Source organism: Geotrypetes seraphini, chromosome 19 (assembly GCF_902459505.1).
Source record: "Geotrypetes seraphini chromosome 19, aGeoSer1.1, whole genome shotgun sequence".
In the NCBI taxonomy this organism is placed as follows: Eukaryota; Metazoa; Chordata; class Amphibia; order Gymnophiona; family Dermophiidae; genus Geotrypetes; species Geotrypetes seraphini.
This window is the reverse complement of record NC_047102.1, coordinates 18,288,851-18,412,345: the sequence shown is the minus strand read 5'-3', so window position 1 is coordinate 18,412,345 and position 123,495 is coordinate 18,288,851. Positions and strand designations below refer to the sequence as shown.

The following is a 123,495-nucleotide window of genomic DNA, read 5'->3' as shown; positions in this document are numbered from 1 at the left end:
CCCTGATGGTGTAGAAAACATGAGGAAGGATCTAACGAAGCTTGGGGAATTGTCTGAAATATGGTAGCTAAGATTTAATGCTAAGAAATGCAAGGTCATGCATGTGGGCTGCAGAAACCTGAGAGAATGGTACAGTTTAGGAGGTGAAACAGAGAAACATGATGGCAGATAAAGGTCAAATGGCCCATCTAGTCTGCCTATCCACAGTAACTATTCTCTCTCTCTCTCCGAGAGATCCCATGTGCCTATCCCAGGCCCTTTTGAATTCATACACAGTCACTTTGTCTTCACCACCTCTTCTGGGAGACTGTTCCTTGCATCTACAATCCTTTCTGTAAAAAAAATTTCCTTAGATTACTCCAGAGCCTATCGCCTCTTAACTTCATCCTATGCCCTCTCATTGCAGAGTTTCCTTTCAAATTAAAGAGACTCTACTCATGTGCATTTACAATGTAGGTATTTCAACGGGGTTTGGGTGTGTTAGTATGTGATGATGTTAAGGTGGCCAAATTATTGATGCCCCTTTATAAGACTGGTGAGACCTTGTTTAGAATATTGTGTACAATTCTGGAGACTGCACTTTCCAAAAGATATAAACAGGATGGAGTCTGTCCAGAAGAAAGCAACTAAAATGGTTGATGGTCTACACATAAGGCGTACAGGGACAGATTTAAAGTTCTCAATATGTATGTGACCCCCTGAAAAATGCATCTGCTGTAACAGCAGTGGTGGTGGATTTTTCAGGTTCTGGCCAAGTTTGAAAAATAGTGAGTGTACAGGTCAGTTTTTTTCAACACGTAACTGGAAGAGATTTGATGACATATTTGTTTTGTGGAATTCTACAAGAGAACAGTTTGAGGAGTTTTTTTGTACACTTGAATGCGTGTCATCCTTTGATTAAGTTGGAAAGCAGGTTTTTTTTTTACTAGCAGTACACTCAAAGCCCTCTGATAGGAACACTTCGCTAACTACTTGAGTATGCACCCATCGGCTTCAAAAAACCCAATTTGTCTATATCTGTTTTTCAGGTACTGTAAAATTTGTTGTTTTATTGAACAGTTTTCAATCCAAGCAGAGAAATTGAAGGTAAAATATCAGGAGAAGATACCTTAGAGCTGTGGTAGCTAAAGCCTTGAAAAGGGCAAGATATAGCTCCTATGAACAATTATTACAATATAGGATTAAGGGAACAAATAATACATCCCATGCATCATGAGATTCTTGAGTATTTCACAGAAGTTGGGCAAAAAATGAAAAATCTTTGGCCCATGCTACAGGTGAGGATTGGCTTCCAGGCATCAGAATGTGAAATTGCTTTTTCATGCAAACGCAACTTGGGAGATTTTTTATGCAAATAGGATGTGTGGTTGAATGATGAGGAGAGGAGGGTGGGGCATTTTTGTTGCGGTAATTGTACAGCATGTGAGGTCATGCAGGAGGGCACTTCAGTGTGAAACCCTGGAAGAAAGAGCGTGCCATTAAGATTATTTACAACATGTGCCACAGTGGACGTAGTATATGCCATGATTTGCTCATGTGACTTGTGTTACATTGGGCATAAAGCAAGGAGCTTTAAAACACAATTGTTTGAACACCGGAGTAATATGATCCATAAAACACAGGTTGATGTCCTCATGCGTCACTGCGTGGAAAAGAACTATCATTTTAGTGATTTCAGGTGTCAAGTGCTTGAACATATTCCTGTGACCCAACATAGAGGTAATATGAAATGTTTGCTGGATATTTTTTTCTGACATGATCTGGCCCAGGGATTTAAACCAAAGGGTAGAATGGCGTGTGTTTTTATTAATCAGCTATTTTTGGAGATGGCATATTATGCCAGCATACTCCAGATATGACATCACTGGAAATTGTGGAGCCATGTTCATTTTAAAGTCCCGAGGAGCGTCCCGGAGCTGATAGTGCACGAGAGTGGTTACTGGATCCATTAAAAATTTACCTGATGCAGCTGTTTTTGGGCGAAACAAGGGCCTTGTTGGAGGCTTGAAGATTTCAGCAAGTGAGTCTTACTCTGGGAAGTCATTGTAGCATTGGAAAGTTGGGACCACCATTTGAAAAGAAGACACTGCCGATAAGGAGTTGCCAATACCTTAAGCTGAGTAAAATATTTTTCCATCTAAACCCTGTGCACAGTGGTGGGCTTAGTCCCTAGTTGAAATTCACATTATCTTGTGGAGGTTTTTTTTATTGCCGATGATAAGAAGCTTGAAATTAATGTTGATTGCCATCTCTGATATAGCACTTGAGGCTTTTTCTCCACGTTGCTAATAAATGCTTTTTTCTTATGTATAAACTGGCTGGCAATACTATTATTATTTAGTATTACTATTTAATACTATTTAAGATATATGATTTATTGCTAATTTTTTATTTCTTGAGAGATGTTTAAATACCTATGTGGCATAAATACACTTGAGGCAAGTCTCTCTTTCAATTGAAAGGAAACTCCAGAGTGAGAGGGCATAAAATAAGGTTAAGAGGTGATAGGCTCAGGAGTAATATAAGGAAATACTTTTTTAGGGAAAGGGTGATATATGCATGGAATAGTCTCCCACTAGAGGTGATGGAGGCAAAGACTATCTGAATTCAAGAAAGCATGGGACAGCCATGTGAAATTTAGGGATAGAAGGAGATAGTGGATGGGAAGACTTAGACTTAGAGGAGACATGATAGAAACCTTCAAAATCCTGAGGGGCATAGAGAAGGTGGACAGGGACAGATTCTTCAGACTGTGGGGAACCATAAGTATAAGGAGTCACTCGGAGAAATTGAGAGGGGACAGATTTAGAACAAATGCGAGGAAGTTCTTTTTTACCCAGAGGGTGGTGGACACATGGAACGCGCTTCCGGAGGTTGTGATAGGCCAGAGCACAGTACAGGGTTTCAAGGAAGGTTTAGATAGGTTCCTAAAGGATGAGGGGATTGAGGGTTACAGATAGATGTAAAGGTAAGTTACAGAAATGGTCAGGAACCACTTCACAGGTCACAGACCTGATGGGCCGCCGCAGGAGCGGACTGCTGGGCATGATGGACCTCTGGTCTGACCCAGTGGTGGCAACTTCTTATGTTCTTAAGACTGGATGGGCCATTTGGCTTTTATCTGCTGTTATGTTTCTAGGATAAGAAATCTAGGACTGACTTAAACTCAGATGTGTTCCAGGAACAATTGAAGCACTGCACTTTTCCTATGTATCTCCTGTGTCTCTTCTCCACCACAAGAGGGAGCTGGAATTCTCCAGTGTGACAGATGCATGGTTTAACTTTAACCTGTAATACAGGGGTGCCCAAATGCTCGATCATAAAAGCAATGCGAGTCGATCGTGTTGCCTTTGCGATCTTTTTCTTCCTGTGTCACCAAGCCAGGCCACGCGCATACAAGCGCCGATCCCACAAGACTTCACTTCCGACGTCAATTCTGGGTCAGCCAATTGCTGCCTGGCTGGCCTGGAACTTCCTCTCCGACATCTGAATTGACGTCGGAGGTGAAGGCTTGTGGGCCCGGTGCATGTACGCACCAGGCCTAGCTCAGGGAAACAGGGATAAATCGGCATGGTGGTTTGGGGGGGGGGCGGCAGCAGGAAGAGAGAAAGAATCGGGAAAGTGGCGAAATTGGCGCGATGGCTTGGGGGGTTGGGGGGGCAGGGGGAGAGAGAAAGAAATAAAGAGGGGGCAGGGGGAGAGAGAAAAAGACAGAAATAAAGGGGGCAGGGGGCGAGAGAAAGAAATATTGGATTTACAGAAGAAGGAAGTGCAACTTAGAGACTCATGAAATTAGACAAAAAGGTAGGAAAAATTATTTTATTTTCAATTTAGTGATCAAAATGTGTCTGGTTTGAGAATTTATATCTGCTGTCTATATTTTGCACTATGGCCCCCTTTTACTAAACCCTTTTACTAAACCGTCAGGAGCTGCGAGAGGCATTCAGTGTAGCTCCCTGCGCTAAAAACCGCTATCACGGTTTAGTAAAAGGGGAGGGGGTATATTTGTCTATTTTTGAATAGTTACTGAGGTGACATTGCATATTTTAAAGTCATCTGCCTTGACCTCTGAAAAAAAAACCCCAAATACAAATGATAATTAACATTTTCACTGGTACAGTGTGCTTTGTGTTTTTAAAATTTTATTGTTGGTAGATCATTTTGATTTGGTCATTTTAAAAGTAGCTTGCAAGCCAAAAAAAGTGTGGGCACCCCTGCTGTAATAGGTCCTGAAGTTGAAATATTAACCAGTTATTCTCACACGTCTCAAGTACAGCCTTTTGATTATATATTGGCTATGATCCAACCTTTTCTTTATACTAACAGAAGTTTCAGGTTTCTCTTCATTTGATTTATCTGCCCTATGGATAAGCCAATCCACGTGGTTTACAAAAGAATAAAAAAAATAGAAGAATAAAAAGTGGATGAATTAGAAATCTCAAATACGAAAGAAAAGAAAGAGTAGAAAGCTACTCCACCAGGCTCTGAATCCCTGAATCGGTATCTCTCCTCTCCCCAGTGCTAGCTGTGGGGAAAAGGATTTTTAAAAAATCAGCAAATAAATGCTTTTTGAAAAAGATGGGTCTTTACAGCTTGACATTTTTGTTGAGACACATCAAGGAGCAGGGTTAGGGAAAGCCAGTTGCATAGTGTGAGGCCCATGACACTGGACATTAATTGTCAAATAACACAGAAGGGGGCACAGAATGGGTGGCGTGCATTGTACCATGTATTAACCATTAACTGCATTGCTGTGCATGCATGATGCCTATAAATTAGGTACCCAGAGAGATATTAGCCTAACCAGGTATTAATGCACTTATGCCGTCCATAGAACTGGTATAAGCGGTAGTGCCGAACTTGCATTATGACATCACAATACCAGCTCTGGTTATTAGAGGCTGAAGCTATTCAATTGTTTATGTATACCATTCTCCCAGAGGAGCTCAGAACATTTTACATGAATTTATTTATTCAGGTACTCAAGCATTTTTCCTCTGTCTGTCCTGGGTGACTCACTATCTAATGTACTTGGGGCAATGGGGAGATTGGGTGACTTACCCAGGGTCACAGGGAGCAGTGGGGGTCTGAGCCTACAACCTCAGGGTGCTGAGGCTGTAGCTTTAACCACTGTACCACACTCTGCCCCCTCCTCTTGCAAATGCACACTATGCAAGATATATATATGCCTATATTTTAAATATTTATGCACAAATGTTAGTGCCTAGAATTGCCACTTACAGAACTACCCCATATGAACATGTGCATGACTTTTGGGCAAAGTTCTTTGAGAAAGACGTGATTTATGCACCTAGTTTATAAAAAGCAGACGTGAATGGCCACAACTTTATTTTAGGTGCTATTTCTGCAGGATTTGTGCTGGTATTTCCTGAAGACAGGTGCCAATGTGTCTTTAAAAAACAGGCTACACATAGTGCCTTATTGCCCTCTTCATTAAAGTAGTCTGTTATAAAATGACACCTCTCCCCATTTGTTTGTTGATTCTTTGGCTCCCCCTTTCCATGTAATTTGAATCATTGTACATTAGGATTATACATGCTAAAAACATTAGTTGGTTGCCAAAGAATAAGCATTGTGTTAGATTCTGCATTTTCTTTTCTGACAATGCCTACACTGGATGGGCAGACTAGATGGGCCTTTATCTGCCATCATGTTTCTATTAGTCCTCTCTGCTTATTTATTAGTTGGCCAGCCACAGAATAATACTCAAAGTTGTGTGGTATGACTGAGTTGATTGGGATGCGGGCAGGAAGAGAGCTTGCCTGGCTCCAGGGTGAGTGAGGGCGGGAGGAGGGGAGTGGCCAGAGTGATCATTGGCTGGGTTCTAAAATGGAACACGGCCACGGATCACACACCATGGCGGCAGTAATCACGCTTTTTTAAAAGCGCATGCGCCGCTAACCTTTTTTTATATAGGATACCTTCTCTGGAGGTTTGTTTGTGGTGCCACCTTGGTACAGCTATTCTGTTTAGGCAATTCTGGTCCTCGAGAGCCACAGGCAGAACATAAATTAACAAAGCATGGTAAAACATAAAATGACAAAACATTATCTCTAGTTCACTCAGATATGACAAAAGTATAGTTGCAGGGACTTGCTTTGATTTAGCAGTTGTAACCATTGATACATATTTCAATATTTTTGCCTCCAGTTGGTGCTACACCAAGTTTCATTTCTCTTGATTGTTTTTGCATACCAAAACTGCTGAGATGCTTGTGACTGATGGAAATCTTTTCAAAATTGCTGTACATGGCCAAATTAGTACTCTTGGTGATGAGTTTCTGCAGCTGTTCACTACAACGCAGACTTTCACTTCCCCATAGATGGTGGCAGGACACAAGCTGCCAGGATTTTTTTTTTTCTTCACACGGTTCAAAGTTCAGCTATAGAATCTGCTACTGGAGAATATAGTTAAGGTGACCTACATAGCAGGGTTCAAAAGAAGTTTGAGCAAGTTTCTGGAGAAACGGCCAGAAATATTATTAGGTAGGTAAATCTGGGAGAGCCATTGCTTATTCCTCCTTGCGACCCTGGCATGTCACTTAACCCAAACACCAAAAATCATTCATCCAAAGAAATGCCAACGAAAGGTCACCATGTATAAATATAATTCAATTAAGTGACAAACCAGGTAAACCTAACACCTGTGAGTCTGCTGCTTTGGATGCAGTAATTAAATGATGGGTAATTTTTAAAAATTACTGCCTTAATGACATCACTGTGATGTGCCCTATAAGCCATACCTGACGCTGATAAATGCCATTAGAAAATAGAAAAAAACCCCAAACATTTTCAGTTTAATGATTGAATGTCAGCACTGGATATAGTAGCTCTGATATTTTTGTGTTCTGCATATTACAAAAGAAAATGCATGTCCATTTTTTTTCTCCAGTGTTTTTGGGGGGTTTCCAGAAGGGTTGTATGGGAATTTCCTTTAAATTTACTTTCATTGGTGGGGGAGAGGGGACGGTTTCCCTTCATTTAATTTTGAAAGAATGTTTGTTTTATTTTAGTGAAGGCTATTTATAATAACTTGCACTAAGATTGAAACCCATGTGGCTAAATAAGGAATTAACTCACCTACCGCTTCAGATTACCCTAGACTTTCATACCAGAAAGATCTAAGGGGGTTGCTCCTTCCCTCTGGAGGCCAGCAGATGTTAATGGAGTGAGAAGGCAAGAGAGGACAGATACTGTGGGATAGGTAGAGAAATAAGGGCATATGCAGGGGGAAGTGGAGAGGGAGGGGCAGAAGGATAGATGCTGTGGAAAGGAAGAGTGTATCCAGAATAGGAGGATGGATGAGGAAGAAGGAGGCAGTTGGATTCTGGGAAAGGGATAAGGAGCCAGTGGTGTACCTAGTATATTTGACACCCAGAGTTAATCATTTTTTAACACCCCCCTCCTCTATATAAAAACATTATTGTAGTAATAATCCACGAGTCACACAACAAGAGTGTACCTAGGAAAAGGCAGCATCTTAAACACTGCAGTGAGCAGTTGAACATCAATACAACCACTATAAAAGTAATCAAGCCAGATTAAGACAGAGCAATCCTGCACAGTCAATGCTAACAGAAAACCATGTTCTTTTCATACACATAGATCACAGATACACCCTTGCCCTGTATGGAAAAAGTAATCACAAAGTAAAAATAGAAATATGAAGACAAAAGTTAAACTGAACCGCCAAGAAGCCAGACTCTGCTTACAATGCAACACCACAGAAACAGTGGCACATGTCTTCTAATTGTATGCATAATATAAAGATAGCAAATGTAAATTTGAAAAAAAAAAAGACAAATAACAATTACAATTTTACAAATTAGCAAATAGAAATAAAATAAGAAATGGAAAATAAGAAAATACCATTTTATTGGACTAATCCATTTTCAATTACCTTTCAGATATACATCTCACCATAAACCCATTTTTATTTTTGGTTATCCCTGCAAAACTTCTCCAAAACCTACTATATCCACCTGTCTACCACCCCTTATAGCTATGGTGGCATTAATAAGTGCCTGTTGTTTCCTTGTTGCACCTATGGATCTAATCTAATCTTCCATTTGTGAGTCGCACAAACCTATACAAGCTCAAGGTGACTTATATACAGTATGATATACAGTACTTGTATAATTTCTTTTATAAAATGTTCAATAAAAAGATTTTAAAAATGGAAATACGAGCAAAAGCTATGTTTAATATTTAAAAGTGTGATCTCCATCTATGCATTCTCACAGGATTGTTCTAATCAGAATGGATGAAAAATTCAGGAGAGATCTTGAAAATAATTGAGGAGTGGGTGGGGGGTTCACCTAGGGTGCTAAATACCCTTGCATGGGTCTTGGGTGGGAGAGTAGAGACTTACAGATTAGGTGTAGGGGGGTGGGTTGTGGAAGAGGTATTTGTGTTACTGCTTATACAGGTGGAGGGGAGGGAGGGAGAAAGGGTAGGCCCTAGGCCTAGTGGGTAGTGTGGGTGCCTAGGAGGGGACTCTTTTAATTCTGGGGGTGGTCTTGGAGGGGAGAATCTTTTGTTCAAGGTAGGGAGAAGAAAGAAGCAGGGGCTGCATCATAGTTTTGGTTTCGGCCCACAACATAAGTGCAATTTTCACTCGAAACCGAAACAAGAATGAATTAGGATTTGAGGGGGTCACTTTTGGCACCAAAACTAAAATTCGTTCAGCCTCTAATGAGAGTAAGGAATTGCGAGCTGGTTAACGGTTTGTATCTTATGCTCTGCTCTTAGAGCACTTTTCAGTATTCATTTCGATGCTTTTAAGAAGTTACTGAAGAGCCATCTATTCTGTAACATGAAATATGGGCATTAAGGCATTTGTAACGGTGTAAGCACTGGTCGTTTATTTGTTTGTGTTTTTCATATTTATTTTATGTACTTTTTGTTGTGTAGGTTTACATTGTGAGCCGCCTTGAGAAAGGCGGATAATCAATAAAACCAACAAAACTATGAAATCAAGGAAAACAGGTTGATGCGTGGTATGAGGCTGGGTGCAGAAATTGTTGAACAGTGGAAAGGGTGAGAATGAAAGGACATGGCCAGGCCTTTGAAAGGGTGTGAGAAGGGCGCGGGAAACAGGGTCCGCATCGTGCTTATGCGCCCTCATCACCCTCGGCGACTGGCACCTGGGAGATACAGTTCGTCTCGCGGCGACTCCTGCAGTCACCTGCAGCGGGGGCCCGAACGCCCCCGCTCGCGCGCCCACCCCCTTCCCGCTCATTGGCCGCGGGCCGCGCGAGGGTCACGTGAGCGGGAGGGGTCCCGTGCCGGCAGCCGGGCGGCTCAGTCAGGGCGGGACGCTGGAGCGGAGCGGACGGGGGTGCTGCAGCCGGCGCCTGGGCCATGGCCTTGAGAGAGGAACTGCTGAAGCCCATCTGGTTCGCCTTCACCGCGCTGGACGTGGACAAGAGCGGCAAAGTTTCCAAGTCCCAGCTCAAAGTAAGGCGGGGGAGAGAGAGCGACGTCTGGCCTCACTCGCCAGTTGCACTTGGGGGGTTGGCGTGAGGAGCCTCGCCGGGAGCTGTAAAAGTTCCTCTTTTATGCTTCCCAATACAGTAGATTGGTGTTGCTTTTCCTCTTCTTCTCTCAAGTTTAATTATTCATGTTTTGCAATAAATGGATACCTAATTAACCCCTTGGGGGGGGGGGGGGGGACACCCTGGTCACCTCTCTCGATCCAACTTGCGGATTTTCTCCAAACTGCAGCAATCGAGGTTGATGTCACGGGGTGAGATCTCAGACCTTTGGGATTTTTTTTGGTGTGTGTGTGTCTTGCCAGATCATCAGTTTTTGCATTTCTTTTTTCCACCGAAAGTCAGCTGACTCGTTTGCTAAACTTGCATCCACCGAGACATAATCGAGTCTTTCAGCTAAAGTAGGGACATCCCTTTTTTTTTTTTTGTTTGTTTGTTGAAATAAACTTCTGTTTATGGTTCTGAATGATGGTATTGTGCTGAGTAGTGTACACTGTACTTCCCCAGAGCCTATTGTTTGTGGAGAGAGAGTAAGGATTAGCAGCCAGATTTCTTGGATGCTACCTCTATATTATTATTTCTGTAGTGCTGCACATTAAACACAGGACATGGTCTCTCCTGGAAAGAGCTTTTAAATCTAATTATGAAGGGGACACAGACAAAAAAGGGCAAATCTGTACATATTAACTGGCTGGTTTTGTGGTTCTGCTGAGACTGCATGGGGGTTTTGTCTTGTTTTTTTTAATATCTTATCAGTTTCCACCTGCTTCTTTTTTTCTGTTTGGATTTGGTTAGTATTTTTTGATTCAGGTACAGTAGAAGTCCTGTCCCTGTGTGGCTTGCAATTTCCTACTGCCAGCTCAGTAGGGATCGAAATGAGATCTAGCCCCCATGAGCCTTCATTTGTAACTAGCTGCACATTTTTTTGGCATGCAAGATCCGAGGATGATGATGGTGAAAGGAGGGAGATAATCCACCCCCCCCCATTCTTCCCAGTGTACCCATTGCTGTGATTTTCCAGGGATGCTATGTAAATGGTGGTCCCAGAATCAGGCCACAAGGTGTCATCTGTGGATGATGGACTTCCACCGTCCCTTCTTCCCTGGGGCTGTTCCAGTATACCCAGTCCACCTGACTGGGGGCCAAAGCAGAAAGAGGTAAAAGGTCAAGGATTTGATAATACTGCCTTGGCACTGGGATGGCATGATGTCTGCCACACAGTATATTAAACTGAATGTTAATTAATCTTTTAGCTATGGCAAGTGGGGGCATAGGGTCTTTCTGCGGTGTGGGTTTAGGTTGTTGTTTTTTTTTTTTTTGGGGGGGGGGGAGTAGAACTGTCCAAAATGCAGCTGTAAGATTGATTTGTGGAGGAAGCAGTTTTGATCATGTGACACCACTATTGAAAAAGCTCCATTGGCTCTCAGTCAAATACCGGATTGTGTTTATAAAGTCCTGGTGTTAATCTTTAACGCTTTGCACTCTGTGATGCCTTGGCATCTGAATCAGGTGCTGAAAGTGTATCAACCCTGTAGATCTTTATGGTCTGAAGGGATGCCGAGACTGGTTAGTGATGCACTCAGTAGTGTTCATTATGCAAAAAAATGCGAGCTTCTATGGTTTCTGTGTAATAGTTTGACAGGGCTGCTTAGAGTACTTTCTGATATTAAGAGATTTAAGAGCATGTTGAAAACAACTTTATTTACAGAGGCTTTTTTTTTATGAAACCTTTTGCATTATATTTTATTTGAAGATTGTTTAGGTCAGTGGTTCCCAAACCTGTCCTGGGGAACCCCCAGCCAGTCAGGTTTTCAAGATATCCCTAATGAATATGCATGAGAGAGATTTGAATATAATGGAAGTGACAGGTATGCAAATCTCTCTCATGCATATTCATTAGGGATATCTTGAAAACCTGACTGGCTGGGGGTCCCCCAGGACAGGTTTGGGAACCACTGGTTTAGGTGAATGTTGTTTATTTTTTGTACTGTGACCTAGAGCAGTGGTTCCCAACCCTGTCCTGGGGGACCACCAGGCCAGTCGGGTTTTCAGGATAGCCCTAATGAATAGGCATGGAGCAGATTTGCATGCCTGGCACCTCCATTATATGCTGATCTCTCTCATGCATATTCATTAAGGCTATCCTGAGAACCCGACTGGCCTGGTGGTCCTCCAGGACAGGGTTGGGAACCACTGACCTAGACTGTGTATGTGTTATGTAAACCACTTAGGTTTAAGCGGGGTATAAGTTTTTTAATAAATAAATTTAATGGCAGGCTTTTTATTTTAACATCTCCCTATTGCCACTGCAGTTTACTGTTCTCTGACAGTACACACTTTAATGTGGCAGTAATTTGCATGCAAATAGTTTATTGCATTGGAGAGTAAAATTTTCACATTACATAGAAGCTGTCAACTCAGCCACTGGTATATGACATAAGTAGCTTTCTGTATCAGCCCTTCAGTGAAGGAAGCACTGGACTTAGAGACAGAACAAGAGACCTTACACATGGCAAACTGAGATCATATTCCACATACTGTGGCTTAGGAGTGAAGTTCATTACTGGCATGGAGATATGATAGAGACATTTAAATACCTGTTTGGTGTATACCTATGTGGTGTAAATGCGCACAAGTCGAGTCTCTTTCATTTGAAAGGAAGCTCTGGAATGAGAGGGCATAGGATGATGTTAAGAGGTGATAGGTTCTGGAGTTATCTAAGGAAATACTTTTTTACAGAAAGGTGGTAGATGCATGGAACAGTCTCCTGGAAGAGGTGGTGGAGACAGAGACTGTGTCTGAATTCAAGAAAGCGTGGGATCTCTTAAGAGAGAAGAGATAATAGTTACTGTGGATGGGCAGGCTGGATGGGCCATTTGGCCTTTATCTGGCATCATGTTTCTATAACCATAAAGTTCTATGACCTCATAATGCAAGTGTTAAGTCTTAGCCTATAACATAAAGCTCTATGCCCTCATGTATAAAGAGCCTTAGCTTATAGGGAAAGGAGGAAATAGTGGATGCTGAGGATGGGCAGAGTAGATGGGCCATCATGTTTCTATGTTATGCAGAAAATCCCTTTTGGAGACGCTGCTCCCAAATTCACTGAGCCACTGGGACCCAACTTAAGTTACTACTGAAAAAGGTATTTGTTAAATCCAGAATCCCTATAACTACTTTATTTCTCCATATATTTTACTTTTAAATGTACTGTTTCTTTTGTATCTTACTAGTCTTAATTTTTAATTTTAAGTGGTGGGAATTTCTTTTGCAGTTTTGAAAATGGGCATGTTTGGTGCTGGATTTTTTTTGTCCGTCTTCCACAAAACGTCTAAGTTTGGATTTAAACGTCGTATTGAAAATGCCCCCCATATCTCAGAGTTTGAAAACACCTTTTTAAAAAATATAGATGATTCATTCTGTGAGGGCCTTTTTTTTTTCTTTTTTCTGAAAAAGCATTAAAGACATTAATCCTTAGCAATACTGACTATTGTAATTCTTTATTGAAAGGGATTTGGTTAGTTGACTTACCGTAAGTTGTCTCCAGTTCATTCAGAATATGACAGTGAAATTGATAAAAGGGGCAAGAAACTAGGACCATGTCACACTGTTTTTTTTGTTGGTTTTTTAAAAATAAATCTTTATTAATTTTCAAATGTTAGCAGTGCTATACAATTAATTTAAACATAAACACTACACAGAACGCACTTTAAATACACAAATAAGTCAAAAAACAATCATTTCCTCCTCCCCATAATTAATAGAAGTACATATTTAGTTTCAATAATATAGATAATTAAGTATAGCAAATAATAATACATTCCCCTCCCCCCACCCACCCACCCTGGATGTGCAAGGAAGTCAAATAAAAGGAAAGGTACATGACAGTTATTGTGACTCAATAAATGCAGTCAATGGGCTCCACACCATTTGGAATGCGTTACTATATCCCAAACATTCTGCGTTCATTCTTTCATACTTGTAACTGGAACATAGGTTTGACCATGTCACACCGTTGTTAATGGGAGAACACAGACTTTCAGTTTTGCACAGGATTGCATTAAAAAATTTGTCCTTTGTGCATAAAATTTACCTTATAGGTATCCCCTGTTCATTATTCTGGTACATTGTCATATTCCTCCTCCTTGCTCGCCATAATTTTCAGTTACATCTTTTTGAAATATACATTTAGATAGTTTCAGTGCAGCTGGCCCCATTCTCTGGAAAAGTATGACACAGCATCTGACTCCCTCTTTTACAAAGGTGCGGTAGCCGTTTTAGCGTGCGCTCAATGCTAATGCGTGCCAACGCGTCCATAGGATATAATGGATATGTTCGCACACGGCGTTTAGCGTGCACACTAAAACGACTAATGTGCCTTTGTAAAAAAGTCTGTCATTCTCTAGTAGGAGGGTTTCACGGGGACAGATTTGTCCCCGCGAGTTTTGTTGCTGTCCCCGTCCCTGCCCCATTCCTGTAAGCTATGCCTTAATTGTACAAGCCTCGAACACTTATGATTTTAAAGTGTTTGCGGCTTGTGCAGATGAGGATGAAGCTTAGGCATTGGTGGAATGAGGCATTATGACATCACAGTCTCAGCTCTAGAATGTTGTTACTTATGATTTTAAAGGGTTTGAGGCTTGTGCAGATGAGGACGGAGCTTAGGCATTGGTGGAATGAGGCATTATGGCATCACAATCTGAGCTCTAGAATGTTGCTACTTATGATTTTAAAGGGTTTGAGGCTTGTGCAGATGAGGATGGGGCAGGGACAGGAAAACAGCTTGCCAGGATGGGAAAATGAGTTCCCGTAGGGATGGGAAATATTTGTCCCTGTGTCACTCTACCTCCTATCAAGAGTTTAGAAAGGGTCTTAAAAACTTTTTTTTTTTTTTTTTTTTTAAAGATGCCCTTTGAAAGCTGTCATTATTGCAGCAGTAACTGGCAGGGTCCAATTGTGAGCATGAACACTTACGAATTGGACTTTCTCACTATTTCCATCTCTGTAAAAATTGTATTTTTGTTTCTTTTCATTTTGGCGGAAATTCTATAAATGTTCCTTAGGCACCGGTGGGCACCCTACCAGCACCTAAGTTAAGAGAGAAATGCTATTTTAAATGATATTTAAGTAAAAATTCAAAGCTCCTACTGGTGCCTAAACGGCGTGATTCACATTAAAGGTAGGCCTGGAAGTCCTTGGCCTATGTTTCTGGCACCTATCTTTGCCAGAGGCGCGATTCTCTAAACAGCACCACCGCATGATTGACGCATGATTGGCAGTCGCTTTTAAGGCGTCCACTGTTTAGAGAATCTTGCAGTTCCTGCCTTAACTTACAGATTGAGCTATTGTATATTGTAATTTTATAAACTGCCTTGACAGACTTCTTAAAGGCAGTACAGTACTCCCCCGATATTCGCGGGGGTTCCGTTCCAGGAACCCCCGCGAATCTTGAAAAATCGTGAATACATTTTTTAACGGGGGAGACAGGAGAGGGCAGCCGGAGTGCTGGCGAGTGAAGGAAATCACTCGCGGTATGCTCTGATCGCCTCTTCCTGCACTAAAGTCAGGCCTCACCAATCGGGAGCTTGATTTTTCTGTGTAGCATTCTGTAGTAATTTAGTTTGTTCAGTTTTCACAATAGTGGAGGGGATATTTGTGAAAAGGAGGGGAGACAGGGGTTTTGTTGATCCTTGCTCTGATTTTATTTGTGTTTATAAAATGACAATTGAACAGAATATTGTCTGTTTTTATACTTTTAATAAAATAAGTTCAGTATAAAATCATAACTATTTGAGGCTTGTGTGGGTGGGATCTGACAGTTTGCAGGGCGGGGACAGGGACTGAGCTTGTGGGACGGGGACGAGCTCACGGGGACGTGGCGGGAACGGTGACAAATTTTTTTTCCCCGTGTCATTCTCTGCTACTGAATACTTAATTTAATTTAATTTTAATTTAATTCTTATATACCGCTAATAACCGTGAGGTTTCTAAGCGGTTTACAAAAATGATGCATTAAAAAGATACAATAGATAAAAATAAATAAGATAGGTACTTGGAAATTTCCCTAACTGTCCCAAAGGCTCACAATCTAACTAAAGTACCTGAAGAAACAATTAATGAAAAGTAAAGATAAAAATATAAAGAGAAAGCCATTTCTATTTATTTACTTTAAAAACTAAAAAGCCTCGGTGTTGGTTATGAGCTTGAACCCCCACCTTTTGAGAAATTTTTGGTCCTTAGTCCAAACTACAAAGGAAAACATACTTGACAGCATGGAAACTAAAGTAAAATTGGGAGCTTTTTAGATTGCAAAAAATATGGTTTGTTCCAATGCTACAAGATAGGGTAAATTATTTTCTCTCTTGAATAGTTTTATGACATACTGATGTCTTCTTTCTCTTTTACACATTTGGCTCAACTAGAACTGGCCTCTTTTGAGCTATAGCCCTTAAAGCCTTCATGGGCATCCTCCTGAGGTGGCCCCCTGTTACACATCACTATGGTATATTCCGGCGAGCTATATTCAGGGCCATCGCGTGTCTAGCCAGGTGTGATCTGGGTAAGCTGCTGAGGGTGAATTGTGAACTGGAGTCTGAGGCCCAGATCCTCAAAACTTTAACTCGGTCGCTAAACTGTTTTCCGACGGTTTAGCCTGCACGTAGTTTTGCGGCAGATTATTTTTGTCTGTAGCGAGGTAATGGGCTTTTCAACATTGAAATGAGCACTCCGGTGGATTCTTTAAAAATCACCGAGGCATTTTCTAAGAGTGGTGTTGGCTTTGGGCGACAAAAAACAGCGACTGGTCTGGGGGGTGCCGGTACAGTGCCAGCACTGTGAAAAGTGCTTTTTTGTGGCATGTGTTTTGACTGTGGCTAATGGGGGAAAAAAAGTATATATATTTTTTAGGGGAGTAGTAAAAACACGCTTCTTGAGCGCATGTATGATGCCCTTTTCTTATGTGTTTCTTGTTGTGGGTCATGATAAAATTTTACATTAAAAACAAATTACAAGATTTACCTGAATTATATTAGTTTTTGGGAGAGAAAGGCATGTTTTATGCGTGCTTGTTAAAAGCCGATGTTGCTTCTCCCCTCCTCTCCCTTCCTTTCGTCCAATAGCTCTTCCATGCCAATGATTGACACAGCGCCCCTGAAAAGTGTTTGTAACTCGCGTGTTTTCTATACTGGATGATGCTTTATGGCTTATATGGCTCCACTGATGCTTTACGGCAGGGAAACCTCACAAAGCATGCCGTGGTTTAGAAGTGTTTGTGAGCTCCTCGTGTTTTGTGTTACAGTATGGATGGTGGTTTATATATTCGCGCTCTCCATGTTGTCCTGAAGAGAAGATATGCAAGACCCGAGGATGATGATGGTGAAAGGAGGGAGATACAGCAGGAGATATTGCAGCCACATAGGACTGTGTTGCATGCTCACCCCTGGGTATATCGTGTTGAAAGAAATGTCTGACCAGAAGGTAATTAAAGATGTAAGCATATTTTATGCTCAAAGGCACGTACTGATTGCGTTGCTTTCCCGGGACATGCGCACATTCATGCCTCTTTCCTTGTATATTCTGCGCATGTGCCGATCACCATCACCAGTGACTTGACGCATGTAAATTTAACGAATCTTTGCTGTCTGCCGACCTCATTTGCATACACAATTTTTTTTGAAAATGACTCGCTTTTTAAAATTCGCTATCAAAATGGTTGGTTAGCAGACGGTTGTTTTTTTTTTTGAGAATCCTGACCTCGGTGGTTATGTAGTGTAAACTGTTTGTTCAGCATGTCCAGTGCTCCTAGGAGGCAAACATGATCCACTCTGCTGGGCTCTGCATCCGGAGTGTCACTGTGCCTTTGTCTCTTCTGTGTAAAGACACTAGTGAAGTTCTTATCTATAGATAAACTGTTGACATTAGAAGTTAACATCCTGTTTGTTTGTTTATTATTATTTAGACTGCGGCGGATAATGTTTCCAGAGTGGCAACTGCAGTGATGCTGGGTTTTTTGTCCTATCGGGAGGTGGTGATTAATTATAGATGGGTTAAATTGGGTTTACGTTATTTGGGACAGTTATGGGGGGAACTTCAAATGTTATCCTTTGCAGATTTGCAGGTTGAATATGGCTTGGAGGACATGGACTCTTTTTTGTACATGCGGCTGTGTTCAAAAAGGTTTTTTTGGGATTTGTCTTTAGGGGACAAGCGTTTAGAACAAGCTATGTGGCTGTGTTCGGGTCATGGGGGGGTTTCTTGGGTAGGGAAGATCCCTGGGATCCCTGCATTTTGGGAGCGGGAGGTTCAGAGGGGACTGGGATGGCCTAGCTGGCAGATTATTTATAAGAGTTTGTTTACCACTACTCTGTCCATTAACTATGTGGAAAATGGCTATAAAATGTATTATAGGTGGTATTTTACCCCCAATAGGGTACATTGTATTTTGGGATGAGGTTCGGATTGGTGTTGGAGGAATTGTGGGGGCCGGGGTGATTTTCTGCATATATGGTGGGCCTGCCCTGCTGTTAAGGAATATTGGCAAATGGTGGGATGTCTGCTGGTCCGTGTGTTGCAGAAACATTGCCCAGTGTGTTTGGAGAGTTGTTCATTGAATGTGGGAGTACCGGGCTTTACGAAATCTGAACAGAAATTTGCAGCTTGTGTGTTTACAGCCTGGTTGGCATTAGCCCATCGCTGGAGGTCTCCGGCTATCCCTGGTTGCCGTGAGATATTTCATCAGCTGGATTACCTCCAACTGATGTCTAAGCTGACGGCTCTTCGTCATAAGCGTGTAAGTAATTACCATAATGTGTGGGATGACTATGAACAGTGGAGAGCAGTACAGTGAGTGTTCGGTGGAGATATGATAGCTGCTCCATGTCCAGGTGATTTAGTTGTAATGGTGGTGGGGGGGGGGGCTTGAGGGTTGTTTGGAGGTGGGTTTGGGGGGTAGGAGGGAGGGCTTTGGGGGGAGGTGGGGAGAAAATTGGGGAAAAATTTTGAGTGTGTTATGCTGTTTTTATGGAATTACTTGTATTTGGCTATGCTGTTTGACTGATATGAAGGATTTTGCTTCTTGTGTTCTGTACTATGTTGCGCTCTTGAAATAAATTTTTAAAAAAAATAAAATCATATCCATTTTACTACTTGGGATCTAGCTAGGCACTTGGGACCTGGGTTGGCCACTGTTGGAAACAGGATGCTGGGCTAGAGGGACCTTCGGTCTGTCCCAGTATGGCAATTCTTATGTTCTTATGTGAACTAAGTATAGGATAATCGAGCCATTGTGACATCACTGGCTCTTAGGAATTGGTGGAATCAGGCATTATGACATCACAATCTCAGGTCTGGAATGTTGCTACTCTTTGGATTTCTGCCAGGTACTTGGGACCTGGGTTAGCCACAGTTGGAAACAGGATACTGGGCTTGATAGACCTTTGGTCTGTCCCAGTATGGCGGTTCTTATGTTTACACTGCTCCTAAAGCATCAGCTGAGAGAAAAAGAGAGAATTGCAGTGTATTCTGGTTATGTGCACGACCTTGGGGCCGAAGTGTAACTTGCTTGTAACAGGATAATGCACATAACTGTTATTGCCTTTTGATAGTATTATTTCAGTTATCACACAAAGCCAGTGTATCACCACTTATTTATTACCATAATAGGACAGTCAACAATTTTACAGTGCCTAAATGTAGTTATAGATATAAGATGTAGAGAGCCATTTTCGATATGATTAAGTTCGAGTTTGGAACAGTTTTGAGAAATGTGTCCAAAACTCGGGTAGAGAAAATGGCCGTTTTCGACACTGTAAAATGTCCATCTTGGGTTTTTTTTTCCAAAAATGACCATTTCTAGACGTGTTCATCTTTAGTGCATCTATCTTTTGTGACCTTTTTCAAAATGTCTAAATGCAAAACACACACGTGCCATTGAGATGTATGAGGGGGCCAATATTTTTAGTAGACTGGCCACACAGACATGCAGTGGCGTAGTAAAGGCGGGGTGGGCGGACTGCCCTGGGCACTATCATGGTGGGGGAGCCGGCATCTCTCCGCTCACGCCCTCCCTTCCCTACCCACTGTACCTCTTTAAAATTTTTGCCAGTGAGAGAAACTGCTTTCACTGGCCTAGCTCCCTCTGAAATCACTTCTGGGTTGCAGGTGCCAGGAAGTGACATCAGAGGGAATGCCAGTGCGAGCTGTAGGCAAAGATTTTAAGTGGTAAAGGGATGGGAAGGGAGGACATGAGCTTGGCGTGGAAGGAGCAGGGGTGGAGAGGAGGGCACGAGGGGGTTGGCACAGAAAGAGTGGGGGTGGTGAGGAGGGCGCGAGGGATACCTCCCCCCCCCGGGCATCTCCTACCCTTGCTGCACCACTGCAGACATACCATAAACTGTTCTAGACAAACTACCGGGCATGTGGTAGGCAAAGTGGGGGGCGTACTCAAATGTGGCATGCCAAGTTTACACTTAAATTTCCACCAGAAATTGATTTTATTTTCATTTTTATTTAAAGTATTACAGAATTTATTTATTTATTTTTTTTGCTGGTGGCTTGAGTTCCGCTTAACAGAATCTACTGTGTCATAATTCAGATAATGGGCTACCTTTGTTGTAAAATATTTAACATGGTAATGCAGTTTAACAGGTTTGTTATCAAGTATATTTGGTTATCCCAGGACAAGCAGGCAGCATATTCTTAACGTATGGGTGACGTCACCGACGGAGCCCCGGTATGGACACTTTTAACTAGAAAGATCTAGTTGGCCGCACCGCGCATGCGCGAGTGCCTTCCCTAGTAATGCAGTTTAACAGGTTTGTTATCAAGTATATTTGGTTTTGGATCTTGGCATCCATATGTAAATATACTGCAAGGTTTACGAGAAAGCACAACAGTGTTGTGGCCCCTCCAGTTGAGCAACAGAAAAATCAGTGGAGAGAAAAAAATGTTTTTATAATACTGGTACCTGGTTGCCAAATACCCTCTAGGTATTGGCTGACTATTAGTCTCAATTGTCACACTGAGGCTTAGTGTTTGAGATCCTGGTTTTCTCCTTATCACAGTCGGAGAGCACCAGAATGAAACCAAAGGATTCAGAGCCTGGCATGCTTCTGTTTGTTGGACTGTTGTTTTGCAGATGTGGCTGAAGTGATGGCTGACATCTGAATTGTTGAAATACCTAGTTAAGGTTTAGCTTTGCAGAGCCAGACCAGGGTCCGTCGAAGTCCAGCATCAACAGTCATTGCAAGTGCCGATCACAAGTTATGACATCGCCACAAGTAGTGAGATCGCCAGATCCATTTTCTCTTAGGTCCTTTCAAGGGGTAATTGATGGCTTTCTTAAGTCTTACCTCAATAATAACTTTTTATGGGCTTTCCCCCCAGGAACTTGTCCAGATTACTTTTGAGCCCTGCTGTGTGTTTTTCGTGATGGTCACATTACAGAAGAGGGATGAATCCAAAAGTTGAATTAATGATATTGCGATACATCAAAATTTTAATAAAACTTGAAACTTGTCACTTCACTGTTTTTACAGCAGTTTAGGAGTTTCTTAGTTTGATATGGTATGGCCTCACATACAATGAGATGCCCTAATGAATTTATCATGTACAAGAGTCTAAAAGTCTTTCTCATCCTCCTTCAGTCCAGTATTATGTATACATATAAGTAAGATTTAGAATGAACATGGTACACGAAACTAGTATTATATGTGTATATACATAGGATGATTTGACTGTGGTATAAATATGTCTGTATTGAAAACCATCTCAGAAAACGCTAACTCCTTTAGAGAAGCTCATGTGAATGCTCTGAATTGACTCTCCAGTCAGTAGCAGTATAGAAGCTTTAGGATTACCTTTTTTAATTGAGCAAACTACAATAAATCTGAAAATAAATTATTTTTTTCTAGTTTTTTACTCTTTCTTTAGTGGGGGGGTGGGGTTGTTTGTTTTTTAGTTGTAGGCAATGGTCTTTTGCCACATGTCAGGCTTATAGTAACTGGATTCATTGTATGATTTATGATTGCTCAAACATTTTGATGTGGCTGATCTCCTATTGGGCTTTTGGACAGATTGAGATAGGCTAGAGTGGGCTTCGAGATACTTAATCCTGGTCTACTATACCACGTTCATTGTTGGGGTAATCATGAATTGATAATGAGTGTGACTGTTGAGCAGACTGGATGGATTAAGTCTTTATCTGTCGTCATCTACTGTTACTATTTATCAACTGCTTATTTTCTTTGATGTTTACTTTGAAAATTAGATACTGGGTCTATTTGTACTAAAAAGACTCAATAATGTGAGTTATTAAACTGTTCCCCAGAATGCTCTTTACTTCTTCTAGATTGTTTTATATTCTGATTCACTAAAGTCTGGTAGTTTCTTCTAGATTAACAGAGTATTATAACCCTGCTTGTGCAAGATTTTCTCTGGGAAGTACTCCAAATGCTATTATGATTTACCTGTTTTCTTTAAACCTTATTTCCTTGTTTGTTGTTCCATTGTTCAAGGGTAGACATTTGCCAATAAAAGATCACTTGTTTACCATGAAAGTTCTTCATGTCTGTTACCTGTAACCAATCATTTTCTAGCTCTTATCTGCAAACCAGAATCTAGGCCCGATGTATTTTATATAGGGTTCTATAAAGTAAAAGTTCTATGGAGCTGCCTGAACTTCTATTCTGAAAGTAGAATAGAATCACTCCAAAGAATATATTAACGAGCTTTACACTGGTTAAACAGCAACACTTTGAAGTCAAAAATGTGCTCAGAGACTCAGAGGCAAAAACAAGGAGCCGAAGCCCCAAGAACATCACCTCACCACCCAATCGCCGCATATTGTGAAGTGAAAAAAAATCCAAATTCTTTGCTGCAATCTAGCACACAAACTTGCTTATACTATTAAACTATTCCAAGCATAAAGCTTGATCGAAAGTTCCGACGAGGCCTGTTTCGATCCTGCGGTTCCCTGACACAGGATCGAAACGGGCCCCGTCGGAACCTTCGATCAAGCTAAGTTTTTTGTTTTAAATAGTTTAATAGTATAAGCAAGTTTGTGTACTAGATTGCAGCGAAGAATTTGGATTTTTTTCATTTGACTTCACAATATGCGATGATTGGGTGGTGAGGTGATGTTCTTGGGGCTTTGGCTCCTTGTTTTTGCCTCCCTGAGCGTATTTTTGGCTTCAAAGTGTTGCTGTTTAACCAGTGTAAAGCTCGTAAATATGGTCTTTGGAGTGATTCTATTCTACTTTCATATGCTCTCCTTTAATCACTCTTCTTAGTAGAGTACCAAACTTATTGGGTTTTCCCTATATATATTTGAATTTGAACTTTTATTCTGGCAGAGTGCTTGATAGTAAAACTTTTATTGCTACTGCTTGACTTTCTCATGTTCTTTTAGACATTGTTTTTAAAATGTGTTGCATCGTAATGTGTGTTTCAGTTGAATTCTATTTTTTATTTTTTTTTGCATTTTATTTATTTCCAAATAAAAATCGGGGGAGTGAAACCGGAGGGGAGAAGATTCATCAGGGAATCTAAAAAATTGTGCTGTGTAGAGACAGTTAAAGACGAGTCATGGCACAATTTTCTGGATCACCTGATGAAGCCGAGGGCGAATAAAAGAAACGATAAGCGCTGTTAATGCCTGTTAAAGATTAAATTATAAGTTATAAAAATGACAAATTTTCATGATTATAAAATAAAAAAAAATGGATGTTTTCTGATCTGTAATTGTGGTCTGTCTGTATAAGCAGCAACGTGCCTTCGAGATAATTGGCTGGCAGACTTCTGAAAATAAGGGCTCTTTTAACTAGAATTCCTATGAGCGTTGGAACATTTTACCTTGCCGACCTGTGCTAAAAACCTCTATCGCTGTCTTGTAAAACCCAGCATAAATTGGTTACGACACAAGACGTGACATTTGAGCATGTCTGGTTACATCCAACTGTTTATAGGAAGAGTTGGGTTGCACAAGATGAATAGAATGGATGGACAGAGGATTCCCTTAGTTTGGAGTTTGTCTCTAAATCATGTTCATACAGGTTATGACAGCTGCAGATATCTAATGGATCAATAGAAACTGAAGTCTTTGCCAGAAATGTTTACTTAGGCGTGCCACATTCATAAGCTTAAAGGAGAGGGACATGCAATAGCTGACTTCAGCATCTCGCTGGCAAATTAGTTGTTGATATGTAAGAACTCCCAATCAGTCTTTGCCCTGCTCTTCAATACCTTTTTCTGAGGTGGTTTTGCTGCAGTGAAAAGTTACTTGTGTTCAACATTTTTATAATATAAAATGTATGAAAGATAGATCTCTGGGAATAATACTCTATACAACACTTTTTAAAGCCATATTTCTAGAAGGTTTTGCCATTTTGTGAATTAATACTAAAACCTGCTATCGTATATACTTGAATATAAACTGAAGGAGGAAAAAAGGTTGACTTGCATATAAACCGGGGGTGGGGTTAATATTCAAGTGTAGTTCACTGCCTGGCTCTGCTTCGAGCCCCACCCATCCCTCCCATGCCAGGCTTTGAACCCAGCCCCCCTCCCTCCCTGCTAGGCTCTGCACCTTGTTTGCCCTCCCTCCTCTGCATCCAGCCTTCTCCCTTACTCCCTTGCCTGCCATGCCAGTCTCTGCACTCAGTCCCCCTCCCTCCTTGCCAGGCTCTGCATCCATCCATCCCACCCCTGCCAGTCTCCGTACCCAGCTCCCCTCCTTCCTGCCAGGTTCTGTACCCTGCCCCCTTCCCTTTTGATGCCTTACAGGACTTCACCAGGCCTACCATAAGTCCTGGTGGGCCAGCAGTGGGCCAGGACAGGAGGGATCTCTCCTGTCTCCTGCCCCAACCAACTTTAACAATTTTTATCTCCCTCCTACCAACCCCTCCCCCCTCTGCATACCTTTTAAATCCCTGGTGGTCCAGAGGTGTTCTGGGACAGGAGGGATCCCTTCCGTCTCCTGCACCAGCTGACTTTAAACAACTTTTATCTCCCGCCTACCCCCTTCTGTGTACCTGTTAAGTCCCTGGTGGTCCAGCGGTGAACCGCGGCGGGAGCGACCTTCCTTCACTCCTGCCCATGCAGAGCCGCTAGCTAATTGACTGCTGCGAGTTCTCGCGGAACTGCGAGAACTCCAGCAGCCAATTAGTTAGTGGCTCTACACGGGCAGGGGCAAAGGAAGGTCGCTCCTGCTCATGCAGAGCTGCTAGCTAATTAATTGCCGCAAGTTCACAGTAAAGAATATCAAATGAGATACACAACAAGCAAAATAAGTAAAGATATCTGATCAATGAAGATGTGATGGCGAACTGATTATCATTAATTTGATATGAGACTTGCCTTGGATACTTCTGAAAAGTGGCGTAGCTAGGGTGGGAGGCACCCGGGTGGTGGTGCCCCCCTCAGCCTCTTCCTGCCCCCTCCTACTGCGCGCTCTTCCCTTCCCCCCCATACCTGTTTAGTTCCATGGTGCGAGCAGCATTGGCTCTCCCTCTGTCACTTCCTAGTTGCAGGACCTGGAAGTCATATCAGAAGGGAGCGCTGAGGCTAGCACAAGCAGCAGGTTAGAGCTGCTGCTAGTGTCTGCAAGAGCTAGCAGTACGGTGGTAGGGATTTGAAGGCGGCGCCCCCACCAAGACGGCACCTGGGACGGATCGCCTCCCCCCCCTTCCCTTACTGCCACTGCATCTGACAATCCTAACAACAATTGACAAGGACACGCAATTTATCAAGTATATATAATACTAGTGGTGTAGCAAGGGAGAGAGGCACCCCCTTCCTCCGTACCTCTAGTGGTGCAACGCCGCGAGCAACAACTTCAACATGTTCCCTGCCGACTGCGTCAGCTCTCCTGCTGACATCACTTCCGGGTGCTGCGCGCAGAAGTGACGTTGGAGGGAGGGCCGCCAGGATCGCGAGGAGCATGTTGAAGTCGTTGCTCGCGGTGGTGCACCACTAGAGGTACGGGGGAAGGGGGTGCCTCTCGCCCTTGCTACATCACTGTAAACAGGAAAAGCTAAGGTGCCCTTTTACTAGGCTGAGATAAAAAAAAAAAAAAAAGAGTGGTCTTAGTGCATCCTTGTCGGGGTTTTTCCCACGCCCTAAGGCCATTTTTGCCAGAGCCATTAAATGGCCATGTTCTAGTATTACATATACTTGATAAACTGCGTGTCCTTGTCAATTGTTAGGATTGTCGGAGGCAGTGGCCATGCATGACGAGGGGGCAGAGAGAAGGAGGGGTGTTGGTGCCCCCCATCAACATGGCGCCCAGGGTAGACTGTGCCCCCCTAACTACGTCACTGCCTGTTTAAGAGGGTGAAAGATGTAACTTTTTGGTTCACGTGTTGTACTCTTCAGTTTGCTTAAAGGATATTGGGAATTTATTTTACTATGTTCTTCTTTTTCTTTAAGCTGGCCGTGGATAACGGCTTCTGTTGCTCAACGGCCCCAATAAAACGGTGATGAATGTGCACACGTTCAGTCGGTCCCCTTGTTAACGGTCTGCAGAGCTGGAAGCAGTAAACTGGTGAGAGGATACAATAAGACTGGTTCTGTTGTCTCTTTCAGGTCCTTTCACATAACTTGTGCACGCTGCTGAAAGTCCCCCATGACCCTGTGGCTCTTGAAGAACATTTCAGGGATGATGATGAGGGTCCCGTGTCCAATCAGGGATACATGCCTTATCTTAACAGATTCATCCTGGATAAAGTAAGTGTTGCCTTTCTTCTTATGCTTTTCAAGTACCTTTTTCTTTGTACTTTTGTGTTGGGCATAGGGTAGGGAGCCCAGGATTGCAGACCAGCTTGGGTTTTGAAACTATGCAAACTTGCCAAACCTCCACTCTGTCTATCAGTGTGGCTGGGACAAACTGACAGTGATCTGGGCCCCCTGGGTGCTAAGCATCATAGGCGTAGTTGTGTGTGTGTGTGGGGGGGGGGGTGGATCGCCCCAGGCGCCATCTTGGTGGGGGTGCCAGCATCTCTCCACCCCCCATGCCATGCTCACATAAGAATTGCCGCTGCTGGGTCAGACCAGTGGTCCATCGTGCCCAGCAGTCCGCTCCTGCGGCGGCCCTTAGGACAAAGAATAGTGCCCTAACTGAGTCTAGCCTTACCTGTGTATGTTCTAGTTTAGCAGGAACTTATCTAACTCTTCTTCCTCTCCCCCTCCCCCGGTACCTCTTTAAATCTTTGCCAGTGCAAGCAACTACTCTAGCCTGCTGCTCGTGCCAGCCTAGCTTTCTCAGTTAGCTTTTCCTTTGATGTCACTTCCTGGCCCTGTAACCTGGAAGTGATAGCGCAAGCAGCAGGCTTGAGAAGATGCTCATGCTGGTGAAGATTTAAAGAAGTATGGGGGTGGTGCGGAAGGAGCAGGGGCTGGAGAGGAGGGCGTGGGGGTGCCACTGCCCTGGGCACCTCCTACCCTTGCTATGCCATTGTAGAGGCCTCTAACTACCTATCAAAATTATTAAACTCGATGGAAGCTAGGGGAGAGGGGGCTCCCTACTTCTATGGGCCCTTTGGTGCTGCTCTGTTGTCCCAATGGTTGTCCCACCCCTAAAGTATGGATAGACTGAACATAGGTCCACCTTTTAGCTCACCAGGAGCAGAGCTATTTGCCTATTCTACAGGAAAAGAAGGTTAGGATGTGTAAAATCACTTTGACTAACATGACAAATCTTTTCAGTCTAAAATTTATTAAACAATATGTTAAATCAGTGTTCTTCAACTGCTGGTCTGCAGCAATTTCTTGCCGGTCCACAGGGCCGGCATGTGCATCATCGGGCCCGAGACAGTGTTCTTCAATCACCGGTCTGCAGTGCGATCGATGCGGCGTTATCTTCGGGCCGGCTCCCTCTTCCTCACTGCTGCAGCGCACAAAGCTGTGGGCAGCAGCTCCTATGTGCTTTCTGCGCCTAAACCGGAAGCCTTCTCTTTGACGTCGCTCTCGGAGGGAATGCTTCCGGATGAGGTGCGGGACGCGCGAGAGCCGCTGCCCGTGGCTTTGTGCATTGAGGCAGTGAGGAAGAGGGAGCTGGCCCGAAGATATCACCGGGGGTGGCATAGAACGGCCAGGCGGGGGAGCAGGCATCTAATTGAAGCACAGCATGGAAGGAGACAACAAAGATCGGGGGAATGATTTTATTTTAGAATTTAGTGATTGAATTGTGTCAATTTTGAGAATTTATATCTGCTGTCTGTATTTTGCACTGTTCAGGAAGAAATACATTTGTTTCTTTTTCTCTGGCGTTGTACTCCATGCAAAGTCTTGAATCTTAAGGTTTCATTTGTATATATTAGTACTTTTAGTTTTTGGTCCCGTATTTGCATAGGGGTTATCTGTGTGCTGGTAGGAATGAATATTGAGAAGCATACAGTGTGCTTGGTGTAGTTTAATTTTGTGGTTAACCATTATATGTTGTTAATAAGATTATATTGTATGTGTATATATGAAAAATGAATGGATTAAATAGTGTTACAATTAGTACTATTATGGGGGTGGGGTCTAGGGCGGTGATTGGGTGGAGATGGGCGGGGTCTGGCCCGCGACTTAGCCCAGTGTTCTTCAACTGCCAGACCACAAAATAATTCTTTTATTTCCGCTGGTCCATAGGTGTAAAAAAAGTTGAAGAACACTGTTTTAAATATTTTTCTTTGCCTAACATGAGTGAATATTATGCCACTGCCATAAGGCAAAGAATGTTCAGAAAGATCAAGAAGTAACATGCAGGAAGCAGTGCACAGAGCCATAAATCTGAAAAGTATTTCATACCCCCCAACAGTATATGCAGAGGAACGGTTAGGTAGGCTCAAGCTAGAGGGCAGTTGAAAGGTTTTTGTGCGTGTGTATTTTTTCAGGTTTAGCCTGAAACCAAATCTGCGGTTGAAATTCATGGTGCGATTTTCCAGCTGAAGCCAAAACCCACAACAGCAAGGCATACTTCCTTCCCCTCCCCCACCACCAGGCCTACCTTACAAACTCTAATGGTCTAGTGGCCTAGTTGACCCAGTCGCTCCTGCCCATGTGTGCTCCAGTCTCAAAATGGAAGCCACTACCTCCTGCGCAAGGGCAGAAGCAACTGGGGACTGTTTCTGCTCTTGACTAGGCCACTGGACCACCCAGATTTGAAAGGTAGGTCTTGGGGTGGGTGATGCTGATTTCGGTCTGGAGTGGGGCCTGCTTTTGTCCAGGGCAGGGGTATCAAAGTCCCTCCTCGAGGGCCATAATCCAGTCAGGTTTTCTGGATTTCCCCAATGAATATGCATGAGATCTATTAGCATACAATGAAAGTAGTACATGCAAATAGATCTCATGCATAGTCATTGGGGAAATTCTGAAAACCTGACTGGATTGTGGCCCTCGAGGAAGGACTTTGACACCCCTGGTCCAGGGGGTGGGGGAGTTCTGGTTTCAGCTGAAAATGCACCAACATTTTCAGCTGAAACCAAAACCATTTCTTTCATCTTATTTTAATTTATTAAGATTTATAAACCACCACCTTATTCCAAGGTGGGATTCAAAAAACGTATATAATCCTATACAACATAAAATTCACAGTACAAATATACATAGTAGTCTGAATTTGAATTTTGAGCCAGTTTCAGCATCAAACCTGAAATCTGGTTAGCTTCTAGTTCAAGCAGACATGGGTCCTAACACCAGGTTACAAGGAAGTCATGTAGTTTGCCACAAAATAACGTCCGTTTATGGTAGTGTCTCAGCAAAGCAGTAATGCTGTGATATAATTTTTTCTTGAAAATGATTTAAAAGCAGGGGAATGGATTGTTCTGCAGTTTTGCTTTGGATTTTTCCTGTTGAGCATCTGCAAATCTATGCCTTATGCTTCCTGCCCAAAGACTGATATCGATTGTAACTAATATAAACAGGGTGCATCAAACTGCAAATAAAAGGGGTGGGGTGTGGGGGGGGGGGGTCAGGCACCACTTTTTTTTTTTTAAGGTTCTGCTGCTGGAGGCAGGAGCAAGTGGGCATCAATCACTTCTGGTGCTTGACTTTAGGTGGGCTTATGTATAAAAAAAAAAATGGAATGGGGAGGGGCAGCCTTCAAGGCTCACTTGGGGTTCATAGACAACCCCGCGAAAGACAAAGGCGCGCGCCGTCAACTGAGCGCAAGACGGAGGCGCACGCCGAAGAAAATTACAGTTTTTAGGGGCTCCGACGGGGGTTTTTGTTGGGGAGCCCCCCCAGTTTACTTAATAGAGATCGCACCGGCGTGGGGGGGGTTTGGGGGGTTGTAACCCTCCACATTTTACTGTAAACTTAACTTTTTCCCTAAAAACAGGGAAAAAGTGAAGTTTTCAGTAAAATGTGGGGGGTTACAACCACCCAAACCTCCCACAACGCGGCACAATCTCTATTAAGTAAAGTGGGGGGGTTCCCCCCCACACCACCCCCCCGTCAGAGCCCTAAAAACAGTAATTTTCTGCAGTGTGCGCCTCCGTGCTGCGCTCAATTGTCTGCGTGCGCTTTTGTCCCGGCGCGCTTTTGACCTGACACCCACTTTTATACCACATTCTGCCCTAAAAAATAGGTCCTGAAGTGGTTTAGTTTACAAGAGATATCATATAATATATAAAAAGGGATTAAAATATAATTTAAGACAAATTAAGACAAAGGCCTTCTAAAATAAAAAAAACCTTAAAGATTATGGCGAAACAAGTTTATAAGAGTCAATACGTCTAATTTTGACTAGAACAACATTCCATGTGGCAGCTGCCTTAAGAGAGACTGTTCCAACTTTTTTTTTTTTTTTTAAGAATAGCTGTAAAGGAAGGAAACACAAAGTAAAATTCCGAGATTGTCTATGATTCAGCTTACCAGAATCCACCCCCCCCCACCACAAAAGAGGGAGGTGAGCCTGTTTTGAGGCCATTGATGAATGGATTTTTGTGTTTGTTTTTCCTGGTTAGTTGATTTTTGTTACAGCTCAAGAGTTGTAGTAACTTGGGACTTTCCCACCTGCTAAGCCTATTTCTAGCATGTTCCTAAAAAAGAGCTTGCTTTTTTTTTAATTTTCAGGTCATATGTTAATGTTTCCCTGAGATTAGCATGGAATGTTGCTACCATTTAGGATTCTAGAATCTTATTATCCTTTGATTTTCTGCTTGGAATCTTGATACTTTTTGGGTTTCTGCTAGGTACTCGGCCATTGGATTGGCCACTGTGGAAACAGGATACAGGGCTAGATGGACCATTGGTCTGACCCAGTATGGCTTGTCTTATGTTCTTATCTGAGCCATTTATAGAACAGTCAAGTCATTGTGACATCACTGATGAGTTTGGCTCTTATACATTCCTGGAGTGAGGTATTATGACATAAGAACATAAGAACTGCCATCTCCGGATCAGACCCACGGTCCATCGAGTCCGGCGATCCGCACACGCAGAGGCCCAGTCAGGTATACACCTGATGTAGTTTTAGTCACCCATATCCCTCTATGCCTCTCGTAAGGAGATGTGCATCTAATTTGCCTTTGAATCCTAGCACAGTGGATTCCTTAATAACCTCCTTTGGGAGAGCATTCCAGGCGTCTACCACTCGCTGTGTAAAGCAGAACTTCCTGGCATTTGTCCTGGACTTGTCCCCCCTTAGCTTCAAACCATGTCCTCTTGTCCGTGTCGTGTTGGACAATGTAAATAATTTATTTTCCTGCTCTATTTTATCGATGCCTTTCAGCATTTTGAACGTCTCGATCATGTCCCCTCGCAGCCTCCTCTTCTCAAGGGAGAACAGTCCCAGTTTCTTGAGTCGTTCCTCATATTCCAAGTTCTCCATACTTCTTATTAGCTTCGTTGCTCGTCTCTGCACCCTCTCAAGCAGTTTTATATCCTTCTTTAGGTTGGGAGACCAATGTTGGACACAGTATTCCAAGTGTGGTCTGACCATTGCTCTATAAAGCGGCATTATGACTTTCTCCGATCTACTCGTGATTCCTTTTTTTATCATGCCTAACATTCTGTTTGCTTTCTTTGCCGCTGCCGCGCATTGTGCCGACGGCTTCAGGGTCCTATCTATCAGTACACCCAGGTCCTTTTCTTGTTCGCTCTTACCCAGAGTTGCGCCTGACATTCTATACTCGTGTTCCTTATTCTTACTACCTAAATGCATTACTTTGCATTTCTCCACGTTGAACTTCATCTGCCATTGCTCTGCCCATTTCTCTAACTGATACAAGTCGCTCTGGAGTTCCTCGCTATCCTCCTGCAATCTTATTGCCCGGCATAGCTTTGTGTCGTCTGCAAACTTAATGATCTCACTGGATATTCCGTCTTCCAGGTCATTGATATAAATATTAAATAGGATCGGCCCAAGAACCGAGCCCTGGGGCACACCACTAGTCACTTTCTCCCAGTCTGAGAACTTCCCATTTATGCCCACTCTCTGCTTTCTGTTTTCCAGCCATTTGCCTATCCACCTATGTATATCTCCCTCTATACCATGGCTTTGTAGTTTCCTGAGAAGTCTTTCATGTGGAACTTTGTCGAACGCCTTCTGGAAGTCCAAATATATTACAATCTCAGCTCTGGAATGTTACTACTCTCTGGATTTCTGCCAGATACTTGTGACCTGGATTGGCCACTAAGGAAACAGGATACTGGGCTAGATGGATCATTAATCTGACTCTGTATAGCTGCTGTTATGTTCTTATGTAATAATTAATGCAGGAGCACATAGGGGCAAATTCTGCAAAGGATATCTGAAAGTTAGGCGTCATTTAGACGTCCAGCAACACAACGCTGAGCGTGATTCTATTAAGCATAGAGAATCGCACTTAGAAGTGCTCAGCAAATGTAAACACGTCTATATGGTTAGGTGTGCTTTATAGAATCGCCTTTTAGGCATCACTTAGACCAGTGTTCTTCAACCACCGGTCCATGGACCAGTGCCGATCCACAGAAATTTCCTGCCGGTCCACAGGGCCAGCACGTGCATCAGGCCCAAAGCAGTGTTCTTCAACCGTCGGTCCACGGTGCAATCAATGCGACATTATCTTCGAGCCAGCTCCCTCTTCCTCACTGATTCAGTGCACAAAGCCACGGACAGTGGTTCCTACGGGCATCCTGCGCCTGAACCGGAAGCCTTCTCTCTGACGTTGCAACATCAGAGGGAAGGCTTCCAGACGAGGCACGGGATGTGCAAGGTGCAATTAGTACTATTATGGGGGTGGGGTCTGGGGTGGAGATTGGGTAGAGATGGGCGGGGTCTGGCCCACGACTTAGCCCAGTGTTTTCAACCGCCGGTCCACAGAATAATTTTTTTATTTCTGCAGGTCCATAGGTGTAAAAAGGTTGAAAAACACTGACTTAGATGTCTTCACAATGTCTATAATGTTATCATGTTTTAGCATTATGATGTCATTAGAACAGCAATTTTATGCTGGTTTTTTTTTTTTTTTAACATTAAAATTGTATGCAGTAAAATGGCATGCAGAAGGCAGCCCACTTTTATATTCGGCTACTTTATCATATTTCCTTTCTGTCCTGGTGGGCTCAAGTGGATTAAGTGACTTGCCCAGGGTCACAAGGAGCAGTGAAGGGTTTGAACTCACAACCTCAGGGTACTGAGGCTGTAGCTCTAACCACTGCACCACACACACTTGGATAGTAAACCACATGTCTATTTAAAAGCCAAGCTTAAATCCTCTTGATTCATAAGCAGTCATTTCTCTAGAATAAATATCAAACATGTACCTTTAACACTTGTCCAGTTCCTCTTTTGGCCTCTGTGTTCCTCAATCAAAGCACATGAAAAAAAATTGCATACTAAACCTATTTTTTTTGTGTAAAGAGAACTCCTTTGCAAAACCATGGGCATTAGTTGGGCGCAAATAAGGTGAACGTGACTTAGGTGTCACTTAGGCATCCAGATATAGGTGAATGGGGCTTCTATTTTTTGGGGGGGGTAAAGAGGACTCCAGTTTGATATTAAGGCCAAAAGTTGTTTTAATAATACATTACTCTAAAATTTTGGCAGATCGGCTTTCCTCTATTCTTCCGCGAATTATTGGGTCGGAACAGGTCGGATTTGTGAAGGGAAGGCAGGCGGTACATAGTGTTTGTAAGGCAAGACTCTTGCTCATGCTCGTTCTCGTGATATTCCTTTGTTGATGCTTAGCTTAGATGCAGCTCGTGCTTTTGATCAGGTGGACTGGACCTATCTATTTGAGGTGCTAGATTATTTAGGGATGACTGGTTGGTATGTTCAGGAAATACATACTCTCTATGCACCCCTGGTGGCGCGTTTATTAGTAAATGATGTAATTACAGACAGTTTTCCGACAGGGCTGTCCTTTGTCCCCACTTTTGTTTTTGCTCTATTTGGAACATTTCCCGCGAACAGTAATTCGGGACCCTGGAATCTTGGGGCTCACATTTACTGATCACAGAGTAAAGGTGCTAGCCTTTGCGGATGATCTGCTTTTTACTTTAACGCACCCTGGTACTTTTATTACTCATCTTTTACACTCTCTTGAAGAATTTTAGGTTTCACTCGGGTTTTCCGTTAAATTACCATAAATCTCACGTGTTAGCGTGTCCTGCTATCATACAAGACACTTGGGAGGGCAAATTTCCCTTTTCCTGGGCCCTGCCTCGATTAAATATTTGGGGATATGGTTACCTCGGGATATCACCACTTTACATGCTTGTAATATTGATCCCCTATTGGCAGATACCTTGCAGTCCCTTAAAATTTGGTCCACTTTCCCATTATCGATGGCAGGAAGGGTGACTCTGTTTAACATGGTCTTATTTCCCAAATGGTTATATAGGTTTCAGGTTCTCCTTTTACTGTTATCTCATACAATATCCAACTTACCAGAGGCCTGCAACGTTATGTTTGGCAATGTAAAAGACCACATATGATTTTCTAGGCTGTGTTTACCCAGAGAACGGGGGTGGGGTGGGGTGGGGGGGAATGGGATGTTAAATGTTCAATGGTATGCACTGGCCTGTCAGATGCAACATATTAATGACTGGTTTAGAGGTACATCTTGTTATACTGCCACTCAGATAGAGTTAACGCTGTTACTTCCTTATCATATTAGTTTTTTATTGCATGTTTCAGCTTCTGCTCTCCGTCGAGTGGTGGAACATTACTCTATTTTTGCCCCTGCACGACGGACGTGGTGCTGAGTTTGTCACTGTTTGAAATTATCCTCTGTTTCCTTCTCCCTACTTGCCGATCTCCTTACTTGCCGATTTCCTTCTCCCTACTTGGCCTCCTCTAGGCACATCTGCTGTCTTCCTTAGAAAAGTTATGACCACAGCTGTATTGTCCCCCGACCTCCGTCAAGTTGGGTCTTGTTGGTGAAGCAGGTGCGTGTTGATGTAGGTAGCCGCCTTCACCGATGAATCAAAGGTGTGCCACTGGCCTTGATGTTGGAGGTGAAGAAGGGTCAGATAGAGAAAAATAAAGCGCAGCTTTTTCTCTGCCAAGGTAGGGCAGAGCGGGTAGAATCGTTTCCGTTTCTCCATTAAGGCCGCAGAGTAGTCCTAGAAGATGCAAACCTCAGAGTCTCCAAATTTTAAACTGTCTTGGAGTTTATATTTGCTTAGGATTTCGACCTTGTGATTGTAATTTAGCTATGACCATCCGCGGGCGTGCTTCGTGGTTCTATTCTCTGCCCAAATGGTGAGTCTGTTCTAGGTGTATGGGGCCCAAATCATCCCGTAATGTGAACTGATCCCGCAGCCAGTTTTCTAGTGTCTGCACTATTGAGGGACCGGCCACTGTCTCAGGGATCCCCAGGAACTGGAAATTAGACCTGTGGGACCTGTTTTCCAGGTCTTCTAAGCGTTCTGCCTATGCTCGGGCTAGCTCCTGTAAGGCCTGAATAGTTTTGGTTTGTTCCCCCTGAGCATCATCTAGGCGGGGGACCCGCGTCTCGAGCTCCGTGGTGCGTCTAGCAGAGTCCATGAGCGTATTGTCCAGCTTCTATAGCTGTTCCAAGAGCCGGTCAAGACTAGGCTGCATCGCCAGGTTAACAGCCTGTGTTATGTCCCATAGCGCCTCTGGGGATAGCTGACTCACCTCTGCACTGGAGCCCGGCGCCATTTTGTCGTCGGCCGGCTTCAGACGCTCGCTGTCTTTTTTTTTGGTAGTTTTTGTGGCCATAGGGAGCGCCGCCGATTTTAAATATTTGTCCATGCACCAGCCCCGCAGCGGAGAAGTTGTCTGTGGGTACTGTAGATGTTAATACTGCGTCTTAATATTTGAGTTTGAGACTCTGGACCCGGGAGCTCCGGCAAGGTGTGTCTGCCCTCGCTTACTGCATCACATGATTCCCCGGAAAAGTAGTAATCCTTCCCTCCAGTTTAGTATCGGATCTGCCTACATCTTGACATCCTTTAAACTTTGCACAATAGATGGTATGTACTGCATTTGCCAGTATATAGGACACTTTTTTCCCTTCAAAATACACTTAAAATAATCAAAATTATGAGCTCTACACCCTGTTTGTCCTACCTCCTCTGCCTCTGGAATCCCTGGTGATCCAGAGGTGCAATGGGCAAGAGTGAGCTTTCCACATTCCTGCCCCACTGCTAATCTGGTCGGTGGCTGCCCCGAGTTCTGGCTTCTTCAGCCACTGAGCGGTACCGAGCAGGGGTGCGCTTTGGCGCTGCTGCTTGGTGCCGAGCGGCTTCCTGAATGGCTCCCACCTACCTACTTCCCTACTTTAAGCATGTTGACAGCTGAACCATAGACACAGAAACATAGAAAATGACGGCAGAAAAGGACCACGGCCCAACCCCCCTAATTTCTTCCTTGAAGTGATCCCACATGCTTATCCCATTTTTTCTTAAAATCTAGCACGCTGCTGGCTTTAATTACCTGCAGTGGAAGATCATTCCAATGTTCAACGACTCTTTCGGTGAAGAAATACTTCCTGGTGTCGCTATGAAATCTCCCACCCCTGATTTTCATCGGATGCCTTCTTGTTGCCTTAGGTCTTTTAAGTAAAAAGATATTTTTCTTCTATCTCAATATGGCCCGTGACATATTTGAACATCTCAATCATGTATCCCCTCTCCCTGCGTTCCTCGAGTGAGTATAGCTGCAATTTAAGTTTCAAGTTTATTAAAAAGTTTGTTATACCGCTTATACAAATTTCTAGGCGGTGTACAGCAATAATAAAAAGGGGAAATCATTAAAAATTACACAAACGAAAGACCACTGAAGACAGAAAAGTAAACTCCACACAAATAGGGAAAAGGGAAGAACTACAATATTTAAAATAAAGTACATTTAAAAGGGAAAAAACAGTAGGAAGGGAAAGACTGACAATTGTTTAGTCCTAAAAAGGACAGTTTTATCCGAAAGCATCCTCAAATAAGAAAGTTTTGAGTTTAGCTTTAAATTGTTTAAGAGAGGGTTCCATCCGCAAATGGGGAGGCAATGAGTTCCAAAGGGTAGGAGCAGTAACAGCAAAATTATTGGATCTCAAAGTGTTGATCGATTTGAGAGATGGGACAATTAAAAGATTCTGCGATGTGGAACGAAGAGATCTAGCTGGGTGATAAGGAGTAAGAAGTTGATCAATAAATGCTGGTTGATTGAGTGATTTAGTAGTAAAAGTTAATAACAAGATTTTATAGTTAATTCGATGTTCGACCGGTAACCAGTGAGCATCAATTAGAAGAGGTGAAACATGATCATATGGATTTGAGGGTGTGTGTGTGTGTGTGCGTGGGGGGGGGGGGCAGGGAGGTTAAAGTTAAGCTTTATTCTGATGTGTTATTTTGTAGTGCTTGCCTGTTTAGTGTTATTCGAGGAACTGCATGGCTATAACATGAATGGCAGCTGAAAGTCCCTTGTTTATGGGACTGCTGCAGGTTGGGCAGCTGTCTAAGCAGCCAGCCCCATTGCCCACTTAAAAAAAAAAAAAAAATGCTGCCGAGTTACATGATTATTTAAGTTTCTCACAATGTGAGAAGATCTTGCCCAGATAAGTCCTTCATTTTTTATTTTTTATTTTTTTTTGGTGGGGTGGTGGAAAGTGGCTTGAGTCCAGTGGCCTGAATAGTAAATACTGAGAACATAAGAATAGCCTTACTGGATCAGACCAGTGGTCCATCTAGCCCAGTATTGCATCTTCGCAGAGGCCAATCCAAGTCACAAGTGCCTGGCAGAAACCCAAATAGTAGCAGCATTCCATGCTACCATCCCATGTCTGTCTCAACAGCAGACTATGGACTTTTCCTCCAGAAATTTGTCCAACCCTTTTTTTAAAGCCAGCTACATTAACCGCTCTTACCACATCCTCTGGCAACATGTTCCAGAGCTTAACTATTCTCTGAGTGAAAAAAATATTTCCTCCTATTGGTTTTAAAAGTATTACTCTGTAGCTTCGAGTGTCCCCTAGTCTTTGTAAATCTTGATGGAAGTAAAAATAATCAATCCACTTGTACCCATTTTACACCACTCAGGATTTTGTAGACTTCAATCATATCTCCCCTCTGCCGTCTCTTTTCCAAGCTGAAGAGCCCTAACCTTTCTAGTCTTTCCTCATACGAGAGGAGTTCCTTCCCCTTTATCATCTTGGTTGCTCTTCTTTGAACTTTTTCTATTGCTGCTATATCTTTTTTGAGATAAGGAAACCAGAACTGAACGAAATACTCAAGGTGAGGTCGCACCATGGAGCAATACAGAGGCATTATAACATTCTTAGTCTTGTTAACTATCCCTTTTCTAATAATTCCTAGCATCCTGTTTGCCTTCTTGGCCGCTGACGCACATTGGGTGGAAGGCTTCAGCCTATTGTCTATGATGACACCCAGATCCTTTTCTTGAGCACTGAGCCCCAAGGTGGTCCCTAGCATCCGATGATTTGGTTTATTCTTCCTAATGTGCATCACTTTGTCTTGTCTAGTCTAGTCTAGCACCTGCTCAGTCTAGCCCTTGAAATGTTTGTCTTCTTCTAGAGACTCCTGGAGGTAAGGCTAAAAGCATCATACCCTACTGCTGGCTGCAGAAATTTGTTTTTAATGATGAGGGGCTCAAAGAGGGAATGGGAAATTTAGGACATTTTGTTTCTTACTGAGTTGCTGAACTGAAGCCTAAGTTTTTAGTGAATGATCTGTTAAAGCAATTCCCCCCCCCCCTCTACCCCAATCCATTTTATTAAAATTTAAGCCCTCCTTTGCTTCCTACTCACAAAATGAATTTATTTTGCAGTCTAAAGGTGACTCTCCTGCTTTAAACAAAAAGTGATTTGAGCTTTTGTGCCTACAGTCAGTAGAAAGTTGCAGGATACATTGTTTCATTTTAGAACCAAGAAGTATTGTTAGCAGAATCCCCTTGAGAGGAAAAGAAACTCTAAAGTCAGTGAGGCTTGCAGTTCTCACATTGCAAATTGTTTTCCTCCCTGTTTCTCTCGGTGTAGGCTTGTAATGGTGGAGAAGATGGTGGTATTCATGGCTCTTGTGATGTCCCAAAATGTTAATTCCCACAGGAGTAAGTGACTTCCTAAAGCAGTGTCTCTCTTCTCTCCTGGAAACCGCACCCTAGCTTGCTGGTTTTTTAAGACTATCATGATGACTATGTGTGAGAGGTCTGCATACATTTTAAAGTACAGGGTTCAACAAATCCCATAAGAACGTGAGTCTCGGGGATTTGAAACTGCGAGACCAGGCCAACCTTGTGCACCACCTGGCTTAAGCTTATGGCTAGCCAAATCATAGCGCAGATGTGGGAGATGCCCTGAGGCAGCTCAACAAATTGCAAGATAAAGGGGGACAGGTGGCAGAGTCTCAAGCACATTTAATAGCCTAGAAGTGACAGATAAGAGAGTGTGAAGGCTGAAGTCAGTGGGGTGGGGGTGGGGAGGCAGACCATCTTCATGAGGCCGCTGGCACCTCTCCTCTGCCCCCCCCACCCCCATATATCTCTTGAAATGTTCACCGGCGCAAGCGGCATCTTCCACCTGCTGCTCACGCTAGCCTTGGCTCCATTCTGACATCACTTCCTGGTCGCGGGACCAGCTCGTGACATTGAAAAGGAGCTGAGGCCGGTGCGAGTAGCAGGTGGAAGATGCTGCTCACGCCGGCAAACATTTCAAGAAGTATGTGGGTGGGTGAGGGGCACGCAAGGGCGACACATGGCGCGGTGATGCCGGGCACCACCTCCACGGGCGCCAACCTCCCTAGCTACACCACTGGCTGAGGTGATGTATGAATAAGTGAGAGACGCTGGAGGAAGAGGGGAGGAATGAGGGGGGACCCAGACCAAGGATATACTGAAACAGAAAGGCAGGGGGGGCAATGTTGGAGAGGTGGGGTAGGAAAAGTGAGAATTTTCAGCTGTTGTTTCCTTGATGTAATGGCATTTTTAAGGCCTGTGTTAATGGCTTAATACACAATGAATTCATAGGATTGACGTGTTTTGAAAACCAGGATGTGAGACTACCAAAGCATGTTTGTTTAACCACAAGTCTGTCTGCTGAGGGGTGATTTTTTTTTTTTTTTTTTTTGCTTGCGATTTGAGGTCAGAGAGATGAGCAGTCCTCACTGTAAGGCATTAGTAATTCATACAAAATTGCTTAAAAATGAAACACACAGAAAATGGCAGAAGGCAAAAGCTCTCCAGTCTGCCATCCATACAAACTGATGAGGTCTACTGTTCCTTCCTCCAGAGATCCTCTGTGCTTGTCCGAAATTGTCTTGAATTCAGTTGCAAGTCGTCATCTCCACCAACCTCACTGGGAGGCCACTGAATACACCCAGCACCCTTTCAGTAAAGAAGTACGAGGGCGAATCAAAAATTAAAGGCAATTGTTAAATTACGCGGTAACCGGAACAGAGTTAGTGAAATGCAACATATGTACTTGTACGTTGCCTGTTCGTCCACGCACAGTGCAGCGCTTGGCCTAGTTGTGTGGCAGCCACGAGGTCAGAAACAAGGACGCTCCATTGCAAGATTGCACCATCAAAGAGCAACATGCAGTATGGCACGTTCTTTGGGCAGAGGAAGTGAAACCTGTGGAAATTGACCAACAGATATTGACTCGGTATGGATGTAGCACCATGAATCAGCAAAAGGTTTGTGAGTGGGTAAAAAGGTGTAAAGTGGGAAGAACAGATGTAACTGACGAAGGTGGTTCTGGTCGCCCATCAACATTGTGCACACAAGAGCACATTGACAAGGCAGAAGCCTTGATTAGATGAGACTGGCGGATGACAGTGTCTCAGTTGGCTTCAAATTTAGATATCAGCTATGGATCTGCATTTGCCATAAAGCATGATGACTTGGGATACAGGAAAGTCTTCACACGATGGGTTCACAAACAGCTTACTGATCTGCACAAGCAACATAAGAACTGCCGCTGCTGGGTCAGACCAGTGGTCCATCGTGCCCAGCAGTCCGCTCACGCGGCGGCCCTTAGGTCAAAGACCAGTGCCCTGAGTCTAGCCTTACTTGCGTACGTTCTGGTTCAGCAGGAACCTTGTCTAACTTTGTCTTCAATCCCTGGAGGGTGTTTTCCCCTATAACAGCCTCCGGAAGAGCGTTCCAGTTTTCCACCACTCTCTGGGTGAAGAAGAACTTCTTTACGTTTGTACGGGATCTATCCCCTTTCAACTTTAGACAGTGCCCTCTTGTTCTTTCTACCTTGGAGAGGGTGAACAACCTGTCAGGATCATCTCCGTCCCCGTTGGGATCCTCTCCGTCCCCGCCCGGATCCTCTCAGTTCCCACCCGTCCCCGCCAGGATCCTCTCCGTCCTCACCCATCCCCACAAGAAATTCCCTCCATCCCCGCCCGTCCCCATAAAAAGCAGCAATTACTTCTGACAGGATCATCAATTCCACAGTTTTCTTTTGTGTTTGCGCTGCTGTTTTCCTTGTGGAATCTCTTTGGTGGAACCCTTTTTTTGTTTTCTGTTCAGGTAATTAACTTATAAACACCCTTTTTTACTAAGGCTGACGTGTCCATTATATTCTATAGATGCATTAGCATTTAGCGCATGCTAAATTGGCTAGCACACCTTAGTAAAAGAGGGGGTTTATAAGTTAATTACCTCAACAGAAAAAAAAAGGGTTCCACCAGAGATTCCACTAGGAAAACAGCAGCGGGGACAGAAATCCCTCCATCCCCACCCATCCCTAGAAACCTCAGAAATAGTTACTTCGTTTAATTATGCTACATAATTAAAGGCTCTGGTAAAGACCAATTTACAAATAAGCAAAGACACTTTATTAATTTGTAAATATTAATTGGGAAAATACATACTTTGTAAATGGGTTTCTACCAGAGCCTCTAATGTAAATATAAATGCTCAGCTGATGAGAACCCCCAAGCTGTCAGCTGAGGATGTCCTTTGCAGTTGGCTGGGGGTCCCTTTTGCCAAGAGGCAGCAGTAGCGTCCCTGAGTCACAGATGCTGGCACCTCAGTGGCTCATGGATGCTGCCAGTGACTGCTGTGCTTGGTGGAGGGGAGTTCTGGCTGTCTCTAGAGGAGGTCCTCTGCTGGCGGTGCTTGGGGATCCCCACCAGTCACAGCAAGGGTCAGCAAGTACTTCAACACTGTAGAAATAAAACCAGAAATGCATTTCCTTTTCTTTTGAACACAGTACAAAGACATCTGCTATATACATTTCCCAAAGCTAACATATTTTAGTCAATAAATTCCGTTTGTTACCTTTGTTGTCTGGAGACCTATTTTTCCATAAAGTTGATCCCAGTTTCTTTTTTCCACTTTCCTATCTTCTGTAAATTCTTCTGTTGCTGCCCATTGGTTCCTCCTACCATGGTTCAGCATTTATCCCTTTCTCATCTTTCGCCCCTGTCCACCAGTCCCATTTCTCCTTCTATCACCCCTCTCCAGCACCATGCCACATCTCTCCCTCCATTCCCTTCACCACTATGTCCAACATTCCTCCCTCTTGCATCCGTTTCAATATGTCCGTTCCACCACAATATTTCTCCCTCTCATCTGTACCTCACTCCCTCCCTATGACCAAAAATTCTCCTTTCTTCCATTCCCCGTGTACACAACCATCTTTCCCTCCCTTCCTCTCTCCCAAGTTCGTGCCTTTTGTGTCCAAAATGCATTCCCTCCCCCACCTCAGCATCTCTTTCTCTCCCTTCCTCTCTCCCAAGTTCGTGCCTTCTGTGTCCAAAAACGCATTCCCTTCCCCCCTTTTGTGTTCCGCGTTAGCCTCCCAAGTTCGACCTCCTTCTGTCCCGCATTTGCCTCCCACTTTCGTGTCCAGCCCTCATCTGCCAACAAATTACCAACTTTCTAATTCAAATGGAGCTCGAGCCGCGAGGCTTGTCTTCTATTTCCTGCCTGCCCTGCTGCAGCACACATAGCCGACCGGAAGTCTTCCCCGATGTCAGAGGGCAGGCTTTGTGTAAGCCCTCCCTCCGACGTCAGCGCTGACATTGGTAAGACTTCCGGTCAGCTATGTGTGCTGCGGCAGGGCAGATGGGAAAAGAAGACGAGCTTCGCGGCTCGAGTTGTATTGAACCCCGCGGGATCCCTGCGACCCTAGGGGGCGTCCCCATGGGATCTCTGTGACCCGAAGGGAGAACCCGTGGGATCCCCATCGTCCCCGTTCCCGTGCAGCTCTCTAGCGCAAACACAAATGAAACTGTGGAATTGATGATCCCGATGAAATCTTTATTTGAAAAAGGTGCAGATGAATTAAAAAATAAAACACAATATGAAAATATAAAACAGTAAAAGATTTCATCAGGATCATCAATTCCACAGTTTCTTTTATGTTTAAGTTAATTACCTGACTGCCGGCTGCCGAATCCTGCTTCTCTGAAGCAACTCCTCATGCCTGCTGTGCTCACTGCTGCTCCGGCCTCAGCTCGGGTCTGAAAACCAAATTGCTCGGTTCCTTGTCTCCTGCCTCCTCGGGTCACACTCTTCTAGTTCGAGATGAGTATCACCAGTATCAGAGCCTTCGAGGTGCTGGGTGGATCACTAAATAAGTGTCTTCCCACTATAGCCTTGCCGACTAATCAGAAAGCAAGGCTCTCAGCTGTGTACATACTGAGCAGTGAGCTCGGCACGTAAACAGCTGGGAGCCTTGCTTGCTGTTCCTGCCCCGCCGTGCCACAGAATCAATCAGCTGTGTACGTGCTGAGCTTACTGCTCAGCATGGCTGTTTCCACCATGGTGCTGGACTGGTATCTCAGCTGTATCGGAATTTAGTAGGCCTCAGTAAGTCGAACCCTGGTTCCAAAGCCTTCCATCCCTGTGGGAGTCTCATTGGACAGAGGGGGGTCCCCGTGGGAGTCCCGTGGGCCAGAGGGGGGTCCCCATGGGAGTCCCGTGGGTCAGGGGGGATTCCCGCAGGATCCCTGTGATCCCCATTCTCGTGCAGATCTCTACTACACATCTGTGTATGTAATTAAACGGAGTCTGCAGTCATTTGGCAGAATCAATTTTGGTGGGAGGAGAAAACAAGAAATTAAGAGGGCAATTCCCTTGTACAGTGCTGGCTGAAATGAGAGCACATTAGGTTTTATAAACCTCCCTAGGAACTCATTGTAGTGACACGGTGACAAATTCATTACCGTTCCTGTCCCCATGGGAAACCATCCCGCATCATTCTTTAGTGTCTATCTCCACTTCAGTCCTACACCAACATTCTTCAATGCAAGGCTTGAGGGTCAGTGGCTGTGTCCATTCATACTCTGATTCTTCCCTCTCTTCTTCAAAAATAACATGGGAATGATTTCCCATGGTTAACCATGGGGGCAAGTACAAATTCTGTCCCCATGTTATTCTCTAGAAGTACCTGGCAGAAACCCAAGTAATAGCAATGTTCTAGAGCAGGGGTGTCAAAGTCCCTCCTTTGAGGGCTGCAATCCAGCTGGGTTTTCAGGATTCCCCCAATGAATATGCATGAGATCTGTTTGCATGCACTGCTTTCATTGTATGATAATAGATCTCGAGCATATTCATTGGTGAAATCCTGAAAACCTGACTGGATATCGGCCCTCGAGGAGGGACTTTGACACCCCTGTTCAAGAGCTAAGATTGTGATGTCATAATGCCTCATTCCACCAATACTTAAGAGCCAACCTCATCAGTGATGTCAAAATGGCTTGACTGTCTTATACTTGGCTCACGTAAGAACATAAGAATCACCTACTAGGTCCATCAAGCCCAGTATCCTTTTCCAACAGTGGCCAACCCAGGTCCCTTAGAGAATGACACGGGGACAGAATTTGTCTCCATCCCTGTGGATAACCACAGGAAACCATCCCATGTCATTCTTTAGTGCCTATCTCAACTTCAGTCCTTCTATACCAGTATTCTTCAATGCAAGGCTTGAGGGTCAGTGGCTGAACCCATTCATACTCTGATTCTTCCCTCTCTCCTTAAAGAATGACATGGGGATGGTTTCTTAAGGAACGGGAACGGAAATGAATTTTGTCACCGTGTCATTTTCTACTCCCGAGTTGAGAACGAGTACGGATGCGCGTTCCCCTTCTGAAATGTATATATTCTGGCCATGTCTTAACCAGACCTAAGCCACACCTCCTCCTCATGTGCAGGAATGGCGTGAGAGCTGCAGAAAGCTGCTGTTTTCAATCCACGCCCGTGTGTCCCTTTTCTGTTGCTTTTTTGTATGTTGTAAGTGGTGTTCAGCAGTCATGTGATATGTCTTCATCTGCGACATTATGGAAAGACATTTTAATGAAACGTCCTTGTGTGGCTTTGAATATAGAGTGACATCACTAAAGTTGGCAGATGTTAGATTTTTTCTTCATTTGTTTCTGTTAACAGCCAAGTTCAATAGCTTTTGATTATACTTGGAAATCCTAATGCCTCTTTGGTGTTCAGAGTGGACATTATGCCAGAGATAACACCACGAGGGAAAATTTATGTAAATATCTGAACATTTTTCTAAAAATCTATAGTCCAATTCATTAGTGCAATTGGGTTTTCTTCTCTGCAACTTGCCAAGACTCTGGGCAGCTGACTTTTTCATGCAATTCTTTAAAGTAAAAAAAAAAAAAGCCTAATCTATATTCACATTCTTGCTTTCTGCATAGCAATACTAGTGCAAATTCTTAATCACACCACATTACTTCTTTGCAGTAGATCTCGCCCCTAGGGAAACACAGTTGGGCTCTGAAGATGTTTTGCCTTCCTCTTGCTGTGTAAATTAATTAATTAATTTAACACACCAGGGAACTGGCTGCCCCCTAACAAGGCCTTCATTGTTTTCCAGTGAACTGCTGAAAAAAACACTGTTTGACAATTTGGACACAGGAACCAGTACGGTACAACTCCCTTTCCCCCCTTCCGTAAAAACCAAAACAACCTGCCAAGGCTTACACTTATTTTGTATAGAACATGAATGGCATTAGGAAACTGTAGTTTTATTCTATAGTGGAATTATTGTTAATTAAATATAGGGGGAGGGGGGTCCCTGTTTTCTTCCTAGGATTGGAATTACAAGTGCAATAGTTAATTTTGAGAATGGATTTTAGCTGAGCAGATTTGGCATTCATAGTCCTTTTTTCTTCTAGTTTGATTTAGCAAGAGGGAGCTTATGAATGACCACAGTGTGAATATTGTGACCATTTGATTTTTAAAAAAAATTGTTTTCAGTTTACTGCTGCTTTTACTATTTGTCCCATGTAGCAAATAAAAGAATAGTTGTTGAATTTGTTTTTTGTTTTTTTTTTTTTAACCTTTTTGACTGCTTTCTAAAGCCTAGATTCATAAGAACATAAGAAGTGCCGCTGCTGGGTCAGACCAGTGGTCCATCATGCCCAGCAGTCCGCCCACGCGGCAGCCCTCTGGTCAAAGACCAGCACCCTAACGGAGACTAGCCCTAACAGCGCACGTTCTTGTTCAGCAGGAACTAGTCTAACTTTGTCTTGAATCCCTGGAGGGTGTTTTCCCCTATAACAGTCTCCGGAAGAGCGTTCCAGCTTTCTACCACTCTCTGGCTGAAGAAGAACTTCCTTACGTTTGTACGGAATCTATCCCCTTTCAACTTTAGAGATTGCCCTCTCGTTCTCCCTACCTTGGAGAGGGTGAACAACCTGTCCTTACCTACTAAGTCTATTCCCTTCAGTACTTTGAATGTTTCGATCATGTCCCCTCTCAATCTCCTCTGTTCGAGGGAGAAGAGGCCCAGTTTCTCTAATCTTTCGCTGTACGGCAGCTCCTTCAACCCTTTAACCATCTTAGTCGCTCTTCTCTGGACCCTTTCGAGTAATATCGTGTCCTCCTTCATGTACGGAAACCAGTGCTAAACTCACTGTTGGGCAATCCGTGGCCGAGTCTTGCCGGGCGACCGATTCACTATGAGTCCTGGTGCAAATTAATGTTCTAGTATGGCAGTTCTTATGTACTTATGTGCATTTATGCCACATAGGTATTTAAATGTCTATCATATAATAATAATAATAACAGCTTATATACCGCAATACCGTGAAGTTCTATGCGGTTTACAAAAGATTAAGCAAAGGTACAAATTGACTGACTTCAAGAGGGGAAGAAGAAAGAGAAGTAATTAGACAGGAAATTCATTGTTGAGGAGAAAAGTGATCAAGAGGACAGTAGGTCGCTATTGAGAGGAAAGAGATAAGTGGATCAGTTGTCAAGATGTTTTAGGAACAGGTGTGTTTTTAGACGTTTCCTAAATTCCTCATAAGTAGAGGACGAAAGTAATTGTTCTAGGTCTTTACCGCATGATCCCCTCTCCTGCCTTTCCTACAAAGTATATCTATTGAGATATTTAAGTCTGTCTCCATACGCCTTATGACGAAGCCAACAACCATTTTAGTAGGTTTCCTCTGGACCATCCTGTTTATATCTTTTTAGAAGTGTGGTCCCCAGAATTGCTACTGTATCACTACCGTTCCCTCACTATCCCCAACCCACTTTTAAGTGATCTTGTAAATTCAAGAAAAACATATTCTTATTCACACTTTGTTTAAGTGTTTTACTTACTTGCTTAACAAACGAGAAAACAGCGGAGACTCAGAGACATGATAGAGACTTTCAAGATCATGAAAGGCATCGAAAAGGTAGAAAGGGACAGATTCTTCAGACTATTGGGAACCACAAGTACAAGGGGCCACTCAGAGAAACTGAAGGGGGACCGGTTTAGAACCAATGCCAGGAAGTTCTTTTTCACGCAGAGTGTGGTGGACACCTGGAATGCGCTGCCGGAGGTTGTGATAGGACAGAGCACACTACAGGGTTTTAAAGAAGGATTGGATGAATTCCTGACAGATAAGGGAATTGAGGGATACAGATAAGGGTAGGGATAGGATATAGAAAGGGTATGGATAGAAGATCAAGGCAAATTTTAAGGGATCACATACAGGTCATGGACCTGATGGGCCGCTGCGGGTGCGGACTGCTGGGTACGATGGACCACTGGTCTGACCCAGCAGAGGCGACTTCTTATGTTCTTACCTTACTGGTACTTTAATATTAATGTTCATAATGTTCTTCCTACTCCACATAGTTGACACCGAATGTGTCATCATCTGGTTCCCATCCTCAGTCAGCTTGGATCCATCCTCACCCCATTACTGTGGATTTCCTGTTGCCTCCATCCCTTTGCACATCTCTATCCCAGAATAGAGAATGACAAGGGGGAAAAAAATTATCACCGTTCCTTTCCCCATCCCCATGAGCTCGTCCCCATCCTTGCCCCATCCCCGCAAGGTCAGTCTCTGTCCCCGTGAGCTCAGTTCCCATCCCCGTCCTGCAAACTGTCAGATCCCATCCGCACAAGCCTCAAATAGTTATGATTTTATACTGAACTTATTTTATTAAAGTATAAAAAGAGACTATTCTGTACAATTGTCATTTTATAAACACAAATAATACAGAGCAAGGATCAACAAAACCCCTGTCTCCCCTCCTTTTCACAAATATCCCCTCCACTATTGTGAAAACTGAGCAAACCAAATTACTACAGAATGCTACATAGAAAAATCAAGCTATACTTCAGTCACTCATGGCAGGAATAGTTTTAGGGGAGGGCAACTGCCCCCTGGTCAGAGAGAGAGAGCCCTAAGCCAGCCGAAAGCTAAAGAAGCACAGTCTGGGCTTTGTGGTCCCTAGTTAAGTCTAATACCAGCTCTAGCAGGATACGTATTTCAAATCTGAAATAAATTTATTTTTCTCTACCTTTTGTTGTCTGGTAATTTTATTATTCAAATCACATTGGTCTTAAGCTTTGGTTTTGAGTTTCTTCTGTCTTCATCATGACGTGGCTGGCTCCTGAAGGTAAAATAGGAGTAAGAGGAGCTAGAGAGGAGATTCAGAGTCTGATATGGGTGCAATTTTTTTACCACAGGAGCAAGACTTTTCACGGGGTTGTGAAAGGTCTTGTCCCCATTACTGCGGTAAACAAATTGCAAATGTCCCCCATTACTGCAGTGACTACGGTTTACCGTGATAAATGGTCCCCGTGTCTTTCTCTACCCTAGAAGTCCCTCAGAACTTGCTTGTTGCCCCTGGTGGAGGAATGTGGTGGTTGACCTTCTGCATACTTTAGAGCAGTGTATCGCTATTGGCAGCTGGTGCCGAAGTTAAAAGTACACAGTGAGCTGCTGCTAGCAGTGACAGGAGAGGTATTGCTAGCCAGGGAAGGGAGAAGAGGTACTGCTGGACAGGGGGGAGGTAAAAGAAAGGGAGAAGAGGTGCTGCTGGACCTGGCAGAAAGGGAGGGAAAGAAAAGGTGCTACACGTTGGAAGGGAGGGTGAGATGATGCATGGGGAGAGAGCATGTTGGGTTGGGGGTGGGAAGAAGGGATGCCACTCGGAAGAGGCAAGGACAGAGAAAGCGTGTAGGAGGGAGAAAGTGTTGGACTCATGGAGAGGGCGAGATGGATGGGGAGGACAGAAATGAGAAATGTTACATTCTGGGGAAGGGGGAGAGGGCAGAGAGTGAAAAGTTGGACTCATGGAGGAGGAGGAAAGAGAGAGAGATGTTGGTTTGGGGAGGGAAAGAGTACCAGGGGAGCAGCATGCAGGAGGAAGAGAGGAAAAATGTTGGACTGGTGGAAAGGAGAGAGAAATGTTGGACTGAGAGGGAGGCCAGAAAGGAGGAAGAGAAGGGATATGGACTGCGGGGCGGCAGAAAGGATATGAGACCAGAGAAAGAGGGGAGTCTGGTAGCGCTATAGAAATAATAATAGTAGTAGTAAAGAGAGATGCCAGATTATGGGAAGGAGAGGAGAGAGATGCCAGATTGGGAAGGGGGGAAAAGAAAGAAGAGAGATGTCGGACCACTGGGGAGGAAGGAGGGAAGGAGAGGGATGTCAGACCATGGAAATAGGGAGGAAAGGAGAGAGAGATGGTAGATTTTGAGAAGAAAGTAGAAAAATGGAAATATTGAATGTTAATGCCAAAGATGGACGCAATTAGTTCAATGTCACTGGCTATTCATAGACTGGTTTCAAATAATCACACACCAGTGTTGCCAGTCATTAAGGTTTCTTCTATTTATATTGTATTATACATACTCAAGATCCTCAGAGAGCTACAAAAGCCCATTTGGTATTTGTGAAGCTTATCACAATCACCCAATCGTCATAGGATCGATATTCTGTAGTTTTATTTTATATATATATATATATCTTTTCTTTGCAGTATTTCAATTTAAATTAATCTTATAAATACTTATCTTGATAAATATAATAGATAAATTGGAGCGCCTCTACCAACACGCACGTTTCAAATATTTTTTCGTCAGGGTTGAGGCTTCCACTTTTAATCTAAAAACAACCAAAAAAGCTATTGTAACTTCTAAAAACAAGAATATCAATTGTTTAGTTTAAATATTTAAATATTTATAATATCTAACCAGGGTCCAGCACTCATTTAAACTTACTAACGTGCTTCAAAGCTGCCGCTCCTCTTCATACCTAAAATGTATAGATAGCTCCAGGAGTACCAATTACGAATTTCATAAGAAACATCTAATTTTGAACTGCTTTTAAATCATTTATAAATTACTTTTAAATTATAGACATCCAATCGATTTCTTCATTCAGGCCATTTGGAAATAGAGTGTTCAAAAGATAAATCCATTTTTGTTCCTTTACATTTAAAGCACTTTTATAGTTACCACCCTCCCTCCCTACATGTACAGTATCAATAACACGTCATTTAATATCTTGCCAGGTATGATTCATACATTTCCAGTGGTTTACAATTGGGGCTGTATCATTCTCAGTATTAACTCTGGACTTGTGTTCATTTAGGCATATTTTAACTGATCTATATATTCGGCCCACATATACCTTTGTACAGGGATATTGAATGATATATATAACATTCATTAGTGATAGTTCTCAAATAGATTTTTTCTCCTGTCAGAGGATGTGTCCAAAAATCACCCAACATAGTGAGAGAACACCATTAGCAATGCCCGCACATTTCATGGTGACCATATTGGCCCGATGTATTAGGGCTATGAATAAATTCACCTATATTGCGATGTCTTTGATAGGCGAATATTGGGCGCTCAGGCATGTCATTTAATAATTGGATAATATGCCAATTATTCAACCCTGACGAAAAATATTTGAAACATGTGCGTGTTGGTAGAGGCGCTCCAACTTATCTATTATATTGATCAAGATAAGTATTTATAAGATTAATTTAAATTGAAATACTGCAAAGAAAAGATATATACAGTGGAACCTCGGTTTGCGAGTAACCCGGTTTGCGAGTGTTTTTTCAAGACGAGCAAAACACTCATCAAACTTTTGCCTCGCAAACCGAGCATGTTCCGATATGCGAGCACCTCCCTCCCGCTCTAACCGGCATCACACCCCCCAAACAGGCATCGCAACCCCCCCTCCCCCGCGAATGCCCCCCCTCCCCGTTCTGAAAGTGGCATCCGCCCGCCTTTCCTCTCAAACACGCTTCTTACCTCTTCTGCTGGTTGTGAGAGTGAAAGCAAGCTCCCGCCTCTTGCCTGAGCCGGGCCTTGAGCATCTGCGCAATGGGGTGATTGTGATAAGCTTCACAAATACCAAATGGGGTTTTGTAGCCCTCTGAGGATCTTGAGTAAGTATAATACAATATAAAAAGAAGAAACCTTAATGACTGGCAACATTGGTGAAAGATGGATGCAAGGCAGAAAGTGAAGGAGAGAAAAACAGTCAGTGGATAAGAAGGCCCTGGAAACATAGTTAAAAGCACAGAAAAATAAAGTCACCAGACAACAAAGGTAGGGAAAATGATTTTATATATAGTGATTGAAATGTGTCAGTTTTGAGAATTTATATCTGCTGTGTATATTGTGTGTATATGAAAAAATGAATGGAAAAAAAATTACATTACAATTAGTAAAGGGGGTGGGATCTGGGGAAGAGCTTGGGTGGGCCTTGGGAGGTCTGTGGTTGGGGTACTCAGTTGATATTTGTTAAGACTTCCCTGCTGGCACGCCTTACTGGCATTTCAGGGCCTGTCTGGAAAGCCTCTGCGCATGCGTGGATGTCAGCGTGATGATGTCACACATGCGCGTGGTGTCATCACGGCGACGTCTGTGCACTTCTGGGTGCCTCGGGCCGTGGCCACTACCTTTAGTGTGCTCCAGCTCAAAAAGGTTTGAGACACTGCTTTAGAGAGAGCACTGTTCCTTTGGCCTACCCTCTTCCACTTATTAAGATATCATAACACTTAAAGCTAAAATATCCACCTTTTTCTCAAGGAAGTCAAAATTAGACTGCAGAACAGTTGTGAAGAGCCACAGATGAGGCGGGTTTTTAAATGGTAAAACCAGAGGACATAATTTGAGGTTGAGGGATGATAGAATCAGGGGCAATGTTAGGAAATTCTACTTTACGGAGAGGGTGGTGGATGCCTGGAATGCGCTCCCGAGAGAGGTGGTGGAGACTAAAACTGTGACTGAGTTCAAAGAAGCGTGGGATGAACACAGAGGATTTAGAATCAGAAAATAATATTAACTATTGAATTAAGGCCAGTACTGGGAAGACTTGCATGGTCTGTGTCTGTATATGGCCGTTTGGTAGAGGATGGGCTAGGGAGGGCTTCAATGGCTGGGAGGGTGTAGAAGGGCTGGAGTAAGTCTTAACAGAGATTTCGGCAGTTTGAACCCAAGCACAGTACAGGGTAAAGCTTTGGATTCTTGCCCACAAATAGCTAAAAAGAAAATATTAAAAAATTTAAATTGAATCAGGTTGGGCAGACTGGATGGACCATTCGGGTCTTTATCTGCCGTCATCTACTATGTTACTATGATTTATTCAGAAAGATACTATTTTCTATTTTTGATACCAAAGATTTGTATGTGTTCTACTTTTAGGTACCAAATCATTATAGAAATCTCTTAAAAAAATTTTTTTATTCTTTCATCCTTTAGGTTCAAGGGAACTTTGACAAAATCGAGTTCAATAGGATGTGCTGGACTTTGTGTGCCAAAAAAAATCTGACTAAAAGCCCGTTGCTCATCAGCGAAGATGATGCTTTTAAAGTCTGGACTATTTTCAATTTTTTGTCAGAGGACAAATATCCATTAGTCATCGTTCCGGAAGAGGTAAGCATGTTACCTTCACCCTTTGCAGGCAGTGGTCATTCCCCAACTGCCTGAAAAGATGGTTGGTCTTATTCCTATGTCAGAGGGAAAGGAATCTCTAGACCCATTTACAGGGCAAGGAAATAACTGGTCAGCATCATATCCTCTGCAGATAAGGAGCTTTTCAAGTCCAGAGGTTTTGAATGAATGTAAATTTTCAAACAATCATTTTATAGTCTAAAAAGGGATAAGAGGGCTGAAATCCTTTCCTGTTTGATTGTTATGGAAGAATGACTGATAAGGAGGCTACTTCCTGGTTAAAAGGGGGAAAAAAAAAAAAGGGCCGAGGTCCCCAGACAAAAGTATCCTTCACCCACCCAAGCATTAGATAGTTAAGTCATAGCTTTTTTTTTTTTGGGGGGGGGAGAGGGGAGTGTGTGGTGCATTGGTTAAAGCTACGGCCTCAGCACCCTGATGAAAGTAAGTACCTAATTGGGTTTCAGCTGGAGGGTCATGTCCTGGGGGTAGTGGGTAATTTTAGTGTTCTGTAGTCTATATTTCATTGTCTTGCAAACTCACTAAATTCGAAGCCACGTCTATAGGGCCTCTGAGCATGTGCAGATGTCGACCGGCGACATCACGTCGGCATCCGTGCACGCTCAGCAGCCCTGCAGACGTGGCCCTGAGCTCAGGGGCCTTCCATGCTGCCGGGTTTTGGAAATCCCTCCATCACCAGAGGTGGGGGGGGGGGCAGAGAAGAGGACAGACGCCGGTAATGACCGACTTGTCTCTCTTGCGGCGCATCTGGAATCTCACCAAGGTACCCTACTGTGACGCAGCACACAGTTTGCGATACACCGCTATTGGGCAGCACCAGTGTGCAAGCATTTTAACAACTTTGAACAGTTTAGCATCATTTGCAAATTTAATCACCCCACTCATCATTCCAATTTCCAGGTCAATGTAAGATAAATATAATGACGGAAAAATGGTGTCTGAAATTGTTCATCCATGCAAGTGATTTTATAAGAACAGTCTAATTTCCTTATTTTCAAAACACGTCGTAGACACAAAGTACCATGGAAACCTAGTGTGTTTTGTATTGTGACTTTGTTGTGGGCACTGAATGAGCCCCAGATGCCCTGTGCAAGGTGCTTGCTTTTCTTGACTCAAGATTATAGCAACAAATTGTGCGAACATTAAACATTTATATGGTCAGACCTGGAAGTGAGTAACTTTCTAATAAAGGGGTTGTCTTTAGCTGTTGGGTGATTGCTGTATGTACCGACAGTTGGTGGTTTGATGTTGTAGCAGCGTTATGGCGTAACTCTGTGACCTTGAAAATTAGGAAATGAGATAGGCTTTGAAACTTTCTTTTCCTCACTGGAAAATGTAATTTTGGCTTCACTCTGGCCATTGTTGTTTTTGTGTTAAAACGTCGTTGGTAAAGTTAAAAGGGGTCAGGGTGGAATGGAGAGATCAGATGAGGGAAAGGGGAGAGAGAGGAATGAGAAAGTAGAGAGACATTGATGCTGGAAAGGGGGTCAGCAGAGAAATGAGAGAGGGATAAAGATGCTAGATCTGGTGTAGGAGAGATAAAAATGAAGAAGGCAGTGAAGCTGGAATGAATGATGTAAAAAGGAGAGAGGAGGAACAGGCTGGATGGACAGGGAAGAGGGGCATTAAAAATCCATTATGCACACAGTATTTATGACCAGAAACCTGCTTTTGCAAGCTGCTTGGCAATTGCAGGTAAAATATTGACTCTCTAATACAGCGTATCGCAAACTGTGTGCTGCGGCGAGGCACCGACTGACTGCTTACAGGACGTGCTTCTTATCCCAGGACAAGCAGGCAGCATATTCTTGACTGATGGGTGACAGCACCGACGGAGCCCCGGTACGGACACTTTTAGAGTGATTGCACTCTAAGAACTTGGAAAGTTCTAGAGGCCGCACCGCGCGTGCGCGAGTGCCTTCCCGCCCGACACAGGCGCGCGGTCCCCAGTTTCTTAGTTTCCGCGGAGCTAAGAAGACGTGTGTTCAACGGCTGTTGAATATTTTTTTGATTTTTGCCTTCCACGCTCGCGTAAACCCTTTGGGAAATATTTTTTCCCTCATTTTTTCTTTATTTCTTTAAAAAAAAAAAAAAAAAAATTCTATTAGTCATTTTTTTCCTTTTCTTTCGGTTTCGCCCCGGCGGGGCCTATTGCCACTATCGAAGCCTCGGGCTTCGATTTGGCTGAAGCCGTTTTTCCATTCATGCCCCCTCAACCCGGGTTTAAAAAGTGCCAGCGGTGCGCTCGGCCAATTTCACTGACAGACCCACATAACTGGTGTCTGCAGTGTCTTGGTCCGGATCATTGAGCGTCAACTTGTACCCGCTGCGCATCATTAAAGAAAAGGACTCTGAAAAACCGCCAGATCCAACAGCGGTTGCTTTTCGGTGCCGAGATGTCCGACTCTGCTACACCGGCACCGACATTGGTTCCATCTCAGTCGGCACCTTCCTCGTCGACACCGCGCGATACCGCGCCGGCGTCGCACCCTCCAGGTAAGCCGGCTAAGAAGCCTTCCCCGCTGGAGCGTCCTCCGGTCTCCACTGCAGTGAGCCCAATCCTGCCGACCGTGAAACGCCAGCGGAAGCGCTCCACTCTGATTGAAGTTAGCCCTTCGACATCGGGTTCTTCTTCGGAGTGTAGAGCGGCACCTAAGGTACCGCAGAAGAAAAAAGCGGTACCGGTGCCCTCCTTAGATGAGCGCATTGCCGCCGTCTTGCAGGTTCAGCTCAGGGAACAACTCCAGCAGCTGCTTCCTGCTATTTTAACCCCGATCCTTCCAGAACCGGTCCGGTCTGAGCCACCGGTACCGATAGTGGAGCAACCTTCTATTCTTGCATCCACTCCCTCGGTACCGGTGCACTCGGCCTCATCGACATCGATGCCACTTCTTGCACCGGAACCGAGACATCAGTCAGTACAGACTTCGGCACCGGTGCAACAAGTGACATCTCCCGGTACCGTGTCGATGAGATCGGGTAAGTCGGTACGCAAATCCCGACATTTGGAACCCTCGACTCCAGAGTCCCGGGATCGTACATCTCATGTAAGAGACCCTGATCTGTGGGGAGACTCTGAAGAACCATTCCTCTCTGAAGGTGAATGTTCTTCTGAAGAAGAGGATTCTGCGTTACCTGATCCTTCTTCAAGACAGGAATCCACATCTTTTACTTCTTTTTTGAAAGATATGTGTGATTCCATGTCTATTCCTTTGGAGGCTGAGTCTAAAAAATCTAAAGCTTTTTTAGATGCACTTGATTTTGACCAGCCTCCTAAGGAATTTTTGAAACTGCCTCTGCATGATATATTACGGGAGACATTCTACAAGAATTTGAAGACTCCTTTAACAATTCCTGGAGCTCCCCGTAAGCTCGATTCTTTGTACAAGGTAATTCCTATTCCTGGATTCGACAAAATCTGGCAACTACGCATTCCATTTTTCATTTTATCTGAAACACCTCCTTACCACCATGGCCTCTTTTGAAAAGTACCTCCCCCAATGAAAACAACAGGCTTTTCATCAATGCTCTTCTTCGCTATTTCAACTGCGAAAATTTATGGTTAGGTCCATCTATGATACCTTTGAGCTAACCTCAAGAGCAACAGCTATGTCTGTAGCTATGCGTCGGCTTGCCTGGCTTCGGGTATCCGAACTTGATGTTAACCATCAAGATCGGTTAGCCAATGCACCATGCCTGGGGGATGAGCTTTTTGGGGAATCCATGGACTCGACCACTCAAAAGCTCTCGGCTCATGAGACACGTTGGGATACTCTGCTCAAAAATAAAAAGAAGCCCCCTACTACACGGCCTTTCAGACAGCAGTCGGCTTATCAGCGCCGCTATGCAGCTAGACCATTGCAGACACCTTCCCAACCACCTAGACGTCAACGCCAACAACAACGTCAACCTCCTAGGCCTCAACAGCAACAGCAGCCTGTGAAGCCACCTCCACAACCAAAGTCACAACCTTTTTGACTTAGTTCTCCAAAGCATAGCCAGAGCTCAAATCTCCACCCACCTTCCTCAACCCATAGGTGGTCGTTTATCTCTTTTCCTCAGCCGATGGGAAATCATCACCTCGGACCAATGGGTCCTCAACATCATCCACCACGGCTACTCTCTCAACTTTCAAACTCTGCCGGCTCTAAGTCCACCAAAAGAGTCTGCTTTGAACTCTCCTCAATCTGCTCTCCTTGTTCAAGAAGTTCAATCTTTTCTTCTTTTAAATGCCATAGAGGAAGTTCCTCCAGATCAGCAGGGGCAGGGGTTCTACTCCCGTTATTTTCTAGTCCCCAAAAAAACAGGAGATCTAAGACCCATTCTAGATCTTCGAGATCTCAACAAATGTTTGGTCAAAGAAAAATTCAAAATGCTTTCTTTAGCCACTCTTTACCCTCTTTTCAATCAAAATTACACTCACATTCCAGTCAATCTGACCTCCAGGCAATATCTTCGTTTTATGATCAATCATCGTCATTACCAATACAAGGTACTACCCTTCGGTCTTGCCTCCTCTCCAAGGGTGTTCACCAAGTGCCTCATTGTGGTTGCAGCTTTTCTTCGCTCTTACCACCTCCAGGTCTTTCCTTACCTAGATGACTGGTTGATCAAAGCCGTCTCATCTCAGTCAGTTCTTCTGGCCACGAATCAAAACATCTTTTTTCTTCAAATCCTGGGATTCGAGATCAATCTTCCAAAATCTCACCTCATCCCCACTCAAAGATTCCAGTTCATTGGAGCAATACTGGACACAATCCTCATGAGATCATTCCTTCCAACCAATCGTCTTCAGACTCTCCAATTTCTCTGTCAGCAGATACTGTCTCAAAGTTCCATCTCTGCCAAACAGATGATGATTCTTTTGGGTCACATGGCCTCCACGGTTCACGTCACTCCCCTTGCGCGTCTCCACCTGCGCACTCCCCAATGGACCTTAGCCAGCCAGTGGTCCCAGGCGACAGATCCTTGCTCACAACACATATCTGTGACATCATCACTTTGTCGATCTCTGCAATGGTGGTTGATATCCTCAAATCTATCCAGAGGTCTTCTATTTCATCTGCCTCAGCATCAGCTTGTCATCACCACCGATGCATCCCCTTATGCCTGGGGAGCACATTTGGACGAGTTTCAAACTCAAGGGTTTTGGACACCTCAGGAAATGAAGCATCACATCAATTTCCTGGAACTCAGGGCAATGTTTTATGCCCTCAAAGCATTTCAGCATCTTCTCTTTCCTCAGGTCCTTCTACTGTGCACAGACAATCAAGTTGCAATGTATTACATCAACAAACAAGGTGGGACAGGCTCTCGCACAGATCACCACTTGTTCCTGAAAGCGATCTACATCCAGGGGGAGCAGAACTCGTTAGCGGACAAACTCAGCAGAGTTTTACAACCACACGAATGAACTCTCGATCCATCGACCTTGCAGTCCATCTTCGACCAGTGGGGCACTCCTCAAGTGGACCTCTTTGCAGCTCCTCACAATCACCAACTGCCCCGCTTCTGCTCCAGACTCTACACTCCTCACCGTCTGACAGCGGATGCGTTCCTCCTGGATTGGTCCAATCTGTTCCTGTATGCTTTCCCTCCACTTCCACTCATGTTACGCACCTTGTTCAAGCTCAAGAGGGACAGAGCCACCATGATCCTAATCGCTCCAAAATGGCCCAGGCAGCATTGGTTCTCCCTTCTACTTCAACTCAGTTCCAAGGATCCTTTTCTGCTTCCAATATTTCCTTCTCTGCTTACGCAGCATCAGGAGACCCTTCTTCATCCCAACCTCCAGTCTCTACACCTGACAGCTTGGTATCTCTCGGGCTGACTTCACATGATTCTCTACTGTCTCAGCCCGTTCGTTCTGTCCTGGATGCTTCCAGGAAACCGACCACTCTTCAGTGTTACCATCAGAAGTGGACAAGATTTTCTTCTTGGTGTCTTCATCATCATCATAATCCCACGTCTCTTGCAGTGGAGACCTTGTTGGATTACCTACTTTTTCTGTCTGACTCTGGCCTCAAATCTACCTCCGTCAGAGTTCATCTCAGTGCTATTGCGGCTTTTCATGAGCCAGTCCATGGAAAACGCCTTTCAGCTCATCCCCTGGTCACCAGATTCATGCGAGGTCTTTTTAATTTAAAACCTCCTATTAAAGCACCTCCTGTGATCTGGGATCTTAATGTGGTTCTATCCGCTTTAATGAAGCCTCCATTTGAACCTTTGGCGAATGCCTCTTTCAAGTTCCTTACTTGGAAGGTTCTTTTCCTTATTGCTCTCACCTCTGCCAGGAGGGTCAGTGAGCTCCATGCACTAGTTTCTGACCCACCTTTCACAGTCTTTCATCATGATAAGGTGGTTCTGCGTACACATCCAAAGTTTCTCCCTAAGGTTGTCTCTGAATTCCATCTCAATCAATCCATTGTTCTGCCTGTCTTCTTTCCGAGGCCTCACTCTCATTCTGGAGAACAGGCTCTACATACTTTGGACTGTAAGCGGGCTCTGGCTTACTATTTAGACCGTACTAAGCCCCACAGATCATCTCCCCTACTCTTTCTATCCTTTGATCCGAATAAATTAGGACATCCTGTTTCTAAACGTACGTTGTCTAATTGGCTTGCAGCGTGCATTTCATTCTGTTATGCTCAGACTGGACTGACACTGGAAGGTTCTGTCACGGCCCATAGAGTCCGAGCTATGGCAGCATCTGTAGCTTTCCTCCGTTCCACTCCTATTGAGGAAATCTGCAAGGCTGCCACTTGGTCCTCAGTTCATACTTTTACATCTCACTATTGTCTGGACGCTTTCTCCAGACGGGATGGACACTTCGGCCAATCTGTTTTGCAAAATTTGTTTTCTTAATGGCCAACCTTCCCACCATCCCTCTTTTTGTTAGCTTGGAGGTCACCCATCAGTCAAGAATATGCTGCCTGCTTGTCCTGGGATAAAGCACAGTTACTTACCGTAACAGGTGTTATCCAGGGACAGCAGGCAGATATTCTTGCGTCCCACCCACCTCCCCGGGTTGGCTTCTTAGCTGGCTTATCATAACTGAGGACCGCGCACCTGTGTCGGGCGGGAAGGCACTCGCGCACGCGCGGTGCGGCCTCTAGAACTTTCCAAGTTCTTAGAGTGCAATCACTCTAAAAGTGTCCGTACCGGGGCTCCGTCGGTGCCGTCACCCATCAGTCAAGAATATCTGCCTGCTGTCCCTGGATGACACCTGTTACGGTAAGTAACTGTGCTTTGCGGCGACAGGCACGCCCTGTAGGCAGTCAGCTGACATTAGTGTCTCTCTTCTTCTCAGCACCTCTTCTCTTCCAGCACCCCCTTCTCCCCCCACTGGCGGCTCAAGGTCCCGTCTGGAGGGCTTTCATGCAGGTGCCCTCAAAAACGTAACTCCTCCTCCTCTCTGGTCATTTTAGTCCTCTAATTCTTTTCTCCTCTTTTTGCCCCCACTGGAGTTCCTTTCTACCCTAACTCTTGTTAACCGTGTCGAGCTTTACGAATGTAGAGATGATGCGGTATACAAACCTAAGGATTAGATTAGATTAGACATTGACATGATGATGTCACACATGTGCGTAATGCCATCGCGTTGATGTCCACGCATTTCCACGTGCCCTCGAGCCACGGCCCCCAGTTCAGTGTGTTGCGGCTTCAGAAAGTTTGTGAGACACTGCTGTATTAGAACAGTGTTGGCGCGTGTCTATTGGTTAGGACAGAACACACCCAGCCAATCAGGTTATCCACAATAAATGTGCATGAGCAGTGGCATAGTAAGGGGCGGGCAGGGGGCAGTCTACACTAGGCATCGTCTTGGTGAGGGTGAAGGTACCCGTCCTCCTCTCCGTGCCCCGCTTCCCTTCCCTCGTACCTCTGCAATGTTTCTGGCGCGAGCAGCAGCCCCCGATCTGCTGTTGCACCAACGTCGGCTCTTCCTCTGATATCACTTCCTGAACCCTTGCCTAGGAAGTGGCGTACGGAGGAATGGGGCAGGGAAGCGGCGCGTGTGTGTGGAGGTGGGCAGGCGGGGGAGGCCACCACCGCCCCGGGCGCCTCTCACCCCCCGCTATGCCACTCTGCGTGAGAGAGATTTGCATGCACTAATGGCGTTTAATAACTTTTGAATCGAAGGATATGCAGCAGAGGCTTTCTTGCTTTGTCCTGGTGCCTTTTGTTTGTTCCTGTTTTTAGGAAGAGTTTTCAAACAGTTTGCATTGAGGGAAAGATGGTGTGTGCTGCATACTCGAGCTTTACGTCAATTCTCTCAGTGAAAGTGCATGTATACTTTCATTTTTCTTTGTAGTGTACATTTTACCTGTTAATTCCATTCCGTTTCCACATCACCTTTGCACAGCATATTTTATGGCATACAAATTACCCAGTTAACTCCATCCTCAACCCATTAATCATATAACCAACCCCATGCAAACCCTGCTATAACCTAAAAAAAACCATGTAGGTAACCAGTAAAGCCCACCCCACAAATCTAGGAGAACTGAAAGAGTCCACTTCCACCTGAATCTCTTCCCACACTTAATCCCTTCCATTCTGGGTCCAATAATTGAGGTGGAGTGACCTAGTGGTTAGAGCTTAATTCCCACTGCAGCTCCTTGTGACTCTGGGCAAGTCACTTAACATTTCATTGTAAACCGCCTTGATTGTAACCACACAGAAAAAGCAGTGTATCAAGCCCTTTACAATCAAGCTATTGTGACATCACTGCTGAAGTTGACTCTTATTGGTGGAATGAGGCATTGTGACATCACAATCTCAGCTCTGGTTACCAGAGACTGAAAGTCTTCACACCAAGGGGGGGGAAGTTAGCAACATAGACCACTAGGAGTGGAGGAGAGGTCCAGTGGTTAGAGCAGCTGCCTCGGCACCCTGAGGTTATAAGTTCAATTCCCACTGCAGCTCCTTGTGACTCTGGGCAAGTCACTTAACATTTCATTGCCCCAAGTGCAAAATAAGGGCCTGTCTAAAATTGTAACCACACAGAAAAAGCGGTATATCAAGTCCCATCAAAATAAATAAAAATAGCATAGATGGTAAACAACCATTTGTGCTTGGTGTGAGCTAGGTAACGCCTCGCTGGTTCAAGACATTGCTTCATTTGCAAGTGTGGACACATTTTGTGTGCTGATTAACAGCTAGGACCTTTAAACAAGGCAGATTATAAGCAAACACAATTAAAACGATACCATTTGCCAAACTCGCAACATAACCATCAAGACAATCGTATAAACTAAACTAAACATAAGAACATAAGAAATGCCATCTCTGGATCAGACCTTCGGTCCATCAAGTCCGGCGATCCGCACACGCGGAGGCCCTGCCAGGTGTACACCTGTCGTAATTTATAGTCCACCATATCCTTACATGCCTCTCTTAAGGAGATATGCATCTAGTTTGCTCTTGAAGCCTAGGACGGTCGATTCCGCAATAATCTCCTCTGGGAGGGCATTCCAGGTGTCAACCACTCTCTGAGTGAAGCAGAACTTCCTGACATTAGTCCTGAACCTGTCCCCCCTTAGCTTCATTACATGTCCTCTAGTCCGTGTCAAATTGGACAATGTAAATAATCTCTGCTCTATTTTGTCGATTCCTTTCAGTATTTTGAAGGTCTCGATCATATCCCCACGCAGTCTCCTTTTCTCAAGGGAGAATAATCCTAGTGTTATAAGTCTGTCCTCGTATTCCAGTTTCTCCATACCCTTCACCAGTTTTGTTGCTCGTCTCTGCACCCTCTCCAGCAGTTTTATATCCTTCTTTAGGTAGGGAGACTAAGCCTTAAGTTTATATACCGCATCATCTCCACGGAAGTGGAGCTCGACACGGTTTACAAAGTTTAAAAATATAAGAAGAGAGGGGGGAAAGGGTTTACAAAAGCATATAAAAAGAGGGGATGTAGACAGGAGAAGAGATGTTATATGCTAGAGAAAAGCCAGGTTTTCAGTTGTTTTCGGAATAGTTGGAGGGAGCCCAGGTTCCGCAGCGGGACAGTGAGATCGTTCCAAAGGCCCGTGATTTTGGAGAGGAGGGATTTTCCCAGTTTACCTGCGTGGAGGATGCCGTGTAGAGAGGGGAAGGATAGTTTATGTCTGTGGGCTGATCTGGTGGTAGCAGGCGTCAGGGCGAGGAAGGATAGAGGGATTAGGGGCGGAAGGATGCCGTGAATGATCTTGAAAGCCAGGCAGGAGCATTTGAAATGAATTCTGGAAAGTACTGGGAGCCAGTATAAATATCAAAAGCATAACATATTCTTCAAAACGAACCTAGACAGTTTAGCAAAATAAAACATTAATGCGCTGCTCCTTGTGACCCTGGTCAAGTCATTCAATCTCCTTGTGACCCTGGTCAAGTCACTCAATCTTCCATTGCCCCAGGTATGTTAGATAGATTGTGAACCCACTGGGACAGAAAGGGAAAATACTTGAGTACCTGATTGTAAACCGCTTAGATAATAACCTTGATAGGCGATATATAAATGCCTAAAATAAATATTTCATCGGACAGAATAGATGCTTTAACAGATCATTTTGCTGCCAGATACACACTGGAAGCTTATTTCACTCTGTGGGTCCTGCACATGGTCTCCAAATACAATTTCTTTTGAGTGGGGACAACTAAACCAGATTGCGTAGCAGAAAGCAAGGGTCGTGAAGGTACATTATGACATCAAGCAATCGTAGATATTTTGGTGGTAATCGATGCAAGCTTAAATAAACCAGCAGTAACAACTTGCACTTCAGTCGATATTCCATTGTCAGCCTGTGCGTTGTAACAAAGTATTATTATTATTATTATTATTATTAGGTTCTTATATCCCGCCATACCCAAAGAGTTCTAGGCGGTTTACATTCGTTACATTAGGATCCGGTCTGAACCCGGATTTACAAAAATTTTATCGGAATTGCAGGTAGCGCGGAAGGAGGCACAGGTTTATCGTAGTTGGGTTAGAGGATAAAATGGAGGGAGTGGGAAACCAGAAGAGGGGGGGGAGAGGGAGGTGGGGGTGGGGGGGTTGGAGTATGAAGGAACGTGTTCAAACTGTCCAGGTGAAGCCTTCCTGCATAGATCACCATCTTTTTAATGTGCATGCCAAAGATGGTTGCTTAGGATTAGACATGTCTCTTTTTACTTCTTCCAGTGATTGAAGTTTCAGGTACAGTGTTCAGAGAAGAAAGAAAACATGCAAAGAGATAAGTTTTTTGAATTTATCGCTGAAAAATGCAAACGTCTTTTGAGTTTCTGGACGCTCTCTGTAAAAACATGAGCTTCCTCCGGGAATAAAGGCCCACAGAGAACTATAATCTTGTGCGGTCTTTATTTCCCTTACCCCCACTTTTTTGAATGCTTCATGACTTCTCTGTCATCTGTGAAGTTTCTGTTCTTTTCATCTGCCACTCTTCTCATCCATTTCCCCTTTCTTCTTTTTCTTCACACATGACAATATCTTATCGTGATGACTCACTTGAGCAACACAATTTAGTGGCAGTGTTGCATGATTAGTAAAGACGCACAGAAAAATCCAGCTCAGAAGAAGCTGCCACTCAGTGCCAAACTTTATATTTGTGTGTGTGTGTGTGTGTGTGTGTGGGGAGGGAAATGTATTTTGATTATTAAAATTACTTTTTTTTTTTAAAATATAAATTCTTTATTCATTTTTAAGATTACATTAAGTGTTACATATATTCAATCACATTAACAATAAATATATCACTTACAGACTATCATTTGCAAATTACTTAAAATCTTATCCCTCCCTACCATATAATCCAGTATAATATAAATATGTATTAATAAAATATCCCCACCCTACCCTATTAATACTAATAAATTTAAGGGAAACAAACTCTACTACTCCGTACAATATTTTGTTAATTTCAAGAAATTTCAGGATGTATGGAAACTATTAAAATTACTTAATTGCAATATTGCAGGGGTGTCCAATGTCGGTCCTCGAGGGCCGCAATCCAGTCGGGTTTTCAGGATTTCCCCAATGAATATGCATTGAAAGCAGTGCATGCACATAGATCTCATGCATATTCATTGGGGAAATCCTGAAAACCCGACTGGACTGCGGCCCTCGAGGACCGACATTGGACACTCCTGCAATATTGTAATCACATAATTTGTCTTCTTGTATTAACTGGGAGGAGGGGGGGAGAAAATGATTGTTTTATGTATTAATTGTGTATTTAATAGTGCGTTTTATGCAGTGTTTTATGTTCAATTAATTGTATTGCACTGTCAAAGTTTAAATCAATAAAGATTAAAAAAAAAAAGAAAGTTTGCATTCAGTTAGATGGCAACAGAGTATAGTATACATTGTTCAGGTCTGGTTCAAAGGGGTGTGATGCCTTGAACCATCTTTTTGCTTTTGGCTGCTGAATCTGTGCCATCCCCACCCTCATCAGCTCTTACCCTCCCAACCAAAACTTACTGCCTTCTCCCCTACCCCACCTTATGACATAGTCCTAGCTTACCCTCCTTTCCTCTCCTCTCCCTCTGCTGTGGTTTTCAGTACAAACAGGAGAGCAGCTGCATGCTAGGCCATGTCCTCTTGCTTTGTTTTGCTAGCACCAACTGCAGGATTGGAAGTGCATGGGACACCGCAGAGTCCTGCGGTAGAGAATTTTACTCCCCTCCTTTATAAAGCTCATTGGTTGCCGGTAGAACATATAGAATCACATACAAAATTCTTTTACTGACCTTTAAAACTAGACAAAATAGTCGACCAGAATTAATTAATAACCTTCTTATTCCTTATAGTTCTTCTAAGACTCTAAGATCTTCTTCTAAAAATCTGTTACCTGTTCCATCTCTGAAGTTTATCAACACAATGAGGTCTACCATTTTTTCTGTCAGCGCTCCTTCTCTTTGGAATAATACTCATGTTGGAGGAAATCACTTCTGATGATGCCCACCTCTATTTATGGCTGGCTTGGTGGTTCTGCTGTGCATAGTTTCGTGGAGGAGCCTGGGTTTCAGCTGGGGCTGGACATGTTAGAGCAGGGATCTCGAAGTCCCTCCTTGAGGGCCGCAATCCAGTCAGGTTTTCAGGATTTCCCCCATGAATATCCATTGAAAGCAGTGCATGCACATAGATCTCATGCATATTCATGGGGGAAATCCTGAAAACCCGACTGGATTGCGGCCTTCAAGGAGGGACTTTGAGATCCCTGTGCTAGAGGGTAGCATTTATAGATTCATAGTTCTTCGATCATCATCACTAGACCTATTAACTGTCCCTTCCTTGAAAATTGTGGGTACAAGAAGAGATGACATGTTTTCTGTTATAGCTCCACAATTGTGGAATTCATTGCCACTCTATATCAAAAAAGAAAAAGATCTTATTTCCTTTAAAAAACTTCTAAAAACTTTCTTATTTAATGATGCTTTTAACAATTAAATTCTGAGACCTGTTACTTAATCCAGAATTCAATTTTTCCCTTCCTCTTGTTCTTTCCTCTTTTATGTTTTTTCTACCTGAGAGAATTGTAACTTTTCCCCTCCTATCCTCTTATATCATGTCTGTCCTTAATCCACATGTATGATGAAATTTGTTAAGTGTTATAAGTATATTAGTTTTTTACTTGTGTTTTAAAGCTGTTTGTCCTCTAAATTGTTTTTTATAAAACTGTTCATCGCTTAGAAAGTTTGTATAAGCGATTCATCAAATGGTAATAAAACTTGAAACTTTCCTGTGGGTGGGGGGGAGTCTGTTGTCATGCAATGGCTACATCTAGTGGTTAAGATTTAAAGAGCATGATCACATTGTCCTGGAGAGAGTCCTGATCTGTCTCAGACCAAGGGCCATCCCTCCAATAATTGGAATAAAGTTAGATGGTGGGGGATGCAAAATGTAAAATATCCTAGGGGACACTCGATGCTTGATGAAGTTACCAATAGGAGGAAATATTTTTTCACTTAGAGAATAGTTCAGCTTTGGAACGCATTACCAGAGGTTGTGGTAAGAGTGGCTAGCAAAGCTGGTTTTAAGAAAAGCATGGACAATTTCTGGAGGAAAGTCCATAGTCTGTTGAGAAAGACATGGGGGAAGCCACAGCTTGCTCTGGATCGGTAGCATGGAATATTGCTACTCTTTGGGTTTTGACCAGGTACTAGGGACCTGGATTGGCCACTGTGAGGATGGGCTACTGGGCTTGATGGACCTTATGTTCAGCTCACAAGTACCTGGCAAGATCCCAAAAGAGTAAAACAGATTTTATGCTGCTTATCTTAGAAATAAGCAGTGGATTTTCCCAAGTCCATCTTAATAATGGCTTATGGACTTTTATTTTAAGAAGTTATCCAAACTTTTTTTTAAACCCTATTAAGCTAATTGCTTTCACCACATTCTCTGGTAACAAATTTCCAGAGTTTAAACTGCACATTAAGGGAAGAAATATTTTCTCTGGTTTGTTTAAAATCTGCCACTTACTAGCTTCATTGCATGCTCCCTAGTCCTAGTATTTTTGAAAAGAGTAAACAAACGATTCAAATCTACCCGTTCCACACCATTCAGGTTTTTTTTATAGATCTCTTCATGTGTATTTTTTTGTTAAATAAGCTCTTTTTTTTTTGTCCCCCTCCACAGATCGAATATCTACTTAAAAAGCTAACGGAAGCAATGGGTGGGGGCTGGCAGCAGGCACAGTTTGAGGATTACAAAGTTGGCCTTGATGCCAGGCAGAATGGGCTGTCTGTCTGGGAGCTCATAGAGCTAATTGGAAGTGGACAGTTTAGTAAAGGCATGGACCGGCAGACTGTATCGATGGCAATTAATGAAGTCTTCAGTGAGCTTATATTAAACGTGCTTAAACAGGTAAGTCCAGGTGGCATGAGATGGATAATACAGCTCTTTCCTTTATTCATATAAAATTTTTCCCCAAGTACTTGAACATTTGTACAGAAGTCAAAAGAAATACTACACCGCAGGGAAAAAAAAAAAATTACAAAGCAATGCAAACCAACCCCAAAATTCATAACCTTACCAAGGTGGATCACTAAAGAATTGATTAAACCTGCTTTTCTGTTGTAAAAATCTGCACCAACTAGAATGGCACTTTGCATGATTCCACATAAGAATATAAGATTTACCGCTGATGGGTCAGACCAGTTGTCCATCGAGCCCAGCAGTCTGCTCATGCGGCGGCCCTTAGGTCAAAGACCAGTGCTCTATTTGACTCTAGCCTTACTTGCATATGTTCTGTTCCAGTAGGAACTTATCCAACCTTGTCTTGAATCCATGAAGGGTGCTTTCCCCTATAATAGCCTCCAGGAGAGCATTTCAGACCTCCACCACTCTCTGGGCGAAGAAGAACTTCCTTACGTTTGTACAGAATAACTTCTAACTTAAGCGGAGTGCCCTCTCGTTCTCTTCACCTTGGATAGGGTGAACAATCTCTCTGTCTCTACTAAGTCAATTCCCTTCAATATCTTGAATGTTTTGATCATGTCCCCTCTCAGTCTTCTTTTTTCAAGGGAGAAGAGGCCCAGTTTCTCTAGCCTCTCGTTGTACGGAAACTCCCCCAGCCCCTTAACCAGTTTTGTTGCTCTTCTCTGGACCCTTTCGAGTAGTACTATGTCCTTTTTCATGTACGGTGACCAGTGTTAGATGCAGTATTCCAGGTGGGGGGGGCGTACCATGTACCATCCCCCTTCTTAATCATTCCTAGCATTCTGTTTGCCCTTTTCACCGCCGCTGCACATTGTGCGGACGGTTTCATTGACTTGTCCACAAGTACTCCCAAGTCTCTTTCCTGGAGCCTCTCTCTGAGTATAGCACCGGACATCCTGTGTTCGTGCATATGATTTTGGTTACCGACATGCATCACCTTGTACTTATCCACTTTGAACCTCATTTGCCATTTCGCAGCCCATTCCTCGAGCGTATTTATGTCCCTTTGTAGGTCTTCGCAATCCTTCTGTGTCCTCACTACTCTGAATAACTTTGTAGACAGACACTCCATTCTTCAACATGTGGGTAGTCAATCCCTTCTTGCGAGAATTCATGTAGGGAGCTTCATTAGCATTCTTTTGTTCCACTTCCCATCCTTCTGGGCTGTCCAATTCCTCAGTTCGTACTAAAGCAGATGCTCAGCCCTGGAGAGGAAATAGAATAGGGAGGGGTACAGGGACACTCCACAAGAGACATGTCTTTTCTGCTCATATCATTAAACATATAACAGATAAACAAATTTAGCCATTTGCAAGGTGAAAAACAAACAAATCACCAACTCGTAACTTTTAGGTGCACCTATTTAGGCTGGCTAAAACCAGGCCTAAATGGGTGCACGGGTCAGTTGTATTCTATAATAAAGTGCATAACTTTTATGAATGCCCAAGATCTGTCCCAGGCCACACCCCCTGTTCAATTTTGTGCATGGCAGCTGGTGCATACTTAATAGAATCAAGCTTTCCAAGTTGTACATGTATAGGGTTGCCAGATTTTTTTACTTTAATAAAATCTGGACCCCCCCTAGACCCGCCCCCCCAGGCACGCCCAGTTCCACCCATCCCTGCCCAGTTACACCCCAATCCTGTCTTAGCCCTACCCCCCCACTGCCTGTGCTCATCAGACAGGAGAGCATCCGTGCATGCGTAGATGCGATGTGATGCCCTCTTGCCCAATGCGATTTTGAGGAAGCTTTTCAAAGTGCCGGGTTTTGAAAAGTTGTCCGGACCCTCGGACATGTCCTTGAAAACGTCCTGGAGAAATCCGGACGTTTGGTAACCCTATGCATGTAACTTTTAATTAGTTTCAGTTAGGAGCAATTATGAGGTGGTGCTAATTATCGACACCGATTTGCATGCACTACTTAAGGCGCCATATACAGAATTTGGAGGCTAACTTTAAAACCAGTTATTTTGAGTGCATAAGTTTGGGGGGTTTTTTCCTCTCTGGGTTAAAGTATGTGCGTATGTTTGAATTTTCAGAAGTATGAACATCAGCGCAAACCCCTCCTCAATATAGTGGATAAACTTAGACAGGTTATGCATTTACCCTTTCAGGCAATTCAGTAATGGGTTCCTTGTGCATGTAAAGTACTGTTTACTCTCTAGGGCAGGCTTTGAAAGTTACTTCTGAAATGATTTGTTTATGACTGTCGAGGCCTTTAAGTCCGCTGCTCAAATTTATCAGTACTCTCTGTGAGAGGTTAAGTGTAAAAATAAAACATAGAAACATAGAAATAGACGGCAGATAAGGGCCACGGCCCATCTAGTCTGCCCACCCCAATGACCCTCTCCTACCTATCACTGTGAATAGATCCCACATGTCTATCCCATTTGGCCTTAAAATCAGGCATGCTGCTGGCCTCAATGACCTGAAGTGGAAGACTATTCCAGCGATCAACCACCCTTTCAGTGAAAAAGAATTTCCTGGTGTCCCCGTGCAGTTTCCCGCCCCTGATTTTCCACGGATGCCCCCTTGTTGCCGTGGGACCCTTGAAAAAGAAGATATCTTCTTCGACCTCGATGCGGCCCGTGAGATACTTGAATGTCTCATAAGAACATAAGAACATAAGCAGTGCCTCTGCCGGGTCAGACCACAGGTCCATCCCGCCCAGCAGTCCGCTCCCGCAGCGGCCCAAAACAGGTCAAGACCTGTCTGAATCATCAGAAGGGGCTCCCTTGCCACCTTGGTTTCCCATTTAAGTCCTGCCTTCCTATTGAAGTCCTAGCCCTCCGGTCTTGCACATGCACGACCAGGTTAGTTTATACTCATTACCTGATTAACTTCCTATACTTGTGTTACATCCCAGCTCCTCCCTCAGTATCCCACGATCCCTTTATCCCTCAGGAATCCATCCAATCCCTGTTTGAATCCTTGTACCGTATTCTGCCTGATCACTTCCTCCGGTAGCGCATTCCAAGTGTCCACGACCCTTTGGGTGAAAAAAAACTTCCTTGCATTTGTTTTGAACCTGTCTCCCTTCAGTTTCTCAGAATGCCCCCTCGTATTTGCTGTCCCCTTCAGTCTGAAGAATCTGTCCCTATGCCCCTCATGATCTTGAAGGTCTCTATCATATCTCCCCTGAGCCTCCTTTTCTCCAGAGAGAAGAGCCCCAGCCTATCCAGCCTCTCGGCGTATGAGCAGTGTTCCAGCCCTCTTACCAATTTCGTTGCTCTCCTTTGGACTCTCTCAAGTACCGCCATGTCCTTCTTGAGGTGCGGCGACCAATACTGAACGCAGTATTCCAGATGTGGACGCACCATCGCTCGATACAATGGCATGATGACTTCCCATGTTCTGGTTGCTATGCACTTCTTTATGATGCCCAGCATCCTGTTGGCTTTTTTCGAGGCTGCTGCGCACTGTGCAGATGGCTTCAGTGATGCATCCACCAGCACACCCAAGTCTCTCTCGAGTCTGCTGTCTCCCAACAATACCCCCCCTAATTTGTAGCTGAACAACGGGTTCTTTTTCCCTATATGCATGACCTTGCATTTGTCCACGTTGAAGCGCATTTGCCATTTGTTTGCCCAGTCTTCCAGCTTGTCCAGGTCCCTTTGTAGGTCCTCACACTCCTCCCTGGTCGTAACTCTGCCTCACAGTTTGGTATTGTCTGCGAATTTTATAACCTCACACTTTGCCTCCTTTTCCAGGTCATTGATGAATATGTTAAAGAGTAAAGGCCCCAGCACCGATCCCTGTGGCACACCGCTCGTGACTCCCCGCCAGTCAGAATATTGACCCTTTACTCCAACCCTCTGCAGTCTTCCCGACAACCAGTGCTTGATCCATCTGTGCACATCCCCTCCCACCCCGTGGTTCCACAGCTTCTTAAGTAGCCTTTCATGTGGCACCTTGTCGAAAGCCTTTTGAAAGTCGAGGTAAATGATGTCTATGGGCTCCCCATTGTCCACCCGACTGCTTATTCCCTCAAAGAAGTACATGTCGATCATGTCACTCCTCTCTCTGCATTCCTCGAGTGAGTAGAGCTGTAACTTCTCTAGCCGCTCCTCGTACTGGAGGTCCTTGAGTCCTGAGACCATCCGGGTGGCCATTCTCTGGACCGACTCTAGTCTCAGCACATCCTTACGGTAATGCGGTAATACTTCCCAAAATGTAATTATGTCAAACATGGATGTTTCTTTTGTGAACAAACTAAGTAGAACATAAGAGTTTGATGTCCGGCAGCCTGAAATACCTGGGAGGGTTACAGAAGAGCTTTTGCGCTTAACTTCTTTGGTTTCTTTTTAACAGGGTTACATGTGGAAAAAAGGCCACAAAAGGAAAAACTGGACCGAGCGCTGGTTTGTGCTGAAACCCAGCCTAATCTCGTACTATGTGAGTGAAGACCTGAAGGACAAAAAAGGAGATATTATTTTGGATGAGAACTGCTGTGTGGAGGTAAAACATTCAGAAAAGGATTTGGAGAATTTCTTCTCTCTTCCGGTTTAGTGAAGCTAAAATGATCCGTTTCTCGTGGTCCTCTTAGGGACATGAGTGCGTGCGCTTTTTGTTTATGCATTTTCTCTTGTTTCTTTGGGTGTTTGGCTGAATCATGAACTGGGCTCAAGATTTAAGTGTGACGAGATTTATTCAATATTGTACTGTATAACCACTCCCCCACCAACTCGTCGCTCTCGTCGGTGAGAGACCTTTGGCAGGGGCGTTGCTCTAGGGCTCTTTCTGGGCTCTGAAATCACTAGTGGAGTAATTCTACATAATTCACCAAAACAGGTGTGAAACAGTGGTTAGGTGCAAAAGTGCCCTTAGACGCTATTATCTAACTGAGCACCTAAGTGTTCTCCATGCATCACTGCAAAGGTGGCATTCACCTGGGAGGGGCATGAGTAGGACATGGGGATGCTCATTGATTTCTGTACACTTTATAGATGTCCCACATTTACTTCTGCAAATGATGTATTTAAGGTGCGACCGTTTATACCAGCCATAGACATTGTGTAAGTGGACGCACCTAAAGTGTGGCACACAATTTGAGTATTTAGGCTAGAATTCTATAACAGATTTGGTGTGCCCAAATTTTTCTAAGCTGCAGTAAAAAGTAGGTTTTTCCTGCTAAACTAAGGCCTTTTTTTTTTTTTTAACCTGCAGCTGAAAAATGGCTGATTTTCTGTTGCCCTTAAAATTACCATGTGAGCACTTGCCAACAGCTATTTTGTAGACAGTAAGGGCCCTGATTCTCAAAACAGTGTCCCGATTGTAGGCGGTGGTAGGCATCCTATCGCCATCTAATGGACCAATCGGGACGCACTTTTTTTTTTAATCAAGTGAGTGAACACCACATACAATGTAGACGTCTGACTCGTGCCTACGGAAGTACCTATGGAACCGAAGGCTGGAGTAGGTGTGGCTTATACTAGAAGTGGCCTTAGATGTCCATAGGTACTTCCGTAGGCGTGAGTCAGACGCCTTAAATGTAGACGCTGGCCTACATTTAAGACGTCTGTACAAAAAATAGACGTGATTCTGGACGTGTTGCCTACTGGTGATTAATACACTATAGGTGCCCGTTTTGCAGGTGCTTTCTGAGGCAAGTGCCATTTCCAGAATCTGATCCCTACAGTTATCAATCAACCACTAGGTGCCCTTTATAGAATCCCGCCCAGCGACGCCTAGTTTGCTGTTTCTTTCAAGTAATGTCTATAAAATAATATTCAGGTTAACAGCACCCATATCACTTTCTTAAGCGTCTAAAAAACCAATAGCTTTAGGTAGTGGTTTTTTTTTTAAATTTCCAACTTGCAGACTGATGAATACCTAATATTGAAGATTCAGTGTGTCCATGTGAAGGTCTATTTATCGGAGCAAACTTTTTTTTTTTTTGTTGTTGTTGTTCTAGTCCTTGGTTGACAAAGATGGTAAGAAGTGCCTTTTTCTTGTGAAATGCCAAGAGAAAAGCTTCGAGATCAGTGCATCAGATAAAAAGAAGAAGCAAGAATGGATTCAAGGTAACTTGTAATAAAAATACATCCTTGTACATTAATTTTAGGCCCTGTCTAATCTGCTCTGTCAAGATGTGAGGAAGAGACACGTGTACATACGTACCTGGTGCAAATTACGAGGGTGCCAGCTACCCAGGTGGAAGAGGGGGGGGGGGCCTGCTTCCCTTCGCTTCAGAGCAGTAATTCTCAATCCATTCCTCAGAACATACCTAGTCAGCCAGGGTTTCAGCATATCCACATTTAATAAGGATAGGATATGCTTGCATACAATGGAGACAGTATTTGCGCTGTATTTTCACATTTCAATTTTGAGATACCAATATAAAATATCTAAGCAGTTAAATATACATACACTTCATTATTGTTAACTGCTTTTCCTCTCCCCACCCTAGTCTCTCTATAGATTGAGAGAGAGAACACATAAGTAGGCTCAGTGGCGTAGTAAGGAGAGGACTACCTTGGGTGCCGTCTTGGTGGGGGTGCCATCACCTATCCGACCCCCCCCCCCTCAGCTCCTTCCCACTTCTCCCCCACTGCGCGCATGCCTTCAGGTCACCCCCACAGTACCTCTAGTTCCTCACCAGCGCAAGCAGCAGCTCCAGCCTGCTCCTCGCACCGGCCTTGGCGCTCCTCTCTGATGTCACTTCTGGGACCCGCGACTAGGAAGTGACGTCAGAAGGAGAACCAAGGCTGGCGCAGGCAGCAAGTTAGAGATGCTGCTTGTGCCGGGGAAGCTAAACGAGGAAGGAGGAAGAGAAAGGGGAGTGTGCGCTGTGGGAGGGCGGAGAAGAGAGTGAGTAGGGTAAGGAGGCTGCCACCATCCCAAATGCCTCCCATCCTCGCAACACCACTAAGTTAGTAATCAGTTATTAAGCATACAATGCTGATAACTTTATCTTGGGCTAGATGCCTTGGGCGTCTGAGCCAATCAGGGCCTTAAGCTCCTCCCTGTGTATCACATGGTGCACCGGGGAGGGGAAGGCCCATCATTTTCCATGTGCAGGCCTTGGAGCTGGAGGGACCGTGCTTCCTTCCAGCTCCCAACATCTCCCGAAGGGGGGGGGGGTTTCGGAGAGTGGGGGGTGTGGTTCACTGGAGCATCGGGTGGCAAGAGGGAGTGGGCATCCCTCCTGCCTTTTTTTTTTTTTCCCCAGGAGGCAGTGGTGGAGGGGAGGGGATGATTGGGAGGGGGGGGGGGATCTGTGAGTAGTCATCTTTCCTGCCATTTTCGCTGCCTTGGGGAGGTTGCAGTTCCGATTTGTATGTGTGTGTGTGTGGAGGATTTGTTGTGGAGGGCTGTCATCGGCATGGGGGGATTTTTTTTTTTTTTATGGGACAGATATTTTGCATGTGTAACACACATAAAATGTCTGTGCCATTGAAAAAATCTGAAAAAACCCAAGACAAACCTGTTGGGTAACACAACCAACCAGTTTTTTCTGATAACTAAAACCCCTGTTTTTTGTTTTAGTGGGATTTTTTTTTTTTTTGCATAGCCAAGCGATGTTAGTGCATCAATCGCTTGGCTACTTTGCATGGGGTTTTAGCTAATTTGCATGGCCGGATCAGAAAATGGACGATCGAGGGGGAGAAAAACACACGGTGAGCTCTTTTGTGTATCGGGTCAGTAAAAGCAATCGTTGCTAAAGCTGTGAAAACAGGTTTAGCGATGATCACTGACTTCAGTGCATTTGGCCCTTTGTCAGTTGTATTGAATGGTGGTGGGTTTTGTCAAAGCATGTATTTTGCCATGGTGTTTAATCACTGGAAAATCAGTAAACATGCGTATTCAGTGTGGCTTTCTTGAAAACCAGACTGGCAAGGTGTCTTGAGGACTGGGTCAAGAAGCCCATCTTTGAGGCATGCACTTTAAATGTGGAACTCTGACAAATCCCCTCGCTTCCACTCCTGCTTTGGTTTTAAAGTCTTTTATCCAGCCTTGATGGGACAGCATCTTGGAACGAAGCGATTTTCCCTAGCTAAATGGCTTTTAAACTTTGTTGTCTTAGCACCTTATTTTTTTAAGCCCTCCCCCTCCCCCAACCCTTTAGACCAGGGGTGTCAAAGTCCCTCCTCGAGGGCCGCAATCCAGTCGGGTTTTCAGGATTTCCCCAATGAATATGCATGAGATCTATGTGCATGCACTGCTTTCAATGCACATTCATTGGGGAAATCTTGAAAACCCAACTGGATTGCGGCCCTCGAGGAGGGACTTTGACACCCCTGCTATATAGACATAGAGGGGTCCTTTTACCAATGCACGTTAGCTGTTTTAGTGCATGCTAAACACTAATGCGTCCATTATATTCTATGAACACGTTGGTATTTAGTGTGTGCTAAAACGGCTAGCACACCTTAGTAGAAGAGGGGGAGAGTGAGAAAATAAATCTTAGGGCCTTAAGAGTACAGTTTTAACTTTGCATTCTGGCTGTGTTGGCTTGTATCCAGAAATGGCTGTGTATTTGGAGAACTTTTCTTTTGATGGGGGAAAGGTTGTGCTCCAGTGTGCAGAATAAATCCCAAATTATTATCACCACTTCATTTGAACTGATTTTCATACTAATCCCACCCCCCTTTTTGTAATGACGAATGATTGTCCACAGCCATTCAGATGGTTATAAACCTGCAAAGACTAGGCAGTGCTCCGCCCCACAAGGAAGCGCGCCAGAAGCGGAATGAACTGCGCCAGAAGTTGCAGGCTGAGCAAGAGGAGATGGAAAGGCAGATGCAGGAGCTCCAGATAGCCAACGAGAAGAAGCAGCAGAAGCTGGAGACCATGCGGCAGGTGAGAGGCCGACAACGTCCATGATAAGACAAATGTTCATATGTCAAAAGCGGTACACCGTCAAAAACGCGGAGGACAACGGGACGCCGACACTTGAGCGCAGGAGAAATACGCACCGCCGCTTCTACCGCTTTGAGGCCTTCCATTTTGCGTTCTCAGTGGAGGTGTGTGTGGGGAACCCCCCGACTACAGTTAGAACTCTTCGCGCTCCCGTTGGGGGGGGGGCCCTTGGGGGACACCCCCCCACTACACTGAAAACTCCCTTTCTCCTTCCCGTTTTCGGTCTTTGGGAGTTTTCAATGTAGTGGAGGGGTACTCCACTCCCCAGTGGGAGAGCAAGGACTTCTAAGTATAGTGGGGAGTACTTCTCATACCCCACTTATACCGCAAAAGGGAAGGCCTGAAAGTGGCGGAAGCGGCAGCGCACATTTGTCCTGCGCGCAAGTGTTGGCATGGGACTGTTGGCACGCCATTGTCCTCCGTGGTTTTGATGCATCACCGTCAAAAGCACTTTGTAGTCTAGTGAAATGATGATTCAGTTTGCATTTTATAAATGCACTTTTGGGTCTTTAAGTTGCAACAGAATCTTGGTATTTGAAATGCAGCTATCTGAAAGGAAATATCAATTATAGGAACTCTTGTCAACACAAACTGAAAAGAGCGAATGCATAAATGATACAACAGTTGACTTTAGAGATCCAGAAGAGACACTAAATACTTGGGTAGATTAATATGGGCAGGTGTTCTGTCAACATGTAAATTAGCAATTTCATTAAAGCTGATCTTGTGTTTAGGATTTATTATTCAGAAACAAAAGACCTGCTCAAACCTTGTCCCAAGTCTATAATTTCATGTCCTTTAACTGGGATCCAGGACAGGGGCCAAATCTAAAATTGCATAAGTAAAGGCACAGAATCAGGAGATTCAGTGTAAATAAGCACATTTTATGTACCAGAGAAGAATTTTCCCGATATCATCAATCCCTTTTTTAAAAATTTTTTAAAAATTTATTGTAAATCTCCTATTTGCAGTGACGACATGTTCGCAGATCCTGCCACTCACATGGTTTCTAGAAAGAGAATAATAGAGAGGCAGGCAGGAACTGGGGTAATGCAGTAAATGATAGCAGCAAACGACCCTCATGGTCCATCCAGTCTGCCCAACAAGGTGGCCTGAGTTGTGCCCGCCATTCTCTATGGGCCCCAGACACCCATGTCTGTATCAGTATGGCAATTTTTATGTGCAGTATATGACAATAAAATGATCTACCACATTGGAGTTGTTGAAACCTAAAATGTTTCACACCATTTGCGGGACTCTGACCATTGAAGTCAGTCCGGCATCAGCCTCAGTTCCTGTAATGTGTCTAGATTTATTTTGGGGCTGGAATGAGGCCCTCATCACAGCTAAATTATGCCCTGTATTTAGTCCTAGAACAAGGAATCTTTATCAAATGTGATTCCTACTGTGATGCTGTCTAGAGAATAACATGGTGTCAAAATTCATCACCGTTCCCGTCCCTGCGGATAACTGCGGGAAACCATCTTCATGTTATTCTTTAAGGAGAGAGGGAAGAATCAGAGTATGAATGGCCTCAACCACTGACCCTCAAGCTTTGCTTTGAAGAATGCTGGTGTAGAAGGACCGAGGTTGAAACAGACACTACAGAATGACAGTCTCTGGTATCCAGAGCAGATATTGTGATGTCATAATGCCTCATTCCACCAGTGCCTAAGAGCTAATCACATCAGTGATGTCACAATGGCTTCATTATCCTTGGCTCACATAAGAATCAGAGAATGAATGGCCACAACCACTGACCCGCAAGCTTTGCTTTGAAGAATGCTAGTGTAGAAGGACCGAGGTTGAAATAGACACTAGAAAATGACATGGGATTATTTCCCGCAGTTATCCGCGGGGACAGGAACGGTGATGAATTTTGTCACCGTGTCATTCTCTAATGCTGTCCTAAATAGTGATTGGAACCAGTTCATGACTCATAAAATGGCTGGAACAAGTTGGAAAGTTCATAAAGGCAGGCAGTAGGTGTTGGAGCCTTGGGACTCACTGCTTATGGGGGAAATGCTGAGCTTTCTGGACCTACTGATTTTGGTGGCTGTTTAGATAATTATAGGGCTTAGCAGTGAGATAAGGTGGATGTTTGTGACTGATGGGTATCGGATTGAATATGGGAACTTCCTTGTTTGGGAAGTTAAAAAAACAACTAATGACTAAAGCTGACAGACAAGGTGTGGTAGTCTAGAAGCAGTCAACATGAGATTTTATTTGGGAATGTTTAATATACCTTTAGGTAGTTTTACAGTAAAATAAAATACCAAGTTAAGAATAGAAGTTAGAATCATAAAAATGAGAGACATGGGAACAAACTAGTTAGAGGAAGGATAAGGAGTAGAGAAAGACACAGGAACAAATTTTTTCCCCATCCCAGAAGGAACTCAATTTCCCCCTCCCTGCGAGTTTTGTCACTGTCCTTGCCCCATTCCTGTAAGCTCTGCCTTAACCGCACAAGCCACGAACACTTATGATTTTAAAGTGTTTGGGGCTTGTGCAGATGAGGACAGAGCTTGCAAGAATGGGGCAGGTAGAGGAAAAGAACTCACGGGGATGGGGAAAAAATTGTCCCCATGTCATTCTCTAATAGGGAGTAAAAGCAGAAGAAGGAGGGATGGAAGATAAAAGTGCACATAGAAGGGAAAGTAGGAGCCATCAACCAACCAGGAGACATGGAGTTCAACTGTAATCTGGCGTGGTCTAGTGGTTAGAACTAGAGAATGACACGGTGGATGTTACCCGCTGCTAACCCGCCAAAATGGTGGAGGGGGGAAAGGTACTCACTGCAGGTATAGGGACTTGGCCATCCACCTTCTTGTGGAGCGGTGAATGGCCTTGTCCCCGCAGTTAAGGGAGGGAACGCGCACGGTCACCTCCCTCCTTCTACCTACCCACCCGAATCTATCTATCTCCCTCCCTCCTCCTTACCTTCACGGTGCTTTAAGGTTTCAGTCTTGTTGAAAGCTGCCGGCACGTATGTGCAGTCACGCATGTGTGGGCAGAAGCTTCCCCTCTGACGCAACTTCCGATTGCGTCAGAGGAGAAGCTTCCGCCCACACATTTTACTGTAAACTTAACTTTTTCCCTAAAAACAGGGAAAAAGTGAAGTTTTCAGTAAAATGTGGGGGCTTACAACCCCCCAAACCCCCCACAACGTGGCGCGATCTCTATTAAGTAAAGTGGGGGGGTCCTCCCCCCCACACACCCCCGTCGGAGCCCTAAAAACAGTAATTTTCTGCGGTGCATGCCTCTGCGCTGCGCTCAATTGTCTGGGCGCGCCTTTGTCCCGGCGCACTTTTGACCTGACACCGACTCGCTGGACATTTTGTAGTGAACATTCTATTGAAATTAACCTTCTGTAGCTGTAACTTTCCCCTTCTCTTTTTTTAAAGCAATTAGAAGAAGCAGCATCTCGGGCAGCAGAGGAGGAGAAGAAACGTCTTCAAACGCAAATGGAATTACAGGATAAATTCAAGCTGGAGCTTCAGAAGGAGCAGCTGGTAAATGTTTTAGGTTTCCTTGCTCCGCTGCCTTGCTTTGGATAGAGTCCAGCCCAAAGTGGCTTAACAAGACACACAAATATAGCTCGGGTGAAATATCTGGGAATGGCAATACAAGCTTGGAAGGTTTGGATAGGTTCCTAGAGGACAAAGGGATTGAGGGGTACAGATAGAAGTAGAGGTAGGTTATAGGGATAGGAGTAGAGGTAGGTTATAGAAATAGTCAGGGACCACTGCTCAGGCAATAGGCCTGATGGGCAGCCGCGGGAGCAGACCGCTGGGCGAGATGGACCTCTGGTCTGACTCAGCGGAGGCAACTTCTTATGTTCTTATGTGCTATTCATTGTAAATGTTTTGTGCCATTGTGATTCATTGGTCATAAGGAGATGGTGACATTAGGTTTTATCTGCTGTTACTCATTATAACCACTTTAAAATCCTAAGTTAGGAAGTGACTCACTCACCCGCTGTGAACTTTGATATATGGTTAAAGACAAATGATTTCAGTAAGGTTTAAGGATTGACAGATTGTGTATAAAGTTCTCAACCCATTATTAAAAAGTCCATGGAACAAATTTGCAAGCAGCTGTGTGCATTGTAAGCCATTGATTGAAAAATTATAGCTATAACAAGGTGACAACAGTAAGGAGCATATTAAACTTTATTGCTACTAATACTTTAATTTCTTAAGATTCTTTATTCATTTTTAAAACTTCAATTGTGCACAAAAGATGATGCATTTACATAAAATATTATCATTACACCACAATATACTTAATAGAATAAAAACAAGACTTATTTTCTCCCACCCACTTCCCATTAACCAATATCTCATAAAATTATTTGCAATCAACCCTTCTATACTTCTTAACAAATGCCAAATATACCCCCCTCCCCGGATGGTCATGTTTTCCTCAGTTATACAAATAAATCAATCTTATCAATATTTAGTTAATGGTTCCCAAACTTCCATAAATTTTTTTTATATCCCTTCTGAATGGCCCTAAACTTTTCCATTTTAAAGACATAACATAGGGATTCCCACCAGAATGAATAATTTAATCTGTCCCAATTTTCCCAATTCTTTAAGATAAGCTGCATGGCAACTCCTGTCATTATAAACAAAAGTTTATTATTTTTTTTGCCGAAATTTGACTTTTTGCCCTCATAGATGTTCCAAATAAAATGGTATCATGATAATGCCACTGGATTTTCTAATAAATTATTAACCCGATCCCAAATCGATCTCCAGAATTTTAGTACTAATACTTTAATTTCACTACCGACTTTTTTTTTTGAAAAGTGACTCCTTCAGGGGCACACCTTTTTATTTGTTTTTATTAATTACAAATTGTTAATTGCATTTACAAAGATTTACCCAAGGTGTAATGTACAGCCTGACAATAGTGAAATGACAAAATGTAAACATTTATCAGTGATCTAGAGATGGGAATAACTAGTGAGATAATTTAAATTAGTTGATGACACAAAGTTGTTAAATCGCAAGAGGATTGTGAAAAATTACAAGAGGACTGTGTGAGATTGAGAGATTGGATGTCTGGTTATCAAAATGGCAGATGACGTTTAATGTGAGCAAGTTCAAAGTGATGCATGTGAGAAAGACGAAAGCCGCGGTAGTGAGTCTTACGCATCAAGTTCTGAGTTATATACAAATCTGACTTTAGAACAGCTTTAAAAACGTAACTCGTTCTTAACCCAGGGACTGCCTATATAGGAATAATCAAGCCATTATGACATCACTGATAAAGATGGCTCTTAGGCATTGATGGAATGAGGCATTATGACATCACAATGTGAGCTCTGGAATGTTGCTAAGAACATGGTCGCGGCTTCATTTGATTTCACTGAGCAGTATTTCCAGTGGCCTAGACTCCTAAATTTCTCCTGTAGCAGATTCAGGAATGATATATGGCCACATTAAGAACAGTGTGTGGTTGTGCATGCTGTACCTTAGAGAGAACACTGGGCCCTTTTGTCAGCTAGAAGCAGAAGTAAGCAGCAAGAATCTTAAAATCTACAAGTTGTGAATTACATACAAATCCGACTTAAGAACAGCTTTGAAAACGTAACTCGTTCTTAACCCGGGGACTGCCTGTATAGCAAGTTCCAAATAAATGATCCGGTCTGCTGATCTACATGGTCTACCATCCCTTTCTTTCCCTTAGAGATTCTATATGCATGTACTTACTATGTGTTAAAAAAAATAAAATAAATGTAAACTGCTTTGTACTACAGAAAGGTAGTGTATATCGAATCCCATTACCCTTTTACTCTGCTGGGACAGGGAACTTCATAGTGTTAGCAATGGAATAGGGAATATGGAAGAAGGTAAGGTTCATACTGTATTATTGGGAAAGCAGAAGATAGTTTAATGATAGGATACACAAGGCAAAGTATGGTGTAACGAGGAGAGAGGAGTAAATAGACTGGACTGGATGGGGATGATTTGACTGGTAGAACTGTTTCTGTAGTTTGATACCTGCTCTCTAAGGTGATGAATGTTTAGAAATCCAGGAACCACAAAATTTGGCTTTACAAACTATTAAACTTTTTTTTTTTTTTGGCAATTGTCAGATCAGACTACAGATGGAGCAACAAGTTGCACAGAAATCAACTGAGCTAGAGCAATATTTGAAGAGGGTGCAAGAACTTGAAGAGATGTACAAACGTCTTCAAGAAGCGCTGGATGATGAGAAACAGGCACGGCAAGACGAAGAGACAGTCAGAAGGCTTCAGGCAAGGTACTGGTTTTCCCTAACGTTGGTACTAACTAATGGGGGTCTTTTACTAAGGTGTGCTAGCCGATTTAGCGTGCGCTAAATGCTAACGTGACCAAAGAACAAAAAAAGAAGGAGCAAAGCCTCGAAATGCTATGGACGCATTAGCATTTCGAGCACCTTAGTAAAAGACCCCCTAAATTTGGACTTTTGTGTGTACTGTGTGGAAACATGTTCTCGCAGGAAATTCATACTTATTACCTTCTATGGCAGTGGTCTTCATTCATGTTTGATTTTTGCCTGCGCCTCAGTATTGAAAATGTAATAGTGAGACAGCGCCTCCTACTGGCAGACCTGTAGGTGGAGGATTCCTGCATAACTCAGAGGGAACAGTGATCCCCGGAGGTTCAAATATAAACCAAGAAAGAACATAGAGCAGGGGTCTGACAAAATGTTTTCCAACCAACAGAAGAGACTTATTTAAACTCTTTGACTCGACTTGCATACGTCTGTGGGCAGATGTTTACATTAAAACCTTGAGAAGCTGGTTTTGTTGTTTGGAGTTTTATCAAGATTTTTGATTTGAGTAGAGCTGAATTTCCAGGTTGTATAAGACACCGTGACTCCTGAGGCAGGCGGGTTTCCGCGTTAAAGCATTTTGATTGAATAAATCTCTTCTGTTGGTTGGAAAGCATTTTTTTCAGACTCCCCACTTTTTGTTTGTTCTTGGTTTCTGCATAGGAGTTACCCCTTTTGCCCTTTTGGGTTTTTTCTTAAATGTAAACGAACCATAAAGAGGTAGGAAAAAAAAAACCCCTTGTAGATACAGGAATCCAGGCAGAGGATGATGTACTTGGGAGAAGAATGTCCACACAAAAGCACAGTGAGCAAATTTGTTCTCGCATGAATGCATTTTATATTGCTTTTTATAAATTAAGAATGGGAACGAGTTTTATAGATTTGGCTGCTCCTACTGCATTTCTTCCTGCATGCTAAACTTTTTATGATAGCACAGTGCACATTAGTGATGCAAGTTTGAGATTATTCCAGCCGGAAAGCTGAATTTGTACACAGAGCGGCTCAACAAATAGCAGCTTTGTGGAAAGGATCGAGGGTTTCTTTAAAATGGTTCTGGCAAGGAACAGGTTTGACGTCAGACACCAGGAAAGAGAAGCTAGCAAAGCTGGTTTCCTTTATAAAGGAAATGTGCTTCAAAATATATTGTCAGCTCTTCCATAGAGCCAATGAAATAGGAAAAGTGAACAGAAAGGGACATTTTTTGTGATTGGGTTTTTTTTTTTTTTTTTACGTATCCACATTAATTCTTTTGTATTAAATTCCTGAAAATTATCTGGTTTCTTCTAGATGTCTGGAAAATCTGGTTCCATATTTTAATGTTTTAAACATCATTTAAGTATTATTTTTATTTATTTCTAAAATTTATAGACCGCCTATCCCTAAACGGTTAACAATAAAAACATTCACAGTAGTTCCAGACAAAATACATAAAAATCATCTTCAGTTACAGCATAATCAAATATTATCAGCATCCTTCAAAATCTGAGGCAGCAGTGTATTAGCAAACTGTGCTACATTAAATCATCTTGATCGTAATTCAAAATATCCAGACTAGCTTGCAACACAAAATCAGAAAAAGGCCTCAACATGTAGTTCGGTCTTTAACATTTTTCTAAACTTTGACCGGTCAGAACAGGTCCTCAGGATGCCGGGAAGATGGTTCCACAACTTCGCTCCTGGCATGGACATCATTGCAGTTCTAAATTTAACATATCGGACAACATTTTCCTTCAAAGAGGTCAGTCTCATAGTACCTTCTGACCCCAATGTCCTCCCCGGCTGATACACCTCCCACAAATTCTGATAGTTCGCCGGCACGTAGCCAAACAAACTCTGAACTACTGATAGCATCTTAAAACGAACCCTTTGAGCAATCGGTAACCATTGCGGTTTCTTCAGCACCGGAGTAATGTGTTCTCTGCGTGAAATACCCAGAATCAGCCTAGCCGCTGAGTTCATCAATTGCTGTAATGCTTTACATTTGACCTTCACCAAGCCCAAGTAAAGTATATTAAAGTAGGTCATTGGTGAGGCCCCACTTGGGAGTATTGTGTTCAGTTTTGGAGACCGTATCTGGCGAAAGACGTAAGAAGACTTGAGGCGGTCCAGAGGAGGACGACGAAAATGATAGGAGGCTTGCCCAGAAGACGTATGAGGAGAGACTGGAAGCCCTGAATATGTATACCCTAGAGCACAGGTGTCAAAGTCGGTCCTCGAGGGCCGGAATCCAGTCGGGTTTTCAGGATTTCCCCAATGAATATGCATGAGATCTATGTGCATGCACTGCTTTCAATGCATATTCATTGGGGAAATCCTGAAAACCCGACTGGATTGCGGCCCTCGAGGAGGGACTTTGACACCCTTGCCCTAGAGGAAAGGAGAGACAGGGGAGATATGATTCAGACGTTCAAATACTTGAAGGGTATTAATGTAGAACAAAATCTTTTCCAGAGAAAGGAAAATGGTAAAACCAGAGGACATAATTTGAGGCTGAGGGGTGGTAGATTCCGGGGCAATGTTAGGAAATTCTACTTTACGGAGAGGGTAGTGGATGCCTGGAATGCGCTCCCGAGAGAGGTGGTGGAGAGTAAAACTGTGACTGAGTTCAAAGAAGCGTGGGATGAACACAAAGGATCTAGAATCAGAAAATAAGATTAAATATTGAACTAAGGCCAGTACTGGGCAGACTTGCACGGTCTGTGTCTGTATATGGCCGTTTGGTGGAGGATGGGCTGGGGAGGGCTTCAATGGCTGGGAGGGTGTAGATGGGCTGGAGTAAGTCTTAACAGACATTTCGGCAGTTGGAACCCAAGCACAGTACCGGGTAAAGCTTTGGATTCTTGCCCAGAAATAGCTAAGAAGAAGAAAAAAAAAATTTACATTAAATTGAATCAGGTTGGGCAGACTGGATGGACCATTCGGGTCTTTATCTGCTGTCATCTACTATGTTACTATGTATCATATGGGAAGGAACATCGGTTTCACTCAACAACTGTGCATATCCACCCTGAATCACCCGGAGGACCTGTTTTCCCATGGAAAGAGTGCAATCTAAACATAAACACCTAAGATCACAATCTCTAACTTTCAGACTTATACCATGGACCAATATTTTGGTTGGAAGGTTCTCTACCTCATCCTCACTCACAATCATTACTTCCGATTTTCCAACATTCAGTTGCAACCCATGATCATCCATCCAATCATTCACACATTTCATATACTTATTTAGCTCTTTCCCAATTTCCACCATTCCATTCTCAATGGGGAAGAACAACAAGATGTCGTCGGCATAGAATCTATAGTGTGGAGCTTCTGTTTGCTCTTGTTCCTTGAAACACAGTCTAAGTGTTAGGTCATTGGGAGGGGAATAAAAACTTAAAATTGGTGTGCCACAATGTCTGAAGCACTTTCAGCTAAAATATTTTAGGGAAGCTGAATGCGCATAAGGAATACTGAAGTGGTTCTTGAGCATATCAGACTGGAAGCAGGAGGGCCTTATTTGCCAAGGGATCCTTTTAAAAAGTGACTCCAGAAAGTATTTCTTCACTGAGAGGGTGGTCGATCATTGGAATGAACTCCCACGGCAGGTGATTGAGGCCAACAGCGTATCAGATTTCAAAAATAAATGGGATATTCATGTGGGATCGCTAATGAGGTAAGGGCAGGGGGTGGTGAGCAAAATCAAAGAGAAGGGTCAATAGAGTGGGCAGACTTGATGGGCTTTGGCCCTTTTCTGCCGTCATTTTTCTATGTTTCTAAAAGGTTTCAACTATGTGGGGAAATCTCTCGTCTTCAGATTCACCAAGCTCTGGAATAACCTTACTGCCCCACTAAGGAATCTGGGCTCCTTCCAACTATTCTGAAAGCACCTGAAAACTAGGCTATTCACAAAAATGCAATACTCTCTTCCCCCCCTAAACTCATCCTCCTACCCCATTATGCTGTTCCTTCCTTACATTAAGCTCTTGTAAACCACGCCGATCTCCATAATTTTAGCGTGGGGAAGGATAGTTTAAGTTTTTGGGTGGATCTGGTGGAATCAGGGAGTTCCAAGATAGTGGAATTAGGGGAGGGAGGATGCCGTGTAGTATCTTAAAAGCTAGGCAGGCGCATTTAAAGTGAACCCTGGAAATTACTGGAAGCCAGTGAAGTTTGGACAGGAGTAGGGAAACATGATTGTGTTTGCTTTTTGCCAAGATCAGCCTGGCCGCAGTGTTCTGAATTCGCTGAAATCTTTGAAGACTTTTTTTTTGGTTAGACTTAGATGGAGTTACAATAGTCTAGTCTAGAGAGGATGATAGATTGTATAAGGACGTCAAAATGTTGTTGGTGGAAGCAGGATCTCACTTTCCTCAGCATGTGGAGGTTAAAAAAGCATGACTTCACCAAGGAGTTAAGATGGTCATTGAAAGAAAGAGAAGAATCGATAATGATGCCTAGAACTTTGCTTGAGAACTCAAGCTGCAGTGTGGAGCTAGAAGGCAGTGAAATGAGGGTGGGTAGGTGTTCTAATTTTGGGCCGAGCCAGAGTAGTTTCATTTTGGATTCGTTCAGTTTCATTTGTACTGTGAGGGGCAAGGATTGGAGTTTCGTTATGCATGCTGTTATGTTCTCAGAGAGGTTGGTAAGGTTCAAGTCTGTCTCGAGGAGGACAAGGATGTCATCAGCATATGTGTAGAGTGTTTCAAGGGGAGATAGTTGGAAGAGTTTCAGGGAAGACATATAGACGTTGAAGAGAGTAGGAGATAGAGGTGATTCCTGTGGAAATCCGCAAATCAGTTTCCAAGGGGAGGACGTGGTGCCCGTTGTGTTAACTGTGTAGGAGTGGGATCGTAAGAATTTCAAGAACCACTCTAAAACTGTGGAGTCAATGCCTATCTCGGAGAATTGATAAATTAGAATATCATGGTGGACAACATCAAAAGCTGCAGAAAGATCGAATTGTAGTAGGACAGCAAATTTATTACGAGAGCTTATTACGAGAGCTTCTTCAGGTGTGAATGTTGCCATTCAGGTGTCAAGTGTGAATGTTACCATTAGCATGTAACCCCAATAATATACATTTAGACTTACTATCAAATATGACTAACCCACCCAAATTAAGTTGGCTACTCACTGACTGGTTCTATCTTCAGTAATTCATATTTAATAAAAGGAGGAAAAAACCCAAGTGCTCCAAGAAATAAGGTATCACTTTTCGTAGATATCACTGGTCCAATAATTTACTTAGCTGAATCTGGGCAATGCAAGCTGTGCTCACTGTGGAGCACTTGAAGTCTTTTCCTCCTTTTATTAAATATGAATTAGTAAAGATTGAAGCAGTCAGTGAATAGCCGCCTCACCCCCCCCCCTTTACAAAGCCATAGCATGTTTTTTAGTGCTGACCGCAATGGTAACAGCTTCGACGTTCATAGAATTCTTTTGAGCATTGGAACTGTTATCTCCATGGCCAGAGCTAAAAATCGTGCAATAGTTTTGTAAAAGGGTTAATTTGTGTGGGTTAGCCATCAGCATGTAGCTATAACCAAAAATTAGTACATGAGCTCCATTTTGTAGGTGGTAAGGGCTCATGTACCAACCATGCTCTAATCAGTACATGCAACTTTTTGTGCCTACTCTAAACCCCCCCCCCCCCCCCCAGATATCAAATATTTTTTTTAGTGTGTAAGCACATTTGGAACTTACCGTGGGACCCCTAAACATATCCTGCAGTAAGCCCTTAACAGTATACATCAAACAATTAGCGTTACTTATCCTGAACCTGTCTCTTCCCTGAAGACTGCTGGAAGAGGAGTCGGCAAAGCGAGCTGACCTGGAGAAATGGCACTTGCAACAACAGAAGACCATTCAGATGACGGAGGCAGAGAAAAAGGAGCTAGAGGACCAGTGGCTCCTGAAAGAGAGAGCGCTAGAAGTAGCCATGCAGCAGCTGGAACAGCTGGAGACCGAGCGCATGGAGGCACTGCTGCAGTATGAGGTGAGGGAAATGTCGGTCAGATGCCTTTTGTCTCTCCTTTAAGGGCTGCTGATGGGGGCATCAGCCATTGCGATAGCCACTGGCGTATTGCGGGGAAGGGGCAGGCGCCCATCCCACTCCTTCTCAGCTCCTCCTGCCGCACATGTGCACCCCTTCCCTTCTCTCATACCTGTTTAATTTTTTCCTGCTTCTCACGTCGGTGTCTCTTCTCTCTGACGTCACTTCCGGGCCCCGCACCTAGTGGCATTAGAGGGGTATCCAACACGACGCATTGCAGCAAGTTCATGCTGTTGCCTGGAAAATTAAAAAGGTATGGGGGAAGGGTGGGACCCATGCAAGGTGGGGGAGGGGTGCCACTTCGCTACGCCACTGGTTATAGCCAGTATTTTATATCTAGAACAAAACAAAATGTAATACTTAATATCAGTTGGAGATTTGGTGTACTGACTCCGTAGCCCTGGCTGTGACTGTTTGTCTTCTTGAGTTCTAGCAGAACCAGGTTAAGGCATATCTGACAGGCTCCCCTCCCCCAACCCCCAGAGGAGGTTAATTGTTACATGGATTGTGTGTAGGAGATCTTGGCCTGGAAATTGAGGCAGTTAAATTCTTTTACACATCGTGAACTTTAACCAGTTTAATCCTTTATTTTAGGAAGTGAAGAAAAAACTGGATGTGGCTGCCAGTAAAACAAAGAGCTGGAAGGACAAAGTAGCTTTGCAGCACGAAGGGTTAATTCGATTAATACAACCAGGTGAGATGAAAGGAGCAGGGTAGGGGGTGAAATGGAATTTCATTTTCAAGGGGGGAGGGTAGGGTGAAGAGGGGCTGCCTGAATTTGGCCCCTCTGCCCTGTTTTGGCAGTACTACAGGGCATGGAGGTTCACTGTGGATGCAGGGAGCTCGGGATTGCTGGAGTGGTCATGGATCTTGCAGTCCGCTGGCTCCCACCCCCTCTGATCTCAACTTCTTGTTCTGGGGTGGAGAACCAGCACAGCTGACGGCTGTGCACATAGGAGGGGGTGCTCCATCCACACTGTGCTCCAGGGAGGAGGGTGGGTGGGTTAGTCACATCCTTCTACACAGCCAGATCAAGCATGATATCAGAAAATGCCCATTATATGAGGGCTTGCGATAAAGACTTGTCTGCCTTCCCAACCTCAGTGCTGTACCCATGCTCCCACCACCCCAGAGCCATGGTGGTATTGGCCCGGCAGCCCCGGGTGAATCCATTTGCTCTCCATTGTGCTGGAAGAGAAGTCCTAGCATTGGTCCTTTTTATCCAAAAATTGATTTTGTAGTGCCGAGGAGCCTATGGGCTGAAAGATAGAAGGACCTACCCCTTTCACTATGAAATGTACTCGTTTGGAAAGAAGTCGTCGTCACTAACCGTTTATTTTTAGCCATTTTCTTTTCCCTTTGGTTAAGATTGGTTGAGATGTTGGTCGGTGAACATCTGAGTTGTATTAGGTTGCTTGAGATTGAATTTTGATATAGGAAAAGTTATTGCTATTATTGTCAGGCAGGTATTTTATTTTGATTTTATGCTGAATATGATGTATATTGTTGTTGGTTTTTTTTGTAAGATGTCTGAAATGTCAGTGAAATACTATTATGTGTGTGCTGTTGTACTTCGCCTTGAAAAAGGCGGATTATAAATAAATAAACCATGACCATTAATGTAACGCTGTTCGTTAAAAACCCTAAACCGTCACCTGTGGAATGTCTAAGCACTGTTTGCCTTTCAGGGTCAAAAATTCCAACACTCATCACGAACTGGGGACCAGCATCTTTCACTCCCGCAGAGCTCGCTGAAAGAGAAAAGACCTGGCAGGAGAAGAAAAGCAACACTGAATAAAATCACAGTGGGAAAGAACACAGCTAATTGTTTGCTGGGCATAGCCCTGACAACGTGACACTTAGATGGTTAACACAGTTTAAATGTTCCCTGTTCCTCACGATTCCTTCTGCATAGAGACCCATCATCGTTCCCGGGTACTAGTGGCTCTTGCGGCTGGGTATAACTGGAAAACTTAGAGCTCAGACTTAACAGTATTAAATAGTCTCTTTAGTGTTCTGCAAACACTTCTCTGTCTACGTTTTTAACAAGGGAAATCTTCTGTTTCAGTATCTAGCAGTGATGTCCCCGTGCATTCCTCTTTGTGACTGCTATAAAGGTGGAGGTTTTGCTGTTGCGTTTCTGAAATATGTACACTTTGTCTCTGGTTTTCATTAACTTTGTCTCTTAACTGCGGTTAGTGTGGACTCAAAACAGAAAAAAAAAAATCTCTTCAAATACTGTAAACTCAACATATTTGGGGGTAAGTAGACTGAAAAGATTAAGGGAATTTTTACAGAGTCTTTTCTCCTCTAGGTCCCTAGTTCAGATGTAGCTCAGGGCAGCAGGGACCTTTAAAAAGATGATCTGTTTGAAATTAGATCATGCTCTTGTTCCAAGGATGAGTGAATATAGAAGAAGAAATCCTCCGCATGAATCAAGTACACAAAAACACAGCGTAGGAGGAGACGGAACCAATGGATTGGATAGGAACTCTTTTGCCAATAAGGCAACACTTGACACGAGTTGTGTTTTGGCACAAGTTCTGCTTCAGTGTTGCTTTTCTTTTTGGAATATGTTTGTTAAGCGTATTTTATGCTTCAATCTTATTTTATTTTTATCCTTTTTAATAATGCATGTACATTTTTTTTCGCATATACATTTTTTTCCTTTTTTATATATTTTTATTTGTTATGTCCTTTTTATATCATATTTTTTTAAATGTATTTTAATTTTAATTTTGTTTCTTATGCTTATATTTGTTTATAGTCTCCTGATGCATGCCTTGTGCCTAAGCACGATTGTATTATTGAATAAAGAGTTCCTTGTTCCAAGGACCACAGCAGAAGCGTTCATAGTGACCTTTAGCAAATTTCTCTAGATCTGTGACACACCTCGTCACAAACTTGTGACCTGAAAAGAACGCGTTTTTGTTCACTGAACAGGGAAGACGTGCAGGACAGACGGACATGAATAGCAGGGACAGTTTCCTAGCATGTATAACAATCCATGTGGGTAATAGCCAGGTTAAAAACTGTCGTCATTTAGGCTATGGATTATTTACTCTGAGGTTCGGACTTAGGCAGTCAGCCAATGTTTTCTCAGAATGAGTACTCAATTTTTTTTTTTTCTTTATACCTGGAGCTACCCAGCCAATAGGAGTGGATTTTTTTTTCTTTTTAATAACTAGAATATGTAGTGCTTTGAAGTGCCCTTAAATAATTCAAATGGAAATAAAGGTAGCTCTGTAGTGAACATCATATTTTGCGGACAGGAGGCCATAGCACCAATTCTCTTTTTGCACAACGAGTCTAATTAAATAAGAAAGAATGGCAAGTAAATTTACATATGCTTCCATTGATGCGAGTTAGTTAAAAACCAACACTTCACTTCTAGGACTTTAGTTAATTTGGTGTTGGAGAAGAAATTTGAAAAAGTGCTTTCAAGTTAGGCACATTTTTCTGCACAGGATGTAATTTCATAACAAGTCTTCTCCCTACATTTGCACAGGAAATGTGTGAAATTAAAGTGCTTATTTTTCTTGCTAAACGCATTGTGTGATTGCTAATAGCTTTCCTGCATTGGAAGCCATTTTTACCACATAAATGCAAATAAGGTACCCAAGGACCGTAGCCAGCCCTCGGATTTTTTCTTGGAGGGGTGGAAACGCATTCCTTCTCTTCCCCCCCCCCACTCCATATGTTAAAAATACCATTGCTGGCGGAGAGGCCAGGCTCTGCTAGCCAAAGACATTTAGGGCTGGATTCTATAACTGGCAGTGTTATCGGCGGCCATCTGAATAAAACAGCTGCCGATCGTATGTCAATCATGCAACGGCGCCATTTGGAGAATCATGGCTCTGTTGAAAGCTAGAAGCCAGAAATGTAGGCTGAAGTTTTAAAGGCCTACGTTTTCGGCACCTTCCTTCCACGAATCCCGTCTAAAGAGGCGCCTAAGGACACCTATGACCACTTAGGCGCCTCTTTAGTCGGGACAAATGTGCTATTTTTGAGGGTGCCTCAATGTTTATTTTTAATGTGTAAACATTTTATTGACTTGATACAAAGCGGACCAACAACAAAATACAAGGAAACCGTATGCAACCGAAAAAAGCGGGAACTCCACATTTATTTGTGTTTTAGAATATAAACTCTTGGTTTTATTTTTAGAATGTAAACTGTATACAAGGTTTTATTACAAGGTTTTATTATTATCCCTCTCCACCCCCTGTCTGTACAAGCCCCTCAGTCCCATGCTTTAATTGGTTTTTAATCGACACAGTCAATTACTGTGCCAATTGAACCAATTAAAACAATTAAGTTAGGTAGCGGTAGAGTGCCTACCGCTGCCTAACTAACGGCGCCATTTTGAGACTTTGCTCCTTACTGCTGAGCTGCTCTCCTTCTCCTCTTGTTGATGCAGGAAATGAGAAGTCTGGTTTTACATTCAGGTATTTCCCCAGTCCTAGATGTTACAATATCATTTGATATTTGAGACAATGGAGAGGGTTAAGCGATGAGAAACCTGGTTCTCTGCCTACTGCACTAACCAGTTTTTCATGTTTTATTTTCCTTCTCTTTCCCTCGTCTGCTCCTTAGCCTTGCAGAGTAGGGTGTAAATTTTTTCATATTTCTTGGTTTCTCTAATCTATGAACATATGTGTTTGTTTCTTCTTTATTTAATTTCCCTTTAATGCTTTAGCTTGGCATCTGCTTGTCCCTGCCATTTGTTGGAGATCAATATGGCAAGGCCAAGAGACTTCTATGAGCCTTCTGCTTCTTTTGGCATGGTGGACCATGTCTGCTCCTTGGCATCCTATCCTCTCTGACTCTGAGGCAGAGTTCTTGTCTGGTTCTTCTTCCCACCTCTCAAACCTCTCGTGTGTCTTCTGGAGGATCATCTTCCACTTCTACACATTATTGGTTGGTGTACTGTAAGGTCCTGTTTTCGGCCCTCTCCTCATCTACAGCCTCCTCCCCAGTAATTTCATAGTCTCCTATGGCTTCCAATATCATATGCATATAGAACTCCCTGATCTTGCATATAGAACTCCCTGATCCCAGGCTTGCTAGGCCTAGAATTGAGCTAAAAAGTTGACGTATACAGTTTACATTCTAAAAATAAAACCAAGAGTTTATATTCTAAAACACAAATAAATGTAAAGAAACTTTCTTTAGCAAAAAAAAATCATTTCATTAGGATTACCAGAAAATAAGCAGAATAAACCCACCATTCTCTCTCACCTGGTGAACTGCTCCAAAATCTCTTTTTTTTTTTTTTCCGATTGGAATTCGCTGAAAGTCCAGTTGCAAATCACTGCCTGCTCTACGATACCGCTGCCTGGATACTCCATTGTCACCTGAACACAACATTATTCTTCCCCTCATACTTTTCATGATCATTGTCCTTCAGCTGCAACCTCAGTCTTTCAGCACCCCTCTTTCCTTCTCCACACATCTACAACATGAGTGAAAAGTGCTGAATTTTCTCTGCAGTATCTCCGAAATCTGTCACTTCCTGACTGAACATTCTTCCAGAGCCCCTTTTTCATGTCCTCATAATATCAAGCCTAAGACTGCAGCTTTCTTGCAGAAGGTTCTGTCTCCCTATTATAGTCTGTTCAGAACTTGGCAGCAGTTTCTTGTATGATCCCACTCTATTCCTGGACAAGTGGGTAGTCCAACCCAGCGAGATCTCATGTAGGAAGCTTCATTTACATTTTTATTTTACTTCCCCTCTTACCTCAGGACTGCCCTCTGACTTCCAGTTGTCTTCATACAAACGAAGACAGTAGGAGCAAGTCTCTTCTGCTTTCGGTTCTTCATTTCTGGCAGCTGGCTGATCAGTCTCACCCTGATTTTGAGGGACTGCTCTGTTATATCTCACTTGTCCAGGAATAGAGTGGGATTGCACAAGAACGAAAGATTAGGTTTTTACCTTTGCTAATCTTCTTTTTTTTGTAAAGCCATACTTTTTTTCCTGGAACCTGCCCTGGGAGTTGCTGATTCGCCGATTGTCTGCCTTAATAAGAACTGGTAAGTTGAACCTTTTGGTTCTTTGATGAGCCTTTCTCAGATTAACATCTGATCATATTGCACACTTTGTTTGGGGGAGGGGTTTGGGGGGGGTGAGCTAATGTGCCCCCACTTATGATTTATCAGTTAACTATTTTGAACAGTTTAGCCTCATTTGCAAATTTAATCAGAAATATCAGAGACAAGTTAAATTAATCTTGTATTTTTAATAAGTATAACTAATGGGCAGACTGGATGGACCATTCCAGGTCTTTATCTGCTATCATTTACTATGTTCTGCAACCTGTTTTAATAGTTCATGATTGTTCTGCAGTTTTATGTAGTATCCCCATACCCCTCCCCTTTCTGTGTCCTATACAGGTATGACTGTCTGCTTTTGTACCAACTAGAAGTCAGAGGGCAGCCCTGAGGTAAGAGGGGAGGGTCAAAGATATGTAAATGAAGCTTCCTACAAGAGATGGGCTTGACTACCCACATCCAGGAATAGAGTGTGGATTTACAAGAAAGAAGATTAGCAAAGGTTAGAACCTAATCTTTTTTTCAGTTCAGGTTTAGTTTATAATATCGCCATTTGGACAAACCATCTAGGCAGTTTACAATATGAAAATAAGATGGTTCTGCATAAAATTTAAACAGCTTGACTTTGCCTGTAGCAACATTCATTACACACAGCCTCATCACTAACACAAAGAAATTTGACCATGTTACCCTGCTGTTAAAAAAACGCCCATTGGCTGCCTATTCCGCACATAATTACTTACAAACTTGCCATTCTCTCTTTCAAAGCTAAAAAAACTAAAGAACCAGCATTTATCCACAAGCATCTTTATCCCACACGATCTGCTTAGAACACTAAGATCCACCACTCATCATCTTCATGTTCCCTCTTTAAAAATCATTAGTACCCGTAGGGCTATCTCATTTGCCATTACTGCCCCTACAGTTTGGAATTCCCTCCCAACCCACATAAAGGCAGAAAGTAATCTAGAAAAATTCAAATGAAATTTTAAAATGCTTTCTTTTTAAAGACGCTTAAGAAAGCTGATCTGGTCCACTTAGCATTCTGTTCTATTTAAATTCTGATCTCTCCCCATGCCCTCGGTTCTTACCTTTAATGTGTTCTTTTCTCTAAAATATTGTAGTTCTCCCCTCTTTCCTTTTGCTTCATTGTACATCATGTCTGTTTGATTTGTTATATAGTCTGTTTTATTTGCAGTTTTAGTTTGCCTCTTGATTAGCGTTTTATCAAAAATTTTAATAAACTTGGTTTAAACCCTGCACTGCTCCTTGTGACCCTGGGCAAGCCACTTAATCCTCCTTTGCCCCAGGTACATTAGATAGACTATGAGCCCACCGGGACAGAGAGGAAAAATGCTTGAATACCTGATTTCTAACCCGTTCTGAGCTTCTTTGGAAGGATGGGATGATGATTAAAAAAAAAAAAAAAAAAAAATCGAATAAATAACCTCCCCTCTCTCGTTTCCACACATGCCCCTTTTCCCAAAGTTAGTTAGCCGACAAGATGCTGATCTCCGTGCTGTTCTCCACTTCTATATCTTGCCTGGAATAGCCTCCCTGAAGGCTTATGCCGTACCCCCTCTCGTGTAAGATTCAAATTCAGCCTGAAAATGCATTAATTGAGGTTGGTTTCAGATTTTAGGGTTTTCCATTAACAGTCGATTTAAAAATTTGATATTCCAGCCAGCCTTTTCAGATCAATAAAAATACTTAATATTTAAAAAGAACTCGAGCATTGTCATAGAACAAACTTAACACACACATCAATATATATTATTTTCTCTGCAAATGTCCATCTTAGCTTGTCCATGAGTTGCTACCCTAGGGGGACTCTAGGCCCCGTGTCTTGTGTATTTACCCTGTCTTACTATATTGTAAACTTCAGGAATGAGGGACTATCTATTGAGTGTCTGATTATATATCTGAAAGTTCTGAGGTCATCCAGTAGCACTATACGAATAATTATAATACACTGTCAAGATTCAGTGACCTCATATCCAACTTTGAGGACCAATTCAAAAGTTCTGATCTTTTTTTGTTGTTGTGTGACCCTTGATAGAGAATGACATGGGGACAAATTTTCCCCATCCGCACAAGTTCTTTTCCTGTCCCTGCCCCATTCCTGCAAGCTCCATCCTCATCTGCACAAGCCTCAAACATTTTAAAGTCATAAGTAGCAACATTCTAGAGCTTAGACTGATGTCATAATGCCTCATTCCACCAATGCCTAAGCTCCGTCCTCACCTGCACAAGCCTCAAACCCTTTAAAATCCTAAATAGCAACATACTAGAGCTCAGATTGTGATGTCATAATGACTCATTCCACCAATGCCTAAGCTCCAGCCTCATATTTCAAGTCTCAAACCCTTTAAAATCCTAAGTAGCAACATTTTAGAGCTCAGATTGTGATGTCATAATGCCTCATTCCACCAATGCCTAAGCTCCATCCTCATGTTATCAAGCCTCAAACCCTTTAAAATCCTAAGTAGCAACATTCTAGAGCTCAGATTGTGATGTCATAATGCCTCATTCCACCAATGCCTAAGCTCCAGCCTCATATTTCAAGCCTCAAACCCTTTAAAATCCTAAGTAGCAACATTCTAGAGCTCAGATTGTGATGTCATAATGCCTCATTCCACCAATGCCTAAGCTCTGTCCTCATCTGCACAAGCCTCAAACACTTTAAAATCATAAGTGTTCGAGGCTTGTGCGGTTAAGATTAAAGCAGAGCTTACAGGAATGGGACAGGGACAGCGACAAAACTCGTGGGGATGGGACGGAAGAATTGAGTTCCTGCAGGGATGGGGAACAATTTGTCCCAGTGTCATTCTCTTAACTCTTGAGTTCTAGTAAACTGTATTAAATCCCATGGTTTGTAATTAATGTACAGCAAACAGCAGTGCTCCCTGCTTTTACTATTGAGTGTTATTGCTACATGATTAAGAAAATAATCATTTGCAGGAGAAGTGGTAAGAAAGCTGCTATACAAAATGGATGGGATTGTTTGTAGATATCAATTAGGCTGTGGCAGAACAAATATAATCATTTCCAAATACATTCTCTGAATGAAGAATTGGTAAATGATACATCGGTTAACTCAACCTTTTTTTTTTTGCTATGGTGTGAGGGTGGGGTGTTGAAACAGAGAAAGTGTTTAAAGCAGTTTTATAATATTTGTAGAAATATAATTTTAATAAAATAATGCAAAGATGTATCTTCCATGGTTTGTTTTTTTTTATGCCTGCAAATTGGAATAAAGACTTCTGGTTTTGTTTTGTTTTTTGGTGTTTTTTTTTTTAAATTTTAAATTACCAGTAATTTGGCTTCTATTGCAAGTGCCTATTGGAATTTTTAAACTTATATTTTTCCTGACCTCTGCTGAAATCTTCTTTATGGGAAAGCAATGGTATAACAAGGGCGGGGCAGGAGAAACATAGAAATAGAGTATGACAGCAGAAAAGGGCCAGCGGCCCAACAAGTCTACTCACTCAAGAACCCTCCCTCCTTTGAGAGTCTATCTTTTAAGTATAACTCTGCAGCAACCCCACCTGTATGTCCCAACGTCTCTTGAAGTCGAGCAGGTTACTGGCCTCGACTACCTGGCGTGGAAGACCATTCCATCGATCAATCACCCTTTCGGTGATAAAGTATTTCCTAATGTCACCGTGAAATCTTCCCCCCCCTTAAGTTTTAGCGGATGCCCTCTTGTTCTCCACCTCAATGCGGCCCGTGATGTATTTGAATGTTTCTATCATGTCCCCCCTTTCTCTGCGCTCTTCGAGAGAGTATAAGCGCAGTCTGCTCAGACGCTCTTCGTATGGGAGATCTCTAAGTCCCAGGTAGAGGGAGCTCAGGGGTGCTGGAACAGTCGCAGGTCTGCCTGTGCATGGCCGTTGGTTCTGCTGCTCCTTGCCCCCTCTGACGTCAACTTCCTGTTCCAAGGTGGGGGGACCAGTAGAGCAGGCAGCCAGTGATCTCACGACTGATCCATGCACCCTCTCAGTACCTGGGGGGGGGGGGTTTGCTCTGCCTCGGATACCCATCCCGCCATGTACACAACTGTGGAAAAGTTTTAAGGAAAATACTGATGCATCACTGTTCTGGTAGATGCTCTGAATCAGCTGCAGATTGAAGTTATCTGGTATTAGGCAGAATGGCCATTTTGTCATCCAATTTTTTTAATGTATTTATTTCAGTATTTATACTCTGCTTATAGCCTAAGCTGTTTACATTCAGTTACTCAATGATATGCTTAGTAGGAATATGCATTCAGCTCATTAAGTATCAAAATTTAGATCACACCTTTTCTCGGCAGCAGCTCAAGGTAAATTATGTGCTGTTATTTTCCTGCCCCTGGAGGATTTACAATCTAAGGGCTCCTTTTTTTAAAGCTACAGTAGCGAGTCCTGGTGCGACAATTGTGACACCGCTCATAGGAATTGAATGATCTGTGTTACATTTGCCGCATGGGAATCGCAATTGCAGCTTTGTAAAAGGGGTCTTTAATTGTCTCCGCTCCAGCGACTTCAAGGCAGAGGAAGGAGGAAGCTTCCTCCATCTTGTCCCTCCTTCCTCCGCCCGACGCCACTCGTGCAGGAGGGAACTGCCCTGCCCTGCTGACTTGCTAGCCTGCTCTCTCCAGCCCATCCGAGGGCTGTTAAAGGCCAGCGTGTCCCGGCTCCTCTTCAGCCCACTGCGGGCCGCCGAAAGTTTTGTCTCCGCTCCAGCGACTTCAAGGCAGAGGAAGGAGGAAGCTTCCTCCATCTTGTTCCTCCTTCCTCCACCCGACGCCACTCGTGCAGGAGGGTGTGGACCTGCTCTTCACCATAAACTCTGCCCCCACAGCCCACCCAAGAGCTGCCAAAGCCCCTGCAACCTGGGCTCCTCTCTGCCTCACCTCACCGCCCTCCCCCCTCCCTGGCCTATCAAGGTCCACTGAGGGCCTCCAGACTCTCAGCTCCTCTTACCCAACCCGGACTCTGCCCATTGTCAAAGTTTACCACTGTTTATACTCCTGTTCCTGCACCATAATTTACTATTGTATTCGCTCATGTTTTGTTGCTAAACTTTTTCTGCTTTTTTTTTTGCTCAGTTCCGCTCCAAACTGTATTCCCTGCCAAAGGTTCTTTACCAGTCTCTCACTTTTTCAGTTGCTCCGGCTCCCCTAGCACATCCTGGGCTACACACATACCTTAACCGTGCAATCCCCCTGTTACCCATTTACTACCCCAAGCCTCTCCGCTCTAGGCACCTCTTGGAAAGCGCTTAGCCGCTAATGCTCCTCTCTGACACAGCCCCCCTTTAGTCCTAAAATAAATTTAAAAAAAGCCTCTCCTCCCTTCTCTCGGCCCCGTACTTAGTCAGCTTAATTTAAGTTCCCCTGCTCCTTCCTCAACCAACTCTATCCCCCTTGCTACAGACTCTCACACACCAACCACCCCGCCATGAATCCATCCTTCTGGATCCTTCTCCTCCTACTCTGCTCACCTCTCTACCCTTCCCTCTGTCTGAAACCTCCCTCCCCTAACCTACTCGACCCCGCCAACACCAATACCATTTGCCCCGGACTCAGAATACCCACACTGATACGCACCAGAAATTCCCCTCCCAAGAAAAACCCCCGAAAAGTCAACCAAGATTCTCTAAAGCCCCTACCCCCTGCAAATCTCCCCAACACTGTCCCGGACTCTCTCACCCCAGTCCCGACACTTTACTGCAATGCCAGATCCGCATGCAATAAGACCCAAATCTTGAAAGACCTTCTAGACGAGCTCGACCCTGGATTCCTGTGCATCACAGAATCTTGGATCGCCAAAGACGACCTATTCACACAAAATGAACTCCTCCCCCATGGCTATCAAGGCCTCTTCTCCCCCAGACCCAACCGAAAAGGAGGTGGTCTGGCACTCCTCTACAAATCTTTCTTCGACGTCCAGCTCCTTGAGACGGGCACCCATGCTTCTCTAGAATACTTGCTTGCCTCAGTCACTGACGAACTCCGCACCCACCCATTGGGCATCCTAATACTATACCGACCACCCACCCCTTGGACCAAATCTTCCAATCTCGTCTATGAGACCATAACAAATGCCTTCCTTAAATTCCAAAGACTCCTGATTGTTGGTGATATCAATCTCCACCTCGACGACACAAAAAACAATGACACATCTGAATTCAACAACTTCCTTACCTCTCTAGGTTTTCCCCCACCCACCCCATCCCCAACCCACGAAAAAGGGCATACCCTAGACTTCACCACCTTCATGGATCTTACTGCCTTCAAAACCTCAACCGACGACACTCGCTGGGAACAAGTCCCCTGGTCAGATCACTTCTTAGGGACTACCTGTCTCCCTGTCTTCATGTCACATCTTGACTCCCCACCCCACTCCTCTCATTCCATAACCTTCCACAAAAAAACCTCAAGCAATCTATTCTGGTCCAAACTCCTCAACAAACTCTCCTCCAACCCTAGACCTACAGATCCCGAATCACATTGGCACAACTGGACCGCCCTCTCCGAGTCCACCTACCACTCCCTTGCTCCATTAACCACCAAAACCATCTCCTACCCCCGAAAGGCCCCCTGGTACCTACCTCTTCACAGAGAGTTGAAACAGAAATGTCGCGCTTTGGAGCGCAAATGGAAAAAATCTAAATCCCCCTCTGATAGACAGACCTGGAGGACCAATATTAAATTTTACAATTCAACATTAAAAAAAGCCAGAAAAAACTTCTTCGGAGACAAGATCTCTAGATCCAACAACCAGATCAGTGCGTTGTTCAACATCTGGCGCTCCCTAACTACAAAAAAAGACCCACCTTCGCTTCCACCATCTCTATCTGCCGATGCCCTTGCAAAGTTCTTTAATGAAAAGGTTACCACTCTAAGATGCTCCTTCCCTCCCACAGTCTCCTACAATTCCCTGACCTCTATTGATCTCAACCTTACCTTACCTGTATCCACCCCTATTCCTGCCGACAGATCCTGGACCACCTTCGAGCTTGTCTCTGAACCGCAAGTCTCCAAACTCTGCCTCAAACTAAAAACTTGCAAGTGCATTTTGGATCCTTTCCCCTCCTATCTATTCGAGAATATCCCTACACAGGCCATCGCTTCCCTCACCGACCTTATAAACTCTGCCCTAACATCAGGCCTTTTCTCCCCCGACATGGGACACATTTCATTGTCCCCTCTTCTGAAAAAGGCCGACCTTGATCCCACCATTCCATCTAACTACCGTCCTATAGCAAATATCCCTCTCCTAACCAAGCTATTAGAATCCATCATATCCACCCAACTCTCATCCTACCTAGAACGTTTCTCTATCCTCCTACCCCACCAATTCGGCTTCAGACCCAACTTCAGCACCGAATCCCTCCTGGCCTCACTAATCTCTAAGGTACAACAACTCCATTCTCACAACAAATTTGCTGTTCTTCTTCAATTCGACCTCTCCGCAGCCTTCGACGTCGTTCACCACGACATCCTAATCTTCCAACTCTCCGAAATAGGCATTAGCTCCACAGTCCTTGATTGGTTCTCGAAATTCCTACGCTTCCGCTCCTACACCGTTAACACAAACGGTTCTTCATCCCCCGCCTGGAAGCCGAAATGTGGAGTCCCGCAAGGCTCACCCCTCTCCCCTATCCTTTTCAACATCTACATGTCCTCTCTGAAACTCCTTCATCTATCCCCCCTAGAAACTCTCTACTCCTATGCGGACGACATCCTCATCCTCCTCGAAACTGACGCGAACCTCTCGAACCTCGCCGAGAACATCTCCACATGTATTACGAACCTCCAATCCTGGGCCCAATCTGTACAAATGAAACTGAATGAGTCCAAAACCAAACTACTCTGGCTCGGCCCAATTTCAGATCATTTACTCACCTCCATCCCTCTACCTTCCGGCCCCACTCTTCAGCTTGAGTTTTCAAGCAAAGTCCTAGGCATCATCTTAGACTCCTCTCTCTCCTTCAACGATCACCTCAACTCCCTGGTAAAAAAATGCTTCTTCAGCCTCCATATGTTGAGGAAAGTAAGATCTTGCTTTCATCATTCTCATTTCGCCATCCTCGTTCAATCCACCATCCTCTCTAGACTAGACTACTGCAACTCCATCTATATAAGCCTAACTAAGAAAAACCTCCTTAGACTTCAGCTAATTCAGAACGCCGCGGCCAAGCTTATTTTCGCAAAAGGCAAGTTCGATCACGTTTCCCCACTCCTCTCCAAGCTCCACTGGCTCCCAGTATACTCCAGAGTCCTCTATAAATGTGCCTGCTTAGCCTTCAAGATTCTACATGGCGTCCTTCCTCCCGTTATCCCACTCTTCTGGAATTCCTCAAACCCGCTCTCTTCTAGACCCTCCCAAAAACTGAAACTATCTTTCCCATCTATAAAAGGTATATCCCGCGCAGGAAAACTCAGAACATCCCTCCCCTTTAGAACTACGGAACTCTGGAACAACCTCTCATCCCCGCTCAGAAATTCTAGCTCCTTCCAATCCTTCCGTAAACGCTTGAAAACTTGGCTCTTCTCAAAAATCTAATCACCTCCCGTTCTCTAGTTCCCTGCCCCTCTCTATCTTCTCAGTCCCTCTCCTATACCCTTTCTTTGTAGTTCCTTTTCTCTCAACCTCTGTAAACCGTGCCGAGCTCTGCGCACGCGGAGATGGTGCGGTATACAAACCTAAGGTTTAGTTTAGTTTAGTTTAGTTTAATTGTACCCGAGGCAGTGGAGAGTTACGTCACTTGTCCAATAATAATACACAGTTGATAATGCTCAAAAATTCAGCTCTTACATTATCCAAAATCAAGTTTAGGCCTGCATGAACAGAAAGGCTTTGACCTGTTTTCTAAAGCTCAAAAAATCTATTTCTCTGACATTATAGGGTAAAGAATTCCAGGACACTAGTCTTGCAATCATAATCATTTTTTTCTCTGTATCTATCCAGTCTGACGGAATCTCTTATTTGCAGATCCCAATCTACGTACTGGTTTACAAACTAAGAATGATTAGGTCCATCTTAAATCTATTAGAACCTTCCTCTCTCAATATTCTTCTTCTTTCGTCATCTCTCAGTTAGACTACTGTAACTCGTTATATAATGGTCTCCCTCAAAAAGAACTTCGTAGACCACAAATCATTCAAAACACTGCTGTTAAACTAATACATAAAGGAAAAAAAAATTTGATCACGTAACCCCATTCCTAATAAAATCACATTGGCTTCTGATAACACACCGGATTACATATAAAATTTTACTGCTAACATTTAAAATAAAATCCCTTCATGCACCCACTTTCTTGGACAGGCTGATTATTTCTTACAGTTCCACTAGTGTTAAGATCTAATACTCAAAATCATTTACATATTCCTCTTTTATGACACTATCCGTAAATGCATTTTTTTAGTAAGTTCACCTGACCGCTGGAATTCCCTACCTGCTCATTTAAGAGAAGAGGAAAACATTGACAAATTTAAAATGAACTTGAAAACATTTATGTTTAATGACGCATTTAACTTGTGACCTTCTGCCTGATCAATTCAAAGATAATTAAGGAAGAACTTAGCCTCCCATCCCCTTTGTATTACCCTTTCTCCTCTCTCCTATAAATAATTGTAGTTCCACCCTCCTCTCCTTATGTTTCGATTTGTCTTGTAATTACCCTAAGTGTTAATGATATGTTAATAAGTTTTAAACTTTATTTTTAATGTTATGTACACTGCTTTGACAATATTAAGGCAGTATATCAAATTTTTAAGAAATGTGAGTTTATATATATTAATACTACTATTAATTATTTCTATAGTGCTACCAGACGTATGCAGTGCTAAACAGAGTCACAAAGAAGACAGTCCCTGCTCAAAAGAGCTTACAGTCTAAACCAGTGGTTCCCAAATCTTGTCCTGGGGGACCCCCAGCCAGTCGGGTTTTCAAGATATCCCTAATGAATATGCATGAGAGAGATTTGCATATAATGGAAGCGACAGGTATGCAAATCTCTCTCATGCATATTCATTAGGGATATCTTGAAAACCCGACTGGCTGGGGGGTCCCCCAGGATGGGGTTTGGGAACCACTGGTCTAAACAGATAAGACAAACAGGATGTCATGGATTCAATTAAGGGGCACGGTTAATCAGCTGGCTGGGTTGGTGGGCAGTGGAGAGTATATTCAAAGTGGATGTCAAACAGACTGGAAATATGTCATTTAAAGCTTTAAACAACAACAATGCTAACTTAAATGAGATCCTAAATTGAATGGGTAATCAATTTAACTCTTAACACAGGCACAATATGGTCAGAACGAGCAGTTCTAGAAATGCTGTAGAGCCCTGATCATTCTACACATTCTATACATATACAATATTAAAAAAAAAATAGTAAAAAAATAAATACGAGAGTACACAACATCATGTGCTAACGGGCCATTTTATACTGCAGCCTTTTTCTATTTTTTGTATTAATGGCCATGCACTAATGTTCCCATTAATTAAAAAAATGTGCACGTGCTTTATGAATTACTGCATCTCGAGTCAATGCACATTAAAACTATTTTTTTTTAAATTAAAAAGGTATGAACTGAACAAAAAAAAAAAAAAAGGTTAGAAAATCCAAAAATAACTTGAAGCTAAATGCTTGATTTGAGGGATAATTTAGCTACAGGAATCCAGCCTTCAGTTCTCTCACATGTGTTTCCAGTAGGGTTCCTGCTGGTTGTTGGTAGCGAGTATCTCCTGGCCATTAAATCCTGCTGCTTTGGTTCATCACTGATGTCTGAGGCGTGCAGGTTTCCCGCTGTGCGCAATCTGTTATTTCGTTGTACCCAGTCCTGTACTCACCATTTATTAAGCATGATGACTGAAGTCTAAAATGAGTCTGAAAGAGCTCCCAGGGCTTTTTCACATATCTCAGCAGGTTTTAGGAAACTTCCTGCAAGGAAATGAAAACTTCAGATGTGTCCTTTCTAGGCCAGTAAATAGATGGCACCAAGCTGCTTCAGCCCATTCGCGCAGTTAAATGTTGTAAGCAAAAAAGATAGCCTTATTATGGTAGATTTTGATTTGGTTTATTGCCAATCATACAATAACACGCAACATACCATCCGCAAGATTTCTGTCCTAAAGAACTTTGAAATGTTGGAATTAAAAAAAAAAAAAATTATTGTACTGGTCAAGGAATTGTGTTTTAAGATTTCTAGACTGAATCCTAGAGCCAGAGTATAGCAGGTTGCTTGAAGTCATTAAAGGCTACTGAACAATTTTTAAACCTTGTTCCATTGTGTACTGTGTACCACATCACAAATTTACAGAACAATGTTTTTTGTTAACCACTTCTGCATCATCGACTTTTGTTTTGTAGAAAGTGGGGTTTTGGGGTTTTTGTTAACAAAAAAAATAAAATTGTATTTACTTAGTTTTGGGACTCATTTGATACACCATCACTTGGTAACCTTTCAAAGCAATTTGCTTAAAATCAATATAGGTTAAAATGATTAACATAGGTTTAAGACAAACACAGAAGGGGTAAAAGTTGACATACAGAAAGGAAAAAATAAAAAAACACAGGAGACCCAGTTCTCTATTCTTATACTATATAGGTCTTATCTTGCAATTTTTCAACAAGGATTCAACGTGGTTAAGAAGAGACATTGTACAGTGATTAACAATAGGAATAGCTAATGAGGTAACATAGATCAGTAGCGACATATACTGGTCAGAGTCATAAGGAGAAAACATGTCTTTAGCGTTTTATGGAAGCAGACGTAAGAAGGAATCTATTGTAGAGAAATTGGGAGGTTATTCCAAATGTATGGAGTTTGGAATTTGAAAGTTGACTCGAACAACTTTTTTCGGCAGACTTGTGGAAACAGGAAGGGGATCTTGAAATGCTGCATTGTTATCCCAGGACAAGCAGGCAGGTATTCTCACTAATGGGTGATGTGATCTAACGGAGCCCCGATGCGGACACCTCACAAGCAGTCATGCTTGAAGAAACTCGAAGCATGTGGTTTCCAGATTCATGAAAGGACTTTTCCATGTCAATCCTCCTCTCCAACCACCTCCAGTGGTTTGGGACCTCAATGTTGTTCTTTCTCATCTTATGAAACCTCCATTTGAACCAATTGACAAGGCTCATCTGAAGTATCTCACTTGGAAAGTGGTGTTTCTCATTGGCATCACTTCTGCTCGAAGAGTCAGTGAGCTCCAAGCGTTGGTTGCAGATCCACCTTTTACAGTGTTCCATCATGACAAGGTGGTTCTTCACACTCATCCAAAATTCCTTCCTAAAGTTGTCTTGGAATTTCATCTCAATCAATCCATTGTTCTTCCAGTGTTTTTTTCCAAAGCCTCATTCTCATCCTGGAGAATCAGCTCTTCATACTCTGGACTGTAAACGTGCTTTGGCTTTTTACTTGGAACGCACCAAACCACACAGAACTGCTCCTCAACTTTTCATCTCCTTTGATCCGAACAAGTTGGGACGTCCTATCTCTAAGCGTACCATCTCCAACTGGATGGCGGGGACGGGAACGGTGATGAATTTTGTCACCGTGTCATTCTCTAGTGTGAAGGCCAATCATTTTCTCCAAAATATTGGGTTAGTTGTGTGTTGACGGAGAATTCTAATAGCTATGCAGGCCAAAGGATACCTGCTATTGGTCTAAAATTCTCTACTTTAGTTAGGTATAGTCTAGGAGCTTTTGGTATTGGGGTTAGGGTTATGTTGGATATTGATGTTGAGTATTTGCCTTGGTTCAGGCATGTGCTTATATGTACTGTCAGCCATTGCAGGAACTTTGGTGAGGTCTGTTCCAGTAGGTGTGCAGGGCAGATGTCTAGTCGACAGTGCTTCTGGGTGAATTTTTGTCCAGGGTTTAGTTTCTCTTATGCGTTTTTCCTGTACAATATTCAACCGTTTGAAATCTCTAGTTTCCAACTGTTTTGATACAAATAAGTAAAAGAGGATGAGTGTCTGAATTAATCGTTTTTGTTCAACAACTGGCACGGTGGGATGTTGAATTAGCTGCCTGAATTCCCCAAGGAGTCAATTGCAAACGAATGCTGAAATTAATGATTGTCAAACTGGTGGATAGATAATGGACTTGGGCCCAGGTTCACTGAACTCACCGATCTGGATCGTTGTTGGGCGATCCATGGCCGAGTTTTGCCGAGCGACCAGTTCACTACAGATTCAGCACAAATTTATCCTTGTTGGTTGTAGATGCCATTTGCGCATGCCCTTGCTCTTTGCACAAGTCTGCCTAGTTGTTAATGGCCGCTGTAGGCAAAAAGGGGTTTTGCACTTATTTTATACCTACGATAGACAATAGCACACAGTACATTAAAATGCAGGAAAAAGAGCGATTAATTACCCCGCAGCACTTCAGAGCTGTGCACTGTCTACTGCAGGGACACAAAGCCAGAATCCTACTGCCAATGATTTCAATTTTTATGGAGCCAGATTTTACAGAACATGTTTTTAGTGCAGCCAGATTGTGGAAACAGAACATGCTTTAAACCAGTGGTCTCAAACTCGCGGCCCGGGGGCCACATGCGGCCCGCCAGGTACTAGTTTGAGGCCCTCGGTATGTTTATCATAATCACAAAAGTAAAATAAGTTTCTTGATCATATATCTTTAGCTGTAAATGACAATATTATTAAGACTTAGCCGAAAAGAAAGATTTATAAACTATAGAGTTTTTACCTCATGCAAAATTGTCATTTCTTTAATAAGACATTAACTATTTTTTTCTGAGGCCCTCCAAGTACCTACAAATCCAAAATGTGGTCCTGCAAAGGGTTTGAGTTGGAGACCACTGCTTTAAACCAACGGGGGTTCTGTTCCAGGAACCCCCGCGAATGTTGAGAAACTATTTTTAGTGTGGGAGACAGGAGAGAGCAGCCGGAGAGCCGGTGAGTGAAGGAAATCACTCGTGGTATGCTCCGAGCGCCTCTTCATGCACTAAAGTTGGGCCTCACCAATCAGGAGTGGGGACCGGGGGATCACTATATATAAAAAGGGAGTAATGTACAGTTTAATTTTTTTATTTTGATGGTGGTTTTGTAACCTCGATACTGGGATTTCAGGGCAGCAGAGAGCAGGAGAGTCAGCAAGATGAGTTCGATGGGATTAGGTGAAACATTAACTGCATGGATCAAAGACTGGCTAAGCGGTAGACTTCAGAGGGTGGTGGTTAACGGTACCCTCTCCGAAACGTTGGAGGTGATCAGTGGAGTGCCGCAGGGCTCGGTCTTGGGCCCGATCCTATTTAACATTTTCATAAGAGACCTGACTCAGGGGCTTCAAGGTAAAACATTATTTGACCGATGACGCCAAACTATGCAACATAGTAGGCAAAAGCACATTGCCTGACAGTATGACGCAGGACCTATTCTTACTGGAACATTGGTCCTTGACTTGGCAACTAAGCTTCAATGCCAAAAAGTGTAAGGTCATGCACCTTGGCAGCAGAAATCCGTGCAGAACTTACACCCTAAATGGTGAGACCTTAGCTAGGACTGCTGCAGAACGAGACTTAGGAGTGATCATTAGTGAAGACGGCCAATCAAGTAGAGAAAGCTTCATCCAAGGCTAGACAAATGATGGGTTGTATCCGTAGAAGTTTCGCCAGCCAGAAGCTCAAAGTCATAATGCCGTTGTACAGATCCATGGTGAGACCTCATTTGGAATATTGTGTACAATTCTGGGGGCCACATTACCAAAAGGATGTACTGAGAGCTGAATCGGTTCAGCGAATGGCCACCAGGATGGTCTCAGGACTCAAGGATTTCCCGTATGAGGAAAGGCTGAGTAAATTGCAGCTATACTCACTCGAGTAACGTAGAGAGAGGGGGGAGACATGATTGAGACGTTCAAATATATCACGGGCCGTATCGAGGTGGAAGATTATATCTTTTTTCTTAAAGAACCCACAGCCACAAGAGGGCATCTGCTGAAAATCAGGGGTGGGAAATTTCATGGTGACACCAGGAAGTATTTCTTCACCGAAAGGGTGGTTGATCATTGGAATGATCTTCCACTGCAGGTAATTGAGGCCAGCAGCGTGCCAGATTTTAAGAATAAATGGGATGGGCATGTGGGATCCCTTAGGGGAAGAAGTTAGGGGGGTGGGTCATTAGATTGGGCAGACTTGATGGGCTGTGGCCCTTTTCTGCCGTCATTTTCTATGTTTCTAAGTGACTGGTCCTCAGCAGTCGCTTCATTTTGTATCGACAAATCCAGTTGGTGTTTCTTCTTCTGTTTAGTGAATTGATGGCTTCCTACTTACGCATGCCATTTCCCCTCATTTGCACGGGCGAATTGGGTGCGAGATTGATCGGGCACAAACTTAGTGAATCGGGTCGGAGAACGATCACTGGTCAGGACACTATCAGTCAGTTTAGTGAATCTGGCCCTCGGAGCAGTGGAGGGGGAGAACGAGGCTGTTTTGAAGCATTGCTTGCCATACTGAGAGCCTAGACAGAGCTTTTCCCCTAGGGCGTGGGAATGCAGAGGAATACCCCAAAAGGCTAGGAGCTGTGGGTCAAAGGTGATACCTGAGCATAGGTAAGAGACAGGCCTCAAGGACCCTGGAGAGAAGGGATCAGGGGTAATATTTATAGGTGTAAAAATGATAGAACCAAAGCTGAAAGTACTGTTTGAATTAATTTAAAGCTTGTCGGTACAATAAGCTAAATGTAAAAACATGTGGGGGACAGACCACCAGTAGACCCTAGCGCTGCAGTTTGTTGAAAGAGCCAAGCCTTCAACTTCTGCAAGGGTTTTATCAGTTAATGTACTGCTTTAGATATTATTTAACAATTTAGCCAAATGAGTAGGGAATTCATGAATTGCCATAAGCCTCAGTTAACTACACCTCAAGAAAGGGGGGGAGGGGGTTACATAACCCCACTTCCTCACCAGCTGATATTTTTGGGTTCTTGAATACTTAAAGGGACAGTCATGACCTAGGGACTTTCCTTCTGCCCCTGCCGAGAAATCCATCAATCCAGAGATGGTTTGCACTTAAGGGTGGCTTAAGAAACACACTGAAACCATTTCAAGTTCAGTTTGATATACCACAAATAATGAAAATATAAGCCGTTAACGATTCTACCCTCAAAGTCCCATATTACTCCCTTCCTCTGCAGAGGCAACCTTGGTCCCTGGTCATAACTCCCCCCCAATCCAATACCACAATAATTCCTTCCATATTCCCTCTGTCCTGAAGCTTCTGAATTCTTAATTGAGCATTGGCTGAACTGGAGCTTCTCTCAGACCAGCAGTGATTGGACATTACTTACCTACTGGAGACTTTGGGCAAATGAAGAGATTATGAGAAGATGGATTCCATGGTAGAATCTATGAGAATCTCATACAGGTTGATAGATTTGGCTAAAGGTTTTTTCAGTCTCTTGGAAGAGAACATAACTAATCACGCTGGATCAGACTGATAGTCCATCCATCCCAGCATCCTGCTTCCAACAGAGGCCATCCCAAGAAGTAGCAAGATTTCAAGGTTACCAATCCCAGGGATAAGTTGTGGCTTTTCCCATGTCTGCCTTACATATGAGTAGTAACATAGTAAGTGTCAGCAGATAAAAACCTGTAAGATCAATCCCAACAAAGTGGCTAGAGTTGTATCTGGCACTCTGCATGAATTCATTTCTTACAAGTAGATTGTGGACTTTTCCTCCAGGAATTTGTCCAAACTTTTTTTTAAAACCCAGATAAACTAATTGCTGTCAGTACATTCTCTGGCAATAAGTTCCAGAGCTTAGCTATTCATTGAGTGAAAAAATGTTCTCTTATTTAAAAATACTGTATTACATGGTACTTTTTGAAAAAGTAAGGAATTTGCGTTTCACCCATTCTGCTCCATTCAGGATGAGCATGGAATCACTCGGGGCTAGTTTGTCCCTTAAGGATAGCTGCTGTGGCAATGTTCATCCCTGGTTCAAATGTGGACTTCACTAAGAATTAAACATTCTTTAGTGAATCTCACATTCATGGGACAAGGAGGAGCATTGAAAACCAATTTTTTTTTGTTTTTTAGCATACTTGACTGAATGGGCTCCTTCATAGTTTTATTTTAAGCAAATGACAGGATGAGCTGAGTGAACAAATGATAGGATGTGCTGAGTGCCATTACATTCTTTGATAGCTGTTCATGTGACTCTTCAATTTCTGCCAGTACTGAAGAATGTGTTTCTAAAATTGTATAGTTTACTAAAAAAAAAAAAACCAAACCAAAAAAACATTGTTTCCTCAGGTTTTTGGATATGTTCTAGTTTTCTTTTTGATGTCCTTGGTATATTGGTCAAGGCTTTTTTTTTTAAAAAAAGTGTGATTGTTGCTACTGAATCGCTTTTCTACTTTTCAGACCCATCGATTTGTGAAGGAAAACTTCTTTGGTTTCCCTTCATTGATATTCTTCACCTTTATTCGATGAGGAGGCCATTGGCTTCGATTCTGGCCCAATTTCAGACAGAAGCTGCCTGTTCTCGGCTATTTTGAGGTTTTCTAGAAAAGGACTGGGACACTTGCCAAGATGACAAGCTCCGTGAACCCTGAAGCCCCAGCAGAATCACGCCAGGCAGGGATCCCAGGAGAGCATCTGTATTACAAGACAGGTCGGGAACATTGTGGTGGTGGCTCTTTCTAATCTGACCTGGGGCTTTATCCCAGTATTTCTCAAGCTAGTCCTGGAATATGAATGAAAGGTTTGCATGCACAGTCTCCATCGTATGCAAATATGTTTATGTTCATTGTGGAAATCCTTAGAACCAGACTGATTGGGGGTTACTCCAGGACCAGCTTGAGACAACTAGATTCACTTTCAGAATCCAATCTCAATTTACTAAAAATTTATTCCATGCGCTGCCTCCTTTGGAAACATCTTGGTGGTGGGTTGCAGGGATCTGTACCGAGACTGATGCTATTTAACTTATTTATAAATGACCTGAAAATTGGAACGACGAGTAAGGACATTAAATTTGCAGATGACATTAAACTGTTCAAGGTTGTTAAAACGCATGCGGACTGTGGAAAAACTGCAGGAAGACCTTAGGAAATTGGAAGACTGGGCATCCAAATGGCAGATGAAATTTAATGTGGACAAATGCAAAGTGATGCACATTGGGAAGAATAATCCAAATCATAGTTATTGGATGCTAGGGTCCACTTTAGGGGGTCAGCACCCAAGAAAAAGATTGGGTGTCGTCATGGACGATAACACTGAAATCTTCAGTCCAATGTGTGGTGGCAGCCAAAAAAACAAACAAGATGCTAGGATTTATTAGAAAAGGGATGGTAAACAAGACTAAGAATGTTATAATGCCCCTGTATTGTGCATTACAATGCCCCTGTATGATACGTTCAATTCTGGTCTCCTTATCTCAAAAAAGATATTACTGCACTAGAAAAGGTGCAAAGAAGAGTGACCAAGATGATAGAGGATGGAACTCCTCTCATATGAGGAAAGACTAAAAAGGCTAGGGCTCTTCAGCTTGGAAAAGAGACAGATGAGGGGAGATATGATTGGAGTCTACAAAATCCTGAATGGTATAGAATGGGTACAAGTGGATCAATATATATATATTTTTTTTAACTGCATAAAGATTTACAAAGACTAGGGGACACTTGATAAAGTTAAGAGTAATACTTTTAAAACCAATAGGAGGAAATATTTTTTCACTCGGAGAATAGTTAAGTTCTGGAATACATTGCCAGACGATGTAGTAAGAGTGGTAAATGTAGCTGGTTTTAAAAAAGGTTTGGACAGGTTCCTGGAGGAAAAGGCCATAGTCTGCTGTTGAGATAGACATGGGACAGTCACTGCTTGCCCAGGATCGATGGCATGGAATGCTGCTACTATTTGTGTTTTTTTGCCAGGTATTTGTGACTTGGATTGACCTCCATGAAGATGGGATACTGGGCTAGATGGACCATTGTTCTGACCCAGTAAGGCTATTCTTATGTTCTTATGATTGACTGGTGGTCCACCAGGACAGGCTTGAGAACCACTTATTTGGGGCATTCACAAGAGTTCACACACAAGACCTCTACTCTTTCCACAAGAGGTTTTATATAAACTACTAGTTTTTTAGCCCATTACAATAACGGGTGCTAGAATAGATGTGTAGACTTAGGCATTTCTGTCTGTCTGTTTGTCTTTCTCTCTCCCTGCCCCCTTTCTTTCTGTCTCTCCCCCCCCCCCCTGTCCAGCAGTAGCCTTTCTCCCTTCCTTTGTACCTCCCCCTGTCCAGTAGTACCCCTTCTCCGTTCTCTGCTCCCCCTGTCCAGCATCCGTTAGCCCAGGCAGCCTTGGGGCTTTTGCTAGGTTGCCCCACCTCGCACTATTGAAGTGGGCCGGCCTAGCAAATGCCCCGCAGCTGCTTGATGAAACCGCAGCTACTGCCACTGCTGGTCCAGGGGTGAGAAGAAGAGGCGTCCTGGCAGCGTAGTCGGAGGGCAGAAAGTCAGCTGGCGTCTGAGATTGGGGCAGGAAATCATCTGAGGCAGGCATGACACAGAGTCACGGACACATGGAGTTTGAAGTGCGCATGTGTGCTAAGGGTTTTATTATAGTGTATGTACATTTATTTATTTATTCATTCATTCAATTTTCTATACTATTCTAAGGGAGCTCAGAATGGTTTACATGAATTTATTCTTGGAGATCTACTGTGTACAGGAACATAATCTGATTCCCAGACCCCAGTCAGATTCATACCCTTCCTACATAAAATCCAAGCTTCCCATCTACACCCCCACTCGCATCCTCCGCTCAAAATCGGAGATACGTCTATGCACCCCCCCCCCCTCCCCCCGGAAGGTCCCTCCTCACAGAAACTGCCCGCAAACGGTCCTACAGCCACTTCATTCCACACCTCTGGAACCAACTCCCCCCTCAACTCAGACAACAGAACTCATTATTAACATTCCGCAAATTGATAAAGACCCTCCTCTTCAACTAAAGATCACCCTCTGTCTTCTCCCCCCCTTAAACCCCCTCTCTCCCCTGCCTATCTTCTCCCTAAATTTCAGTATAGTCCTCTCTTAGTCCTTACACTGACAAACTGTATCTAAACTCATAGAACTGTTCTTAAACTAAACTACTTATATTTAAAGTCTACTCTTAATTTGCTTATTCTCCCTTTATTTAAATTACATCACATTCTTGTAGTCCAAACATTTAAACCTGTTGTACTTCTTATATGTCAAATTACTCTCCATTGTGTATGTTCACTTGTAGACCGTTCTGAGCTACTGGGAGGACGGGCTAAAAATCTAAATAAATAAAATAAATAAATAAATGGATCTTTTATCACCAATCCCATAGATTTCCTGTGCATCCCTCTATTCTGAACACTCTAAAAATGGTGGTGTTGCTTAGGATTTGTTCAGTAGTAAAGAGATTTAAATAAATGCTTTATCATTGCTTAAGTGAACTTTATTATTTATTGGTACTATTAATGTACGTGGGGAAGAGGAACTTGAACTACACTGTATAGCTACGTGATGCAGGGTTCCACATTAGGAGTGACTGCCCAGGAAAAGGATCTAGGTGTCATTGTTGAGGATTTGTTGAAGCCCTCAGCTTAGTGTGCAACAGTGACTATGAAAGCAAATAGAATGGAAAACAAAGGTGGAAATGTTATCATGCCTTTGTATCGCTTTATGGTGTGGCCACACCTCAAATACTGTATGCAGTTCTAGTCACCGCATCCCAAAAAAGATACAGCAGAATTAGAAAAGGTACAGAGAAGGGCGATGAAAATGAATAAAAGGGATGGGATGACTTCTCTGAGGAGAGACTAAAGCGGCTATGGCCTTTCAGCTTGGAGAAGAGAAGACTCGGGGGTGATAAGATAGAGGTCCATAAAATAATGAGTGGATCGGAAAAGGTAGAGGTGAATTGCTTGTTTACTCTTTCCAAAAATACTAGGACTAGAACATGTGATGAAGCTACAAAGTAGTAGATTTCAAACAAACTGGAGAAAATATTTCTTCACTCAATGGGTAATTAAACTCTGGAATGCATTTCCAGAGAATATAGTGAAAGCAGTTAGCTTAGCAGGGTTTAAAAAAAGGTTTGGATAATTTCCTAAAAGAGAAGTCTGTAAGCCATTATTAAGATGGCTTGGGGAAATCCACTGCTTATTCCTAGTATAAGCAGCATAAAATCTTTTTTTCTCCTTAGGATCTTGCCAGGTACTTGGCCACTGTTGGCCACTGTTGGAAACAGTATACTGGGCTTAATAGACCTTTGGTCTGTCTCATTTTGGCAACTCATATGTACCTTTTACTACTTATGACCTACAGAGTGTGCATAAAGATGTTATACAGTGTTGAGCTCTGTAACAACTGGAAGTGCACATGAAGATGTAATGCATGAGTGAGCTCTGCCTGATTCGAATTAATTCACCAATCTTTGTCTAAGAAAATCAAACTCACCAATTCAGTGACCAAACTTCCTCCCCTAGTGAGACCCGACTTGCCTCCTAAAGCAGTGGCGGTGGACGGTCAGCAGCATTGTTTTGAATCGGTTACTCGCAGCCTGTATGGGATTTGCAGTCCCTGATTTTACCCACTGAAGTTAGCAGGGCAGGTCCCATAATGCATCAGGATGGGATTGTCAAAATCCAGAACTAGCTTAAGATCTCTTCTCCCCATGAGCAAGGATGCGGAACTTATTGATTGAAAACATTTTATAGAAACTACTAGTCTTTAAGCCCATTATATTAATGGGTGCTAGAATATATGTCTGTCTTTCTTTCTGTCTCTCTCCCTACCCCTGTCTTTTTTTTTTTTCCGTGTCTCTCCCTCCGGCTGGCTTTCTTTCTGTCTGTCTCACTTCCTGGCCCCCTTTGGCTGTCTGTCTCTCTCCCTGCCCCTGTGTCTTTCTTCCTGTCTCCCTCCCTACTTCCCTGTGCAGCAGCTGCAGCATTGCCTCTCCCTCCATTTCCCTGTGCAATAGCATTTTTTTCCCTTCCCCCCCCCACTTCCCCTATGCAGAAGCCGAAGCAACATTCCCTCCCCTCCATTTCCCTGTATAGCAGCATTTTTCCCTCCACCCTACGTCCCTGTGCAAAAGCTGAAGCAGCATTCCCTCCCCCTCCATTTCCCTGTGCAGCAGCATTTTTTTTCCATCCCCACTTCCCTGTGCAGCAGCCGTAGCATTCCCTCCCCCTCCATTTCCATGTTCAGCAGCATTTTTTCCCCAACCCCCACTTCACTGTGCAGCAGCCACAGCATTCCCTCCCCCTCCATTTCCCTGTTCAGCAGCATTTTTCCCCTCCCCCCACTTCCCTGTGCAGTAGCCACAGCATTCCTTCCCCCCTCCATTTCCCTTTCAGCAGCATTTTCCCCTCCCCCCCACTTCCCTATGCAGCAGCCACAGCATTCCCTCCCCCTCCATTTCCTTGTTCAGCAGCATTTTTTTCCCCTCTCCCCACTTCCCTGTGCAGCAGCCACAGCATTCCTTCCATTTCCCTGTGCAGCAGCAGGATTTCTCCATCCCCCTAATCTTCCCGACTCCCTTGCCGGAGTTATTTTTCAGTTTAAAGGTGCCGTCGCAGCTCCTCTAACGATCCCCGCCTGCATCGGAAGTCTTCTCTGAAGCAGGTGCAGCTCGTGACAGGAGCCGTGGCGGCACCTGTAAACTGAAAAATAATTCCGGCAAGGGAGCCGGCCAACTGGCAGTTCAATTCGGAGCTTCGGTCTGCCCTGCTCGCCTTGCCGTATTGTATTTTTAAGTTGAAAGACATGGCGGCGGCTCCTCTCATGATCCCCACCTGCGTCTTTCAACTTAAAAATACAATACGGCAAGGCGAGCAGGGAGCAGGCCAGACCGAACAACAGGACGAAAAACAACCCTAAACAGAACCCATTCCATGCAATACCTTGAGATTCAGCATCACTCTAGCCCCTACCAGCAGTCAATATCCAATATAATAAAACGGTAGCCGCGCATGCGCACTCCTACCTGCAGGGCCCTACAGCGCACGGAACACGCAGGAGGGAGTGCGCATGCGCGGCTAGTGTTTTATTATATTAGATTATATCAAAATCCCCTGTTGGCATGTTATATAGTATAACAATATAAAACTCACTACATATCTAACATTCATACAGATGCATTTCCAAAATCTTTAGAGGAAGATGCAGCCATGTGGTGGCTTTTATTTATTTATTTTTGATAAACAAACATCTTTCCAGCCCCATGACAAGTTCATTGCGCCAGTCACAGATGGAAGCTCTTTGCTGACATCTAGTGGGGACTCTAGAACTCTGCCTGAAATAATCAAATCTGCTATGTGCCCAGACACCATGAGGGCAATTCTATAAATTGGTACCTAAAGGTAGGCACAAAGCCTGTAAGTAAGTTATAGAGCAGCTAGCAGTTGTTTGTGTAAGTTTGAGGAGGTGCAACCAGGCAAGTATGGGCAGGTCATTGGTGTGTCTCAGACAGATGCGCACAATTTATTAAAATACTATGTTATACACACTTCGGGGCAAAATTAGGAGCTAGTACAGCTGTCATTGATGTGTACCTCCTGGCACCTATTGCATGCACCAATGCTCATGTTAGTATTCTATAATGGAATCTTGGAGCCAAGAATTGGCTTTGGAATGCCTGGATCTTGGCACCGATTTATAGAATTGCTACCCATGAGTCTAACACGGCCTCTTTGAGAGGGGCATGCTTACTGGGATTAACAGGGCTGTGATAGACATGCTCTTCATGTCACATTTTAATTGAATAATTTATGTAGGCTGTTGGTTTGTATTCATAATACTACTCAAAGAAGACTATCAGTAAACTTTGGCAAAACTCATTCTCTTTCTGCAGAGGAGGGAATGGAAAACATGAAAAAGGATCTGCAAAAGTTAGAGGAATGGTCTAATATCTGGCAACTAAAATTCAATACAAAGAAATGCAGAGTAATGCATTTGGGGATTAATTATCGGAAGGAACCGTATATGCTGATATGCACGGACAGGGAGAGGGTCCTTGGGGTGATAGTATCTGAAGATCTAAAGGCGAAAAAACAGCGTGACAAGGCGGTGGTTGCTGCCAAAAGGATGCTGGGCTGTATAAAGAGAGGCGTAACCAATAGAAGAAAGAAGGTATTGATGCCCCTGTACAGGTCATTGGTGAGGCCCCACTTGGAGTGTTCAGGTTTGGAGACCATATCTATTGAAGGACATAAGACTTGAAGCGATCCAGCGGAGGGTGATGAAAATGATAGGAAGTTTCCGCCAAAGACATACGAGGAGAGACTGGAAGCCCTGAATATGTATACCTTAGAGGAAAGGAGGGACAGGGGAAGATATAATTCAGACGTTCAAATACTTAAAAGGTATTAACGTAGAACAAAATATTTTCCAGAGAAGGGAAAACGATAAAACCAGAGAACATAATTTGAGGTTGAGGGGTGGTAGATTCAAGAGCAATATAAGGAAATTCTTCTTTACGAGAGGTTAGTGGATGAGGGTAGTGGTAGAAATGAAAACGGTGACAGAGTTAAAAAAAAGCATGGGATGAACACAGAGGATCTAGAATTTGAAAATAGTAAATATTGAAGAACTAAGGGAGTACTGGGCAGACTTGCATGGTCTATGTCTGTATATGGCAGTTTAGTTGAGGATGGGCTGGGTAGGTCTTCAGTAGCTGGGAGGGTGTAGCTGGGCTGGAGTGAGCTTTGACGAAGGCTTCAGTAGATTGAACCCAAGCACAGTACTGGGTAGAGCTTTGTATTCATGCCCAGAAATAGCTAAGAAGAAAAAAAAAAAAATTAAATTGAAACAGGTTGGGCAGACTGGATGGACTAAGTTACTATTAGGAATCCCATGTGGACAAGCATTTATGCATCTTAAACGAGGGCTGAGCAGACAGCAAAAGTAAGTGGATTGATAACCAGGCTGGGCAAATCTTTTGCACCCTCTGTGTTCTCTCGAGACTGTGATCTATTTGTCTTTTGGATGTTTCTCGGGGGGTTCCTCACCCTCTTCCCCGTTATAGCCTTTTCTGCACGGTCTTTATGCCTAGTTCAATTCAAGTTCAATTTATTTGATATACTTCAAATATAAAACCATAGTTAAAACCTAAGTGGTTTACAATATAAAGTATTAAAAGAAATGAGGGGGGAGGGGAGAGCAAGCACAAACAAGTTAAATTATGACTGGACAAATGTATCAAACATAAAACATAAGGAAAGAAAACATGGCTTTGTTACAATTTCATCTGGGTATGGAGAAAAGGGATAATTACATGCTATGTATGTGCCCCTCCCCCTGTGATAGTTTTAAATATTATAAAAGAAAATACAAAACAGCAAAAATTGGATATCTGCTCTTATCATGAATGCAAAATACAGCAATAATACCGTACAACTGTCTTCCAACCAAAAGTGCACAAAATGCACCTCCCAACCTAACAGCAATAAACCCGATACCCACTCTCGAACATCACCCAACACCCCACCATCAATCCCCGTGAACAAAAGCATACCGAGAGGTAACCCCCTGTTGGTTCTTGTGGAAGCCACCCCAACAATACAATCTACCCTCTAACCCCCCTTCCCAACCCTCCCTCCCAATGATTTGCATTTGGTTTTCTGTCCATACCATATTTTTAGGAGTTGGGGAGAGGGTCCAAGAGGATTCTGAAAGATTCTTGTATGTATGTATGTCATCGAGTGGTTAGGAAAGCAAAAAAAGAATATGAAGAGAGACTGGCAGGGGAAGCAACAAACTTCAAATCATTCTTCAGGTACGTTAAGGGGAAGCAACTAGCAAGGGAGGAAGTGGGACCCTTGGATGATGGGGACAGAATGGGAGTGGTAAAAGAGGAAAAGAAGATAGCTGACAGGCTAAATAAGTTCTTCACGTCAGTTTTCACGAGGGAGGACACAACCAACATTCCGGAGCCCGAGGAGATCGTAAAAGGAGAGCAGGATGAAAATCTGGTCCAGCTAGAGGTGAGCAAGGTGGATGTCCTCAGGCAGATAGACAGGCTAAAGAGCGACAAATCGCCAGGTCCGGATGGCATTCACCCAAGGGTACTCAAGGAACTAAGGAACGAAATAGCTGAGCCACTTTGACAAATATGCAACCTATCCTTAAAAACTGGAGAGATTCTGGAAGAAAGATTCTTCAAGAAAGGCTCAAGGTGAGACCCAGGAAACTACAGGCTGGTGAGCTTGACCTCGGTCCCGGGAAAGATGATGGAAGCACTGATTAAAGACAGCATCTGGGAACACATCGACAACTATGGGCAGCTAAAGTCGAGCCAGCATGGCTTCTGCAAGGGCAGGTCATGCCTCACGAACTTATTATACTTCTTTGAGGGGGTAACCAACCAGGTGGATAAAGGGGAATCCATAGATATCATTTACCTTGACTTCCAAAAAGCCTTCAACAAGGTGCCACACGAAAGACTACTAAGGAAGCTATGGAACCATGGGGTGCAAGGGGAGGTCCACCGATAGATCAAAAACGCTGGCGGACAGGAAACAGGGTTGGCGTAAAGGGACATTACTCAGACTGGCAATGGGTCACGAGCGGAGTTCCACAGGGGTTGGTGCTGGGACCGCTCCTATTCAATATATTCATTAACGACCTGGAGGCAGGAACAAAATGTGAGGTTATTAAATTTGCGGATGACACCAAACTATATTGCAAGGTCAATAACATGGAGGACTGCGAAGATCTCCAAAAAGATCTGACAACACTGGAAAAATGGGCCAAAAAGTGGCAAATGAGTTTCAACATAGGGAAATGCAAGGTCATGCATATAGGGAAAAAACCCCGATGTTCACTTACAAAATGGGGGGATCAGCGCTAGGGGTGAGCGACCTTGAAAGAGACCTGGGAGTGATGGTAGACACAACATTGAAGGCGTCGGCGCAGTGTGCCACGGCCTCAAGGAAAGCAAACAGAATGTTGGGTATCATTAAGAAGGGTATCACGACCAGGACAAAGGAAGTCATCCTGCCACTGTATCGTGCTATGGTGCGCCCGCACCTGGAGTACTGTGTTCAGTTCTGGTCACCGTACCTCAAGAAGGACATGGAGGTACTTGAGAGGGTCCAGAGAAGAGCAACTAAGCTGATAAAGGGTATGGAGGACCTCTCATATACTGACAGACTGAAAAAGCTAGGGCTTTTCTCCCTGGAAAAAAGCGGAGACTTAGAGGAGACATGATAGAAACCTTCAAGATCATGAAGGGCATAGAAAAAATAGACAGGGACAGATTTTTCAAATTAAGGGGATCAATAAGTACAAGGGGGCACTCAGAGAAATTGAAAGGGGAGAGGTTTAGAACAAACGCCAGGAAGTTCTTTTTCACACAGAGGGTGGTGGATACATGGAACGCGCTATCGGAGGATGTGATAAACAGGAGCACGCTACAGGGGTTCAAAGAAGCTTTGGATAGGTACTTGGAAGACAAAGGGATTGAGGGGTACAGATAAGAGTAAAGGTAGTTTATCAGTACTAATTGGAGTTGGTGGATCAAGCAAATAAAACACCCTGTTCTGCTTCCAACACAAAAATTCTTTATTCCACTAGAAACTTCAGCTTTCAAAACCCACAATTGCATTCACAGTTCAAAAAGGAAAAATCTTGTACTTTCAAGTTATAGTCCAAAAATGGTCCTTCTCTACCTCAGTGCAATAATCCATAGATTCTAAACTACTTTCAAAACGCTTTCATGCAGTTTGATACAGCCTCTTGCTGGCAATTACTTCTGGCAGCTTTAGACTGGATCCGCCTCTGAACTCTTTGGATGCCGAGTTCAGGGCAGAGGGGACTTCCTCCCACAATGACTGTTGGCTGTGGTCCCTCCCAACTAAGACCCACAGTCCAGTCTATGAAAACCCCCCAAAAGGACAAAGGTCTCCAAACTACTGCCAAGGCTGGGCAGTGCTAATTGCCACAGCCTAGAAACTCTGTGGTTCTTACCCAAAAGGAATGCAAGGAACCCTCGCTAAGGCTTTCAGTAACCTTTCTTTTGCCTTAAGGTTACAGAGACAACCAGCCCCTTAACTAGCACAACTGTTTCAGTCTCAGCCTAATTTCCCTTAAACCCCATTGGTTTCCATAGCCCACTGGTCAGAATCAACATTTCCCCTCTTTTAAAGTCCACGGCTTCTTCCTGGTCTAAAAAGTCTTCAATATCTGAAGCTTCC

General features: G+C 43.5%; 1 protein-coding gene across 1 annotated transcript; it reads left to right on the top strand.

The window, feature by feature from the left end:
• Positions 1-9,210: 9,210 nt before the first annotated feature.
• On the top strand, positions 9,211-96,769 carry SWAP70 (switching B cell complex subunit SWAP70). Its single transcript, XM_033928451.1, has 12 exons — positions 9,211-9,479; positions 26,093-26,233; positions 52,882-53,055; positions 67,703-67,930; positions 72,317-72,463; positions 73,920-74,028; positions 76,626-76,807; positions 80,272-80,379; positions 82,974-83,140; positions 88,976-89,174; positions 89,826-89,925; positions 90,920-96,769. Exons 1-12 carry the CDS (start codon positions 9,384-9,386, stop codon positions 91,027-91,029), a joined length of 1,761 nt encoding a protein of 586 aa, XP_033784342.1. The 5' UTR covers positions 9,211-9,383; the 3' UTR covers positions 91,030-96,769.
• Positions 96,770-123,495: the final 26,726 nt, after the last annotated feature.

Excerpts from the sequence above, each read along its gene's own strand:
- SWAP70 (XM_033928451.1), top strand. The coding sequence starts at position 9,384 with ATGGCCTTGAGAGAGGAACTGCTGAAGCCCATCTGGTTCGCCTTCACC. Across the intron at positions 83,141-88,975 it reads GTCAGAAGGCTTCAGGCAAG|ACTGCTGGAAGAGGAGTCGG; the intron begins GTACTGGTTTTC and ends TCTTCCCTGAAG. Across the intron at positions 89,175-89,825 it reads AGGCACTGCTGCAGTATGAG|GAAGTGAAGAAAAAACTGGA; the intron begins GTGAGGGAAATG and ends CCTTTATTTTAG.